Here is a 144,179-nt window from a genome sequence, read left to right as displayed (position 1 = left end):
GGACTGCACATAAGAGTGTAGTTCCTATAAAACTATATCGGATCTGCGCGTTTAGACAACCTAGACTGTGGGATTGGTGTCCAGACACCCCCACTGGGTATGTTTGCCTTTATACCAGCTAGCTCACAGTGCCACTGTTAACTCCTCTTACCAAGGAGAGAATAGTTCTTGGCAACTATCGAACATGACAACTCTGTCCCATCAGGGATCATGGAAACAGTACAGTATCTTTCGCCCAGTCACTAGTGCTCACTGTGTCTCAGAGAGGTACGCAGAATAAACGATGGGGATTTTTTTCGATAAACATTTATTGAACCAGCGTCTATCTAGTGTAAAATAGGTGTGCTGAGATAACCATAAGACAGAAACAGATATAAATGATTACAAGCACCAACAGAGTAAGAGGATTGTAGATTCCTACCACACTGCTAAAACAATGCGTACAGGTTGGTATATACATACATGACAGTTATAATGCATGCTCCTACAATGCAACTCTAACTAGATGTACCCAAGTGTACCTAGCATGTATGTAGGTGTAGAGCCAAGAATCTCCCTAGGCAGATTCCAACCCCATTACCTGAAGTGAGTGACTTGGGGACCCCGTCTTGGTCTCGAGATGGACAGCCCACAAGGGATGTTAGACCACTGCGAGCTGGAGTGCCTGCATGCAGGAACCTCTGCGTCATTGTGTCAACATGGAAGTCCTTTTTCTCCTCTCCCCGCCTCAGCAAAGATATGGTGTTTATATACCCAAAGTGGTACCCTCCGGGGATCTACCTTGCTGTGTCATGTCGGACTAGGATGATGGAAGGAATGACCCATATACATAGTTATTATGCAAGAGGTTGTAGTCCTGCTGAGATTCCAAGAATCCTCATGCATAATGAATGAGGCTAGTTTTCGGAGAAAACCCCACGTCAGTACTGTAACTAGGTAAAAGGTCAGTACCAAGAACCGTTGTGTTGTGTAGTGTAATGGCAGGGGAAATATAGGTGAAAGGTCTGGTTACTACCTGAGCCGATAATGGGGTACCTGTATGAAACATAACACCCATTCCTCACCTGACTGGACAACATACTAAAAGACTAAATGAACTTAGAAAAATATGCAAAAGAATCCATAAGACAAATATCGCGTAAACAATTCTAGCATAAGCGTCAAAAGTCTATAAAAATATGTTCGTACATATGGTCCGAACTACGAGTGCCTGAAAGCCATGCTGTTCAGCAACAGAAGCAAAAAGTGTTTTTTGTTTTAAAATTCAATTTTTGGTTGTTTTGAAAGGCCACAGTTTTCCCAGCACACAAAGAGCCAAATGTTTGTGTCCTGGCTGGGAGTCTCAACATCACTGTTGCTTGCAATCGCAGATGATGGTCCCTGCAACACCTCACAGATCAGGTCAATCGGGCACAGATGATCTTCTGTATTGCCCACAGCCGATGTTGGGGAAGCCTGTATGACATCTAAGGCCTGAGTGCTTGTAGAGGAGTAGGTCTCCATTCCAACAGGAGCTGAAGCATCCTGTGGTGGCTCTAAGAACATCAACATGGAAATACGCTGAGGACTCTGAAGTACATGGGCCTTTATCGGGTCCAGTAAAGAATCAACCCGTCCAGTGGCGCAACCGATGGAAGTGTTGGACCGAGATCCAACACACATTATTGTCTGAACAGGCATCGGAGGACAGGCAAAACACAGTCAATCCAGACTGGTCGAAACAATAGGAAGCAAGAATCTCTTAGTTCTCAAAGGCGAGGTGTGCCCAGATGGAGTACCATGTGATCACGGTATCGGCGCTCCTAGAGTGTTTTTTCCATCTCCTTGGTGACTGGGATGTCCATTGCATAGTTGAACAAGCCTTGGCATAGCCAATAGGTCTCGCCTTTGGGAGGACAATCAGGATTACTGCTATTAGTAACAGGATCAGCGGCAGTCCTCCAAAAATGCTTTTGAATATGGAGTGTATGAAGGCTGGAATCACTCCGAAGACTGTCTGAAAGATGCTTAACAGTCCAGAACCTATGGTCTTAAATAGGTGTGCTACACCATTCGTATAAGACATGTTAAAGATACGTTGTACCATTTCTGTGAAATGGAAAGGGCAGTTCATTCATACCAGTACCTGTATCTCAGCTGAGGACCTTGCGACCTGAAGATCAAAAGTCTCTCGGGCTGAGGTTAAGAGCACGGTTTTCTGTAAAAGCATGGCTTTCATCCGGCTCAGAATAGCAAACCGTATAAAGGAAATATTCAACAAAGGCCATAACGGCGCCTCCCTGACTGTGTGGGTCGGTTTAAACAATACTTGCCTACAGCAGGTAACCCTGGAGCCTACAGTGACAAGATATGCAATGCCCTGAAGCATCCCACAACAACCCTGATCATTCAGCTTCAAGTAACTCCCATTTAAGAGCAACTTGAACACCGGATTAATCACGGCAGCTGAGGACCCTTTCAAATGACAGGATAAGTTTGCAACTGAACCATTACAGGCACTGAAGCATGATATCCTGGCAGATGAGCGATCCACTTCTAGAGTTCTTGCAGTCTGTACCGCTTAGAAACACTTCCATGTCCCCACTCCTGCATTGAAATCTATACAGCAATTCCCAATATTTCTTGTTGAATTCCTCACCCATTGCTTCATATCTCCTTGCCTGTTGTTGTTCTAGGCAGTATTGAAACTGGAAAGTTGTGTCTGGTAACGTTATATGGCCATGAATTAATCATTCTGTGGATGGTGATTGTCACAGTGAAATATAATTGGGCCAGTTTTTCAATATGTTGCATTGTATATTTTGCCCCTCTTTGTGCCATTGTTCTCTGTATCTTAGTTAGATTGTATGCAGAGAACAGGGATATACTGTTGAGAAAACGCCAAGGCACATAACCTCGTGATTCCTTGACCTCTGGTCCAAGGTAGCCCTCTCCCCAGCAGCTCTGCACATCAGCCAGATCGCAGAGTTTTGAGCCTCTTTCCCCAGGGTTCGAGGCTGCTGCGTTACCTCTCGGTATTGCTGTTTTCCCCCTGCTCATCCTTATTGTGCCTGACTGTTGCCTGCTTATTGTATTTTACTTTTGTTTTACTTTTGTTACTAATGTTACTGTCTCTCTGTATTCTGTGTATCTCCGGCGTCCGTTCTGCCTACTTTCCCGCCGCTGCTGCCCCTGCGGCCCTGACCCGCATTCAGCCCCGCTCCCGCCTCCCACTCCTCTGCTCCCGCCCCCCCTTCCCTACTGAATGGCGACCGCTGCGGGGGAGCGCGCGTGATTCCTTGACTTCTGGTCCAAGGTAGCATTCTCCCCAGCAGCGCCGCACTTCAGCTGGATCACTGAGTTTTGAGCCTCTCGCCCCAGGGTTCGAGGCTGCTGCATTACCTCTCGGTATTGCTTTTTTCCCCCCTGCCCATCCTTATTGTGCCTGACTGTTGCCTGCTTATTGTATTGTATTTTACTTTTGTTACTAGTGTTACTGTCTCTGTATTTTGCGGCTCTCCCGCGTCCGTTCTGCCTACTTTCCCGCCACTGCTGCCCCTGCGGCCCCGCCCCGTCAGCCCTGCTCCCGCCTCCCACTCCTCTGCTCCCGCCCCCTCACCTACTAAATGGCGACCACTGCGCGCCGCAAGAGGCAAGCCTGTCTGCGCGCGTCCCCGACCAGCGCCAGGAACCCTGGTTCTCCTGGTCCCCACTGCTACGACTCAGCCACGCTCTCAACCCTGAAGGCCACGCCGACTGCGTAAGATCCTCGCCCAACACGACCCATGGGCAGTTGTTGTTTGTTCACTGCCGAAGATCCTTCACCATCGACAAGACGCCCGCAGCTGCCAAAGGTCCGCCTACGGAACGACCCACTGAAACCTTTACCTGCATCCTTAACGTGCGCTCCCTACACCGACACGCTGAGAGATCTGGGACCTGATCGACACCCTCTCGCCCGACGTTACATTCTTCACGGAAACCTGGACCAACGCCACCTACGGCCCGACATCGCCACAGCAATCCCTGACTTCTACAAGATCCAGAGAAAGGACTGCCCACACCGCCCTGGAGGAGGACTCGCCATCGCACACAAGACCCACTCCGACTCTCCACATCCAGCATCAGCGACCCCCACTCCAACACGGAACACCTCCATTTCCAAATCCAGACCAGTCCCAGGACCACGCTATGCGGCACCCTCATCTACAGACCGCCCGGACCCTGCGCCCAGCCCGCAACCACCATCGCCGAGCTCGCCGCACCCCACACCATCACCTCCACGGACTACATCCTGCTCTGGGACCTGAACTTCCATCTCGAGAACAGCCAGGACTCTGACTCCACCACACTCCTCGCCAACCTAGGACTGAAACAGCTCATCAGCACTCCCACCCACAGAGCGGGCCACACCCTCGACCCCATCTTCGCAGGAGGATCAAACATCCGCTTCAGCCACACCACCCAGCCCCTCTGGACGGACCACCACTGCGTCCCTTTCACGTTCAACACCACCCCAAGCCTGCCCCGCACCCGCCGCGAAGGAACTGGAGTAAGATCACCGAGGAACACCTGAATTCCGCCCTCCTCCAAGACCCTCCCAAGGACACAAGCGACACCAACTCCGCAGCCAGGGAATTTCACCGCTGGGTCTCCTGCTGCGCCGACAAGCTGGCACCTCTCCGACACACCGCCAAACAACGCCTGCTGAAGGCCGCCTGGTTCATCACCGAACTCACATAAAGCCAGACACGCCTGCAGACATTTGGAGAAAAGCTGGTGGAACCAGAAGACCATGGAAGCACAGAACAACCACAAGAGCGCCTTGAAGGACTACCACCAGCGTATAAGGGACACCAAAAGAACCTTCATCAGAGACAAAGTCAAGACCAACGCATCCAACGTCAAGGAACTGTTCAACGTCATTCAGCAGTTCGCAAAACCCTCCTGCAAAACCACTGACATCACACCCTCCCAGGAACTCTGCGACAAACTCGGCTCCTACTTCCACCTGAAGATCAAGGCCCTCTACGACAACTTCAACGAGCCTCCAGAAGACAGCACCACACCACCCAGCACCGCTGAGAAGCCAACCATCACCTCCTGGGCCCCCGTGTCCGTCGAGCTCATCTCAACCATGAAGAAGACACACTCAGGAGCCCTAATGGACCCCTACCCCCCTCACATCTTCCACAGGGCTGCCACTGTCATCGCACCCGAACTAGGACGGACTATCAACTCCTCACTCGTATCCGGTATCTGCCCAGACGACTGGAAGTGTGCGAAGGTGAAACCGCTCCTCAAGAAACCTGCGGCTGACCCAACTGACCTGAGGAACTACCGGCCCATCTCTCTCCTCCCCTTCGCAGCCAAAGTCACTGAAAGACTCGTGAACGCCCAACTGACCGCCTTCATCGAGAAAAATTCCATCCTAGACGCACCCAGTCTGGCTTCCACAGCACCGAGACCTCCCTCCTTGCCGCCACCGACGACATCCGCATGCTGCTAGACCAGGGACACACCGCAGCCCTCATCCTCCTAGACCTCTCTGCAGCCTTTGACACCGTCTCACATCACACGCTACCTGCCAGACTCCACAACTCAGGAATACAGGGATCCGCCCTCGACTGGATCCAATCCTTCCTCTCTGGCAGAACCCAGAGGATCAGATTTCCCCCCCCCCCCCTCCCTTCCTCTCCGATCCCACTGACATCATCTGTGGAGTACCTCAAGGATCTTCACTAAGCCCAACGCTCTTAAACATCTACATGGCCCCTATCGCCGCCATCGTCGGACAGCACGGGCTTAGCATCGTATCCTACGCCGACGATACCCAGCTCATCCTCTCTCTCACCAACAATCCAGAAGGCACCAGACTCTGCTTCTAGGAAGGAATGAGAAACATAGCAGCCTGGGTGAAGGACAGCTGCCTAAAACTCAACTCTGAGAAGACCGAGTTCCTCATCCTCGGACCCTGCACCTCTGCCTGGGACAGCACCTGGTGGCCCTCTGGAGCCCACCGACCCCGACGGACCACGCTCGGAACCTCGGCATAATCCTCGACTCCTCCCTCTCCATGAACCGCCAGATCAATAACGTCGCGTCCACCTGTTTCAACTGCCTCCGCATCCTCTGTAAGACCAAATGGATCCCCCCCCCCCCCCCGACTGCAGAAAGACCGTCACCCACACACTCATAACCAGCAGACTAGACTACGGCAACGCCCTCTACGCCGGAATCAAAATAACTCTTCTACACAAACTCCAACCCATGCAGAACGCCGCAGCCAGCCTCGTCCTAGGGACGCCGCGAACGTATGACCCAACACCTACGAAGCCTCCACTGGCTCCCTGTCGGGAAGAGGGTCACATTGAAACTCCTCACCCACACCTACAAATCCCTCAACAACATCGGACCCAAATACCTTAACGACAGAGTATGTTTCCATGTACCCAAGAGGAACCTCCGCTCCGCCGACCTCGCCCTGGCAGAGGTCCCCCGCATCCGCAGAAACCGAACCGGCATGAGAGATTTCTCCTACATCGCAGGCAAAACCTGGAACGAGCTCCCGGTCAACATCAGACGCTCCCCAACCCTCCACAAGTTCAGGAGGGACCTCAAGACCTGGCTCTTCGACTGACCTGGATCTGCGCCCCCTCCCCTCCCCCCCCCCCCCCAACGCCTTGAGACCCTCACGGGTGAGTAGCGCGCTATATAAACCACTGATTGATTAATAACCGGAACACAGTGATTGTAGCGTCCAGCTTAACAACATAATAGAACGTATTTCTAATAGCGACCTGAGGTTTGGGGCAATAGCAGTCCGCCCCTGTCAATACAATGTATGGGAAGTAAATAATGGTGCAGGAAACCAAGGAGTACACCCCTCTCTACTCCTAAAATTAGAAAAACTTCCAAACAAGCATAAAATACAAAAAGGTTCCGCACTCAACAATATAGTAAATGGAAATCAAAGCAAAGGACAGTCTTTGTGTGCGCATCGAAGAACTTCTAATTCACTGTTGTTTCTTTTTTCAAAACGTTTTTTTTTTTAAATTGTTTTTATTGGCACTAAGTCTTATTTACAGCACACAGTGTTGTACCACAAATCAATTTACAACATTCTTCTTAGGTTTCAATTACAGTTCAGTCAAATTCAGCTGTATATAGCCATGTGAAGGTACTTCCGCACATTACACAAACATGGGGATATTAAATCGAAACATTGTAATGTGTTCCAACTTCACTGCCAATAATTTGTAGAACTTCAATAAACATGAACAACCCCCTCCCCCCCCCCTTTAGTCCCGTCCCTTGGAGCACCATGGTTCATAACTTTATGATCACCCTCAATGTGGTCTGCGACCTTTGCTAGCACCTTGACACCTCCTGACCCGGGCTAGTAGTACTCCCATCGATCTGGGCAGTGTTTCCCTGCTCCACTTGTTGTGAGGCCTGATCTTGGTCCCCCTGGAGGTCTATTATTATAGAATTCCATGCCATCTGATCATCTTCTGCTTTGTCATCTTTTCTCACAAATTTCATCCTAATTAACTACGCCATTCCCCACTCCTTCATGTCTCCCAGCCAATCTGTGTGTGTCGGTGGTTGGTGTTGCATCCAAGGTATAACTACTCGTCGTTTAGCTAATACAAATCCCAGATTCACAAATTTCCTTCTCAGGGCCTTATTTTTGGGTTTAGGTAGTAGGTCTAATAGCACCTGTCTGATCTCCAGTGGTATGGTCCACCCTGCTGCCTCCCCCAGACGTGTCAAAACACTGTCCCAGTAGGGCTGAATTCTGGGGCACTGCCAAATCATGTGTAAAAAGTCTGCTCCCCCAGCAGCGCACCTGGGGCAGGTGTCCGTGCGTTGTGGCTGTATCGCGTGAAGAGTGTGCGGGGTTAAATACACCTGATGAATGACATTGCAGTGAAGTAGTTTAAATCTTGCGTTAGAATTAACATTATAGACCTCTCCATGTACCTTCCTCCATTCTGCCTCTGTCAGAGGCATGTGCAGTATCGAGTCCCATTTGTGTTGCAATCCTAACGGCTCCTGTGAAATGTCGTCTCGTAACGTTCGGTAGAGGTTAGAGACGAGGCGCCTCCCCTGTGCCATATATAACATTGTCGCTAGTATATTAGTGTGAGGGGGCTCGGAAGGAAAGGTCGGCCACAACTCCCGAGCTAGTTGAGATTTTTGCATATTGAAGGAACTGTCCTGTCCCCGGTTTGTGCGTCTTCTTGCTTTATGAATTGTCCTTCCCTATAAAGGTCTCCCATAAGTAGACAACCCCCCCTCCTTCCAACGTCAGATCGACATGGAATCGGCAATCGCAGCGAAGGGTCGGACCTCCCACAGAGGCATGTCTGGCTCATATGGAGCATGCCGGACTACCCGTTGAACCGCACTTGCCCACATTTTAGCTACATGACGTATTGTATACGGGTAACCTTTGGGGACTGCTCCTCCCATCATCAATAGCCCAGCAAGTGTATTCCGTCGGTATGTCCCAGCCAGAAGGGATTTTCCCCAAATATCGTCGTCAGCCAGTGAACCGCAAACTTGAGCTGGGAGGCCATATAATAAAGTTCTAGCCTTGGAACCTCAAGTCCCCCCATCTCCCAAGTTCTCTGCAATGTCTGTAAACTCACGCGCCTACGTTTCCTGCCCCATAATAGGTCTCCAAGCAAAACTTCTAAGGTATGAAAGTAGGATCGCGGAATCATGAAAAAGGAGTGCTGCCATATATAGAGGCAGCGCGGTAGTATAATCATTTTAATGATCGCTATTCGCCCCATTAGCGAAAGCGGCAAATCCACCCAAAAGCGAATGGAGCCCCTCAGACCCTCCACCACCCGGTTGATATTAAGTCTATGAAAGGTGTCGGCGGAGCACACTAGATAGATCCCCAGGTATTTCATCCCCTCTTCCGTCCACGATATAGGCAGGGGTGGCCTCGATTCCGGGGTTTCCGCAGCCATCCTGCTCATAGGTATCAATTTAGATTGAGCGGGGTTGACACGCAATCCTGAGATATTGCCAAACTTACTCATTTCAGCTACAAGTAGTGGGGCCGAGTGCTCCGGTCGTCTCAAATAAACCAACGTGTCATCAGCATACTACATGGTTAGTAGTCTCCAACCGTATACCCCAGGGATCCATAACTGTTCTCAGCTGTATAGCCATGGGTTCCATAGAAATGGCAAATAGTAACGGTGATGGTGGGCACTCCTGCCGGGTGCCTTGCCTTAATGCTATAAATCTCGACACTGTTTTACCCACCCGGACTCTGGCCGTGGGGGGCCGCGTAAAGTAAATGACTCTACCGTCAGACTCCAGGAGAGCTGGGGCATGCCTCATGTGCGCAAGCCATCTTAAATTATAGGTCGTGTTCCGTCCAGGTATAAGCCCTGACTCATTGGGGTGAACCAAGCGTTTCATTAATGTGAGCAGGTGCTCAGCCAGGATACCACTCAATATTTTAACATTGATGTTCAGCAGCGATATTGGCCTATAGGAGCCTGGTAAATCAGGGTCTTTATCCTTTCTAAGGATCATGATGACAAGTGCCTCACTCATGGTAGGTGGGAGCCTATCCCTGTCCAATGCCTCGTTGTACACCTCCAGTAGTCTATACACCAAGAGTGGTCCGAAGCACCTATAGAACTCTGCAGGCAGGCCATCTGAGCCCGGACTTTTGGCTGCCTTGAGGCAGCCTATAGCGCCTTGAACTTCTTCTTTAGTAATCGGGGCCTCAAGAGCTTCCTGCTCTTCCCTTGTAAGCTGGGGAAGCCCCAGCGCGTCCAAGTAACTTCCCATTATCCCCAAATCTGGGTCAGAGGGGTTAGTGTATACGCCTTCCCAGTGAGTCGCTAGCACCTCTGTGATAGCATGTTGTGTGTATAGTAGGGCCCCGGTCTCATCCCTCATCTGTATTACTTGAGTAGCAGAGGTTTCTTGTTTAACTAACCGTGCCAGGAGCGTCCCAGTCCTATCACCCTCCCTAAAATATCGTTGCAGATACGTTATGTAAGTATATTTTTCTAACCTACGGAGCATAAGTGCTTTCTTGGCCTCGGTCCACTCTTTCAATTTTTGTGGGCCTGTACTAATCTCAGCCTCTAGTTTCCCCAATTTAGACTCGTGTTGAGCTACATCCCTTTCCAACTGCGTTCGAACTCCGAACGTGATCTTTATACATATGCCGCGGATCACCAATTCATGGCTTCCCACTCTATGGCGCGGCTCGAGGCCGAGCCCCAATTGTCCTGAAAGTAGTTGCCTAGTTGCGTGGAAATTGTGGCCTTAAAGGGCGGGTCCGTGAGTGCCTCCGGGTATGTCGGGTCTCACTCTTCTGGTCCCCAATTCCAATAGGACCGGGGCATGGTCCGAGAAGTATCTTGGCTGGTATGTGATCCCTCCCATACTCCAACCCAAATCTGAGGACAGGAACCAGTGATCCAGCCTACTGGAAGTCTGTGTGGCCGGTGTATAGCACGAAAAGTGTCTCCCTGTGGGGTGGCGCTCCCGCCATATATCTCGCAATCTTAGCCCTTGTACCATCTCCCGGAGTGCTGTGGTCATTTTTGGCTTGGTTTGTAACTTTGGAGGGTCCCTATCTAGGGTGCCGTTTAGTACACAGTTCATGTCCCCGACCAATAGTATTGGAGCTCCCAGATAGGGGGAGGCAATCGCAAGGAGATTCCCAAAAAAGGAGGCATTGTCATCGTTTGGAGCATACACATAAATTATACAGATTTCTGACCTGTCTAGTCTCCAATGTAAAATAACATATCTCCCATCGGGATCCGCAACATGGTGTAAGTGCTGAAATGGAACCCCCGGTGCTATCCATATAAGGGCCCCTCGTGCAAAGCCAGAGTAGGAGGTGGCGTAGATTTGTCCCCTCCATCATTTCTTCAAACATTTTATAGAATCTCCCCAAACGTGTCTCCTGGAGACATGCCACCGCCACCTTATATCCTTTCAAATAAACAAATATTCGCCTACGTTTTTCTAGAGTGGCGATGCCTCGCATGTTCCATGTAATTGGTTTACTCATGGTGGCTGCCCCAGTACATTTCGCTTGTCGCTCCATCTCACATGATTTAAGTGGGCACATAGAAAGGTGATCATTACCCACAAAGGATACAGTACAGTATTTCCTCTTAACTGAGCTCTACAAAGGACGGTCTGGTGATGTTCAAACAAAAATACCCCAACTTCCCCCTCCCCACCCCCTGGGCAATATCACATTCCCCACCCTTGCCATGTGTAGCCGGGTGTAGGTATGTAGGTGTCGCCCCATTCCCGACTGTAACACTCAAACGTATAACCTTAAAAAGGTAGAAAACAAAGAGATGCTGTTATCTTACCCTTCCCCATCGAAGTAAGTGGATGATTGGCTGTCGAGGTGTGAGGACACGCCACCGACTCCAGCGACAGGCACCAGCCTCTAGGGGGGGGGGGGGAGCACGAGCCCCCGCCATCAGTTGCAGAACAGTGATAAACTCTATAATATGCTGATATCTCCTCCCCTGTCCCCAATAGTTCAGTCTTACCAAGTATGCAGTATACATTTGCCGTGGGATTTCGAGCAGTTCAAATACTCTGACACAGTCCTCTTTCTAACATCTGTATTGTTGCTCACATTATTGCTTGACGGATGCCCCTGTGACGATGGTCGGGAGTCCAGCACAATGTCTGATGCCTGCAAAGTGCCATCTGAGCAGACCCGGATTCTGGTAGGGCTATGTCTCTTAGCGGCGTCCAGCGACTGCCCTCGACGCCGGCGACCTCTAGGCTGACTGCGAGTTCCAGGCTTCTTTGGCATCATCGTGGAGGGAACCAGACAGGCCCCCGGTGAACTTCTTGCGTCCAGCCAGTCTATCGCTTCTCTCACAGAGAAAAAGAATAACGTTTTGCCGCCATACTCCACCCGTAGCTTGGTTGTAAAAAATAGACTGTATCGAAGGTTCAGGCCTCTCATGCGGCGCTTCACGGCTAAAAAGGATAGTCTTTGCTCCTGCACCCTCTGCGTATAATCCGGGTAGATTGAGATTTGGTGCCCCTCAAAATGCAGCTGGCCTTTTTTGCGAGACAACTGCAGCAGTAAATCCTGATCCCAAAAATTAAGAAAGCTGGGAGGCGCCCGCGGCTTTGGAGGGGGGGATCAGCGCCCAGTGCACTCTTTCCGCTGTAAAGAAGTGTGAGAGTTTTGTTGGAGCTAAAATGCTGATTAGCCATTCCTCCAGGAACAGCTCTGTCAATGGGCCTTCCGCTTTCTCAGGTAAAGAAGAGATTTCACCGCGACCGCCCTTCAGCGTCATCGGCTGTGCATCCAGTCGTACCAGTTTCTGCTGCAAACTGATCACTGTGTCCTTGAACGCGTGCACCTCTGTTTGGAGTGTACCCACATTCTGCTCGGTGGTGGTCACTCGTGCTGTGACCTTCCGCAGGTCGCAATGAAGCAGATTTAAGTCAATAGCTACGGAGTCAATCTTGGTACTCAATTCATCCCGCGTGGCGTGGATAGCCGTTAGTATCTCCGCTATGTATGGAGGCCGATCAGCATTCTGCGCCATTGGCTCCGGGTCCGTGGGTAGCATTGACATTGGACTCCAGTGGTAATGGCTGGGTGTAATTGGAAATCTTGTTGGTCTGGGCTGTTTTGTTCCCTTTATCCCTGACCATGGTTGATGTGCGGCCGAACGACAGCAGGAAGGAAGGCCCCAAGCATCATATAGCTTATGGCGGCAACAGTCGACTATGACGAATCTATTACTCTTGGTGAGCAAGCCAGTTATAATACCACTAATGCGAAGTGCAAGATTTTATCTATGGCATGAGTAGTGGTTTCCGTCGGTAATTACTGCTGATGGGGTATCTCAAACATATGTCCCAAACACCTTTAGGGGCTTAGGGTGTTTATGGCCAGCCACAGTTCTCCCCCCTTCTGTAGCGAGGCTGTCAGCAGATCTAGGAGGTTCAGGTGCCCAGAGCAGTATTAATGTTCAGTAGCAGGCGGCCCAACACTCCCAACAGGGCAGCTGCAGTGAAGTGGTCAGCAGGGTATGCTTCTCTGGTTGGGAAGCCGCCGTAGAGCTATTCCGCCCACCGGCTCACCTGGTATTACGCCTGTGGTCCCGGGCCGTAGGATGTGTTTTTAGGCCTCCGATGCCACAGCCCAGCGTGGACCGCCTAGTGGCTCCCCACACAGGCGGGCAGGGGGAGGGACGCCCCCCGGTTCTTTCAGTGACTGCAGCAGGCCAGGACCGTGCAGTTCACTTCTGGCACCGCCCATTACCGGCGTCCATCAGCAGGAATCAACCAGCTGCAGCCGTTAGTCTGCCTCCAGGCGATCGAGGGCGGGTCAGGCCTATGGCGCAGTCACGTCAGACCCCATGCCGGGTCCCAGGCCGCAGGATGTGTTTTTAGGCCTCCGATGCCGCAGCCCAGCGTGGACCGCCTAGATGCTCCCCCCACAGGCGGGCTGGGTCTCGGGAGCCCAGTCCTCCTCCAACAGGGTCCAGAGCCTCTGGAAAGCGTCACACAGCAGTCAGGACGCCAAATGTGAGTGGTTCGCGCCTCCCAGGCACCCCGGCACAGCGCTCCTCAGCTCGCAGCACAGTGGCCAGGGGGAGGGACGTCCCCCGGTTCTTTCAGTGACTGCAGCAGGCCGGGACCGTGCAGTTCCCCTCTGGCGCCGCCCACCACCGGCGTCCATTAGCAGGAATCAACCAGCTGCAGCCGTTAGTCTGCCTCCAGGCGTTCAAGGGCGGGTCAGGCCTATGGCGCAGTCACGTCAGACCCCATGCCGGGTCCACAAGATGTTCGCCCGGCTCCAGCCACCGCAGTCAGAGACCCTCCACAACTCCCGGCACCACAGGTCAGTTCTCCAGCGACGCGCTCCCGGACAGATAAAGGGGAGACTCGTAATATGCGGACAGTAGTGGGTCGTTGACCACCGTCAGGATGCTTACAGGATACGAATTTAGCGGGAGCTCTCAGAAAGTGCGACTACTCTGCCATCTTGATTAGTCACGCCCCCCTTTCAAAACGTTCGTTATTTGACTTTCTTTCTTATCAAGATAAGTCGATCAAATAAAATCCAGTAGCCGATGCGTTTCATCCCAAAGGGACTTCTTCAGGGCTACATAAAAACATATATAAATACATTTAAAATATATTCACACATATAAAAAGATGCACCAATACACTTTCCCTCTTGTAATATTACAATTTGAACAATTTTGCAGTCAGCTATTTCTATTTAACAATTCATTATTCTCCGTTAATATAGTTTGAACATATTAGTCCTTTTCTTAAAACAATAGGGAACATATACTAGCATCCTCTAATGATGATTTGGAGTATACTTTTATGACAACATACTTCCACAGTGTGAAAATGTATATCCAATCACAGGCTTTCTTTGGTATAACTGAAGTCCTGAGGTCACACATTTTGTATAGTGTATATCTCCTACAACAACAGAATGTAAATCTTTTACTCATATGTCATATGGCATCTAATTACAATTTTAAGACTATGACAAATATACTTTAAGTGTGTGTGTCCTAAAATACAAAAGAAAGAAGACCTCAAAATCGTTACTACATACATTAATTATAGTTTAATATGAAAAGAACACATTATATCTAAAAAACAATCTTCTTCCGTCCAGAGGTTTCAGACAGCAGAGGTTACATGTATTATCAAATATCTTATGATTCCCAGTTACTGTTTTAAAGTCCTAACGCATGTAATTTCAGGTGTACATAACTTAATACACAGAAAGAAGGGGACCTAACCATCATTAATGCATTTATTTATTGAGCTAAATTGATGTGCAAAGAACCAGTTATATCTAATCTCCAACCATATTATGTCAAAAAGTTTATATGGCAAATAATGTCTTTGTGAGGGTACCATATTTGAAACGTCATTGCATCGACTAAAAGCATCTTGTTGCGGCACCAAATGATCAAATTTGATTTAATAAATTACATTCACACCTATCGCTAATGGAGCCTATCTCACTGAGAAGGATTTGTTTAAGTGCAGGTGCATATTCATTATTGTTACCAGAAATAAGAGACAACACTATTCTCGTGGTAGAAGGTCTAAGCGGCCTCCCTGTTCCCACCTGTGCTCTCTGTAGCAAGCAATGCAGTTCAAAAGGCACCTTGTTAAGAGAAACATTCTGTTAGTTACCTGTGCCGTGTTGCAACATTAAGGGATTTGAATACTCAAAATCCTTTATTCGATCTTACTCATAAGATCATAAAAGTGTTTACAGTCACAGTTTATAAAATACATAGTAAAAATTATCATAAACCCAGGTATAACAATAATGCAAACATTCATTATATCATAAAATCGAATTCATCAATACGAATACAATAAAAACATGATAAGCCATCCTGCTATATCATAAGGGTCCAACTGCTTTCTCTTTTTCCGACATGCCCAGAGAAATGAGGCTAGAGAAAAACAAACATAAGAGTTCTGCAAGGATTTGAGGAAAAACAGAGCTACACGGCAAGATTTAAAATTGTGACTCTTACAAATTGGCACGATAAATTTGTGTCGTTCTTGACAATAAAAACACAACAAAAAAAAACGTGGAGATCATTTTGTGGGGACTTGTTGTCACAAGGCCATACTGAGAGATCGGAATGTTTGTATTGCTTCCCTGGAAATCCTATCATCAACGGGATCATATTTAAGCGGAATCTCAGTAAAATGTATTTGTGGTGTGAGAGTGTGACATCCGCCAGATACAGAAAACATCCCTCCGGCAACACTGGTGTTAGTTCATACAGATGAACCGTCTGGGTGTGGGAGTTTTTTTTTCCTTTCTCAGATATTGAGCCCTCAAGATGAATATCTCAACCAGTTTTTGCTTAGACATGGACTTACAAGTACAGGGGTCTTTTAAAAGGCAACTTAAACCAATGGCAGATAATTCCGACTCCACATACTGTAGCCACTTAACCCTACTGTAATTATCTGACTTGAGAATGAGAGTTATCAAGTTTTCCGTGAGCGGGACTGTCACCCTGTGCCAGATAGAGTGCCACAGTAGGAGTGGTGCCATTTTAATTGTGTCAATGATGTATGGTAAAGCCAATTCCAAATGTAAAACATAGTTTGAGTATGACTGCGGAACGGACATAAAAGAATTAAAAAAATTGTTTTCTATGGACTGCAGAGTATCACAGGGAGCCATTCCCCATATCGCTGCACCATATACTGCTGTCGCCTTAGTATTGGCATGGTTTTTTTTTTTTAAACCGTTTATTACAAAGTTCAGAGAATATACAAAGATGGGCCTACAACCTTCAGGCCGGCCGCTAGCAAACAAGAGGAGCATAAGATACACACAGTAGACCGCAGGCTGCGGCAAAGGGAAACGTACAGGAGTTAGCCGCGTTGATGGCCACACCATCCGGACCCCACATGACGGTTTCTTTTTAACATAAATAACAACAAACAAAAGCAAACCACAAGGCAACCCACGATCGAAAACAGCAGCATGTGCTCCCCTAGAAGGGGGACCCTACCAATCCATAGGAGTATCAAGGGGGGGGAGAAGGTCAGAACAGGGACTGGGTGGACTCAGTGCCCGGTACCGGAGAGCTAAACCGGCTAAGGGGACGGGGCAGGCGATGGATCGGGCAATAACGGCGGGGCACAGAGTCCCCCGCGGTAGGCGTTCCAGGGGCCCCATACTTTCACCCATGTCCCAGGCTTACCTCTCGCTGCATACACCACCTTTTCCCGAAACATGCACCAGTCCATATTTTCCTTCCAGGCCGAAACAGTCGGGGACCTCTGGGAGCCCCACAGTTGAGCAATATCACGCTTAGCCACCATATATCCCAGAGTCACCCACCACGTCTGTGGCGCCGAATAGTCAGTTGGTTCCCACACGTTCAACAGGCATCTCCTCGCTTCGGGCAGCAGCGGCACACGCGTAACCACCCGCAGGACCTCATGCACACCACGCCAGAATCGCTCCACCTCTGGGCATTCCCACAAAATATGAAGAAAGGTCCCCAAAGAACCACACCCACGCTTACACAACCCGTCCACAGCATAGCCCATACGCAATAGCCTTGGCCCCGTTATATAGACCCTATGGAGTATCTTGAGCTGGACGAAGCGAAGGCGGGCCGGTATGGCCACCTCTTTCGGGGAGGCCACCGCAGAGACCCAGTCCTCGTCGTCCAGTTCCAAGCCATCGGCAACCCAAGCCTCGCGAAGATCAAGCAGCAATCCCGCGCGGTCATTGATCAGTTTTTTATAGATTAACGAGATCGTGCTTTCCGGTACATGTCCATCCAGCACTCTATCCTCCAGAGGGGAGTACTCCGGGATGGAGGCGACGTCCAGGAAGGCGGAGCATAGTGCATGACGGATCTGCATATACCGAAAGTACTCCCTGTCTTGCAACTGGAATTCCGTCTGCAGCATCCCGAACGTTTTGAATCCCCCCCTCGTCCAGAGATCCCCCACCCTGCTGATGCCTATCATGTCCCACTTCTCGAAGCCCTTCGAGGTCCACAGGGAGCCCAACTGCTCGGATGCGTACAGTGGTGACGCCCGGGTCAAACGATCCTTCCACCCCATCGCTACATTAGCCGCGTGCCACACTCGTACCATGACACGCGTGGGGCCCGTCAGACGTGAGTCGAGCGAGCTGGAGTAGAGCGCTCGATTATAGTCACCACCCGGCAGTAACATCTTATCCATTTCAAAGGCCGGGTTTAGGGCGGGCCCGTAGAGGCCGTGATTAATCGCAGCCAGCTGGGAGGCCCAATAATACCGTTTAATATCCGGGAGGGCAATCCCCCCGTCATACCACGGGAGCGTCAGCTTCGCCAGGGCGATACGCGGTCTCCCGTCCCAGAACAGGCGGCGTTGCAAACTCTCCACCTCGCGGAAGTAGCGCGCCGGGACGAGGTCCATTGTATTCTGCAGAGCGTACAGGAAACGCGGCAGCGACATCATCTTAAACAATGCCGCCCGGCCGAGCGGCGAGAGCGGCAAACGCCGCCAACGCGCGACATCCTCCTTCAGGCGCTGGAGGGGGGGGGGAGCAGGTTTCGATCATACCGGGCCTCCGCGTCCAGGGTGATGAAGATACCCAGGTACCTAAATCCCCGCGGAGCGATCTGAATAGGACAGCCCCGCGGAAGAATAGGAGCCTCCCCAGAGAGAACATACACGCACGATTTAGCCCAGTTGATGACAAGGCCGGAGTTACGACCAAATGATTGCAATACATCAACCAGTACTATCAGTGATTTACGTGGGGAAGCCAGGTACAGGAGAATATCGTCAGCATATAGAGACACGCGGTCCTCAAACTCGGGGGTCCAGCGGAGACCATGAATAGAAGGTTCCCACCGCAGCCACTCCGCCAGGGGCTCCAATGCAAGCGCAAAAAGGAGCGGCGATAACGGGCAGCCCTGCCACGTGCCCCTGCCCAACTCAAACGGAGCCGACACTCTACCGTTCACAACCACCTGCGCCAGTGGGCCAGAGTACAACAATTTAACCCAGCTGATAAACCCTGGGCCAAACCCAAATTTCGCGAGCGGCGCCCAAATATATGGCCATTCAAGTGTGTCAAACACCATAGTGGCGTCCAAGGATGCCAAGATGGCCGGCTCCCGTATGAACGGGACACGTGCGAGCACCCCATGCAAACGCCGCAGGTTGAGGGCTGTGTTACGATGGGGAATGAAGCCGGACCGGTCCTGGTGGACCAAGTCACACACCACGCCGACCAGCCGATTGGCCAAAACCTTGGCGAGAATTTTGGGCTCCGCATTCAATAACGAAATGGGTCGATAGGATGTGACCCGGTCCCGTGGCCTCCCCTCCTTGTGGATAACCACGATGGTAGCCAGACGCTGGTCTAGCGGGAGGGAACCCACCGAGTGGGCCGCAAGGAACATAGCACGGAGATGCGGCGCCAGCGTATCCGGTCGCAGCTTATGCAACTCGATGGGAAGACCATTAGGACCCATGGCCTTGCCGGAAGCGACCGAGCGTATGGCGAGGGCAATTTCTTCGGAGGTTGGAGCGGCGTCCAACAACACTCTGTCCTCCTCCGAAAGGGAAGGCAGCGCGATATCTCTGAGCAGGGCATGGGAATCCTCTTCAGAGCGGGAAGACACGGGGGAATACACCCCACGGAAATAGTCCGCGAAGCAGGAGACAATTTCCTCCGGTTCAGTGACACACACACCATTCGTTTTCTCAATCAACGGGACAACTCGACTCGCTCTCTCTTTTTTATCCAGCCACGCAATCAATTTACCAACCTTATCACCCACATCATACAGTCTCCCCTGTTGCTCTCTACTGAGGCCCCTGGCCGCCTCCGTGACGAGGGCCTTATAGGCCGCTTGCTTGAGTTGGAGAACATGTAATTTGTCATCCGTCACCCCACATTCTAGATCACCCTCCAACTCGGTTATCTCAGCTTCAACACGGGTCACCTCCTCCCGCTCGCGCCTCCGGGAGTGGGAAATAAGGGACAGGGCCTCTCCTCGGACTACTGTCTTGAACGCCTCCCACAGTGAGACCGCCGATGACACAGACCCCACATTCTCGTCAAAATAGCGCTTAAGGGATTTAATCAGCTCTGCGTGAATGGTGGGGTCACGCAGGTACCAGGGATTGATCGGGGCCACTCTACCCTCTCCCCTCGGCAAAATATCAAAGTGCAACAAGAGCGGGGAGTGGTCCGAAATACCCCGTGCCAAATGGCGCACCTCTCCCACCCTCCCCACATAAGCCGCTGGGACCAGGACATAATCTAGCCGTGAGAGACTACCATGAGCCCCTGAATGGAAGGTGTACTGTAGCTGCGTGGGATGCTTTAAACGCCAACAATCCACCAGCCCCAGGGTATCCAAGAGGCCAGATAACCACGCTTGGGCCCGGGGGAGATCCCTAGGGGGGTGACGATCCACAGTTCCGGAAACTACAGCATTAAAATCCCCCCCCACCACCAGAATCCCCTCCGGAAGGCCAAGGAGGAGGCGCCCCAGGTCTGCAAAGGTGATCGTCTACAGCCCCGGTGGGACATATACTGACACAAAAACGACCACTCTGCCCTCCATTCTGCCCACCACAACCGTGTAACGTCCCCTATCGTCATGGCGCACCTCATCAATCTCCAACGGGAGCGAGTTTTTAACCATAATGCCCACACCCCTTGAACCAGACGTGAAGCCCGAATGGGCCACAAGGCGGTAGCCCCGTCGATTCATAGCGCAAAAGGAGTTGCCAATGAGGTGCGTCTCCTGCAGAAAAACTATATCGGGCGAAATTCGCTTCAAGAACTGCAGGACCACACCTCGTTTTATCCTGTCCCCCAGTCCATTAACATTCCAGGACAACAAACTCAGTCCCCTACCCCCCATCATAAACAGAAGTCATCACTCGTCCCCCAGGGAGCACTGTAGAGGTAACACAATGATACGTTTGCCTTGTGGTGTAAACGAACAACACCCCACCCCAACCCACCCACTCCAACAAAACTCCCCCCTCCCTGCACCCCTGCATGAGCCCGGACAGCCCCCCCAACTTGCAGTGTGCCTGTCGCCCCTATAGAATGAAACTAGCTAGACCCCCTAGAGGAGGAAAGAGTACCCCTTCTAGACCCCACACAACCTCCATGGGAGGGGAATGCACAAAGACAGACGCTCGATCGAAAGTAGCATCGTATTCGTCCAGAGTGAGACCCAATATTGACCCCTCAGCCCCGATCCAGTGGGCCGTCTCCTCCCACCGCCCCCCCCCGCCATCTCGATCACGATCCCCAGACAGAGTGTACAGCCAGTCCCTGGCCGCTTCGGGACGATCAAAAAAGTGCGTGCGACCATCCACCTCCACTCGCAGCTTGGCCGGGAAGAGCATGGCGTACTTTAAGTTCAGGTCCCGGAGTCGGCGTTTGACGCCCAGGAAGCTCAGTCTTTGCTTCTGGACCGCTTGGGTGAAATCAGGGTAGAAGTTCACCTCCATATTTTCCAGCTTAACCAGCCCATGTAATCTGGAAGCTTGCAGGATAGCGTCTCTGTCCCGAAAGTTAAAAATCCGGGCAATGAGAGGTCGCGGAGGGGCTCCGACCTTCGGCCTTCCCCCGGGAACCCTGAGGGCCCTCTCCACAGCAAAAAATTTACTCAGTCCCCGAGGCTGGAGATGGGTAGCGATCAGGTCCTCCACAAATAGATCCGCCGCCGCTTCCTCCCGTCCCTCGGGTACTCCGATGAGTCGGATGTTACTCCGCCGGGCCCGACTCTCGGAATCCTCGAGGCGCCGATCCATAAGTGCGCTCGCCTGACTTAGCCGGCGTACCTCCAGTTGTAGTGCCGCCACCTCAGTCGTAAGGCCCGATGCGGTTTGGGCCAAAGAATCAACTCGATCGTTGGTCTTGGAAAGATCGGCCCTCACCAGGCCAACATCCACAAGGACCGCGTCGATCTTCTGTGCCAGGGTGTCGAACCGCTGGCCCACCGAGGCCTTCATCTCGGAAATGGCGCCCATGATGTCGTGGAGAGTCAGATCCGTGGGCAAGTCCGGGGCATCAGAAGGGCCCTCAGGGGACTTGTGCGGTCCGCCGGGAGATCCCTCTGGAGGGTGTAGCGGTCCATGCTGTTGGCCTGATGGACGGTGCCACGCCGGGTCGACTTAATCTTTGACCGATCCCCATCTTGTTTCGTGGCCATCGCCGCTGATCCCACAATCGCACCAGCAACGCCGTAAAGGGCAGGCAATCAGGGCCACGAGCTCCGGGGGGGGCCACCCCAGATCGGCGGTGTGGGCCACAGCAGGCAGGCAGGGTCCCCCAGCGAGGCCACACCAACACAAAAGGCTCCGCGATCCCACTTGCAGAGACGGTGAGAAAGCGAAAGCGAAAGTGCGGGGTACGCGAATCGCCAGGCCCGGCCCGCCGTTGTTGTTCACTTTGCCACTGGGTCACCCCCCAACGCAAATCCGGGGTTCGGCGAGAAGAAGGCCGCAAACTTCAATCGGTGCTCGCTCCGGCACCCGAGGTCCGATTCGAGAACGGAAAACGGGTACCACCTCAGCTCAGGCTCACCAACACAGTCCCCTCAATCGAGGCAGGATGAATTCAGGATAAATGTAGGAGGTTGCGGAGGTCCTCGGGAGCCTCGCACCTACGAGGCCATCTTGGTTGCGCGCTAGGCTCCTCCCCCATGGTATTTTTTTTTTAATTGGGATCAGAGGTTTGACTCCCAGCCTTTTGGAGAATGTTTTCAGTGCCTTAAGGTTTCTCTGCATGCCCAATGCTCTTCCCTCTAATAGTTTAGACCATGATTGATTTCTTTCAAAAAGGACTCCTAAATAGGGGAACAAGTCCACCACCTCAATCTTACCGGAGTCCATAAAAAAAAAAGAAGGAGGTCTGTCATGTTTCCGCCCACCCCCCCTCGCAATGATAATAAAAGATTTGCTCTGGTTGACCTTTAAATCTAATGATTCCATGAAAGTTGCATAGGCTGATATAAGATACTGGAGCCCCCTCCCAGTTCTTGCCATCAATACGACGTCGTCCGCATATGCTAGCATTGGTAACCGCTGATGGTTAGCAAGCACGGGACGTCCAAGGCTGCACCCTCAAGATGTTTTTCCACACCATTAGTATAGATGGAAAATAAAAATGGCGGCAGGACGCAGCCTTGTCTTACCCCTCTCAAGATCTTAAATGAGCGGGTACACTCCCTGTTACTCCCATAGCGGACTGAGGAGGAGGCGTCGGAATACAACTGCCTTATGAAGTCCACCAATGCCTGATCTATTCCCATCTCCTCTATTATCTAAGAGAGTCTAGGGTGGGACCCACAGTCGAATGCTGCAGGTAAGTCCATAAAGGCAAGATTGATCTTCCCACCCTTAGCCCTGACATATCTATCCATGATCAATGACCGATTCAGGCATTGGTCTATTGTTCCTTTTCCCTCTTGGAATCCATATTGGGACTCCATTAAGATATTTTTACTCCTCGCCCATGCTTCTAGTCTCGTTAAAAGTAGGCTGCCCATAAGTTTGGCCCTCGTATCGATCAGTGAGATCGGTCGATAATTTTTGGGATTATTTTTGTCTCCCTTTTTATGAATGGGGACAATAATACTTGTTTCCAGGACTTAGGGGTGCCCACTATGGTGATTTTGTTAAAAACATTAGTTAAAAAGGGAACCTATATATATCCATGTTCTCAAAGAAGAAATCCATTGGGATACCATCGGGCCCCGGGGCTTTCCCACTGCTGCATGCCTTAATCCCATTCCTGACTTCATTATAATTGAATGAAAGATAAATCTCAGGGGTAAAGGTAACTGATGGTGATATGTAATCAGGTGGGGAAAAAATGCCTTTGAAATGAGCGACCCAATCCTCCTCCCCCACATTAACATCAAGGACTGGGTCATTTGGAGTTTTAAAATGAGGGCCATTTATTATTCCCCAGAACTCCTTTGAGTTGCCTGTGGCCGAGGCCTGCTCTAAATTTGTCCTGATTTCTATTTTAAGTTCCTTTTCCCTATTTTTCCTCACCGCTTTATATTCCCTTCTAAGTATAGAAATTTCTGACATATTTTTTGGCTTGACCCCTAAAGCTTTAATAAGCGCTTTCTTTTTCTGGGAACAAGTAGTCAAACCAGCCCTTCTCCCTTTTCAGATTGTTAGTTCTGTTCGTGGCAAGTGATGTCCTTATACATTCTAAAAAGTCCACAAAGGAAGATACCACAGACTGGGGGTCGTTGTTCTTGGCAAGTGATGTCCTGATGCATTATAAAAAGTCTACAAAGGAAGATACCACGGACTGGGGGTCGTTGTCAGGATCTAAACAAATACTAATGGTGGGAAGGGCACTCCTGATAATTTTTGGGATGACCACCTTCTTATCAATTTTTGGGCACTTCAGTTGGTATTCATTTCGCCTCGCTAATATTGGTTGACCAGTTAACTGAGGGTTTGTCGCCGACTTCTGGATAAATTTAATTTCACACATTAAAATCGCATGATCACTAAAAATATTGAATTCAGTAGTTACTTTACTACATCTAATGTTTAACGGATTTGAAACCAGTATAAAGTCAATTGTCGATTCCTGGTGAGCCCTATGAAACGTTAGCAATAGGGTATCATTTCTAAGTTATTGACAATAACCATATTTCTTATTGACATTAAGGTATTGAGAGAGTTTCCATAAGTATTATGCGAAAAGTGATGGACAGGATTGCCCCTCATATCCTCCACACCACAAACCCTCTCTAAATTGTGTTTGCACGGATGTAGATTAAAGTCTCCCAACCATAGAATATTAAGGGCCGCCTTTTTTTTTTTATATAAATAGTTGCCTTGTCAATGGCACAGTTCACTTCATCCAAGATTTTAAAGCTATTTATGCCAAAATTATTATTATAAAAATGTATTAAAAATCATTGATCTCGGTTCATAAACTCTAAGATCATGAGATGAAAATTTGGGGAAGTTCCTTCCATCAGCTTTACTTTTACTGATAGTGTACATGGAATTAAGGTGATTACTCCCCCCTTTGCTCTTCCTGATGGGGACGGAGTGGCTCTTGTTTGGAAAGAGTGATAACCATTTACAAAGATATCTTCTGTGGCCCAGGTCTCCTGAATGCAGGTGATGTCATTGTCTTGCCACAGACTGAGCCATTGGCTGTCCCCAAGTTTGTTTGCAAGACCTGCGACATTCCAGGATGCTGTTCTTATTACCTCTGACAGCCTACTTATAGTGTTACTAGGGGTTATAGTCACTTCTCCATTAATTTCATTTATGAGACTTGTTATGGGAGGTACCGCCTGCCCCATCTCTCTGCTCTCTGGAAGTCAATCGCCTGAAAGGGGGGTAAATCTATTCTCGAGCGGGATTCCCTGGTTGTTCGTCTCATTCAGATTTCCTAGGTTTTTCCTAATGTGAAGTGATGGTCCCAACACAGGAAGTGAAAGTGGCCTATAAAAATAACCTAGCGAAACTGCGATAATCTGAGTCCCAACTGAAGGAAATCTGGACAAATGATCCATAAGAAGTTTTACGACATAAGAATTATTAAAATTAATCACAATACAATCGCCAAAGGAAGTTTTATGGGATGCGCCCACCCACCCTGCCCTTCTGGCCACTACAAGGGCCCTCTACATAACAATTCAGCCAATGAAGGGACTTGTCTTATCAGCTGCAGAGTAGTTTCCACTTGACCCTCCCTCAAAGGTGGGACATTTCGCAGTACTATTACTAATGGCATTGCTGCCGGGGGGAGATGGATAGGGTGGTTCTCATTGTTCATATACTGTCTTTGATTAACTTCTTTATCGCCACCCCCTCTTTGATCCAGTTGGGGATTAGTAAAAGGTCCAGTGGAAGCTACAGCCAAGGGTAAATTCTTCTTCTGGTTCCTAGAGATTCACCTTGTGTGTTATTAATATTATTAGTAGTCAATGCAACTCCCTTCTCTGTATGGTGAGCTGACCCCACTGTGGACGCGGTGGGCCCAGAAGACTGGTGAGAGACATGGCTATCTGCCTCCAGGCTAGGGAATGTAACTATGGCCGGAGTAGCCTGTATTTGTGCCAACACCCCCTCTGTTGCATTGGCCTGGGATCTAGAATCATGAGTGCTTTGCAATCTGGAACCAACCTCCAGTGGTGACAGCCTTTCTTCTATTCTAGTTAATTTATGCAAGACAGGGTTCAATAAAGCGGAAACCATGGTCTCTATCCGCTTAAAAAAGTCCTCCTCATGTGAATTTATAGGTATAGGTATAGCGAGAGGATCTGGGTCCCTTAAATTGGCAGGCTCTAATTGGCCCGCATCCAGATCGTCTGTCCTAGGTCGTTTCCCAGGACAGGGTCCTTTTGCAAGTTTTTGCTTAGTGGGGCCACCCCCCCTTCTTCTCTTGACTGGGGGTACACTTTGACCTGGGTCCGGCTGAGAAGGTACTGACTTGGCCCGGGTCACTATAGTACCAGGTGGTGTCGCTCCGGGAGAGGCAGAAGGGACAGAAGAAATGTCAACGGCCGAGTTGGAGACAAGCTGCTTTGTGGAACTCACTAGTGGAAGCACCGTACTGACAGTATTAGAAGTGCTAGAGATACCAAGGGAGGAGCGCTTTTGTTGCATGAGAGAGTCCAAGGAAAGCCGTAGCTCCATCAATTCTATTTTGTGCGATAAGACAGACTCAGCTCTCGTGAGAAAGGCGTCCAACGTACCTGCTACACCACCCCCTGGCTTCTCTTTTGTTCCCTTTTGTTTGCTCATTTTGAAAAATGAAGTCTAAAAGTCAAAAGTATGGACAATGAACAAGTACCTTCAAGGTTTGTCGCGGGCCCAGCACAGCCTCCTTCTGGCTCGAATGGGCATGGACTGACCTTGGCTGCTGGAGCCCTGGCCTTGTTTAGTGTGCCTCCTGGTGTAACTGGTGACAGGTAACGGCGTGCACACCGCTAGGCCTGGTGGGTGTTGTAGTCCTCACCCCTCATGGCACCGGTAGAGAAGGCGTGGGCGGTAACGGAGACCGACTCCGAGTGCTGGCGGGCGTTCTGGCCGGGGAACTCAGACGGCTCCCACGGCTCTTCAGTCCCGGCTCAGCCCCGTGCGCGGCTCACACCATCTGATCTCCGGCGTCTCCCGGCTCAGCCCCGTGCGCTGCTCGCACGTCTTCCGCTCTTGGGGTGAGGAACAAATGGATAACGGCCCACTCAAGTAAGTAAGAAGAATTCTATCTCCCCACACATCCGAATTGGAAGTACATCTCCGGCGGCTCCCGGCTGCAGTCCCGGCTCAGTCCTGTGTGCTGCTCGCACTGTCTGATCTCTGGCGGCTCCCGGCTCAGCCCCTTGCACTGCTCGCACCCGATCTCCGGCGGCTCCCGGCTCCAAAATGTTAGGCTGGTGTCCAGGAGGTATGTAAGGAGGTTGTTGTGTAGAACAGAGTATGGAAAATACATTTAATAAGTTAACTTTACAGATATTTTTTTGCGATGCCTTACTCACTAACAGATCTTTTAGGATCAAAGTGCATATTCATATTCATTTGCAGGGACCAGTGAATTGAATTACAATGGTCAATTAAATATAGTCAGACTTCATCGTAAGACGAGCAACACCCTTGATACAAGTTACGGGCGGAGGGACATGTTCAATTTAGACCCAGAAAGAACAGGTTGACTATTTTGGGAATGACACGTTGACTCGATTTGTGCATATATATATATATAAATGCAATAGGTTCAAAAAGAACATATAATGCATTGGGCACATGGCTGTATACTTCTATCATGTTATGTAGCTCAGTTACTATTAACGCCGCTTGGTAACGTATGGTCCATTCGTGCCTCTGCTTCAAAGTATTGAGACAGAACGCCATGTGACGGGCACTTTTATACAGTAGTTTGAAATGTCAAACACCTGATGGTGTAAAGATAAACAACGTTCTCACAAGGCACGACTAGGTTTAATAAATCATCCGCCATGTTTGAGTGGATGTTAGCGATATTGATTTAAAAAAACAACTTGTTAACATTTCACAGAAGCAATTTAGTTCAATGTAAACCGGTGACAATTTAAATCGTTCTCATGGCTATATCCAGAACGACATTTGCGGTGTACCAGTTCAACTTAAATATACCCGATGAAGGTTCTTAGAGGGAATCACTGTTATTCTTCTAGTATACGGTGTGGAGCGCTTGAACGAAAAAAATCAGAAAACGCTCTCAAATTGTGCAACCGATTCTGACATATCGCGCTCCATCTTTGAATGAACAAAATGCAACCTAGCCCTCTGTTTCTGTTCCATTTTACATCACACAACTCCACATGACAGAACGTGGCAACAGTCCAAAACATTTGTCATAAACCAAATGATTTATATACCTGGAGTGGATGGAATTATTTATATATGAAACATGATGGAAAGTACACTACAATGTAACCAAGCCAGGTGATTATTTCTTGATCTCCTGACAGACAAAATTCTTCGTCTGTTTAGTTAGCCCTGGCCACCATTAGCGTTGTTTCAGTAAAGAAACCGTTGCGGTAATCCCAGTTTGTGCAGAACCTAGACCCTCGTGTGCAGTTAGTATTAAGCCTAATCTGCAATCCATGTTTCGTATTACTCTATCCCCCACTCCTGGAATTTGAGCATACGGAATGTTATTTGCATCTAACTTGTAGGAGCACTTGAGTGGAAAACCTTTCGGCAAGGCTGTGCTGTTTTAGCGTGAAGCAATTACCGCTATCATTGTGCTTCTGTCTATTCTCGTTCTAGAATGAGTGATTGCAGCTACGGCAGCAGTTCGTACTGACCCTTTTGCGGCTTCATCAGGCAATGAATTCCATTTAACATGAACGCCATCACTTTAATGACTCAGGGTGTGTATCACGTGAGCTCTTAGTTGTTCGTTTTTCAACTCCGCTACCTGTTCCCATAGCAATTTATGCTTAATTGTGCAACCTTTTGAGTCTTTAAACCCGTTATGACCCAAGTAGTGAAGATATTCATTGCATGAATGGACACAGTAAAATGAATTGCACACAATCAGTGTGGGGAATTCACGATCCGTATTTATTAGTGCCAGTAACAGGACTTTTAATTCTGCCAGCTGTGCTGTGCAGTCTCCTAGAGACTGTGTCTTCGTACTGCTACGATGGAACTTGCCTTCCTGCATACGACCCTTCACGATCGCACTTGTGGCGCTGTATTGTTGTTTACTTCCTATGGCCGGCTGAGCAGATCCATCAGTGTAAATAATATATTCATACTGATCTAGAGGCATTATTTCATTCGGGAGAGGATATTCTTATTCGTATTGCAGGAATACTTGCGTTTTAAGTGTGGAGTCAAATTTGTAATCTAAATCTGTTGCAGTAAAAGAATTGGCCCATTGTATCCATCTTTGATGTAAAGCTTTAGCATTTGGAACACTTGCTTTTGGGACAGCCTCCAAGGCCGGTACCGGAGTTACGATTATTTGTTTCCCCTGAGCCTGTGCTCTTTCTCTCACTACAGCAGTCTGCACTGCTGTCAGAATTTTTTCTGTGAAAGCAAAACGCATTTCCGTGTTTGTGTACAAGTGTGATTTATATGCTATAGGTACTGTCTCACCTTCATTGAAGCTTAGGTAAGTATACCCGGATTGACCCGCTATAACACGGATCACCAAATTTGTGGTGTTTACACGTGTGTGTAGGTGTTTTGAAGCTATCATTAAGCGTGGGCAGAGAACTCTGCTCCACCCGCGGACTATGCGGAGATTTGCCTACGCCGCGTTCCACAAAGAATGCGGAGTAGGCAAATCTCTGCACACTCCACAGCAGAACAGAGTTGACCAGCCCCCGCCTCCAATCCCCCAAGTTAGAATTAAACAAATATACAATAGAAGTAAAATAATAATCACTTACCTTGCCTGCGGCATCCCCGGGCTGCCGTCCTCCTCTTTCTTGGCGCATGCGCAGATCACCGTGAAACGATGAGGAAGAGGAGGACGGCAGCCCGGGGACGCCGCAGACAAGGTAAGTGTTTATTATTTTACTTATAATGTATATTCCTTTAATTCTTACTAGGGTGGTGGAGGGCGGGGAGCAGAGCTGGTCCCCAACGTAGAGCCGCTCCGCTCAGGGTTAGCTATCATGTCAGCTTATAAGGAACGAAGGATATCTGTGTGTTCCTGTGTCCAATGCCTAACTGAGAATCAAATCGGGTCTTATTAGGACGTAGAAAGGTTTCACTTTTTCTGCGTAATCTAAAATGTAAGTTCAGCCAAAATGTAAGAATTCCGATATGAATTGTTCATTCAACTTCGCTGTCACTAGAAATTCCATCAGGTTCTGGCGGGCTATTGTTACTTCTGCTGTGCTGTCTAGCATCGTCTGAACCCATTCCCCATTCAGAAGTTGAGTCCTCAGAATTCTGGGCATGTTTAACTTTAAGACCTGCTACCTTCTTCTTTTTAAATTGAGGTTTTGGTTTTGGTTTCTCTTCTTTTTTTAGAAGTATAGTCTGAAGCACTTTGCGTGTCTCTGGACTTTGTATGATCTTCTTGTCTGTGTTCTGACCGTCCTTTCCTCTCGAAGTTTTTTGGTGAACCCGAAAGGAACAAGAGGAACGTGTATCAGTATCCTGATACCTGTCGAGGTTTTTAATGATATCCTTATTCCTAAGGTTGTATCTCCTTTCGGAGGGCTCCTGTCTAGGAGACCCACCCCTGGATTGTGACCTATTTTCTCTAGTCTTTTGTGTTTTTATTATTAGCCCATTTCTTCTTGGAAGAATCAGGTGCTTGCTTGTTGTTCTCTTTTTCAGGATCACTGATGAGTTAGGTTTTGTTGCTCTAGCTCCCAAAGTATCTTTACCTAATTCAGCATAGGTATCTTCGATAAATGTTGGTAATTCACACTCCTGTTGTAAAGGAGTGAAATCCCTCAGGCCTTGATGTATTGCCACTGCTGCTGCCTTCCCTTTTATCTTTGCTAGTATAATAGTTGATACCTGTTTGCTAGTATAATAGTTGATACCTGGGCAAAATTTCCTAACAATTCCATCCCTAAGTTCAGAGCAGGTTCTGCTCCATACTAGTGTTCTGTATTTGTCTTAATACATCTGGTATTACTGCTATTGAAGAAATACCATGGTTCTGGTATATATGGCAGCGAATACTGTACCCCCAGAGGTACAATCCTCTATCTGGGGAGCTATTCCCATTGGCAAGCAGATTGTTAGCATCCTGTGTTTTTTCTTGAGGTCTTGTGTGTGGAAACACTGCCTCTAACTGTGTTATTTTTTTAGCTATCCAGATTGGCATTTGCTCACCTCTAGTGGGCATTTTACCCATAACTGCGTGTAGCGTTTGTGGTGTTATTTTAGTTGTAGATCCCTGAATTTATCCTGTAGGTGTAGCCCTTGTTGGCTGAAGTGTCAGTGTTTTTATCATAAACTCTATCAGGTTTCTGTAAAGTTTTATTATTTCTTTATGAAGTGAACGTAAGACTGCTACTGGCATTGTGTCAAAAGTCTGGATGTGGCATGTAAGCCGCTAGGACTGGCCAAGTTGTTCCGTCTCTTCCAAGCGGACCGAGTATCACTTTTTCTTTTGTATGTGGGAGGGCGCCTTTAAACCAGTTTATGTGCTCCTGGTAGGTGAATGTAATTTCAATGTCCTCATATGGACAGTATTCATCTGGTGTTTCATCTTCAGTGTAAGAGTGAAATGTATTTGTGCGTGCATCTGCTTGTGGGAATTTAACCGATGAATAGAATACCTCTGTTCTATATGACTTGTGTGCCTCAATCACGAATGTTACTGTCTCACCCCTAGCTCTGACTCCATAGTCTTCTAATTTTAAAGTAAGGGCAGTTCTGACATTTTTTGAAATGTTAATTTCACCTTCCTGCTCTTTCCTCTACTGCGTTTGCACCAGCCATTATTTGAAGAAGTAAAAGGCTTCAAGGAAACTTAGAAGGTTTTATGCACAATAGGGAACTGTTTGTCCTTCAAGCTTGATAAACCTACAGCCAATACATAGGAAATGTCTACTCAGCTGTGGCTGATTGTTACCTTTCCCACTCCAGACATCTCTGGGAAAATGTGAGTAGGGGTCTCTGAGAATAGCACAACTGAACTACTCAGATTTGACCGTTAAATAAGTACCAAACCAACATTGGCGTTACCATGTCGTGTAGCTCCTAGAAAACTATATAGGATCTGTGTGTTTAGATAACATAGACTGTGGGATTGGGTCCAGACTGATTCCAGACACCCCCACCTGGTATGTTTGCCTGTATGGCAGCTAGCTCACAGTGCCACTGTAAACTCTTCTTATCAAGGAGAGAATACTTCTTGGCAACTATTGAACATGGCAACTCTGTCCCATCAGGGATCATGGAAACAGTACAGTACCTTTCGCCTAGTCACTCGTGTTCACTTTGTCTCAGAGATGTACACAGAATAAATGGTGGGGACGTTTTTCAATAAGCATTTATTGAACCAGCGTCATTCTAGTGTAAAATAGGTGTGCTGAGACATCCATAGGACAGAAACAGATATAAATGGTTACAAGCACCAACAGAGTAAAAGGATGGTAGATTCCTACCATAGTTTTAAAACAATGAATACAGGCAGGTTAATAAATACAGGACACTAATAATGCCTACTCCTACAATGCTACTCTAACTAGATGTACCTAAGTGTACCTAGCATGTATGTAGGTGTAGAGCCAAGAATCCCCATAGGCTGAAGCCAACCCCATTACCTGAAGTGAGAGACTGTGGGACTCCGTCTTGGTCTCGAGATGGACAGCCCGCAAGGGATGCCAGACCACTACGAGCTGGAGTGTCTGCATGCAGGAACCTCAGCGTCTTGCGTCAGTGTGTCAGCATGGAAGTCCTTTTTCTCCTCTCCCTGCCTCAGCAAAGATATGGTGTTTATATACCCAAAGTGGTACCCTCCGGGGATCTATCTTGCTGTGTCATGTCGGACTAGGATAACGGAATGAATGACCCATATACATAGTTATTATGCAGGAGATTGTAGTCCTGCTGAGATTCCAAGAATCCTCATGCATATTGAATGAGGCTAGTTTTCGAAGAAAACCCCAGGTCATTTAAGCAGTACTGTAACTAGGTAAAAGATCAGTACCAAGAACCGTTGTGTAGTGTAATGGCAGTGGAAATATAAGTGAAAGGTCTGGTCACTACCTGAGCCTATATCGGGGTACCTGTATGAAACATAACAGGTGGACAACCAACTCTTCATGGTGTATGTCGGAACGATAAAGGGAAAGGTCATGCAAAAATTGACCATTCTCCTGATGTATCATGCTCTCCATTAAAATCTGTTATGCATTGGCCAAGAAGCGACCCACTGAGGGTTTGCGTGCTGATTCCACCAGAGCCAAGACTGTGACCACTGCTTTAACATGCACAGGTCTAGTCTTGGACATCTGCCAGGCAGCAATGTGGGCTTCTCTGCATACGTTCACCAAGCACTACTGCCTTTACAGTCAGGTGCATCGGAACGGGCACTTTGCTTGTTCGTTCCTGCAGGACTTTTTAGTGTGAAACTGTTTTCCAGACCCACCTCTGGGCAGATATTGTTTGCGTTTCTATTCTAAGGTAAGGAATCTTTGTCTAGAAGTCTCTGTCAGATGAACAAGTTACTTACCTTCTGTAATGTCTTATCTGGTAGAGAGACTATCTAGCTGCAGATTCCTTACCTACCCACCCATCCTCCCCACTCTGTGACTGATTTCTAGGGACAGGGTTTTTCCACTTTCATGGTCCTATTTTTCCACACAAGTGGTCAATGTTTTCCTTGGCTCTGGGCTACTGATGTGGAAAGTCTCAAAGAAATGGATGTCAGTGCTAAGGTGGCGCCTATATAGGCACCGTGCACGTCACTTCCGGCGTGGACGATGCCACATATGGCGTGCAGGGGTACTGCTCATGAAAAATTTCTAGATCCATACTGAGACCGGGGTATAATTCTACAGTAAGGAATCTGCGGCTAGATAGAGTCGCTGCCAGATAAGGCGTTACCGAAGGTAAGTAACTCGTTAATGCTTGCTCCACACACATGAGTACCTCTGCTTCACCAACTATGGTTTCACCATCATTGTCAAGAATTCCCATATGTAGATGCAAAGTTATTGGGTGCAATGCTAAATAGGTGGATCAATCTTTCCTCCTAGGGACGAGTACAGACATATCAAAGACGGATTCCAGTCTCCAAAACATTGATCTGACAGTGAGAATGGTGATGAAGCCGTTAGTCATGATGGTGCCCTAAATAGAGTTAGTTTCCAGTGCATGTCTGCAGATGCGTCCATTGTCAGTTTGTGGTGGGCACAAGGGGCAGCTGAATCCCAAGATATCAACTCCTGCTTTTAAAACTCGGTGACATCAGACATAGATTTGTTCACTACAGCACAAAACAGTAAACACCCACTCTTAGCTGCCAGATTCCCACTTCCCCAATCCCAGGAGAATGCTGCGCGATTAAACTGTTCAGGGATATTCACGTAGGTTTTTTCACCTCTCCCACTGATTACTGCAGTGGTTTACAAAATGCAGCGCACTCGCTCCTTCATGAGCCAGACAAGTTTGTTACTGCCAGATGCTTGAAATGTCCATTCATCCGCATAGTAATCTCTTGAGTTCACACTAATTTATTAACCATGGATTGAAGTCAAATTTATTATATTAACGCGCAGTCACTAGTTTTTCAGCTCCTGAAGCTTTAAAATTTGGTACCTAGACTTACCATACAAGTGCATTGCTATTCTTAAGGAAGCACACACCCCACTGCTTGGACTTGCTATGCAGCTTTAGTGAAAAGGTTTTGCTCAATACTTAAATGAACCTCTGCACCAACTCCCTGCAACTCCATGATACAAAGCACAATGCATTTACTCCTTAAGAAAGCAGGTGTAGCGTACACTTTTGTAATGGTCCATTTGTCCACAGTGGTTGCCTATTTACAAAGTAGATAATCTTTGTATTCATTACTTTCATAGTAGGGTTGAGTACCACCATGGGCTACTTCTGTAGAGCGACTCAGTCATATTCCCTTCAAGTGTTAACTCTGAAAGTCACTTTTCTTGTAGAAATCACTTCCTTCCTTAGTATTCTTGAACTCCAAGGGCTTTCAGTGGAGGAACCATTTGTACAGGTATACAAAGACAAAATGTTCTTGTGTTCACAGCCACGATTTCTCACTAAGGTGGTATCACATTTTCACATTCATTAAACCATTGAACTTGCAACATTGTTTTAATACACTTCAAGCAGAACAAAAAGATTCCGAAGAAAAGTGACGCTTAGTGGAGTAAGCTATTAATCAACAGTCTACAGGGGAGAGTGCAAGGTATTATGTTACCAAATAAGGGAGGGTGGACAAGTGAGAGTAAAAAGTAATATTTAGAATTGGAGGATAACAGTGGGAGCGGGCAAACAGAAGGTAGGGTAAAAAGACTGGACAGCGGATATAAGGAGCAGAGCAATAGAGATAAGCGGGTTTAGGAGAAGGAAAAAGGAGGAAGGGAACATAACCACGAGTTACTTGTCCAAATGTCACATTTGTTGAGGTATTTTTAATTTTTTTTTGGTTACTGGAGTAAGACCTCAGTACATCACTGTGCTTCTGGCCATGCGTTCCACAGGGAAATGGGCAATTGGGGAAAAGACGAAAGTTGCTGCCTCCTAGTGGCTTTGGTCCTTTGCCCCAGCTGAGCTATTCATGGAGGAATTAAGGTATTCCAGTTATATGGGTGAATGGCTTTAAAGCTGATACATACCATCTAGAATTCTATTCCTGCCTCCAAGGCGAGACGACAAAGGTCGCTCAGGACGTTAGTAATGTGGTCACATTTGTTTGTGCCTGGTAAAAGAGTGGGCATCAGTGTTGGTTTTTGTTTCTCCAATTAGCATGATAATACTTTAGTCATTGCTTGAGAAGATGAGTGGTTGGACAAGTTGAAAGTCAGTTGGTTGTAGTAAGCGTTTTAATATTCTTGTAATGAGTGAAGTGCTATTATAAATGCTGTTTCCGTTTGTAGATTGTTAGATGGCCTGGAAAATTGAGGGTTGAACCAGTAACCAAGGAATGTTTCTTAGAAGTCTAGAGATGCTGTGTATCAGACTGTTTGTAGATCAGATTATAATTATTCAATGATAATAGAGTAATTTTGCAAGTGAAGGATAAATTCACTTTTTTCAGAGCTTCGTGTCAAAATGTTTGATGACATAGTCACGTAGTCTCTTTAGTTAAACAGTTTTTCAAAGTGACCGTCTGATGAAATTATAAGATTTTTAGATGTCTCTTCCCTATATTGGGGCATTGTAATACTTTCCTTCTCCTTCAGAATCCTTAATGAAAACATACTTAAAATCTGTTTGTATTATGTTCGTATAGTCCTATGAAGTAGATGAACAGCGTATGTAATCCTGACTGTATCAACTGTTACTCAAATATGGATATCGTCTTCTATTAGCTTGAAGTTTCCGATGACATTCACATTTGTGTAAAACTTTCATGGCCCTAGTTGGCCTGTAAGCCACAGCACTCGTTGTTGTACTTTGCACATTTTCCAATAGCGTTGCTTCTTATTCAAACCTGGCAAGGGGAACAGGAGTTTGTGAGAATGATAGGGCCAGTATTGTTACATGATTAATATCTTCTCCTCAAGGCCATTTTTCCCTTCCTTGATGGGGAAGAGCCTGGCTCCTGCGCATGGCCTTATATTTAGATTACATGGATTTTAGCTCTTACCTCCAGCTGACTGTTTTCTAGTGAGTGCCCTGTCAATTGTCTCTGATCCTTTGCTGTTCTTGTTGCTGTTTTGCATTAAACGCTACTTGTACTTTATGCTTCCCAGCATGTTGTGTTCTATTCTGAACCACAGATTGAACAGAGTTTGTGCTAACAGGGATCTTTCGACACAGCGCGTGAGATTGGGGAGCAGTTGGTTGTCAAGTCTTTGATCAATAGTACCTAAAGCTGCTGACCAGTCAAAGAGGGAGGAATCCCCTTTGTCAAACGTGGAGTGGATTTAGTTGGGTATTTTTATTGTTGCTGTTTCGGTGCTAAAATTTTAACTAGTAGAAAAAAGATTGTTCTTCTTCATCTCTCAAATCTGTTGGCCAGCAGCACAGTACCCATTTAATTTACCCAGCCATAGTAGCCAGGCTTAAATTGGTAAGTTTATTAGGATTCACGATTGGTTTCTTTAGGAGGAGAGTGGGATTTCACCAATTTTTAGGAGATGCTGTTAGGAGGCAAAGAGTTGGTGAGTAAATACCAGAGTTGTCTTAAGTGGCAAAATAATGTATAATTGTTGCTGGAATTATGTCATCAAAGTAGTAGGTAGGCTTTATAAGGGGCTTTTGAGATTAGGTGATTGTTGCCGCAGTATTTTCTGCATCATTATGGATTTACCATATAATTCTCCATTTGCTGCATAATCTGCTGATTTAGGAAAAAAATAGATTCTAGCTGAAAAGCATCAAACCGTATTAAAAAGGCGACACTATATGTTGTTGTGCGTTTGAAAGCTCTTCACAAAGGTTGACTGGTCACCTTTAAGTTGCTTATTACTGTGTTTGGGTGTTAATCTGCACTCGAGAAGGTGAAACCTTTGCCCTAACAGTTTTCTTACTACATAATTTAATCAACCCTGCTGCATAATTTGGTTCTTTCCTGCTGCATACTTCCAGTTGCCCTGGCATATGCTCTTAAGTAAATATGCTTTGGCTTGTGGCTCAGTCTCTGTTCAGGTGTTAGTACAGTTCAGTGGCATACCATTTCAAGTTTGTGGTCTGAAAGAAGTAGTGATTGGTTCCTAAGACTTCCATTTGGACTTTTATTGGGATGGTAAGTCATTTGGTGTTTTAATATTCATTTTAACATCTTGACACAATTCTTTTTTTTTCTTTTTCTTTGAAGACCGTTTTTCAGATGTGTTTGTGAGAATGTTTTTTTTTCCCCCCCTGGTGGTTTTTGAGGTGAAGAATCATTGAGATTTTGTTTGTTTCGAATTTTCCTCTGGTTTCTGTAACTCCTACTTTTAAGACACCTTCACAAAACTCACATCCGCAGAGAGCAAGAGTTACCCCAGTTATCCCTGTTGTTGCAGACATTGATAGCCACCCTAACCAATGTGAGGAGGAACCATTGCCACACTTTGGATAGGTGAGGCATTCGTCTTCTAGAAAGATTTCCTCCTTCCTAAATCCAGTGGGATAGAACCGATAGGTGTAGTTCCTAACACTACTCCATACTCAAGTACTTGTTGGTGTAAAAAGCCACAAATTCTATAACCACAATCTTTCATAGCAGGGAATCTGAAACTCCATACCTTCTTTAAGAAATGTATCTCCTCCCACTCCACTTATGAGATGTTATGCTATCCAGTGGAATGCAATTTGTAATTAACTTCACATCTAACAAGCATTTCCAATGTAATAGGTCTCGCATTTTGCAAAATTTAGAGTTATTGGCATTGTAATTTTTACACATATATATCTATATATAAATATATATATATATATTTATGTATGTATATATATGTGTATTCACTGAAAAAACCATAGGTTTCACACATGTTATAGTTAGCTGGACATTTTACTGATAAAAAACCAATGAAATTCCCCCGTTATAGTTACTGTAGGCAACTATAACTCACGCGACCATAATCCTCTGCTGATGCTAATACTGTATTTAGACACTTATTTGCCCATGTCTTCTTCCATTAAATTTTAGCTATACATATATTACAAATATTTTTTTTTCATAAAGACACATATGTCATCAGCAAAGGATTACGGTCGCGTGAGTTATAGTTGCCTACAGTAACTATAACGGGGAAATTTCATTGGTTTTTTATCAGTAAAATGTCCAGCTAACTATAACATGTGTGAAACCTATGGTTTTTTCAGTGAATTTGCAAGGTTTTTTAAATGCTAATTCCTAACTATAACGTGTGTGAAACCTATGGTTTTTTCAGTGAATTTGTACGGTTTTTTAAATGCTAAGTTACTTTACGCCATTTGTGGCGTGCGCGCCCACTTAACGCAGTTCGTTTTGTGCGCGCACGGTGCGCTTCGCGCACCGCGTGCCCACGTTACGCTAGATGGGCCATGAACGCACGATGCGCTTCGCACACCGTGCGCACATGGAGGACATATGATGAGCATCGTTGTGACAGGTAAAATATATGTTTTGTTTAGCTCTATTAGGCCATGCACAAACGGTGCCCTTCGGGCACCTTTTGCACACGGGGTGGGGAGAATGTGGATATTTTTTTTTATTTTTTATTATTTCTTACCGTACGCGTAAGGTAAGCGTAATCGGCGAAATTTTCGAAAAAATTAAAATTGCCTTTTTTCACTTGGGGGATCGTTGGGGACTCCCTCGACATGGCTAGGTGCTTGGGAGCTGTGACAAGAGCCCCTTTACATGTTTTTGCACTTGGTTTTTCAACCCCCTGTCAGAGTGCGAGAGAGAAAATGGCGTCCGCAGCTTCCTGGTTTCGAACGATTCGAATGTTTACTAAGATCTAAGGGCCAATCAGAATCGCGCTCGCGCACGCCACCGTACGCGTACGGTAAGCGCACCGTAAGCGCACCGTAAGCTGGCTCAGATATATATATTGATTTAAAGGCTATTTTCTCAGAATCTACTGAACAGATTTACACCAAACCTACAAAAGGCACTTCCTTGACCTGAGGACTACCTCTCTGTCAAATTTCAAGTAATTCTGTTCAGCCGTTCGGGCTGTAGCTGTGTCTAAAGGTCCTATGGAAAAATGCATGGGAAAAACGCGTTTTGGGACCCCCCTTTTATCTCAGCCCCCGCTTGACGAATCCCCCCGAGACTTTCAGGGTAGGAGCGGAGTGTAGCGCCCCACCTATTTTGAAAAATTCGCGAGGATTCGTCAACCGGCGCCAAAGTTATTCAAAATAGAATGTTGCGGATTTCCTATGGAAACGTGGTCCTAACTATAACTACCTACTGGCGACCGCCAGTAGGTAATATATATATATGTGTTTATATATAAAAATGTATTTATATATAAAAATGTATTTATACATATATATATATAATTATATATTACTTTAATATATAAACTGTAAACTTATAAACATAATAATATTCAACTTTTTTATGTTTATTTAGAAAACATAGTAATATATATATATTTATTGTATATTAAAAATACATGTATATATATATTTTTTAAATATTATATATATGTGTGTATATATATATATATATATGTGTTCGCCAAACTTTCTCAGCAAAAGCAATCGACGCCGTGTCTGTGCGCAAAAATTGTTTAATGCCAGCTGAAAGTGCTAGACGCGTTTCGCCTGTCCTGCAGGCTTGTTCACTAGTGAACAAGTCTGCAGGACAGGCGAAACGCGTCTAGCACTTTCAGCTGGCATTAAATAATTTTTGCGCACAGACACGGCGTCGATTGCTTTTGTTGAGAAAGTTTGGCGAATTACTTATGACCGTGATTGGGAGGTCTTTACTTCGACGCGCCCTTTGGTTTGGAGGCAGCGGGTGTTCTTATTCATCTGTGGAGTGTGTATATATATATATATGTATCCACATATAAATATATATGTCTATAAACGTATAAAAAACAATTTTTTTATGGCATTTATTTAGCGTTCACCTTAAATTTTAACACTATTATATAATATATGCATATATTTATATATACATTATATTGCAGTGTTAATATTAAAGGTGAATACTATATTAATATTATATGTTTTAGCTTTTAAAGCACTACTCCTACACATTCATACAGTTTCTGAGCTACATATTAAACAAGCTACCCCTAAATAAAGGATGTTTTTTAATCCCGGCAAATTAATAAGCGACCTAGCATTAAATGTGTCACAAATTAAGCCCTAGGAAAGGATCTGATAATGAGACGTTTCAGGGAGTGCAGCAATTTAGCTCATCTGTATCCGTTGTACAGGTGCTTAAAATGCATATGACCACCGTTTGTACGGCCCCTCTGTCTTGTGTGTTTTGGTGTCACTGCACCTGCTACACCAATAATGCATACACATAAATCTGAACACTGAAGCATGCCCATGTATTTAATATGATATCTGCTAACATTCTAGTGCACATTTCAAAGCCTTCTAACCATTTATAAGATATAGAAAAAAAGCACTGTGCTAAAACAAAGCATTAAAGAAAAAATCGTGGCTATAAATGTATGCATTGTTTCTGTTCACTGCGTGTTATAAATTAAGCCCTAGGAAAGGATCTGTTAATGAGATGTTTCAGGGAGTGCAGCAATTAAGCTCATCTGTATACGTTGTGCTGGTGCTTAAAATGCATACGACCACTGTTTGTACGGCCCCTCTGTCTTATTGCCTTGGTGTCACTGCACCTACTGCACCAATAATGCATACGCATAAATCTGAACACTGAAGCATGCCCATGTTCCTAATAGGATCTCTGCTAATATTCCGGTGCACATTTAAATAGGAGTCTCGGCAACTTTGAAGCATTAATTATTGTTTTTAAAAAAAAAAAGGAAAAACAGTGCACAGTTGCGGACACTGAGGGTGTGTAACTAGGCATGATAATGGTGATAACAGTCGGGCCACAACAAACGTGCATAAAATACTGCTATGCAAAAAAACGGGTAGCAACCAGTATCCATTTAATTATTCTTTATCTGTAGTTCAGAATCTTAAAATGCAGATAACCAGTGATTAAGGATCCCACTGTCCTGTGTGTCTTGGTGTCACTGCACCTGCTGCACCACTGATGCATACGCCTAAATCTGAAGTGTGAACCATGCCCATGCTGTTAATAGGATCTCTGCTAACATTACAAAGAACAATTTAATAAAAGCCCCGGCAACACTAAAAATATAATTTCAGTCCAGTAAACGCAGCTGTAAGAGAGATGGTAATAAATTGTACATCATTCAATAAATAGCTCTGTTATAGCCTTTAAAGCATGGCTTTTGCCCATTCCTACAGTTTCTGCGCTAAATGTTAAGCAAGCTACCCCTAAATAAAGTATGCTATTTAAACCGGAAAATTAATAAGTGCACTAGCATTAGATGTGTCACAAATTAAGCCCTATGAAAGGATCTGTTAATAAGACGTTTCAAGGAGTGCAGTAATTTAATTCGTCTCTAGCTGTTGTGCTGGTGCTTAAAATGCATATAACCACAGTTTGGCAGGCCCCTCCGTCGTTTGTGTCTTGGTGTCACTACACCTGCTGCACCACTAATCCATACGCATAAATGTGAACTCTAAACCATGCCCATGCTCTTAATAAGATATTTGCTAACATTCTAGTACACATTTTAAAGCCTTTCACCACGTCATAAGAAATAGACACAAACAAGCACTGTACTAAAACCAGCGTTACAGAAACACTCATGGGTATAGATGGAAGCAAGGTTTAGGTTGACTGCTTTTAAAATGTGCACCGGTGTACCCTTCCCTAATCCATACAGGGTGCGCGCAGCCAATTACACTGTTTCCGTGAACTTTAAAGAGTTTATAAATTGAGCAAAGAGTCCAGATCCGGGAAACTTTGTAACATGCCGGAAAATAAAACAAAGCAATCACAATACAAAAGGCGCTGGCCCATGGGCACTGCAACATAAGCATTGGTAGTTTGAGCTCCAAAACAACTTTACCAACACATGTGCACAGTTTGTATGCGCACTGTTCAATAAATTAACCACTCAAAATACACTGTAAAAACTAACTTTTTATAATAGCCCCTGCACCACTATAGCTACAAATTAAGCACTATAAAAGCACATGTAACAAAGCCATTATTTAGCTGTAGTTTCAGGCAATATTGTAACAATATTTTAATTTTAATTAAAGCCACATTATGTATACTTTATGTGCTCTCTGTAACATAAACGTACAAAACGAATATAATCCAGGAAGCTGAAAACATTGCGTTAAACTGCCAAATAATGTGAAGCCAGGCACTTTATTTTTCTTGACGAAATAACTACAAAAACAAAAGAATTTGCAGCTACGCTTTTAAACGTGTAGAAAAATATAAGCAGTTTCGTGTTTACAAAAAAGTATATGTTTTAGGCAATACGCTTTAAACAATTTAAACAAAACAATTTGCGTACGTTTATTTTGTAACTGGACAAAGCTATTGTAATGCATTCCCATTTAGTTCAAACGAAAAACACAGACTGAAAGTCTGCTATAGTGTGACATGTTTTCACCTGTTGGAAACAAAACCAGACCAGGCTAATTAAGTGCTTTAAGCCGTGTAGTAAAGATTGTAATCTGGTGCCTGGCAGCATCTGGGAGATGCAAAACAACTAACAGCAGGATGCTAAACTCTGAAAATAAATGGAAGTCACTGCTGAAGTAAGGGCTAAAAACACAACTCCCCCCCCCCCCCTTCGCAATCGTATACAGTTAAATGCACACAAAATGCTATTACTTTGTTGTCAACAAGAAATAAAAATAGTTAATGTTTGCCTATATTTTACAAAGAGTTCGGACCCAAGAAACTCCGTCAAAAGCGAAGAATAAATAACAAGAAAGCACTAAAAACAAAGCGCTGCGCCCAGGTACATTAAAGAATTAGCTTTACTTAAAATATTTAGTCTTTGTTCTTGTGCATATTGGCGTCCAATAAAAAATAAATAGTTAATAGCCTATGGTTTGTTGTCACTCTACCTGCTGCACCAGTTATGTATAAGCATAAATCTGAAGTGTGAACCATGCCAAACCTGTTAATAGGATCTCTGCTAACATTACAAGGAACAATTTAATAAGACTCCCGGCAACACTAAAGATACAAATTAATCACAGTAAACGCAGCAGTAAGATAATGAGTATTCAATCGTCATTAATGCAATAAATAGCTATGTTTAAGATTTTAAAGCACAAATCCTTCCCATTCCTACAGTTTCAGGGCTAAATATTAAGCAAGCTACTCGTAAATAAAGTATAGTAATTAAATCTGCTCATTAATAGGCGCACTAGCATTAGATGTGTTACAAATTAAGCCCTAGGAAAGGATTTCTTAATGAGAAGTTTTAAGCTTAAAATTTGTGCAGGAATGGAAATATTAGCAAATGTGTGTGTAAACATAGAAATTGTAAAAAGTTAGCTACAGGAGCTCTTTTACAATCCTTCCAACACATCTTAAATGCACAGTTTTAATGCGTGCAGCCTGGGAAAGCCCCCCAAAAATTCGCAATGAAATACTAACAATTTTGCAGCGTGTACTGCAACAAGACCAATTTAGAATCGGTAACATACGGAAATGCTAGAAAATAAGCGTGTAAATCTCAAAATTGTAATAAGTTATTTAAAGACGCTTTTAAACAATCCTTTATAAGCACCGTTTCCATACGTGCAACTCGGGAACGGGAAATGTGAGCTGCCACAAGAACAATTCAGCATGCGCAGGCAGGTATATGTTCAACTAGGAACATTGAGAGATCGGTACGTGCCTTTTGATGACGTGTTTGACTGTCTTTACTTTTGGCGCCATCTAACCTGTACATAGGCAAGGTGCAGAGGCGCAACTAGAGTGAAATTTCGAAGGGAGGGCTACGCACGCTACATCCTGTGCCTCACGCCCTCTTGTTGGAATCGGCATGGAGGGGGGTTGTGAAGCAGCATCGAATGACCGGATAGATCGGAATCCTAGTGTGCTTTGCAACGTAGACATCAAACACTGCAAATACAGAGCAAAGAAACTCCTTAAATACCGATAAAGAAAAATAATAAAACGAACGCAAATATATCCCCCCAAAAAAACACTACATAGCAGAAAGCAATAGCCACGAAAGAAACAAAAGAGTTCCAACAGAAACGCTTCAGGCCACTTACTTTAGTTCTATTTCACAGTTGTCATATAGCCCCCAACATGTTTAATTGCATTCATGTCTTTCCTGTCATATCATCGTATAACTATTAAGTGGAGCGCACAGCCTATTGTAGGATGATATGCATCTCATCTTATCACTTCCAGGATTACCCAAGTGTTTTTCTGTGATACCTGCAATTTCTAAGCAGCATGTTCTTGTTGTTTTGTGTTTAAGTATTGCCTCATGGGCTCCAATCTCTAGGCCTAGATTGGTGTATTAGTAATGAATAATTGTCTGTTACTTCATTACAAAATATGAAATCTCCTGCCCAGGGCTCAGTTGTTGGTCAGTGACCTTTACCTCAGAACATTGCCAGTCTTGGTTTAGATTATGGTCGTTCTAGTGCTTTAAAACGGCTACTTGTTGATGGGTTCTTCTTGATATATCCTAACAATGCTATTAAGGAGGAGGAAATAGGTTAACATGAAATAAGTTCAGCGTCTATCATACTTTGAATTGTAATGAAGATTTTGTCCATCAATGTTTCTTTTACTGGGTGTTCCCAGGCCAAGAGTATGAAATCTACATTGGGGTGGGAGGATCTATTGCACACTTGGCATCGGAGTGTAGTCCCAGTTTGTGTTGCCTAATTGGTGCAAAATAAAAATGTTGTTTAATTTTAAAATGCATCAGTCTACTATTAAGGGATATATCATGTATCTGTTGCAACAATAGACCCACTGTATTTCTGTAATCTCTAGTCCCAGGTTATTTTCCAATGCCCTTTTGCCTCAGCAGTCATCACCTGTTCTCTGTCTCATTGACTCATTAGATTTCTGTTTTCAGATGGTGTTGATCATCTTTTTCTAAGGTTTAACTCAGGGCAGGAAGCACCGTGGATTCTAATGGAAAGTCCTTTAATTGATGAATTCTAAAGTATAAGAATAAATCTAACAGACTGAAGTCTGAGATTTCTTCATGAAAGAGGTCACCTATCTCGGCCCCATCTTAATTAGACGTTGATTTGCTATGTGCTCTAGGTTGGGGATATGTGGGGGTGTAAGAATCCAGGGATTGATAAGTAGATTTAATTGTAGGGAGTTGGGCATCATTAGGCCCTGCTTAAATGCCATTTGCTTCCATGCAAAGCTTGTACATTTCATTGTGTTCACTTTACCAGGCATTCTACCTAGGGGTGTCATTATTACTGTACTCAGGCAAAGTGGTGCCACTTTGTCACTCCCAATGAGTAGATGAGAATCTCATTGTGTATCAGGATACCAAAAACATTTAAATCTAGCTGAGAAGGAAAACTAGATCTCCAAATCTAGGGATGCCAGCTTATATTTGCCATCATGCCATCAAAAAAGATAAACCTTTCCTCCAGCCAATATTTCCATCTTGGTATGGTTGGTTTTTCCCAAAATTGAGTATGGTTACTCTGTATTGACAGGTGCTGACCTCTCCTGAAACAATCGAAGCCGTAATACACTGTGCTACCAGATTGATCTCCCACAAAAAAAGTTTGATTATCTCTCCCCTATCTTCAAAGACCTTCATTGATTCTCCTTGGAGGCCAGAATAAAATACAAGTTGGCTTGCATTACATGCAAGGTCATATAACTCAACAAACCAGTGCATCTATTGTACAGGGTAAAAAAAAACAAGGCAACAAGAACTTAAGGAGTGTACAAAATATTATTATAGAAACCAAGAGATTCAGCTTGCAGAATCCAGTTTCACAGGCCTTTCCCAAAACATCAAACTATGATATGTTGTTCTTTGCCATTTGAAATCGGACAGTCTGATATCCTTTTTGAGCTTTCCCAAAAACTGAATACCTTTTGACTTTCCATCAGTTTTAATGTCCTACTCAACTTCCTACCATTAGCACATATTCACTTGAAGTTCTGACTCCTCCCCATCTTTCTCTCTCTCCTCTGTTCCCTCTGACTCTTTCCTGAAAAGCTGCTCCTCTCTTTCTCTCCTCAACCCCCTCCAGACATGACTTTAATTAGGTACCCCTGTTTTTAAACACCTTGGCATCTGGTGACGTTTTCTAACAGCACCTTTCTGCTTTTATTTGGCCTCGGATCACCTACTGTACGTAACCACTTTCTCCCATTAGCCCATTTCATTTTCTTCTGCCCTTTGTCCCATAACGTCACCTTTACCCGAAACTGATTTTAATCTTAACCTTCTTCAGTAAACCTTTGCATATTGTTTGAAATGTTCTATGTAATGTATTTCTTCTCTTCTTATAGTCTGTCTGACGTTCTGGAACTTTATCCCTTTGTGTGTGCAATACTCAGAGTTCCTAGCATAGACCGCACTTAGAATTCCTCATTAAATTTAGTCAACTCTTCTAGTTTTTATTTGTGTGGATGTAATAGCAATGATATACTGCATTTGTAATGAATTTGAATTCCCCCCCTTAATTTTATTTATAGCAGCCTTGGAAATGGCCCATGGCTAGGAAACCCAGAGCAAATCATGTCAGTGTAGTACACTTGAACTCTGGTTTTGAGTCTAGATCCTAAATTGTTTTCATCCGAGAAATAATTATTAGTGAATTGTTTTGTTTTGTGAACAATCAATAAAACAAGAATAATATCATTACGTATATGAATACCTCATCAGTCAGTTTATAGTGCTGTAAGCGTTTCTTTTCTACAGTTTCCATTATCGCTAGGTAAGAAGGTCACTCACAGTAATGGACACATGGTTCTATGTGTATGCATTGAAAAACTCAGCTAAAGAAACTGGGTCTGATTAATTATTTTCGTTAAACCATTTAGAATGAATTTTTCTCCAAGAACGGCTTTCGTCATGTTTAAAAAAAAATAAAAAAAACCTGAAGACACATTTTCAGGATTTTCTTTCAAGAACATGGCTGGAAATAGGTTTTTTAATCACCCAGGCACCAAAAATAACGGATGAAATGTGTCATGATGTAACTAGATACCATGTTAAGAAATGATCAGGTGATTTAATTTGATTTGTTATGTATTTATACCTTTTATACATATTGTTTCATACTTATTTTTTTGTATTTATAACGGCCATGAAGAAGCACCCATTATGCGAAAAACATGTCGGCTGTTGGAAGCTTTGTATAAGAATAAAATGCAGTTGTGATAAGATTCAACTTTGTGACAACATTCTTTCTCAGATAAAGAATTTCTATACATTATACTTGCCAACACTGGTTGGGTACCAGTGTTCTGAGAAAACAACGCCAGGCACTATTCCTGATACCTGTATTTGTGTGTGTGTGTGTGTGTGTGTGTGTGTATATATATATATATATATATATATATATAGAGAGAGAGAGAGAGAGAGAGAGAGAGAGAGAGAGAGAGAGAGAGAGAGAGAGAGAGAGAGAGAGAGAGAGATATGAAAGAAACTAGACTATGCTATTCTATCTTATTTTCTACACTATTGGGGTTATGTACAAAATAATAAGCAATTGAAAAAATCTGACAATTTGTCCCACTCAAATTCACTCCATTTTGAAAAATATGATGAGTTCCATGTTATGAAAACAAGAGACCAAGCATTTTCAAATTTCAGTGCAATTCCTTAATTGTGTCTGGGTTGTTGAGGATAGTGAGGTTGCCATAAGTCTCTCCAAAGATGTTGAAATCATAGATGAAAAAGGTGTCACTGATGATGCAGATGGTCAAGCAGAAATAATTTTGTGAAGAGGCTCCAAATAAATCCGGCAGCATAGACTCTGTTGACTTTGAGTAGGAAGCTTGTGCATTTTGCATAAAAACACTGATGAAATCCAAAAAGGCAGACAACATTGGCGGTTTGAGTCGTACTAGAGTTGACATTGATGGATCATCATATATTGCTTCTCTAACTATTGGTAACAGAAGTGCAGTACAGTATGTTCTATGGATTCCCATTGGTCTCATTATTTCTCCAATGTCAAGGGCCAGCAGAATGTCCAGAAAAACTGTTTCAAAGCTGATCATATAGCAGAAAGCAAGTCTCACTTGGGGAGCTTGAGACAAGAAATGGCAGTCAATTTCTCACTTATTCTGTTCAGTAAATTCCATCCAAAGTAAAATGTCATTGCTTTACAACATTGTTGTCAGCTGGGTAGACGTCACCTTCATTTGCGTCTGCTATAATGATGGCTTTATTTCATTGCTCGTAAAAAAATAATAATAATTGCACAACCAACTATTAGAAGTGTTGTTAAAGTTCGGCCAAACAGATTTGAAAATAATGAATTGAATATAGGAGTTTTAAAGCCAGTCAATAAGCCAGATCCAATGGTTTTGAAAACAATGACTATGCTTTGCTCGTTGTATTTGATGCATGTAAGATGGTGTGCAATAACTCCGCAAAATGTGTCCGGAATTGAGTCTGGAAAAGTTGAATTTCGAATACACAATGTGCTGTTTGTAGAGCAAATGTTTTTGCCGCAGAACTTAAAGGGTGTTAGGATCGCAACAAGCTTGTTTAATTTATCAAAGCGCATACTTATCCTATCTACTGTTGGCCAGATATACTTTCAAACAACTTCTTTCGAGGAGGATAAAATGTAATACCACATAATTTTACAGTTAACACACAAAATAAACCAGGGGTTTACTGTAATGTCCTAGTGGTTTGGTACATGTAGAAGTGCTAATGAATAGGGGACGGTGTATTCCAACAATTAAACTCAAAAAGGAATTTCCAAACATGCTGAAGAAAAGCTTTCAAATTTTGTCACCACAGCCTAAGGATGTATGTTCTTCTGCAATTCCTAGAAATAAAAGACATTGTTTGTCAGGGAAATTACAAAATGAAGGACTCACATGAAGATGTGTGTCTTCTGCTACAGAGAACAGGGCTCTCTATCTGCTCAATGCTTCATTTTTTTGCAACTGTTATCTATATATAGAGGTCAAATTATAGAGGCTAAACACTACAAACTAATTTATGAGCTCCCACGGCACTTTATTCATTTTCTAAATTTGTAATGGTCAACGTAATTGTGGTATTGCTATATACTGAGCATGCCCTTTTTGCAAATTATTTAAATCATTTTTAAAAAAAAATTGATAGCAGAAGAAAAAATGGTTGAAGATTAAATTAGATTTAATTAGAAGTTTATAAAGCACCTGGTTAATCCAGACGAAGTGTCCCCGGGCTAGGAATTATTCCTCATCATCACTGGACAAAACAAACCGTCAGCACCAACAACACGATTAAGTGGTAAAGGATTGCTGGGCCGTGGTATTCTGTACCCTTTACAACATTCTCATTCTGCCTTTGGTAGCTCCAAGATACAGAACATTGCAGTAATCCAAGCGGGAAACACTCACCGCCTGGATGATGGTTATTTTTAGCTGCCTGTGGTAACAGATCTTGGAATTTACGCAGCATCTTCAAAATGTCGAAACAATTGCCAGCCAGGGAGGAAATTTGTTAATCAAAAGACAGTGTAGTATCAAACTACACCCCTAGGTTTTTTATCTTGGGTTTAGGGAGCGGGATCAGCCCTAATTCAGGAGGCCACCAAGCATGGGACCAGATAGAAGGTTGCTTGCCTAACACCAAGATGTCGGTCTTTCCTGCATTTAGTTTGCAAACAGCTACATTTCATCCAATTAGCCAGATCTACCAAACATGCTCTGAGCTTAGGAGCCTCTTCAGCTTTATTCTGTTCCAGAGTGATAATCAGCTGAGTATCCTCCGCATATGATACTAACTTCACCCCATGGCTTGCTACCATGTCCACTAGCGAGCGCATATAAACATTAAACAAGGTCAGGCATAATGTCAAACCCTGTGGAACCCCTTGCAACAGGGATCTGATCTTTGATTTGAAAGGCTGTTTCAAATACTTGAAAGGACCGGTCTTAGGGAAAATCTCTAATCCAGTCCAAAGTGCTACCCATCACTCCTATGTCCCACAGGCGTTCCAGGAGGAGGCCGTTGGAGACTGTATCGAAGGCGGCACTAAGATCCAACAGGATCAAGGCTGCTGTCTTACCCTCATCTGCCACAATTTTTAGAGTCAGAAGCTAAGAGCAAAGCAGATTAAGTGCTATACAAGGGTCTGAAACAAATTGAGTCTCATGTAGGGCATTTATTTCTTCAATAAATTTAGTTAATTTGAAATTAAGAAATTTTTCAGCTATGTTTGCAAGGAAAGGCAGCAGGGAGGCAGGTCTCAAATTTTCTGGAAGCGTAGGATCCAGTGAGGGTTTCTTCACAAGAGGAACCACCATAGCATGTTTCAAGTCTGGTGGGACTAGCCCAGAAATAATAGAAAGATACATAAGTTTAGAGAGCAGAGGAGCAATGGCTTCCTTCCCTCGTAACAGCATGTTCCTGGGAATACTATCTGTAGGTGAGCCAGATTTTACCACTGAGCGAAGCTGAAGCGTGTCCACCAGAGTAGGCACTTGGAAATTAAACCGCTCTTCATGTGGTGGTTTATTCTTTCAGGAAATAAACTTGAAATTGAGTATATGTGTATTGAGGGTGCCTGAGAGCCATTATCAATAACTTTGAATGTCCTTTGCCATACTTCTTAGTCTCACTAATTCTTTCTGCAACTTCCCTTTTAGAATATGTCTGTTCCTCTTTTATCACGGCATAAATTATGTTATCTGCAGATCGTTTATTCTTCCCAGGATGTGGCCCCAGAAAAAAATGACTTAAATCCAAGTGTTCACTAAGCATTGACAGGTTGTCCCATCACAGCTTTTACACGGTAATGAGACAACCTTCTGCGGCGTAACCTGCAACACTACACATAATTGCAGTTATGGGGGAATATATATTTTTGAGAGGGTCTGGTCTGTTTGCCAGAGGGCCAGCAGCTTTAGAAAATAATCTGTTCATGCATACATCAGTATCTATTGGCAATAGGTCTAGTTGGTATGAGTAGAATACAATTAAACAATATGTTCCAATCTACACAATTTCAGTTAATTGAATATCAGTGATGTTTTTCTTCCATTTCTAGTTTGATAAGTGTTAAATTAATCTTTACAATTGATGTTGCCTTTAAATTGATAAAAGACACAATGCTAATGCCTGCAGTACTGTCATGTTCAGAAATATACTGAGCTTCCATCATTTCACGATTTTGCAATTCGATAATCAGCTAAAGAGCATGATGAACTTGATATTTATGAGGCTGCATAAAAGGGGGGAAAAGTATCCTGTCAGACAGCATATAGGCTCACAAGCCCTCAAAGATATATTTACAGAATTTCCTTCCTTGGTGGAAAAAAAATGGTGACTTCTTATTGTCACTACGCACACACGTCACCATGTGCCACCATACAGCTGTGGTAGCTACTTCCTACTGCTGCGTTACAGTTAGCCCAAGTCAGAAGCCGATCAGAAAAGCCCAGGGATCCATTTTCAAAGGCTCAAAAATGAAAGTTTTGAATATGAGTGTTAGAAAAGTGGTGAGGAGGTACCTCCATGGAGGTAGAGTCTGCTGAGGGAGTAGTGTGGTGGTGAAGGCAAGCAGTATTGGATATACTATTTCAGTGGATCCATCACATTTTAATATGTTTTTATTGCAATTCGTTTCATTTCTTTTTTTTCATGATTTGTCATTGCCATCTAGTATTTCAGAGGAGGAATGCAATAGTCACAGCATAAAAGTAAAATAGGGATCAGTATGGTGAAGTGCTAATTGATCTTGTTCTCACCTTCCCGAAATCTTATTAAAATTCTTGCCTTATTTATTTATGCCCCTCACAAGCAAGCTTTGTTTCGAAACAGTGTGTAACCATGGTCTTCTGTATCAGCAGCATCACTTGCTTCCTACTTTATGTTGAACCAGTCCGTAGATGGATCCTCTGAATCGTGTGCCTTTATATACCGCTTGGTGTTGCAGACTTGCCATTCAAAATGTTGTAAAAGGCAGTTGGTGATATTGGCTAACTTGGTTTTGTTAGTTTATTGACTTTGAGAAGATGTTAAGCCAAGTCCCCCAGAAGGCTCGACCTATTTCTTTTGCAGACCCATTAACCTCTGGAGCTAACCTACTGGTTCCCTGAATTTTTATTTCAGACTTCTCGCTGCAGGGTGGATGATGTTAGCTTGCATTTTTGTGCAGTTGTTACCGTATGATTGTTTGGCTTTGCATTTTGTCGCTCAAACAATTCTTTCCAATTCTCTTTAAATTCAATCCAATGTACTGTACCAAGAAAGAGAAAGCTGCTCAATAAGACCAAGTACGTTACTATCACCTTTTAGTCTTTAGTGCATTTTACACTTTACTCTTTCCAGCTATAGACTAGACAAGAGCTGAGCCCTAAAATAGTTGCCAACCTACCTGTAGGCGTGAAAACACCTTCATGTGCATATGTTTGGTCTTCTTCTGACAGCCAAATTTTGATAGCGGTGCCTGGTGACATGCTTCCAAATTGAAACTACCAACTTCACTTCGCAATGCCATTGTAATAATGATTGTGCACATACAGTATGCACCTTTATCTGAATTGGTCCCATACATAATACTTGCTGTTATTTCTCATGCCAACCCCGACCGTCCCCTCTCTTCATCAAACACTAAGTCCTGTTGCTTTAATTTTCTGTCATGACAGGCCTATGTTTGAAAGAGTAAATAAATACATATTATTTCCTTTTGTAACTCTACTGTAGGTGAAGCTGAAGTTTGGTCAAAGTGCTTTAAAAGCAAAGCTGAGGGGGGCGTGGCCAAGATTGCGTCAGTGTAGCAGCTCTTTCTTGGAGCTCTGCTGTGTGAGGCCCGGAACGCACTGCATGAGCCGACACCAGGGCTGTAACCTGGCCGATAAGCGAAGTTATATGTGCCCATGCCTGGATCGCTCTACTTGCAGGTTTGGTATTCGCGGCGGGTGGCAGTGAATCCAGCAAAAGTGGGACCAGCTCCGGCAAACAGGATTCTCAAGATGATGGCTGCCCCCTAGTGCGACCTGAACGTAGCTTTTGAGATCAGAGGCTGGGACATCAGAGGTGGAGAAGCAGCGAGCGGCCCGGGACTTTGTCCGAATCAGCCCTGTGGAGGTCCGGTGGGAGCCCCTGAGTGGGATTGGTGATACCAACAGAAACATGGATGTTAGCATGAAAGGAAGAGTCAGCGGTCCAGCGCCGTCGTACCCGGGTGAGTCCTGGTGCTGCAACCCGTCCAGCCGCCATGGAGGGTGGCGCTTCTGCACGCACGCTCCAACCTGGCTCATTAATTGGTTGGACGGGGACATTTTAAGCTGTTCTCCCCCCGTGTATGGCACTGTCTCTCCGGTGTACCCTCTGGATATAGTCGCCCCGGCCATGCTACATGTGGTGGGGTGCATGGTGAATGTGAGGCCCTTGAGTTAGCAGTATTGGACCATTGGCTGCTCTGTAAACTGCAGCACTCAACCAATATAAAGTCGTGCTCACCGGAAGTGCCGCTTTTGGATAGCAGTATCTTTGTGGGGTCACTGTGGCCCAAGACTACGTTTTGTTAGCAGTGCCTGGTGTAGAAGCCGTGGCCCAAACTGCTGCCTGTTTCTGTTTTAGTGCACCTCTGTGTCTGTTTTTGCCTGGCTGGGGCTGTGTGTCTGTGGGGGAACTGTGTCACAATCCAACTGCCAGAGTGCTTGAGCGTGCAACCTAGTGTGCTCGCAATTGCTCAGGAATGCGTCCAACCGCTCCAAAAAGGACACCTCCATCAAAGACTTATTATATAAAACTACTTTAAAAAAAGTGTATGCTCACCCCTACATACCGCCAATGATTCCCACCTGGGATGTGGGTCCTGAGGCGGACCCAACAAGTCAGAGGAACCAATGACCCGCACATTTTTGGAGCAACTGGTTGGCTTGCTACGCGAAGATATAGCGGCTCTCAGGCACGATGTTGCAGCAGACATTAAAAGTGTTAAGGCGGATCTGGGCGAGGTGGGGGACCGTGTGGATTCCCTGGAACGATCTGGTGACCGGTGAGAAGAGTAATTCCATGATCATGCCCATGAAGTTTTGGAAACGCAAGATAAAATGAAGAGCTGTATTACCGCCTGGAAGATGTTTAAAGCAGGTTTCGGCGATTCAACATATGTATCAGGGTTGTGCCCATCCAGGCAGACTCAGGGAAACTGGAGGACTATGTGCTGAGGCTCTTCAGGCATATAGCCCCGGAATTGGGTGATAAGGCTATACCGCTTGATCGCACCCACACAGGGCAAGTCGCCCAGTGAGGACACCGGGGCCACTACTAGACATTCTTACTTGCCTCTACTCCTTTAAACAGAAGGACTTGATCATGTCAGTGGTCAGAGATTTGCCAGTTATAACCTTTGAGCGTGTAAAAGTTAGCATTTTCCAAGATCTCTCGCCCCTCACCCTCCAGCGATGCAAATCTTTGAAACCTGCTATGCCCTTTTTACGTGAGAAGGGACTTCGTTACAGGTGGGGACATCCCTTCCATCTGATGTTTCTCTGGAACCAAGAAACACACGCAGTTCGCACTCTGGAGGAAGCAGATTCTGTGCTGGGCTTTGAACATCCTTCAGAGGAGGAATTCCGTCAGTCTCAACTTTGGTCCCCGCCACGCTTCAGTACCAAATCGAGGCACTGACCTCATACTTGGGAAAGATTCACTAGTGAAGTCACAAAGAACGGGAGGCACTCTTGCGAGAACAATGCAGCAGGAGGAGGCATTGGACAATAAAGGAGTGTGAGGCCTTGGTCGATGGTTGCCTGGGCCTGGCAATGGTTCGGCTCCCATGGGCGCTGGGTTCCCGGTGCTTGGCCGGGTTTCGATGCTGTGGTGTCCAGGCGGCGATGGCCTTTGCACGGTGGGGCTCCAGGTCCCTTCCACGTCATGATGCTGAGATGACCGACTGCCTGGTAGACAGACCCTTACTAACTGGTGGTATTGTTTCCCAAGAGTGGGAATGTTATTGCATTGTTGTTTTTTCTTTTGTTCTTGGTTTTTTCTTATCTGCATCTTTACACCCATCAAGGAAGTTGATGTTAGCTTTTCTCGACTCTCCCAGGGCTCTGTTCATCACTTATACCCTGTCATGCTCAATGGATCTGCTATTGGGGGTTTGCCGCTGCACGAAGTTTCATGACTGGTATTGGTAGCTTTCTAGTTAATGTCGTTCGTGTCAGGAATGTGTTTTTAAAGTGCACTCATATATTTGTAGGGGGGAACGTCACAACGATTTAAGGTCTCAACACTTACTTGATTTGGTTTTAGATGGCGTTCAGAATTCTCTGTTATTGATTTGTGCTACTCCCAGGTGGGACTATGTTCGAGTTCCAATCTTGAGGGGTCCCTTTTCTTTCTACTCAATAGTCTTTTCATTTTGGCTACAACACAATACCAGTCTCCCTATGTCCACCAAGGTTGGGATTAGTATGCTATTTCCCCATCTATTTGCTGTGATTCATCATTTACACATCTTCATGTTTAAGATATTGAGTTTAAATGTACGGGGCCTTAATGCTCCTGCAAAATGACTGGCACTTCTCTCCTTTCTTAGGGAGGCTAAATTTGACATCTGCTTGCTACAAGAGACACACTTACTTTGCCAGTTTTTCTCTTCGGGGCCTGGGAAAAAAGCGGGGTGGCCATATTGATTGCCTCACACTTTCTGGGGAAGGTACTCATGCGGAGCTACCTGGTAGTTTACTCTCACTTCAATTGGAGTTGGAGGGCTACACCTTCACAATAGCTTCAGTGTATGCTCCGACTGATCTTCAGAAAATCTTTCTCAAAAACGTTTTGTGAACGGTAGTGTCCTCTCCAGATGAAAACAGATTGATAGGGACTGATTTTAATGTAGTGGAGGACTCACAACTAGATAGCTCTAGACAGAGAGTGGGGCAATCGGTAGCTCTCTCAGAGGCAATGCAGAGGTGGTTGGTGGACATGGGGTTGGTGGATGTGTGGCGACAACGCAACCCAGCCACAAGAGCTTACACGTTCTTTTCCGCGGCACACCAGACATATGCTCGAATAGACCTTTTTGTGACCACCCCTCGTTTTTCCTCGGCCACTATTTCGGGGTGGCGGCTCTGTCGGACCACTAACCTATTACCCTCACAATGCGATGCCTATAGGGTTGCCCCGACGGCATGTATGGCGTCCTAATCATAAGTTATGAGGATAAAATGTCCGAAACCACAAAGTAATCCAAGTCTTTTTTTTAGAAACCAACTGCACGAATGATACGCCCATTGCGCTGTTGTGGGATGCTTTAAATGCCAGTTTTTTTCGGTACCACAGCATCTAGGCTTAATAGAGATAGGCGAGCCAAGCATGAGCTTGAAGGGGGAAATTAAGGAATTGGAAGGAGTACACTCTCCTGAGGCGTGAGCCGGGAGATAGCTTAATGTGATTTGCCATCTTTGTTTAAATTTGAAGTCCTCGTTATATGCATTGTTCTATTTGCCTAATTTTGCACAAGCTCCGTTTTTAAAACTGGTATTTAATTCGATGTGACCTGTTTTAGATTACTTTTTTAAAATTGCACCTTACTTGGAGGGCTTGATATCGGTTCCTGGAAGCTGCCTCACGCTTCGTGCTGCCGATCTGCCATCTTGGGTTGAGTCAGGGTGAGCAGACTAGGCTTTCCCAGCTCCATCACCTGATTCCCTGTTTAGTGTGGTCATAGTATAAAAGAGGGGGCTGGCGCAAGTGCACAGTGGACGCGCACAGCCGGTGCGCCAAAGGCAAGCCCGTCCGTGCCCCGGGAGAATTAGTGCCAGCCACGATGTTCGCTATACGTCTAAGGAGCAGGGTGGCCGGAGGTCCTTTAGTCGTAAGGAACTATTGGCGCTTGATATTGCTAGGTGCAATGGGGGGGGATCAGTGGGCAGTCCTTCATAGTCCTTTTAGGACATGTCCCACTTGCCAATTCTGCTTCCAAACAAAGCAGACAGCCCTTGCTCCTCGAATTGAGTGGGATAACAGGATTCGGGCTGCGCTTATTAACTCCTGTTCTATGGTCAAACATGCTCTTGATATTCATGAACTTCTCTTTGATGAACACTTAGATGTGTTATTTGTAACTAAATCTTGGCTCAATGAATCTTGCGCCCCTGTGGTTGAGTTGGCCATCCCCTCCGGCTACAAAATTGCAAGAGTGGATCTCAAAACTGGCAGAGGGGGCGGGATTGCAGTGGTATTCAGGGACTCCTGGGTCTTCTCTAGTGAGGTATCTGTTGGGTTAGTGGATGGGGAGGCTCTTGACTTTACCATTGTCATGTCGCCCCATTATTACGCTGGGTGTCACTCTGGTGTATCGTCCCCCTGGCCCTTCGGGTGCATTTTTGAAAGCCCTGGATGATGTCATTGTCCCCCGTGCCCTTCGCTTCTCAAATTTCCTCCTCTTGGGTGACTTCAACATCCATGTAGACTGCCCAGAGGCTTCGGATGCCAGGGAATTAATGGATTTGTTTGATCTGGCACAACTGACCCAGTGGGTCAAGTCTCCCTCTCATAAAGGAGGACATACGATCGATTCGGTATGTTCCAACTTTGCCTTGTCCGTTATTGACCCCATTCAGGTCACCTGGTCTGATCATTATTTGGTCCGGTTTTCCTGGACCATAGAGAAGTCCCCTCCTTCTATTGCTTTGTCCCAAAGCAAGCCTTTACGGAAGATTGATATCCCGGTCCTCTCTAAGGCCCTTCTACTTTCACGCCCGTTGGCATCCTATGATCTTGAATGGGCGGTAGATAGCTTTGCCACCTGGATTAGTCAAGGGGTTGGTTCCGCTTCTAAACTCCTTTCTAATAGGCGATCAAGACTTATTCCATTACAACCTTGGCACTCGGGCGCTCTTAGAGAGCTTAAACTGGGATGTAAAAAACTAGAACGACGTTGGCGTCGGAAGTATTGTCCCCTGGCCAAAACTGATCTTCGCAAGGCCCAGAGAGAATACTATGCAGCCATTAGGGAGGCGAAAAGTCGTTTTTATGCGGAACGGATTGCCAAAGCTAATAATAATAGCAAGATCTAATCTATTGTCAGAAGTTTTCTGGCACCCTGCGCTGAACAAGCGGCCCTTCCCGCCTCATCGCAATAGTGTGAGGAGCTGTCTTCTTTTTTTATTGAAAAGATACAGACCATTCAAGATAGTCTGGGGACGGGCTCCCGGGTGACGAGGGATCCCTTTCCTCTGCCCCTTTCAGCCCCTTCCCCAGTGGCCTCTGGATTTACGATGTTTTTGCCCATAGTTGGGTCGGACACATTGGCCATCCTCAAATCACTTAAGTCGGGTTCCCCGACAGACCCATGTCCACCTAGAGTTCTGGCTGGAGTCGCTGAGGTCGTCTACCCAGAAGTAACCACGATTATCAATCTATCTTTACAGACTGCTACTGTACCTTTGAATTGGAAGCAGGCAAAGCTTTTGCCACTTTAAAAAAAACCCTCTTTAGATCCATTGAAACTTGCTAGTTATCGCCCCATCTCTCTCCTTCCAGCACTGACTAATGTTTGTGAAAAGGTGGTTTTGGACAGCTTGAGGCTTATGTTGAAGCATTCGGTGTTCTTCACCCGGCGCAATCCGGTTTTAGGGCGGTAAATAGCCCGAGACCGCACTGGTGAAAATGACTGTGGCGATTAGGGAATGCCTGGACGCGGGCGGCAGGGCGGCCTTGATTTTGCTTGACCTCTCTGCCGCCTTCGATACGGTGCCCCATCAATTACTTCTCACTCGACTCTCAAACATTGGCATCATTGGCCCTGCCTGGGATTGGATGAAATCCTTTCTGGAAGAACGCACTCAGCAGGTCTGGATGCCACCTTTTTCATCGGCTGCCAGCAAAATGTCTACTGGAGTCCCACAGGGTTCTACCTTGAGCCCTTTGCCCTTTAATATCTATTTGACGCCTTTGATTTGTCTGGCTGAGGAGCTGGGAGCAAAAATATTAGCCTATGCCGATGACACCCAGCTCCTATTTACCTGGAAGGACTCCTACTTGTCGACTGAAACTGCCCAGAATTGTCTCTCGTCGGTGTTTCAGTGGCTTGCACATGCCCAACTGAAGTGCAACGAGGACAAGTCGGAAGTCCTTCTGTATGGTCAGTTTCCGCCTTCCTTCAGAGAAACTTTGTGGCCACCAGACTTCCCTCGACCCAACTCAGAAGGCGTTCCAGCAAAGACCTTAGGGGTCTGGTTTGGAGAAGACCTTCGGTTTTCGGTGCAAATTAAGAAACTCACCGGAGGTTGCTTTGGTACTCTTAAATCATTAAAAAGGTTCTTCCCTATGCTTCCAAGGCCAGCTAAAGAAATGGTCGCCCGCGCTCTCATTCTCTCCCGCATTGATTATGCCAATGCTTTGTACATTGGCCTTCCTGGTTATCTGCTAAAAAAAACTGCAGACTATTCAGAATGCCACGGCTAGACTTCTGTTTAACATCTCTGGAAAATCTTGTGTAAGACAGTACATACGAGATCTGCATTGGCTTCCTGTGGCCCAGAGAGTGCAATTTAAGGCTCTCACTTTGGTCCACAGAGCCCTGCATGGTCTTGGGCCAATGTATGTTAGGAAGCGTTTTGCTTTCTATGTCCCCAGTAGATCTTTGCGCTCAGTCACCCAACGACGGATGACGATCCCCCGATTCCGCAGGATGCGGCTGGGGGGGTCAGTCGATCTCTGTTAAAGCAGCCACAGCATGGAACTCCCTTGCTGTGGAACTACGGCACATTCAGGATTTCACACTTTTTAAAAAACAACTTAAAACCTTCCTTTTTAACCAGCTGACTTAAACTCTTCATTCCACTAGGCCTTGGTAACTGTGCGCACCAGGACACTCTTGAGTATTTGAGCGCGGTATAAAATCCATTATAACATAACATAACTTATACACTGGCTCCCTCAAAGCGAAACGTCAACTTATGGCAAACTGGAAACAACTTAGGGCGTTAGATCTAGATACACCAGAATATGCTCTTACATACTAGACAGAGATATTATGCTGGGAGCAATATTGCAGGCCAGCTCCTTGCACAGCGGCTCCAGGCCCAAACCACTCAACAACGGGTTTCTGAGATTGTGGGGTCGCTGGGGACCCGGGTGTATTGCGATGACCAGATAGCAGAAGAATTTGAGTGCTTTTATTCTACCCTATACACTGTAGAGACTCTCAGTGAGGATGCCGCAGCAGCTCATGTAATACTTGCCCCCCTGACTCCACTCCCCAAAAGGGAAGCATCTGAATTAGATGAGGACATACACCCTGAGGAGGTCCTTCTTGCCATTCATAAGATACCCATGGGTAAAGCCCCTGGTGAGGATGACTTTACCTCTGAATTTTATAAGACGTTTGCATCCATACTCACCCCACTTTTGATGCTCCTATATACCTCCTTCAGTGACTCCAGGACTCTCACTGCTTCCATGAGGATGGCCGCAGTTGTGGTGCTCCCCAAACCGGGCAAAGGCCCAGCACATTGCGCTTCCTATTGTCCTATTTCCATGTTGAATGTTGACTTGAAGATCTTCACTAGCATTCTTGCTTCCCACTTGGTGCCATATAAGCAGGGTCTCATTGACCCTTATCAGTCAGGGTTCATTCCTGAGAGGGGCTGCTGTGACCGCACCAAGCATCAATGCCACCTCCTTGGCAAATCACAACGTTCTCAAAGGCCCGCTCTTTTCTTGTCAGTGGATGCAGAAAAGGCTTTTGATCGGGTACACTGGCCCTATCTCCAATTAGTACTCGCTAGATTTGAACTGTGGGGAGAGATTTCGCACTGGATAAGCTGCAATTATGCGGCTCCAGAGGCTAGAGTCAGAGTCAATGGTACCATTTGAGATATTGCCTGCTACCCGAGAGAGCGTCCCCGTTCCCTTTGCTCTTTACATATTGCCCCTGGTGGAAAGGATTTGCCAGCACAGTTCTATAACGGGTATTCCCATGGGCGACAGGGAACATAAAGTATTACTCTATGCTGACGATGTTATGCTTACACTGACACAGCCGTTCACCTCCCCTCCTAGGTTAAATGGAGGAATTTGGGCGGGTATCTGGTTTTAAGATTGACCTTCAGAAAACACACACCCTTAGTTTAACCATCCCCAAGATAGATCAGGCTCACTTGGAGACTTTGTTTCCCTTTGACTTAGATACCAGGAGGTCAACTATCTTGGGCTTCAAATATTCCCCACAAACTAATGCACCTCCCTAGAGAATTACTCCGCCCTCCTCCTTAATGCATAATCGGAACTCTCCTCCTAGAAAAGGCATATGCTATTGTGCCTGGGCAGACTGGCGGCCCTTAAAATTACCTTGCTCCCCAGAATTCTCTATGTCATGCAAACCCTAAAGTTACAGCCCCCAGCACTGGTTTTAAATAAATTGCAACTCCTCATATATGATTTTATTTGGGGGGGAAGAGGGCACGCAGGGCTCATAATCAGATGTACTTGCGCCAAACTGATGGGGGGTTGTGAATTCCACACCTGGAAATGTATTACGAGTGACCGGACTGTGTTATATGGCACAGTGGTGTGGGTCCAGATCCTAAAAGCACTAGTGCTTCTTCAACCAAGCAGTCACAGGGCTTTGTGGAAGAGGTGTGACGCAGTGGCCAGGGTGTCTGACTCCAGACCACGGGGTTCACGGTTTGATCCCCGGTGCTGGTGGCAGGTAAGTCCAGCACTATGTGACTCTGAGCAATAGCTTGCTTAATCTTCCCAACGGCCCCCAGTGCCTTGACACCCTCAGGTAATTGTGCGTTTTACAAATCCTGGATTTCATTTCATATTTGGAAGTTGCCTCGGCTCTCCAAGTGACATTGTTCATTGGGGGTTTATGTTTCACCGCTCACTGGAGAAATGGTGAGAGTGTGTGAAAGGGTAGAAGAGGCAAGACATCTTTCCACATGCATCTCTCCCAACTCCATTCATAGGAAATCCTGACTTTTCTCCAGCAGCGAAGGTGGACACTTACATGAGGTGGCAGGAAGCAAATTGTAAGAGAGTGGAGACCTTATTGATGTGGACGGAATGATGGACTTCCCCCAACTTTGCTCTAATTATGACCTTCCCCTAACACTTATTGGCAATAGCTAGCTCTTTGACATTGGATTTTACAGCCCCATTTTCGCCCCATGCTAGTCGGTCGCTGACGAAATTAGAGAAATGGATAGTTACGCGTCACTCAGATAAACGCATCCTTTCAGATCGTTATGATTTTCTCCGCACACCAAAACACCAGCACTGCGTAGGTGGGAGACTGAATGGGTTTTGTTGTTTCGCTGGGGCACCAATGTTGTGCTGACAAAGTTAGATTGGCTGCATAAATTATGGGAACTGCTGGGTATGGGGAAGTTTACGGCAACTGTCACACATTGCCACGATTCGAAAGACCATGGGGTTATAGTATTTGATTCGTAGCGACTGAATTTGTGGAACTGACCTGTCCTGTCTAATTGCATGTACTTCGCCTCACTCAACCTGCTATCTCAGAGGAGTAGCACACCTCCTTCCTATTCACCACCCAACCTTCACGTGGGACACTTTAACGTAGTCTTCGGTACATGATTATCTTGTCGAGTACATTTACTTCAATTGAGTGTATCTTTTCCTTTTTGATATTCTTTTTCTTCTGTTCCTTCTTGCATATTGATTTATCGACTTCCCCCACTGGCCAGTGGATGTAGGTGGGTAGATGTTGTTATATCCTGTTTCAAACAATAAAAATATTTAAACCATAAAAACAAACAGAGACTTCGCCTCCCTTGTCACTGCGTTCATAAGGACAGATCTCACATCGGAAAAGGAGGAGGAGCTAATGGACCTTTTTCTGACAGCAGCGGTCAAAACAGTTCTAAACAACTGGAAAGACACAAGCAAAGCTACCTTCCATAGCTGGCTAAACTGGATTACGTACCTAAGGGGAGCGGACAGTTTGGCGATGCAGTACTCCCCATGGAAGGCGTCTACCAGGGGGCTGTGGGAGGCCCTAGACAGATCTCTTGCCCCGCAAAAACTCCCATGAGCAGTCGGAACCAAAGTCGCCAAAGATCGCTGGTCCAACGCTTAGATCAATAAAATCTGAAGCAGGGAAATGTCATGGGTTTGTTATGATGCTTAGCCTGTGTACAGTACTCCTCCCCACTGGGCTTTCCTATCCCTCTCTTCTTTTCCCTCTTCTCCCTCTGGCTGCTCTAGCCTTTCCTTCTTTATTACTCTCCTAGAGTTAGCCTCACTGTAACAATAAATGAATATGACTGTTGTACAACTCATAAAATCCTAATAAAAATAATGAATAAATAAATAAATAAATAAAGAGATGCAAGAAAATCTTTTGAAAAAAAAACATAAAAGCAAAGCTGAGATTTTTTAATTCTTGATTTTATCATTTATTTAATGCCCGCAATTGTGTCAACGAGCTGTCCATTTTATTTATGTTGTAAATTTATTTATGTATGTGGTCTGTATTTATTTTCACAGATGACACCCTTTCTGTAGGGTGTTTTAGAAAGTTCCAAGCGTACGGGCTACGTTTTTGTAGCAGGGCAACACAATCTCACGCAGAATCAATACCAGGATCTCTTTATTATTTTTCCATGTAGCCAAAAATGATGTGCATTCTAAACAAACTTGCTTCAAGGATGCTTTGCAGGAAGGCACACACACGCAGTATTATCTGCTTGAGAGTTCAGGGCTCAGTGTAGAAATTAGTAAATGTAATTAGTCAATTAATATCTTATCAAAGTTTGCATGATAAAACAGTATACACTGCAGAACAGGTTTAGGATGGTCTCCCTTTCAAATATCTTTGCCTGGCAGCACTCCAGACAGCCTTTGTGTACTGATGCCCCTCACAGCTAGATAGTCTCCATCTGGGAGCAGCCACTGCAAAGGCACAAAGAGCTGTGATCAGCCCAACTAAAAGTGTGATCAAGAAAAACAGAAGTGTGGGCCTTGCCTAAAGGCCACATATGCTTTTCCTCACCCCTACCCTCTAAAAAAGGGAAGTGCTTCGGGAAGTCTAATCAGCAGGCCCCTTGCATACAAATGCTTTACAAAATTGTTCGGGAGTCCCTCACCTCAGTGTCTGGATCTCCATCCACACGAATACAAGCCATATACTTACATTGTGTAGGGAGGACCCCACTGTGCTTTTAGAATTAATACTGTGAGCCACACATGAGGATGAACATCAGTCATAACTTAAAAACTTTGTTGGTCATCGCTCATTTGTCCTCTCAAATGGCTGTCTCCTTTCTTTCCATCTGGTGCATGCCTCTTCCTTACGTGCACAACCTTCTTTAAGATAAATTCATGTGTGTCCTATCAATGTATTTCTGCCTACACTTCATTTCAAAGATCACAACCTTTTTTGGGGGGGAGGGTGGGAAAGTGATATCCCCGGAATTTAACAATATCTAATCTTTTCCAGCTTATCTATTTACCCCCAACAAAGATATGAATGAACTTTCAAATCCCTCTTCTGCAATAATGATCACACTTAACTCTTTTTATTTTAATCTACCACTAATACTCTGGAGGGAATGCATGAAATAGTTTACTTGAGACACGAGCCTAATCCCAATAACCAAGAATAACGAATAACACTGCACTAACCATTAAACTTGAGTTGCATGCTGCCTGGCATAAAGCGCTTCAACGTCTCATCAGGGGTAGTAGGTTTTACATAAATATAATACAATACAGTAGAAATACAATCTCTTTCTTAAATAGGGTTGTATGACATTACAATGCATGTGTGTACGCCAGTCATTACCATGCAATGTATTGTATTTACCACAAATGTCTTTACCACGTATGCATATGTAAGGTAAGTGAAATCCCCTCCTTTTTTGTATATATATATATATATATATGAAGCTCCAGAAACTTCACTCAGAGAATGAAGGAGGACCGCACACAGCAAGGTTTCTCGATGCGATTCTTTATTGCATTATATCGAGATAGCAGCAGTAACACCAGGACGCGTTTCGACGTTCGCGCCTTTTTCGACTGAGTTACAATGTGCAGGTTACGTGAGCAGTATTATATCCGGTTCACATGATCTAGTTCCGGTTCACTTTAACATAAACATAGTGAAAAGACTAAAAATACAGTTTAGATCGAACTTTTTGCTCACTTGAAGAAATACTATATATTTTACATCACCAGTACATAATTCTTAATTCATTATTACAAGTGAGAGAAACATTTTGGAACCAATAAAATAAATAATTAGACAGGCGGTTTAGTTTAAGGCATATATATATATATATATATATATATTTTATTTAATGGGGAATACCCCTCAAACCTCCCCATTGGTTTTAATTATTATAAAAATTACATTTTTCTTTTTGAGGGGGAGAAAACCTTCCCTCAGAACCCTCTTCTTTTTGTACTCTTACCACCCTAGTCCCTTGCCCACCCCTAAACCCTAAAAGTACGCCTACCACTTAATATCCCTACCACCCAAACACCTTACCCAACACTAACCCTAAAACACCATTACCACTCTATTTCTCTACCCACCCCCTAAACTCTAAAACTCTAAAACTACCCTTGTCACGTAATACCCTTACCGACCTCTGAATCCTAAAAAACCCTTTCCACCATATAGACCCCTACCCACGCCAACCCCTAAAAAACCCTTACCATTCTATACACTTACCCACCCCTTTATATAGATATAGATATTTTACTTACTGGCAGTGCGCAGTAGGTAGTTATAGTTAGGAGCTAGTTTCCGAACTGCTGGACGGAATTACACCAAATTTGGCAGGAAGGTAGATGTTGTTACGCAGATTGTGCTTCTTGTGTAAATCCATTCAGTAGCTTTTCAGATATGTAAGTTGAAAATTATAGTGATACCTCTGGTCGCAAAGCCTTCGCGAAAAAAGACGAGCTTGTGCAGGGAAATGCACAGCTCTAATTGGCTGCCAACACTTCAACCAGGATGTGTTGGCCACCATCTTAGGGGTCTTTTTCACCAAAAAATGGCAAATAAAGAAAAGGGGGCAGGGTAGGACTATACTGATCCCTATGCCATGCTCTTGTGATCCCCCTGGCACCTGTCACGGCATAAAAGGATTTTTTTGCATTGCGATATTTGCGAACTTGTGGCATTTTTTTTTATAAAGCACAGGCTCCCATGCTTGCTTTTAAATATCCCCCAGGTGGACTAGGTACCAGGGGGCATACAGGGCCCCCGTCCTAGGGCTTTTCAAAGCCCCGGGGACCGCCATCTCCCCGGGACACATTTTATTATGTATCCACCCGCAGCCCCGGGGACCCCCACCTCCCCGGGCCTAATTACAATAAAACTGGGGGCCTCATGGACCCCCCCTGCCCTGACTTCTCTGGGGCTTTTTATATTTGTCTTGGGGGGCTCATCTTTCCCCCGGGGACCACCACCTTCCTGGGGCCATACTCCTAAATGGGAGGGGGCTGCGTGGCCCCTCTTTTCGGGCTGTTCTTGGCCCCGGGGACTACCACCTCTCTTGGATAGGCCATAAAAGAAGAAAGGATGGGGTGTGGCCCCTCCTGGAGCAATACATGGGCCTGGGGACTGCCACCCCCCAGGTATGGCTCTTGAAAAGTCCTGGGGTGCCCACCCCTGGAACATTGCAGTTTGCTATGGCTTGGCAGGAACACCGCTGGTGCCAAGCCATAGCAAACTCTGATCTAGTAAGCGTAAGCTGCTGAGAGTCCTTGGGGGTGAACAACCCCACCTGTTACCTCCAGTAAGTCCAACACAGCGGGATTGCTAAGAGGTCTTCAAAGGTCATGCCCCCTTTCTCCACCACTCTGCAAACACGTCTCCTTGTGCACTACTGCTTGGGGAATGAAGTCCTCTTGAATGCTGATGGACCTTGGCGGCCAAGAAGCCCTCCTGGTACTTTCTGTATGTCCTACACAGCAGATTCCTAAGAGCTGGTCAGAGGCCGGGCCCCTTTTCTCCACCACTCTGCAAACGCCATTACTCCTTAAAAAAACATAGAAGAGAGCGCTAGGTGGCGCCGGTCCAACATGGCCGCTCGGCGGTGAGGCTCCGGACGCCTGACCCCGCAAATCCTTCCCTGATCCGTGGCGAGCTGCCCTGGCCGACTCCTTTTGGGCGCATCGGAGCGCGGACCTGTCCCGCAGCCCAGGGTCCGAAGTTGACAGGATTCGGCCCGGACCGAGCAAAGATTGGCGGCCTGGAGACTGGCCGACGGCTGGAGGTGGCGATCCTGGTGCTGGGACCCGGGCGGGCTGCTACTTGGGCCCGCGGCGCCTGCGAGGTGTCTAGGCCCAGCCTCCCAGGGACACCGGCGGCCTCGCAGAGGCGCTTCAACTGCCGCTGCCGGCCCCCCCCGCGAGAAGACAGGTGTTCCCGCCTAAGGACTGCCAGCGGTGAGTGTGGGGGTGCGGAGCGGGCCCCGGGGGGTTGAACTGTGGTGGACGGCGGCCGGTGAGTGCGGCGCTGAGGGAGGCGTGCAATTGGGGCTGCCTTGGCTGTTGAGGTGGCCAGGGAGAGTGGGGGGGCCCCCCCTTCGGGCCAGGTGTTGACGGTCGGGGACCGGCTCCCCCCTCCCCCCTGCTTTCGCTGCTGCATCGGGACCTGGTCCCTCGTGGCCTGCTGGGGGCTGTTGAGTGGCGCGGGGCGGGTGCCAGCCTTTGCTGATCGGGCCGCGGGCCGGCGGTCAGTGTGTGCGGCTTCTTTCCCCCACCCCCCTCCTTGGCTACAGGACTTACGTTGTCGGCTGTGAAGGCATCAAGATCCTGGGGGGGGGGCGAACTGAATTTGGCGCCCGCGGCCATGGGCTGAGTGCTGGCATCAGTGGCTGGGGACCCACCGCGAGGTGCCTGGAACGGGGGCGGTCCTTCCCGCCTGTGCACCGGGGACCACCTTGAAGTGCTTGGACGTCTGTACGGAGTGCTCGGGTCCTGTGACTTCGCTGGTGGCAGCGTGGATTTAGCCTTGGCTGTGTTGTGCGGCAGGAGGCGGCGTGCCGCCCTGGGTACCAGCAGGCCACGGGTCTGCAGTTACAGGTCGGTGGCGGGCCTTGAGGGATATTCGGCTGCCTTATCGGGGGGCACGCAAGGACGTGGTCTGCGGTGCCTGTGGCAATTGGCCTTCCGGACTGGCGGGGTGCCCTGGCCGTGCACCCTCCCCCCTGCTGTCTGCCTCCCCGGTCCTTGTGGGGTCTCCGGAAGGTACCCGCGTTGCTCACTGTCCGGCGTTGACGTCCCCCGCTGACGTGGTGCGGCCATCACGGGTAAGGACAGGGCTTCCAAGCCGACACCCGCAGCCACCCAAACGAGGATGGATCAGTTCACGACCTCCGAGAGGGGGCGGGCTCGACCGAGGAGGCGGCTTCGGCCCCCAACACGGGCCTAGCAGCCATTTTGCAGGCCATCAACGCATCCCGCTCCTCCCTGGAGGGTATGGTTGGGGAGGTCAAGGTCGATGTTGCCCTTCTCCGGCAGGACCTGTGTAACGCCACCGCCCGCATCTCCGAAACCGAATCAAGAATATCGACAGCCGAGGATGACATCCGTCAGTTACAGGACCAAGTGCGAGAACTGACCACCCACTCTAAGGAACTGCACCGCCGGGCTGAAGATGCAGAAAACCGAGCCCGGCGTAGTAACCTCCGCCTGGTGGGATTTCCGGAGGGGGCTGAAACGGGCCGTGCAGATGATTTCCTGGAACGCTGGTTTAAGTCCTGGATGCCGGCAGACAGCCTGTCAACCTGGTTTGTAGTGGAGAGGGCCCACCGCTCGCTGGCTCCCAGGCCTCCCTGAGCGCCCCCCATCCTTTCATCTTAAAGATCCTCAATTTCAGAGACAGGGACGCGATTCTACGTGAGGCCAGGCGCAAAGAGACTCTCACATACCAAAATCACACTATAATGATCTTCCCGGACTACACCCGGGAGGTCCAAGAGCTAAGGCGATCCTACATGGAGGTGAAGCAGAAGATGCGGGCCATGGGCCTCCAGTACCAGCTTCAGTTCCCGGCCCGCCTCCGGGTCATTTTTCAACACAAAGCAATATTTTTTGACACGCCGCGAGCAGCCTGGACCTGGCTGACGGAGGAGCGTCCTTTGCATCGATCTGGACAAGGATCACCGGCGGCTGGGCGTCGGGGACAGGAAGTGCCCTGGCCGTCAAGAACGCGGTGATGCACACTGCCCCGGAGGCGCGCAGAGGGAGAGGCGGTTGTCACGCGCTCCATGGGCCGGCCGCGCCGGGCATCTGGGGCCTCTTCTGCCTCTTCGGCTGTACCTACAAGTCCCGCTGCTACTGGACGACACACTGAGTCCCCCCTGCGTGTGGGCTCTGCAGCCAAGCCAGACGCACAAATGGACCTCACGGATCTTTCCCGCAGTCCAGTCATTTGATTTTCCCTTTACTGTCTGTGGATTTGTGGGGGGGGGAGGGGAGTTGCTTTACCAGGCTGACGATGCGAGGGACTGGGCTTCAGTGTTCCACTACGATCTCAGCTCTCAGCCAGGGCAGGAGATTTTGTCTTGTTCCGATCTACTGAGGGGTCCACTATGTGCTCAAGCCCGAGCGTTTTAGCTTGGTTGTTGTTACATACCGTTAGGGTGACAGATGCTTCTGTTTTCGAAGTATAGGGTGGGGGGTTGAGGTTGGTTTGGGGTTGTTTTTTCCTCCTAGGGGGGATTTTGTTGGTGGGGGGTGAATTCTTCATTGTTGTTGTTCTATGGCATCACGACACTGTTGACCTGGTCTCCTATCCGCTCTCCCGATGTCTCTCCCTCCGGGGAGACCATGCGCCTGCGCCCCCCTCAATTTTGGTGTGGGTGCCATGCCCAACGGGTGGCCCCATTCTGCGGCCTCTCCGGCCCTCCTTGCGATCAACTCCGGGGTCATCCACTCCTCACAAGGGATGTGCTTCTTACAGTGGCGCCCGTTCACACCTCATGCAGGGGTGGCGTCGTATTCTGCTCCCTGCTCCAGGCTCGCTCCCCTTAGTTTAGTTCCCTACGGACTGAGGGATGCGTTCCCTCTACTCCGGAAGACGAGAACTCTTGTTAGGCATGCCCCCGACTATAATTATGGCTGACACACCCATTCCTAGGGCCGTCATGCGCATATTGTCCTGGAATGTAAATGGTCTTTTGGATCGTTTCAAACGCATGGCAGTCCTGAAATATGCACAGCATATGGAGATCGAAGTGCTTCTCCTTCAGGAGACCCACCTTCTCGGCAATACATGTCCCTTTCTCGCCCGCTATGGGTATGATAGGGTTTGGCACTCAGGCTTTGCTAGGGGCTCCCGGGGGGTGGCTATCCTGATCAGACGGTCCTTTCCCTTTGTACTGGCCCAGGTGCATTTAGACCCCCAGGGTATGGCTGTTGCAGTTTGTGGCACTCTCGAGGGGTGACCACTCACCTTGCTGTCCCTGTACTCGGCGCCGTCCCTGTTGCAGGCTGCCCTTTCCTACACCGCAGATTTGCTCCCAGCGCTTCCGGCGGGCTTGCTCATTTTAGGGGGGGACTTCAATGCCGTCTACACGCCCCGTATGGACTCGACGGGCCCGATCTCCCACGCCAGAGCCGCTCGCGCAAAGCAGTTGTCGAGTTGGGCTGAGGCCCAGGGCCTGTGCGATGTCTGGAGGGTTTGGCACCCACATGCTTATCAGCATACTCACACCTCGGCGGCGCACCATTCACACGCCCAGATTGACGTAATTTTTGTCCCGTCTACGGAATGTGCGGGTGTTCAGGACACCCGCATTCTTCCAAGGGGCCTTTCGGACCACTCACCACTGTTTCTCGCTCTCGGCCCGCCTCCCTTTTCCGCCTGCCCGATGTGGCGCCTGAATACCTGGTTCCTTCAGGACAAAGATTTTCGGGAAACAGTGGGAGACGAGATTACCAATTATTATCTTCATAATGTTGGCTCTGTCTCTTCCTCGGCCATCCTTTGGGAGGCCGGCAAGGCGACTATTAGGGGGGCTGCCAGGGGGCACGTGCAACAGCAACGCTGGACACAGCTCCAACGACTCACGGCCTGCGAAGCACAGGCCTTGGAACTTGAATGGGACCAGGAGGCGTTGAGTGACGCCATGCGGGCGCGGCGGCTGGCCTTTCTGCAGGAAGAGATACATATGCACTCTATGAAGGCGGCTAAAACTCTTTGGCGCTCCTCTGTGGCCCAGGTGTACGGATGGGGGGACTAGAACGGTACGCTCCTCCATCCGCTGGCTACTTACCCTCGGGCAAACCGGATTCTTCCTGCCATTGTGGACTCCACTGGCGTGACTCACACAGTCCCGTGGCAGTGGCACAGACCTTTGCAGATTATTACTCCCAACTATACGGGGCTCGGACGCCTGGGATCTCTCTTGCGGAGATGATGGGGATGAGCGGGGTGGATCTTGGGCAGTTGGGATGGGAGACTGGTGAGACTTTAGATCTGCCCATCACGCTGCAGGAAATCGATGAAGCAATCAGTCACTTGGCATCCGGGAAGACCCCGGGACCGGACGGCTTCCCGCAGGAATATTATGCCCACTATCGTGAAACCCTTGCCCCAAGGCTTCTGGATCTCTATGCTGAAGTGGTGGAGAAGGGCTCGTTCCCGCCGGACCTGGACACGGCCACAATAGTAGTCCTTCCCAAAACACAACCCCCATCACAGTCTTGCTCGGATTATCGGCCGATATCTCTCAATAATACAGAATTTAAGATATACGCTACCATCCTGGCGCAACAGCTTCGCCCGCATCTTGTCTCACTGGTCCACCCGGACCAGTGTGGGTTTATGTCGGCTCGAGGGACTAGGCACTGCTTGCGGCATCTACATCTGGCCCTGGCCCACCGGGAGCGCCTATCTCCTTATCTGGCCCTTCTACTGGTCGACTTTGAAAAGGCCTTTGACTCGGTGGGGTGGGTCTACCTCGGAGAGATCTTGGAGCGCATGGGTTTCGGCCCCCGGTTTCGTGCCATGGTCCGGGTCCTGTATGCGGCTCCACGAGCCCGAGTGTTGGTGAACGGAGCTCTCTCCCACATGTTTTCCATAGGGCGGGGATCACGGCAGGGCTGCCCGCTCTCACCCCTCCTCTTCGCCCTGGCGATGGAGCCCCTGGCCGTTCTGGTCCGATCGGACCCTGTTCTCCGTGGGTGGGACTGACCGGGTATGGTCCCTGATAAGATTGCCCTGTACGCGGACGACGTCCTTCTCTATCTCTCAGACCCGGCTGTTTCGGGCCCTCGTGTTCGCCAGATTCTTCGCCGTTTCGGTCAGGCATCGGGTCTCCACCTAAACCCCAAAAAATCTGTCCTGGTCCCGTTGCACCCATCTAGGGAATGTTTGGATTGGCAGTCTGATATTCCCCTCCGGAGACTTTCCTTTAAATATTTGGGGATCTGGATCACCCTTCTTCCGGAGCTCTGCTGGGCCCTCAACGTGGCCCCTGTGGTTAATAAGACCAGATCGGACATGGTGAAGTGGCAGTCGCTCCCACTGAATCCATTGGGGAGGATCGCACTCTATAAGATGATGATCCTCCCTAAGTTCCTATACATGCTACAGAGCTCCTTCTCCCGCTCCTGGTTCCGGGATATGGATAAGATTGCGACTAAGTTTCTCTCGGGTGGCGGTAGGCCCCGTCTGGCCCTGGACCGTTGTCGGATTCCCTCATATGACGGAGGCCTGAGCATGACTAACCTCTATTTGTACTATCTTGCAACTCGGCTTCTGGTGGTTCATGATTGGTTCTCGGGCGGGTGGGACGATCCGGCCTATAGGCTAGAGGTATAGCTCGTGGGGTTCTCCTCCATTCAAAACATGCTCTACGGGGCGGTGATCCCTCTGTCGCTCTCGGACGTTACGCGGGCCCCCTTCTTGGCATGGCGTGCCGCTCTACGGCATACCCGCTGGTCGAGGACACTGACCCTAGTCACACCACTTTGGCATGGTACTTGGCTGCGGGAGGTAGCGGGGTTAGAGGGGTTTCGAGCATGGGACCTTCTGGGGATCTCTCGCTTGGGTGACTTGTGGCGGGGGAGCTGCATGTGTTCCTTTCAGGAGCTTCAGGGACGATTTTCGTTGCACCCTTCGCAATTCTATAAATACCTCCAGCTGCGCCATGCGGTTCAGACTCACGTCCCTCTGGACTCACGGATTCCCGACCACAGCCCACCTGAGGCTCAGGTGATGCTGGGGTGTCTTGGGAAGGGAGGAATTTCCCGTATTTATCGTTCCCTGGTTAATAACACCGCGGTGGACTGGGATGGACTGAGGCAGCGCTGGGAGACCCGGGTGGGTCCATTGGATGAAGCTGATTGGAGGGACGCCCTTATGGCCCCCAGGACGATTACCACATCGGCTAGATTGCGGCTCATCCAGCTTTATTACCTGCATGCCGCCTATCTGACCCCGGAGCGCCTCTATCGCGCAGGCCTTTCCCCGGATGCTTCCTGCGCCCGCTGTGGGGTAGACCCGGCGGACTTCTTCCATATGGTCTGGAATTGCCCGTGCTTGGGGAGCTACTGGGGTGAGATTGAACTTGAATTAACAGAGGTCCTGGGGTGGGAGGTCCCCCATAACCCCAAAATGGCTTTGCTGGGGATAACGGATGGATTGGATGGATCCCGCAATGAAAAATATTTCCTAACTACTGCCCTGGTAGTTGCTAAAAGAGATATCGCAGCCGCCTGGAAGCAGATCGATCCACCCAAATGTGCTAAATGGAGAGGGGGCGTGGACTGGTGTGCCGCACAAGAACAGACGTTGTATGCTGCACGGGGATGCCCCAAAAAGTTTCGCAGAGTATGGGGGAAATGGTTAGGGGGCTTATTCTAGGGGGGGGAGTACGGGTGAGGGGAGCGGGAGGCCAAGGGAGGGGATGGGGGGTTTTGCTATTGATTGTCATTGATTCCATGATATGTCATTTTGATGCCAGTTCAATCGGACTGTTGTATGTGCTATATGAGTTTCTTCTTTCACAAGAAAATAAAAATTTGATTATCAAAAAAAAAACATAGAAATTCACTGCAAAAACCAAATGTTACAGGGATGTTCTAGTTTGGATGAGCATTTAAAAACCCTTAGAAATTCACTGAAAAAAACAAAGGTTACAGGGACTTCATAGTTAGGCTCAGGTTTCCCTTGTACAAAACCAGTGAAAATCAGCAGTTATAGTTAGCTGAGCTACGTATAACTCGCACCCTCAATTCACTGCTTATGACCTCACATATTATATCACTCATGACATGGTCAGTGGCATCACTGATAACATCATCCACAAAATCACTAACATACCCACTCACGCCCCTACAGAACATTTCACCCGCTCCCACTCAATCATTCACAAACCCATTCCCAGTCCCATACCAGTACTTACACACCTACTCACATATCCATAAATTCATACGCACATATCCGTTCACTGACCATACAGCCAGTCATGCAGCCACTCACTCACTAATACAGCCACTGACATATCCACTCAAATCCCCATACAGCCACTCACACACTGAGTCAGTCACCCATAGAGATACTCACACACTTGCTCACTCACCCATACGGTCAATCACAGCCACTTACTCACCATACAGTTAGACACACACCCACTTATACAAATACTACACACATACTTACCTATACAGTCACTGACACAAGCACACACTCACCCATACACCCAATCTCAAATTCACTCACTCACCCAGTCACTCATATACCCCATCACTCACATATACTGCCTTTCACATACTCAGTTACTCACTCATATACCACTGACGCATCCACTCACTCACTCATACAGCCCTTTACACATGCAATCACTAACCCATACAGGCACTGACTCACCCGCTTACTCCTCCATACAGGCAGTGGCAGACCCCTGCATCCACCCACCCACCCACACACACACACTCAGACACCCTTACAGGTACTCAGACAACCAATCAATTACCCATGCAGCCACTCATGTACTCACTCACACACCCATAGAGCCACTTAGACACCAACTATCAGACTGATACAAACATTCACACAACCAGTCACTCACCCATGCTTTCACCTACATACCTAATCACTCACTCATACAGTCAGTCACGCACCCACTGAATCATCCATACAGGCACTCATACACCAATATACCTTGGAATATATATTTAACACTCATAAACTTTTTTAAAACACCCATTCACTGCATGATGTCATGAGTGATGTCACTGACCATGTGATGTAGTATGTGAGGTCATTAGCAGTGCATTGAAGGGGGCGTGAGTTGTAGTTAGCTCATCTGCTGAATTTCACTGGTTTTGTACGATTGAAACCTGAGCCTAGCTATGACGTCCCTGTTACCTTTGTTTCTTTATATGGATCTCACAAGTTTTTTTTAAATTCCGTTTCCTAACTATAGCATCCCTGTAAACTTTATTTTTTTCAGTAAATATAGCTATATTCACTTTAAAAAAAACATAGGTTACAGGGACGTTATAGTTAGGAAATAGAACTAGAAAAAACATTAGAATTTCATAGAAAAACCAAAGGTTACAGAGACGTTATATTTGGACTCAGATTTCACGCATACAAAACCAGTGAAATTCAGCAGTTACAGTTATCTGAGCTAACCATAACGTATGCTCCTGCATTGCATTGCTTATGAACTCACATATTACATCACTCATGATATGGTTAGTGGCATTACTGAAGACATCTCAAATGAAATCACTGATGACATCATCAAGTGAGTGGAAGTGTTTTAAGAGTTTATGGTTGTTTAACATATATACTAACCTACTACAAAAGTTAAATTAGAATATTAGGTGCACTACTCCTGACTGATACTACTTTTAACATTTATTTTGTGAGTGGCTGTGTGGTAAATAATTTAATTACCGGGACTTAATTTGATGCGGAAAATCTATAACAATAGCTCAGTAAAATAAGAGGCAGAATCCGTGGTATTAGAGGTTCGGAACGGGCTTTATTCCATAATCAATTTAAATTGATGAGCTCCAGATTCCATCACCACAAAGGTTCAGGAAGTGAAGACCGTACTTTATTGATAGGTAATCATTTTTATACAATAGGCATTACAGTGAAACAAATGCAGGAGGCGTAACAATTGATAGTAAAGATAAAACATACATGCGTAGCAAAAGTGGGTGTAACTGGGCGTAGCTTAAAGAACGTCATCAGGTATGATGTCATAATAGGGTGGTTCCATGAAAGAATTTCGCAACGTCAGCAGAAATACTTGGCAGAAATGCGCGCGCAGCAGCATGACGTGTGATTGACGTGTAACTAGGGGGTGAAGGGGACTTGACATTTAGCTCTACATGTGGCGACAGAAGTCTGGAGGGTCAAGTCAACCTAATCCCAAATCATATCTAACATCCTATGTTTAAAGAACTATGTTATCCAAAAGAGAGGTCTCTTAGAGTAGAATCTTATTCTATACTGACTATACTGACTGTTAGTGCGTGTACAAGCGTCTAAGTGTCTACACTAGATGCGAGGGCAGGAATCTTCCATAGTAACAGGGCTATGAATTACTTGCATAAAGACAGAGAAGCCGGGCCTTTTGCTCGGTAGATGAAAGAATGTTTACTTTAACTACTAGACAGGAATGCATTGGATAGGGAGCGGAGCAAAGCAGATAATCTTGAAGGTGAAATACAGTTTTTGGCAGGCAACAGGCTGATGTCAGGCACCGTTAGCTGCGCAGAGAATGAGGACAAAGTTCATGGATACAGATGCAGGCTCAGACTGGAGCTCTCAGAGGCAGAAGGCAGAAAAGACTTGATGGCAGAATCAGGGCCTACTCGCCTGGACTGAAAAATAGCATAAGTGAACCATATAAAGCCAGTGGCCTTTCGTACTTAGGAATGGAATATCCGGCCCATTCATGGCGGATCTGAAAGAGGACATGTTGGCGGTGGACGCACATGTATTTGCGTCTTCATAACTGGAACTGGAGGGAACATACATGTACTTGTGATTTATACATGAAACCGTTGGGGTCCAAGATAGGGGACATAACTGACCAGAAAAATCCATATTTCCACATTCCCTCCTTGTCCCCTACTTGCCCGTCAAGAGATATCAATCTTCATTAATCCATCGATCTGTTCATATAGCATCATTTGTTCTTCTTTCTTCTTCCGTGATGAATGAAATCTTGGTGGTGGAATACACGATGTGGCACACAGACCACAGATCGCTGGTCCACATTTGTAGACATAGACAGCAACTGAATAATATGAGGAAGCCAATACCTAGGAAGGATAGGACCTTCCATCCAAAGGTAGATAATACACTCCAAAACCAACCGGACCAAGTCCAGGTGCCTGGATTCTGGTGTATCTGGCTTACAATCTTATGAAGGCGAGTTATGGCTTTATATACAGATGGCGAATTTTCTGGTATGAAAATGCAACAGCTTGATCCGATGACCCTACAAGCTCCGCCCCTATCGGCCAGGATGACGTCAAGGACAAGACGATTTTGAAGCACAACAATCCGCATAGCAGACTGCTCTTCTGTTAAATTGCCTAAGGCGGAGATAGTTTCGTTCACTACTGCTTCAAGGGTTCTGGTTAATCTACGTATCAGCTTACTATTGGTAACTGTACCTATATAGGGAAAAAGACCTTTATTAAAATCTGTGTATTTTTCCCATGCTGTCTCAGTGTAATCGACTATTGGGAGATCTCTCCTTTCTCTATTGTGTACTAAATGAGTATTTCTGTGATAATCAGGAGGAGCTAGGAAAACAGGTGGCAAAAGGAATCCGATGTAGCAGGTACCATCCCAATCTAGTGGCAAACGTATGTATGCCGTCTGACCACATATGAAGTAGGAATGGCGGGAAGCTCTAAATGTAGACTTGCCTTGATCACTGAATTCTATTACAGTGGTGCATTTACTATGGCCCATATGTATGGAACCATTCTTTCTTACACATAATTCACCTTTAACTGAAAATACTGACATAGCGGGCAAAATTGGGGCAGCTTCGGATTCGACATTCAAGATCATGAGATTGAGCGTAAAATTACCTAATCCATATACTTCATTTTCTAGATCAGTTCCTGTTCTTTTGGGAAGTCCCTCCTTGTTGGGGTGGCAGGCTGTGAGTAAAACTAAGTGCAGGTTTCCCCATACCCAGTTGTCTTGATAAACTGCGGAATTCGAATCTAGGGAATTAATCAAACTAAACCATGCTCCACAGGAGCCATTGTGTGTGAACGGATAGAGAAAGAGGGGCAAAACTCCCTTATAGTTCTGATGGGGAGGGAGTCGGCCACATATCCAACAATTTGTAGCATTGCTAACCTGATGGGAATGATGTAACATACTAATAAAAGTGTTATTGCGCAGCGCAAATCTATAAGACAATTCATGCGGAGGTAATTCACTAAAAGAATGTTCAGCAGTAACATTATAAACATGTCTAGAAATAGGATAATATGTGTGCAACAATATACTTGCAGTAATTACTAAAAGACTTAAGGAAAACAGAATTAATAACGTCACTGTGCAATAACTACGCAGTGATTTACAGTACGCATGTCGTTTCAGCTTTATCCTTTTGTTTCTTTCTCTATACAGGTCTAAGGGGTACATGTCAGAGACAAATTCGACCGCTTCACCTTGGAGAGGACTTAAACAATCAAATTGCCTGACTTGTTAGACCTAAGTTTTAGTTTATATAGTTCATGGCTATTCAGTTCAACCAAAGGAAGCTTTGAGTCTGTCTTTGAGGGAATACAGTGTTTAGTCTCTATATCGGATGGTAGTCCATGAAATTTCTTGATATGACTTGAATGTATCCAGCCTTTTCGACCTTCGATCTTTACGGCTGTCCTCGTCGTTAGCAGTACGAGCTGAGGCGACCTCCACCTAGGATCCAGTTGAGATTTCCGATCAAAGTTCCTCACTAAAACCAAATCCCCTGGAATTACGTCATGGGGTTTCAACTCGGTGTTGTCGGGAAAAGCTGCAGCTACCTGTGAACGACAAGATTGTAGTGCAGACATCAAGGAAGCCAAGTAATCTGTCAGCATATTACAGTCAATATCAGTTATTTTGCGTGGTATAGGCGTCCCCCACATATTTGGTGGTCTACCGAAGATCACTTCATAAGGGGATAGCCCTGTTCGAGAGTGTGCTACCATTCTCATGTAAAAGAGTGCAACGGGTAAGGCTACTACCCAGTCGACACCTTTCTCTCTGCATATTTTGGACAATCTAATTTTCAGAGTTTGATTATGTCGTTCCACGAGACCTGCTGCCTCGGGGTGTCGGACACAGTGAAACTTCCACTGATAGCCTAACAAAAGTGAAACGTGTTTCATTAATTCGGATGAGAACGGCTGGCCGTTATCTGAGTAGACAACACGTGGTAAACCGTACCGTGGGAAGAATTCTCGAACTAACTGTTTGGCAGTAGTCGGGGCAGTGTAATCTGAAACCGGGTATGCCTCTGTCCAACGGGAAAGAGCACAGACAACTACGAGAACATATTTGAATCCTCGACATCGTTCCATCTGGATATAATCCATCTGGAGGACTTCAAAAGGGTGATCAGGAGGCTGAAATCCACCCTGCTCTACGGGAATGCTTTTACCTGGGTTAAACTGACAACAGATCATACAGGTACGGACTTTTTGTTTAGCTGCTGCTCGTAAATGTTTGTTGAACCAAATGTGTTGGATGCTATCTAGCATAGCTTTTTCTCCTAGATGTGCTGGACTATGTACAGTGTTAATGATAACTTGGACCATTGAATCAGGAAGGAACCACACAGATTTTTCCTTCGTCATCCATCCTTGATCCGTTTGGATCCCTCCTAATTCAGTCCATTTCTTTATTTCGTCTGGTGTAGCATGTGTCTGTATGTCGATTACGTCAAGAGCGGGATCCTTAACCATCATGCAATATGTTGATGTCGGGACTATTGTCTTTGTCATGTCGGATGTTTGAGTTTGAGCAGTCTGTTTAGCTGTTCTGTCAGCTAGATCATTGCCTTGAGAAATGATATCAGTAACTTTCGTATGAGCTTTACATTTCATAATTGATATTGCAATGGGTAGATGTATTGCATCTAGTAAGGCATGAATAAGGGGTCCGTGCTGAATGTGGGCACCGTGAGAAGTTAAATAACCTCTCTCTCGCCACAGCACGCCGAAGTCATGTACAACTCCGAATGCATAACGTGAATCAGTATATATGTTGACTTTCTTATTCGTAGCTTGAATACAGGCTTGTGTCAGAGCGATGAGCTCTGCTGCTTGAGCTGACAAGGTATTAATACGATTTGTTTCAATGACTTCAGTGTCTGTTGTGACTGCATACGCGGCCACTAACTCTCCTGTACTTGTTCTCATACATGAACCATCTACATACAACGTCAGGTCTGGATCTGACAATGGGACATCTGTCAAGTCTTGTCTAGGTTTCGTCGTGATAGTGATAACTTCAATACAATCATGTGCAAGTGGGTCTGTTCCGTTTACTGGTAACAGTGTGGCAGGATTCAATGTACTACAACGTCTTATTTCTATATGTGGCTGAAACAATGTTAATTCGTAACCAGTGAGCCGTGCTACAGTCAAGTGTTGTGTCTGTGTGCGGTTCAAGAGAACCTCTACTGCATGTGGTACTTGTACTGTCAATGGATGTCCTAATACTATGGCATCGCTTTGTCTGATTGCTAAAGCTGTTGCTGCCACTGATTTCAGGCACGCAGGCAGAGCCTGAGCTACGGGATCTAATGTACTAGAAAAATAAGCACACGGTTTGTGTGATCCTGCTTGTTCCTGTGTGAGTACTGACAGAGCAGTACCTTCGCGTTCTGTAACAAAGAGCGTAAATTGTTTGCTGTAACATGGTGTTGCTAGGACAGGTGCTTGACATAAAGCTTTCTTTAAACTTTCAAAAGCGTGTGTATGTTCCTGAGTCCAAGGGAGAACAGTCGATGTGGCTGCCTCCTGTGTTGTCAATTGAATGAGTAGTTTTGCTAGAAATGCATACTGAGGGATCCACTGCCTACAATATGAAGTGAGGCCTATGAAAGCCCGCACCTCCTTTTGTGTCTTGGGTATCGGCATATTTGCAATTAGCTGGATGCGATCTGGTGTAAGCTGCCTTCCCTCCTTGGACAGCGAGTGACCAAGGTAAACAACTCGCTGGACACAGAATTGCAGCTTAGAAGGGGACACCTTGTGCCCCTTTTCGGCCAAAAATTGTAATACCGTCAGTGAGGCTTTCTCACATTCAGGTTCGCTTCTAGCGGTGATCAGCAGATCATCGACATATTGAAGCAGGGCAGTGTTGACTGGCATGTGTATACTGTCAAGTTCTCGTTTCAGTGCTTGGCTATAGATGCTGGGGCTTTCTGTAAATCCTTGAGGTGCGCGTGTGAATTTAAAGCTTCGTCCATTTAAACTAAATCCGAACAAGTATTGGCTTTCCGGATCTATTGGGACGCTGAAAAAGGCATTCTTGAGATCAATTACAGTAAAGAATGTTGCTTCGGAATCAATAGCTGTCAGTAATGAAGAAATATCTGGGACTACGGGGTATTGTGGTACTATGCATTTATTTAATTCGCGCAGATCAATAACCAATCGATATACTGGTGGAGCTGTTGGATCAGTTCGTTTAAGAATCGGAATTATCGGTGAATTACATACATTGGAGTCTGTTTCCACAACCACTCCTTGGCCAATAAGCTCGTCAATGATTTGTAGTAAAGCCACTACAGCATCTGGGGGTAACTTGTATTGTCGCATTCGTGGTAGTACCACTCCTGCCTTTAGTGTGACTCGATATGGTGTAATGTTCATGCAACCAACATCTGTAGGGCCTTGTGCCCATAAATGTGTGGGTAAAGTCTGCAGTCGGGAATCCATGTCTCGGGACACATAGTGCCCTTTAAAATCTCGTAAAAACAATCTTACTCCTTCCGGAGAACAACATATTATAGCTCCTAGAGCTTTCAAAGTTTTTATACCTAACAAGTTTTCTGGGCATGATTTAGTAAGCAATAAATCTGTAGTTCGTGTCAAAGGACCAATCGTAAGGGGAAGAGGCTGTGTTACTTCGTTAATGATAGGTTTTCCTGAAAAACCAAGGGAAATATTCTGTGTGCCTGAGAGGGGTGCCCCTGGAACTTCACTACGTTTTATTGTTGTTCGGCTTGCCCCTGTATCGAGTAAGAATTTTCTATCTTGACCTAACAGTTCACTGTGTACATAAGGTCCTTCTTGATCCACAGGGACCTCAATAAGGGGTAAGCCAACTTCCCTCTCTAGGCTGTTTCATGAGTATCGTTGGTAATCAGGATAGTCATACTGTGCGGTCTGATACATCTGTCGGGTCGTTGTTTGTGTGGCAGCAATAGGCTGCGATGGTGGAGCTGGCATAGACTGTTGCGGAGCCGGCATAGACTGTGCATGCTGCGGAGCTCCTTGTTCATTCTGATCCTGTCTAAGTGGCCGCGGTCTTTCTTTAGTATTACCTATGGCGATATTATGTTTTAAAACTGGACAATCGTGTACATAATGACCTGGCTGTTTACAATAGTTGCACGTCCCTTTAACAGGACCTGTTGAAACACCGGACTGTGTTATACCCTTCTTATGACCGTCAACTGGCACTGTCTGGGAAACTAGCATTTTCATTTTCGTGTCTTTCATGCGTCTATGTTCATGTTCTTGTTCTTCTCTAATTCTGTTATGATGATACTGTAGCATTTGTAACATTTGTGACGGAGTGTTACCTTGCCAGGTACTCTCGAACTTCAATACTCTATTCTTAACTTGGGGCAAGGCATTTTCAACTAACTTTGTCACAAACAGATGTGGATACGACTCGCTACTTGCTTTTATTCCACTATTTATACCAAAACATTTCTCAAATCTGGAATAAAAATCACTAGTGTCTTCATCTGATTTTTGTTTACAGGCTGAGATTGCACCCCAGTCTTCCTTTTTCGTAGTTAATAAACGTGGCAGTACCTGTACTAGTAGACCTGGTAGTGCTTTGATCTTGTCCCCGAGCCCTGAACCTGGACCTCGAGCTTTTTCTTCGTTTTCTAATGCTGTCCAATCTATCTTCTGGTCTCCCACCTCCCAATCCTTTTCCTTGAGTTTTTCGTAAATGCCCGCAGGCATTAATACCTTCAATATTGTCATAATGTCGGGGTAGGTATATTCTCCCATGAGTAACATATCTTTAATTTCACGGTGGAAACCCGCTGGGTCTTTGTCATGACTGGGTACCACCTTCTTCATTTCCAATAGTTCTATTTTAGATATGGGTGTGTATACAAACACACGTTTAAACTCATTGTCATCACCCTTTATCGGGTGCACTTCGCGTAAGGGATTCTGTCTATCCATGTAATACGTCGTTCTTTCCTTGATGGGTAGTGAGACATGTTCAGGACATACAAAAAGAATGTACTGCCTTCTGGATTCTAGTATTTCTCTAATTAACTTAGTACCCGAACCTCTCCATTTATTCGTGAGTAATTCAGTCAATATATCAGGTAAGGGACCAGGATCGGAGTGTTGGCCTTTGTATAATATAAGGAGTTGTTGAATCATATAGATACCAGCTAAACGCTGTTCATCTGGGGCGAGGTTTAAAAACGTGTGTGCTAGTGTATCATCACCATATTTTCCAGGACTATCAACCCAGTGAACGGCTGACCTGGCTAATTCTTGTTCGTCCATAGAATCGAGTATATGATAACCCCTTCGTTCTCGGAGTAATTTGTCAGCGGCTTGGAATGAATGTTCGGGGGACCTTATATTTATTATAGGAGTTTGGAATTTTCTGTTATTATCTGGACGTATCGGACATATCGGATCAGTAAAACATCTAGTATTATTGCAAGGTCTTCCTCTACCTACATAGGCCATAGTTTCTAACTGTCCTGTGGGCAGTTCTAATTCTTCCTCGATTTGTTCAGGTTCGTCTACTGCTAATCTTTCTTCGTGTATTCGTTCTATTTCTTTGCGGATCTTTCGGCTCATAGCTACTATGCATGATCGTTTATCATGTCTCCCCTCTGATATATTCTGACTCCATGTGGTAAGAATTTGCATTTCTTTCGGATTTACCCCTGGTCGGTCTTGATTTCTGATCACACAATTTATGAGGAAACGTAACAGTTCCCCCTGTATTTCCACTTTTTGGTACTCCATGGCTCTGTCAATACTTTCGGAATCTCGTCCTGACTGGACAAAGTGATATATATTTTCTAAGTGTGTAGTCATTCCTGGTAGCTTCCCTAAATATATTGCAGCTCGTCGGATACGTAATGATGCTAGCACCATTTCGTCCCCTTTTCCGGGCACCGGGTCATATCTACAATCTATTAGAAGTTCCTTGAGCGTGTTGGGAGTTACTAGTTTGGGCGTACGTTGGTGAGCTAATTCTTGAAAGGAAAGTTTATTTGTTCTGGGTGGCGTAGAAAAAATGCTTGATGTACCTCCGGTAGCACCACCTGGGGTGCTGGATGTGAAAGGATTCGTTGAACGGGACATAGCAACCATAGGTGTGGATGCAGATGTAGAAACAGATGTGCTTGCCGGAACTTGTGTCGGGGTTTGCTGTTGCAGAGGAGGAGGGTCTTGGCGTTGAACCCCCTCGGCAGGCGGTCTATGTGGCGCAGCATTAGCATACTCGGGAGCTGCGTCGTCTAAATAAGAGGAAAGAAAAACATCTTCTGCGGTTCTGGGATGCCCTTTGGGATGTGCTTTTATCGGAAACAATGGGGGTGGCAAGTCTCTTGGTATCTCCGGAGTAGCCTTAGGTAGTCCTTCGGCCAAAAGAGGATACATACCATTCACAAGGGCATTTCTTTGTCTGTCTGTTTGTTCTGACTTTACTCGAGTACCTTCTTCAATTAATACACTTTCTCGAACTTTATTTGAATTCTCCTTACTCTTCTCTTCCTGTCTACGTGCTTTTTCCGTACGTCTATACGATTCTTTTCGCCATAATTCAATGGCGTCTTTCTGTGATTGTCTAGCTTTCTTTTTCCATAATTCTTCCTCTACTTTCACAATGCACTCTGCATCCCAGGTCCCAGCTGCGGGCCACCTCTGGCTTTCTGGTAATTCCTTAGTGTAGTCTACCCATAGATCAAGAAATAATATGGCGTCTAGGCCATGTTTATGATACATGAAGTACCCTGGAGTGTCCCTAGGAGGAATGGGAACAGCTTCTTCGAGTACCCCTTTTCTGGTTGTGATCTGTCTTAATTTCGAAAAGAGCGGCATATTGAGAACTGATCTGATACCTAATTTTGAACACGTTTAATACCATAAAACACAATAATAAACAGTCATTCACACCACAATATACAGAACGTAATTAAAACATTTAACATTTAACATTTAATGAACAACAATGATGGCCGTTCACTAAGCATAATACTCGATACTAACTTGATAATTCTGACTTCATATACTAGGCATACTTGATATACTGCTAAACAGTACAGATACACTGCTGAAACAGTGCAGACCGGATTTGTGTACCCAAACCCGTCTTGACCGGCACAACCTATGTGCACGTCAGAACGCCTCCCCGATAATGGTACTCACCGGGTAGCTCGGAACGGAAGGCCTCGGAACTGAACTGAACTTGAACTCGGACCGGACTCGACTCGGAACTTCGGAAACTTCGGAAACTGGTGGGCCTCTGTATACCTCGGATCTTGCTCTCTCAGCTAGGCTCTGGTCGGGATACTTCGCACTTCTCACCGCCTCGTCTGGGTGTTGATCGCAGCCTCAGTTACCCCCGCTCGGCAGGAGGGAGATACAGGAAATCCTGTGGGTACGCGTTGTTGTCCGTCCAGCTGTGACAGGAGATCGGGCCTGCAACGCACCGCCGGCGCGTGAGATGAGAAAGTGTCCCTGTTCGGGCGCCATTCATGTGGTAAATAATTTAATTACCGGGACTTAATTTGATGCGGAAAATCTATAACAATAGCTCAGTAAAATAAGAGGCAGAATCCGTGGTATTAGAGGTTCGGAACGGGCTTTATTCCATAATCAATTTAAATTGATGAGCTCCAGATTCCATCACCACGAAGGTTCAGGAAGTGAAGACCGTACTTTATTGATAGGTAATCATTTTTATACAATAGGCATTACAGTGAAACAAATGCAGGAGGCGTAACAATTGATAGTAAAGATAAAACATACATGCGTAGCAAAAGTGGGTGTAACTGGGCGTAGCTTAAAGAACGTCATCAGGTATGATGTCATAATAGGGTGGTTCCATGAAAGAATTTCGCAACGTCAGCAGAAATACTTGGCAGAAATGCGCGCGCAGCAGCATGACGTGTGATTGACGTGTAACTAGGGGGTGAAGGGGACTTGACATTTAGCTCTACATGTGGCGACAGAAGTCTGGAGGGTCAAGTCAACCTAATCCCAAATCATATCTAACATCCTATGTTTAAAGAACTATGTTATCCAAAAGAGAGGTCTCTTAGAGTAGAATCTTATTCTATACTGACTATACTGACTGTTAGTGCGTGTACAAGCGTCTAAGTGTCTACACTAGATGCGAGGGCAGGAATCTTCCATAGTAACAGGGCTATGAATTACTTGCATAAAGACAGAGAAGCCGGGCCTTTTGCTCGGTAGCTGAAAGAATGTTTACTTTAACTACTAGACAGGAATGCATTGGATAGGGAGCGGAGCAAAGCAGATAATCTTGAAGGTGAAATACAGTTTTTGGCAGGCAACAGGCTGATGTCCGGCACCGTTAGCTGCGCAGAGAATGAGGACAAAGTTCATGGATACAGATGCAGGCTCAGACTGGAGCTCTCAGAGGCAGAAGGCAGAAAAGACTTGATGGCAGAATCAGGGCCTACTCGCCTGGACTGAAAAATAGCATAAGTGAACCATATAAAGCCAGTGGCCTTTCGTACTTAGGAATGGAATATCCGGCCCATTCATGGCGGATCTGAAAGAGGACATGTTGGCGGTGGACGCACATGTATTTGCGTCTTCATAACTGGAACTGGAGGGAACATACATGTACTTGTGATTTATACATGAAACCGTTGGGGTCCAAGATAGGGGACATAACTGACCAGAAAAATCCATATTTCCACAGCTGTGTGACTGTATCCTTGTGTGTATGGGTGTGTGAGTGGCTGTATGGGTGACGAAATGGGTGTGTGAGCAGCTGTGTGGGTGAGTGAGATGCTGTGTGAGTGGCTGCATTGGTGAGGGCGTGGGTGTATAAGTGGCTGTATAGGTAAGTGAGTAGCTGTAAGGGTGAGTGAGTAGCAGTATGAGTGGCTCATTTGGTGGGTAAGTGGGTGTGTATTGACTGTATGGGTTAGTGTCTAAGTGAATGTATGAGTGAGTGACTGGGTGTGTGAGTGGCTGTATGGGCAATGAGTGGCAGTTTTAGTGGGTGTTTGGTTAAGTGAGTTGGTGTGTGAGAGGCGGTATTGGAGAGTAAGGGGCTAATGCACAAAAGTAATCCGAGCCAAAAGTATGGTATTCACAGCAGTTACTTACGACTTTTGGTATTCACAGAACTCACTTGGGACTCTTATCTTTACATCCGGGCTCGGGCCGGAATTTCTGCACCCAGGCTGAAATCTCTGCACCTGGGCCGGAATTTCCGCACTCAGGCCGGAATTTCCGCTCCCGGGCCGGAAATCCCGCACATGGGCTGGGATTTCCTCACTCGGAGCAGAATCTCCGTATTTGGTCCGGAAGTTCCGAAAACGGACCAGAACCCATTCTTTCATATAGGAAATGACATACAGGAAGTGGTAGACAGGAGATACATCCCAGGAAGTTGTTGACAGCCATTTTGTGTTCATTCTGAGTCATCCTCCATCACAGATCAGATCCTCTGCCATCCTGTTGTTCTGCAGCGGAACAACCTGAAATGACAGTTTAAGAGAAAATTATAAACAAGAAAGAAATGCTAGAACAGACCATTAAATGAGATTTGGGTTAGGACAAGGGGGTGGGGGGCTGGCACATCATCACATCACAACCCAGGAGAGTTTGCTCCTCCTTTGCATTATGGTACATGTGGTACTGTAAATCTGGGGGAAGCAGTGCTGTGTATCCCAGACACATAGTGCCAGATTCACCCAGAACATCATCACTCACATTGGAGGCCCATCAGTTGTGGGGGAGTCAAATCGGCTGGGGGCAAAAACTCAACAATGCAAAAGTTAGGCCCTTTGGTGATTCAGACACCCTTTCTCAAAAGGCCTCTTCTTCCTCTTCCTCTTCCCGCATGGCAAGGGGCAGTGCAACAAACACATTCAGCGACATGTTGGAAGATTTGTGTGTGTCAGCTCTGATTTCATATGTGCTGCAGGGCTGGGATTGGCTGTTGGGCTGCAGCGTTTCAGCTGGAGCATGGTGGGGGATGGAGGGTACTTGCGCAGGTGTTTAGCATTTAAGAAAATGATCATCCAGCCTGAATACGGACATTCTGGCCCGTAAACGGAGATTTCACCCCAAGTGAGGACATTCCAGCCCGGGTGCTGGATTTCCAGCTGGGGTGCAGAAATTCCACCCCAAGTGCGGAAATTTCGGCCCAAGTGCTGACGTAAAATTACAAGTCGTAAGTGACTTTTGTGAATAGCCAAAGTGGTACAATTAGACTTTTGGCTCAGATTACTTATGTGAATTGGCCCCTAAGGGTCTGAGTGGCTGTATAGGTGAGTGAACAGATGTGTGAGTGCTTGTATGGATGTGTGAATGGCTATGTAAGTGGTTGTGTGGGTGTGTGAGTGCTTGTATGGGTGAGTGAGTGGCTATGGGAGAGTGTGTGGGTCTGTGAATGAAATGGTAAATAAGTGGGTGTTTGAATAGCTGTATGGGTGTGTGTGGCTCTGTGACTGACTGTACGGGTGAGTGACTGGTTGTATGAGTGAGTGACTGTGGGTGTACAAGTGAGTGGGTGTGTGAGTGGCTCTATGGAGGAGTGAGTGAGTATGTGTGTGTGAGAACTGGTATGGGCCCGAATGGGTATGTGAGTGGTCGTACAAGAGTCTGTATGGGGGTGTGAGTAGGTATATGAGTGGTTCTGTGGATGATGTCTTCAGTGATGTCACAGTGATGTCATTTGAGGTGTCATGCGTGATGTAATATGTGAGGTCATAAGCAGTGCATTGCAAGTTATTCAGCTAAGGTAACTATAGCTGCTGAATTTCACTGGTTTTGTACAAGTAAAATCTTTGCCACAATGTCCCTGTAACCTTTGTTTTGTAAGTGAATTTCTGTGGTTTTTGAACTAGTAGGTGGGTTTGCAGAGTGGTGGAGAAAGGGGGCGGGGCCTCCGACCAGCTCTCAGGAATCCTGCTGTGTCTGACTTATTGGAGGTAACAGGAGGGGTTCTTGGCCCCAAAGACCCTCAGCATCCAAGGTGACTTAATCTCCCAACCAGTAGTGCGCTAGGAGTCACATTTGCATATTGGTGGAGAAAGGGGGTGAAGCCTCCGGCTACCTCTCAGCAATCCCAATGTGTGGTACTTACTGGAGGTAACAGGAGGGGTACTTTGCCCCAAAAACCCTCAGCAGCCAAGGGGACTTCACCCCCAATCAGTAGTGTGGCAGGAGGCACGTTTGCAGAGTGGTGGTGAAAGGTGGCGGGCCTCCAACAACCTCTTAGCAATCCCAATGTGTGGGACTTACTGGAGGTAATAGGAGGGGTATAGGCCCCAGGGGACCGTGAGTAGCCAAGGGGACTTCAGAAGTCCCTTTGCAGAGTGGCAGTGAAAGGGGCGGGTGCTTTGGTGACTTCTCCCAGAAACATTTTATTATTTTTTTATTTAGGGAAGAGGGGCCTCATGGCCATCCTTCCCTGGGCATATCTTGGCCTTGGAGATCCCATCTCTCATGGCCAGGCCTTTTTGAATGGTGGAGGAAGCCAGTGCAGCCCTCCCTCCCCGGCTAATTTCGGGCCAGGGACCCCATCCCCTGGGGGCTGGCTTTTTCTTTAATTTGTTTTTTTAAATCTGGGGGGGGGCTTGTGGCCACCTCCCCAGGCCTATTTCAGGCCCGGGGACCCCATCCTCTGGGGCCAGGACTCTATTCTGGGTGTCCTGGTCCCACCCAGGGCACCCAGTCACTTTCATTGGGGAGCACAGGGGGAAGCTGAAGGCCCCTGTGGTTCCTGTCGGCTCCCCGCCTCCTGTGGGAGCGGGTATTGCTTTTAGATATAGGGAGCTGCTAAACATGCAGCTCCCTCTGTCTAAAAGTAATTTTGCTCTGCCAAGCCACAGAAAACTGCTATGTCTGGGGTGGGTACCCCGGGACGTAGCAGATGGCCCTGGGGTTGACAGTCCTCATGGCCATCTATGGCTCCATGAGGGGGGCTGTGTGTCCCCCTTCCAACATATATTGTAGCCCCGGGGAGATGGTGGTCCCCGGGACCTGGGGTGCGCGACGGAACCCCTACATTAATGTATTTCAGCCCCGGGGAGGTGGCAGTCCCTGGGGTTGCAGCGGGGGAATGTAGCCCCCCACTTATCTTTGATAAATTGCCCCCCCTTCATTTTATAATTAGCCCTGGGGAGGTAGCGGTCCCCAGGGCTGCGGGTTAGGCCCTACAGCCCCTGCATTAATTTTAAATTTAGCCCCGGGGAGGTGGGGGTCTCTGGGGTTGCGGGGAGGGGTGAGTGGCCCCCGCACTTCTAAACTAAACATTTTCCACGCGGAGGTGGCAGTCCAGGGGGCGGCAGGGGGGCCTCATGGGCCTCCCTGCATTAGTTATAAATATTAGCCCCAGAAAATGGCAGTCCCCGGGGCGTGGGGGTGCTGTGTGGGCAACCCCTGCATACATAATAACTAATGCCCCGGGGAGGTGGCAGTCCGCGGGGAGGTGTATGTCCCCGAGGCTTTGATAAGCCCTAGGAAGGGGGGCCTGTGAGCCCCCACCAATTTTTAAGGTATTTCTCCAGGACCTGGCCTACCTGGGGGTTAATTAAAAACAGGTGTGGGAGCCCGAGCTTGTTTTTTTTGCAGTGAATTTTTTAATGCTTGTTTGGCCTGTTGGGGTCCCTCAGGGACTACAGAGCCAACTTTATGGGGTCAGGGTATTCCTACTCTGCCCATTTTCTTTTTGTTTTTAGGGACTCGGCTGAAGTGTTGGCAGCCAATAAGAACTCTGCATTTCCATGCACAAAATTGTTCTGTTTCACGAAGGCGTCATGCCCACAGATATTACTAACTGTATGTTCGTACATTTCTCAGCTACTGAGCAAATGTACACCAAATAACAAATAAGCACAGTCTGAGTAACCAAATCTAACTTTCTGCCAAATTTGGTGTAATTCCGTCCAGCAGTTCGGGCTTTAGACGTGTTCAAAGATCCTATGGGAATTAACATGGGAAAACCCACTTTTTTTTACACCTCTTGTTCTCGGCCCCCGCTTGATTGATAAACCCTGAAACTTTCCATGCACAATAAGACACACTATGACACTGTTTTGGGACTTTTGTGAAGATTCGGCAAATGGCCAAAATGTTAGCATTGGTGGTTAAGGAGCCCCCCAACAGCTCTTGGTCCAGCCCAGTGGTGTTGGTCCCCAATATGGCCCCTCCACTTGTCACACCTGAGCTTCAGTTCTTTGTGAACTACCGTGGGCTCAACGCAGTCATGAAGACTGACGCACACCTCAACCCCAGAGCTGATTAACGCATTGATCGGCTTGGAGCTGCCAAGTTCATCCACACGTTTGACCTAACGTCTAGGTACTGGCAGATTGCCTTGATAAAGGGGGAAAAAGAGAGGTCCGCATTCTCCTCACCAGAAGGGCACTTCCAGTTCCAGGTCATGCCCTTCGGGTTTAAGGATGCCCCTGTGTCAGGGACTGTCCGGGACTATGTCGGGAACACAGTCAGGGACTTGGGCAAGGACAGGGAACTGGGTAGAAAAGTTACACAGAAAGAGGAGTACAGGGCTGCCCAGGATCACAAAGGAAGTCGGAAGGGAAAACGGGATCCAAAGGTGAAGCTTGTACAAGTGAACAAGATGGCTAAGACTGAAAGGCTGTACACTCAGGCAATTTAGCATTCAGAATAAATACACCCAAGATGGATGTGCAGACATATACATACACACACCACAACATTAACAATAAAGGGAATGTGGGGGTAAAGCACTCAGGAGCTCCACGCGGTAAGACTGAATCTCAATAAGATCCTCACCCACAATTGCTGTTACAGATACTGACTGCAAATACACACATATAGGATATGCATGCAATGGCAGGGTCTGTGGAGCTGATACCTATGTAACTCTAAGAATATACTCACAGTGAACAAGAAACACCACCTAGGTTGTGAGCTGTGCCCACGGATTCTGGCGATCAACAAGAACACGCAAGGCAGTAACAGCAAGGGGTAGAACTAAATACAAGCACAATAGACAAGGAGCTAGCAAGGAGGAATGTTTAACATGAAAGGAAGGAAACCACAGGGCACACTTGACAGAAAGCAGATAACAAACACACAAGGTAATAGAAGCAAGACAGCAGGCACAGAAAGACATTAAACTAGGAACTGGAATGAAGGGAATGGGAAGAAAAGCAGGGACTGGAAAAGGATATACAGAAGAGGAGGCTACAAGGGTAAACAAAAATAGTGCTGGTTCAGGCATCAAGAAAACAAAGGAGCACTGTAGGCAGTGCTGGAGCTGGAACTAGAATTGAGCAAAAGCTCAAAAGTCAAGGTAGCACTGCAGGCAGTGCTAGTTCAGAAACAAGGGAAACTGCTGCAGCTCAGGAACAAGGACTGCCAAGGCTCACAAGTCAAGGTAGCACTGCAGGCAGTGCTAGTTCAGGAACAAGGGAAACAGCAGCAGCTGAGGAACAGTGGAAACAAGGCTGTCAAAAGCTCAGGAAACACTATAAACAAGGGTCAGTCTCCCAGGTACACAGCTACAATGACCAACCTTAGCCTGAAGAGAGGTGGGGCTTACAAGAGCTCACAGCATCAGGTGTGAGCAGGCTTGCCTTAAGTATGAGCAGGTTGGCTTTCACAAAACCCGGCATGGATTGGGAATGGATGTCAATTCCCAAATAGTGACCAAATGGATGGAAGTCAGGATATGCATGCAGAGGAGTATCTGGAAGTTTATTAGAACACAGGAAAGTCACACTATGCACCCCTCTGGTGGTGGGCATGAGAGTGAAGGGAGCGAATCGGGACACCCTGCCACCCTTCCAGAGGTTGGTCAGTCGGGTCCTTGCTGGGTTGGAGAACTTCCGTGCCACCTACTTAGACGACATTGCGGTCCTCAACTTCAGCTAGGAGGACCACCTGTGTCACCTCAAGGAAGTGCTTCAGGCTATTCAGGGGCAGGCCTGACTATCAAGCTCAGTAAGTGCCAGATAGGGCAGGAATATGTTTCTACTTGGGTCAACAAGTGGGAGGTGGCAAGGTGCAGCCCTTCCCGGCCAAGATTGAGACAAGTCTGGCTTGGGAACCATCCAAGACCCTCCAAGACACAGGCAGAGGTGAGAGCCTTTTTAGGCCTCCCTGGTTACTACAGTAGATTCATCAAGGGGTATGGCTCCATTGTTGCCCCCTTGACAGAGCTGACTTCAGGGAAGTAGCCACGTCAGGTTAACTGGACGGAGGAGTGTCCAAAAGCATTTGACACCCTGAAGGAGGCCATGTGCTCAAAGCCTCAGACTTCTCCCAGGAATTTATTGCCCAGACAGATGCTTCAGAGCATGGTGTAGGGACCATACCCTCACAACTAAATGAAAGGGAAGCCTTTGCTTTAGTCTGGGCACTAAAGACGCTAAGGCCATACCTGTTTGGCACTCACCTCCAGGTTCAGACAGACCACAGGGCCCTCAGATGGTTAATGCAGATGAGGGGTGAGAATCCCAAACTGTTGAGGTGGTTCATCTCCCTACAGGGAAGGGACATTACTGTGGAACACCGTCCTGTAATATGACCCCGCCAATGCCAATGGTCTCTCCAGGTTTTTCCGCCTTCGTGAAGAGAACTCCCATGAGGTTGGGTAGCTCTTCTCACTTTCAGCTGGGGGTGGGGCATGTGTTAGACCTTGATCCTTGGTGTGGTTTACCCTGAATTTTGTCCTCTGGCCTCCTGTTTTGCCGACTTTGTTTTTGCTGGCTTTAAGATTCTGGGCACTTTAGCACTGTTGACCAGTGCTAAAGTGCAGGAGCTTTTTTTCCCCTAAAACAAGGTAACATTGGCTTACCCACAGTTGGCATAATTATTGTATAAGTCCCTAGTAAAGTGCACTACATGTGCCTAGGGCCTATAGATTAAATGCTACTAGTGGACCTGCAGCACTGGCTGTGCCACCCGCTTCAGTGGCCCTTTAAACATGCCTCAGGCCTGCCATTGCAGAGCCTGTATGTGTAAACTGCCATGTCGACCTGGCAAGTTAATCCTCTTGCCAGGCCTAACCCTTCTTGTTTAATGCATAATCGGCACCCTTTAGGTAGTCCCTAGACAGCCCCAAGGGCAGGGTACAGTGTTTTAAAAAAGTAGGACATTACTTTTAAGTTTTACATGTCCTGATAGTGATGGACTAGAAAATTTGTTTTTCATTACTGCAAGGCCTATCTGCCCCATAGGTTAACTTCGGGATTACCTTATTACATCGTACAAGTGTAATTTTCAATTGGGACAAGATGAATATTTTGAGTTTGGTGTCTCTTGACTCACAATTTAAAATCACAACTTATGGTAAAGTCGGATTTTAAATTGCAAGTCTGAAAATGGCAGTTCTAGAAAGTTGCCATTTTCTTACTGAAACCATTCTGTTCCTCTGCCTTTTCTCAGAATACAAGTCTGAGTGGGCCTGGTGGCTGATGACCAGGCTGATAGGCCTTCCTGAGTTAGATGGGACGGAGGAGCTGACACTTGCTCTTGAATAGGGCTGTGCCTGTCCCCACACAAAAAACTGCATTCCCCCTATAGTGAGTCTGGAGCCAGGGCTGAAGGGGAGGAACCTTGTGCACTTCAAAGGCCTCTCTTTGAAGTCTCCCCCACTTCAAAAGTTCAACTAGATTATAAGTACTGGACCCCTGACACCAACTCAGTACACTCTGGACATGAGGACACTCTGCCAGGAAGAATGACTGCTGAGCGGCCAAAAATACTGATTCTCTGCTGGATTTGCTGGACTCCTTCTCTGCGGTGCCTGCCTGCTGTCTCATTGTCTGATGGTAAGAAGGATTGGACCTGAATCTCTATATCCCCAGCACCAAGTGACTCAAGTGGCTTGCCTCCTGTCCTCCAGTCTCAGGTTCATAAAAGACTGCCTACAACTTTCCAACCAGCACCTGAACTCTGCCATCTGTGGGTCCTACCCTGCTAAGTGGTGCTGCCAATCCAGTCCTGAGCCCTTGGAAGTGAGTTTTCCTGTGCTGTTCTTCAAGAATCGACGCATCACCTGCTTTGCACCGGTAGAAACCAACGCATTTGCCTTCGATGCTGGCGCATCACTGTTTCGAGGACTCCCCATCTCCTACAGCATGGCTCAATGATGATGCAGTACCTTCATCCCCAGGGGTTAGACACTGATGCATTCCTGAATTGCGTGACTCTGAACCGATGCATTTTGAAGGTACTGTTCCAGCGGGTCCTGTGTGGCTTTTGTATCTGATGCGTGCTCCAACGCAGTCGGCTTGACTTTTCAGATTTGACCCGGTCCAGTGCGACCAGTTAGTCCCAGTAGGCGCATCATTACTCTAAGCGCTATAGTTCAAGGCATTCTTTAAAAATTCATAACTACTTATTGGATTTTTGTTGTTTTGGTCTTATTTTGTTCATTAAGTTAAGCTCTATTTTTCTAACCAGCTGTGGATTATTTTTGTGTGCTGTTTTCACATTTTACTTTATTAAGTGCTGCAAAAATACTTAACATATTACATCTTAAGGTATGCCTGATTGCTCAGTGCTAAGCTACCAGGGCGTAAGCACCGATTAATTTATGGTGTGTATATGAAGTACCCTGACTGGAGTGGTGGTCCCTACTTGTCCAGGGTGCGTACCTCTGCTAACTAGGGACCCTATTTCTACTATATTCAGTGAAAAAACAAGGGTAAAGGAACGTTATAGTTAGGTGAAATGTTGAATAACAACTTAACATTTTAAAATGTAAAAACCACAGAAATTCACCAGTTTTAGTTCTAGCTATCACAAGTAACTGACTTGTACCCTAAGGCAACTATAAATGTGCCCCCACCAATCACAGTTTTCTCATCAATAATTTCATTGCAAATGTAATGTGTGATGTAATATGTGGGGTTATAAGCAGTGCGTGGTGAGGGCGTGAGTTATAGTTATCTTAAATATACTCCCGGCCCCTGGGGATGGGGTACCTGGGGCCCCCTCCCCATAAAAATAGCTGCAGGCCCTGGGGAATGTGGTCCCAAGAACTGTGCACCCTCTCATAAATATAACTGTGGGCCCAAGGGGATAGGGTCCCCTGGGCTAAAAACTGCCTGCCTCTTATAAAATACTTTGGGCCCTGGGGGATGGGGTCCACAGGCCAAAGGTAGCCTGAGAATGGGGTACACCCCCTCCCCATTAAAAATAATAATTCTGTCTTACCTCGGGGCCTGGACCCCTCCATATAAAAAATAAGTGCTTCTTCTCTCAGGCCCTGGTCCACTCTGGAAGCCTGCACTTCTTCTTTTTTTTCCAAAAAGAAAAATGTTGCCATAGAGTTGCGGATCCTCCGTGAATTTGCATTGAAATAGAAAAAAAATGTTTGGACCTACACCAGGCCTAGAGTGTCAGGGTATCCCAACCCTGCCCCCTTATGTCTTTTTTATCGGGTGATTTTTAGGACTGGGGACAGAGTCCTGAGTTCTAAGGTGGCTGCCACCACTCCTTGTTGATGTGGTGGCAACCAATCAGATCTCAGCAGGACAGCTGCCAGATCGGCTGAGGCTCTGCATCCCCTAGATATATAAAGTTTTTGATCATTAATTCCTCAAAACTTACTGAATGGGTTTACACCAGATTACAAAAAGCACTCTTTCCTGACCAGGATCTAGCCTTCTGCCAAATTTGGTGTAAATCAGTTCAGTGTTTTGGGCTGTAGTGGTGTCTAAAGTTCCTATGGAAAAAATTTAATGTGATAAGCTCATTTTGGTACTCCCCCTTTTTCTTGGCCCTTGCTTGACGGATCACACCAAAACGTTCCATGCTAAAACTAGTCAAAAAGTAGCACTTTTTGGAAAATGTCTTGGAGATTCATCAAACGGGGTCAAAGTTATTAGCAACACAGAAAATGTATTTGATTTGGAAACACGATCCTAACTATAACTACCTAATGGCGACCCCCACTGGGTAAAATCTATCTATCTATCTATCTATCTATCTATCTATCTATCTATCTATCTATCTATCTATCTATCTATCTATCTATCTATCTATCTATCTATCTATCTATCTATCTATCTATCTATCTATCTATCTATCTATCTATCTATCTATCTATCTATCTATCTGCCACATTCAGTGAATGTCATTAGCAGTAAGTTGTGACACACACACATACACACACACACACATACACACATACACACACATATATATATATACATACATGCACACATACATATACACACACACCCCCCCCACACACACACACATACACCACCCCTGCCTCCTCCCAACCCACACACTTTAAATATTTTTACCTTTCGTTGTAAGGGCATAATCATGATGAAGGCATCACGTGGTAAAGACAGCATTGTAAAGGCTGTCTCCCCTTAAATAATATTGTGCTTTTAGTTTCTGCAATGCTAGCCTAATGCTCACAGGCCATGTTTAGAAGATAAGGGCAGAGTTATAATCAAGTGCTTTACTGCCAAATGACACAAGGAGTTAAGCCCTCACTGCTTACATTTTAGTATGACCAGCCAGAATCAATTCAGGCTTTCAGGCTTCCGAAGTTGATAAACTAATGAGCAATACACTTGTTAATTTGAGTACCTATTATTTACAGTGTATTGAAATATCAAATACCTAAGCATTTAGCACTTTTAAATAAACTAATTATTATTCATGAATGTTGTCAGATGAAAACTGTTTTACCGCAATACGACCAATAAAACAAACATACCATCCTCATGGTGTGTGTGTGTGTCTGTTGCAGGCCATCTAAATTTTAATGCCATGCTACTTCCTGTCTTCTAGCCTCAGAGTGTACTTAATTCCTATTTTGAAACCTGTGGTATCTGCTTATATGTATAGCATGGAATGTGATGAGTGGATGGCATGTGTGGATGGAATGGGTTAAGGGACAGTTGCCTATGAAGGGCTGAGCAGTGGACGGGACTATTGATGGCTGAGGAGATGTACTATCCTTTCTTCAATAAAGACCTCTATGCTTCAAGAGATGGTTCAATCATGAATTATTACAAATCCTTTCACCTCAAATCATAAAATCTCTCATTGTTAATGTTTCTTTTCACTGGAAAACATATGTTTCACTTTTATAGAGAAAATATACTTGAGGTTTGTGAATTCTTCTACCACTTGCTACTGTTAAAAGTTAACTTATATAAGACACAATCTATAATGATTAACATAAATCCAAAATGCTGCCAGCTACATAACCAATTGATTAAAAAAGTTTATTGGGGCAAGATTATCACACAGACGTTGAACTTGTGACCCTCCAGGCACAACATGCACAAGATCATCATCAGGACTTTAGAGCATTTCTTTAGCTTTGTGCAGGACAGCTGTGCTGCATCAGCTGCACCCTCCAGCCATCCTGTAAACAAACCGTGGCCTCCAAAAAAGCTCCTCTTCACAGCTCACATAGTGTTTTACAGCAGATGGATCTTTGGCATAGGACAGATCGCCCCAGGTAGGCACAATCCCACAGAAAACAGGACGACTGGCCAGCCTGTTCTATTTGTCTTAGCTTGAACTCCACATGATATCACAAAGTAATATGATGCACCACCAATCATGTAAAAAATGTGTATTTTCCAAATACACAACTTTATCTCACTAGGTCCATCTTATTATTGAACTCTCTATCACTCGATAGTCCAATAGTTCTCTCAATTTTACCAAACCATGGTCCTCTGATGGATCTTTTTGTTGAGCTGACAGGGACTGGAATACTAAAGAAGTGAACAATTCTTCTATGAGGACCTGGAATAAAATAATTGTTACCTCAAACCAACTATAAACATCTCAGCCACAGATACAAATGCCTTGAGACCTGAAATATGACCAAAAGAAGGACTCATAGAAAACATGTATCGTAAGCCTCGTTTTGCATGGACAATCATGAAAATACATTTCAATTCAAATTTAATAACAAGATTGTTATTACAAGTAGCTATACAGTACTAAACAGAACATCAATAGACAGCTGAAAAATCCTCTGTGGGGAGAAACAGAATACATTTTGAGATTAAGCTATTAATCATACACACCAAAGCAGAGCAGTTCAGATTCTTCCTCAGTTAGATCTGGTCATGTCTGATCTGCAGCACCATATGCCACAGTCTGAGTCAGTTAACCTCTCAGCCGAAAGGTTATTTCCCTGCACACTTTACCAGCCGGCAAAGTACAGGGTTCGAGGTCGCAGATGGATATAGTTCAGTTCATGAAAGTCTATTCCACCCAATGTGGATGGAAAGAGGCAAAAGGAAAGATAGTAGGGATCAAAAGTCTGTCCAACAGCATGCCAGGCAGGAAAGGAAAATGATAGCCAGCCCCCACTCCTCTTCCGATAAGGAAATTGTACCTCAAATGTTCTAGGTTTACACCCCTTAACGTATCCATTTTATCAGTCCATGGGGTTCCTATTTGTCACTCACAGTGGGCTGTTGTGGTTGATCAGTAAAACACACTAATCCGAGACAATTAGGTAATCCTTTTTGCAAATTTCATTAAGTTAATTTGTGTTCCCATTTCATCATTTCCAGCGAAGTAGGTTGAGCTTTACTTTGCTTACAGTCCGTCCGTTCTCAGGCACCTTTCCCTGGGTTTGCAACAATACTTATACATTTCTATTGAATATGCTTCTTAGTGAGTAGAGAGTCCTTTGTTAGCAAATATAGAAATTAAACTCCACAGAAAGTTCTCATAGAGCTTAGGTGACTGCCTCACATGATTTTATATTAACGCAGGGTAAAAGAAGCATTTGAGGCCTACATGAACATTTAGCTGAATCACTGCCAGTTTATTATAAGTCACACATTTTCATATATACATTTTGATTCTCTCCATCATAGCGGTATTAATTTCTTTCAGGTACTACATCTCAATATTAGGTACTACTAAAAAAAAATTCTAAAGCATTAATTGTACATTGTCTTTTATCAACTCATATTATTTATGTGTCACTCTCAATACATGTGTTATTGGTAGACGTTACAAAAGCTCAAACTTGCACTACGTAAAATCTCTTTAGTTTCAACGATTTTTCAGTTCAAGAACTTTATTATGCATACATGTCATTTCAGGTTCAATGCACATTTGAATATTATCACACAACTCTCCATATTAACGATGTTTTGTTTTCTCATAACTCGTAAATACGTTCATGTGTAGCTTCTCGTTATTTCTTTTATTTGGTTCACATTTTCGTATCATCATTTAGAACACTTTGCATGTTTTTAGGATGCAGTGTGCATTCTCACATTTTTCGTCTTAGCCAGGTTAACATTTCTTTATCAGGAAGTATTCATCAAAATGATCTTTTACAGGTAAGAATTGATAAAGGTAGACATCAGATAATATCTACGCTCCATCAAATATATAGCAAACAAACACTCTCAGATACTTTAAACATGACTATTTGAGAGCGGAATACTCTGATGAAACTGTTTCCATTGATTTAAGGTTGAAAAGGCAAGATTGTGAGTAAAAATAAAGAATTGCCATTATGCGCAAAAGTTTAATTTTTGTGCTGCAAAATGTCCTAATCTATGCCACAATATCCTAATAGTCTGAATATGATTTCTTTGGGAGTCATGCAAGCCCTAAACACCACTGCCCTTAACCTGTCAAAATTTGGCTGCCCATACACTTTTTCCATGTATATTTTCTTTCCAATATGCATAACCTTGTTCTGCAAATGAATCAATAAATTGTGTGTAATAAATAAATATGTGATTAGTATTGTTTTTAATTTCAATTTATCTGGCTCTGGACAGTGCTTCCACTTTGTGCAATTCTATATTGTTCTGGGCAGTTTGATCAATGTTTATAATGATGTCCATAATGAATCCTTATACCTCGTTGCCGGGGACTATACTGGTTGTGAAAGGCCCTAAACCCAAGTTATAGGCCCGAGCCGCAGGCGTGGGCCTACAACAATAGAGAGGGCCTTTAGCACACAGGTATAGCCTGAGGCAGAAGGGCTATAAGGCTACTAGAACATTCCACCCACTGAGGGTAGAATGCTCTAAATTAAAAAGTGAGAGACATGAAGACAAACATTGAAATGTTGGAGCTCCGGGCCTATACCAGCCATTTTAAGCCTGGGGCCACCTCATATCTTCAGTGGAACTCCCAACATTCCAATGTTCTAATGATGAAAACATAACAGCATCTGATAATTTTCTACATTTAAATAGGATCTCTACTGCCTATGGATGCATAGGAACTTAGATGAATCCATAACTTTTTAGAAGCATTAAAGACCCTGGAATGTATGAAAGGGACAGAAATTATATTGTCATCTAAGAAGATTTTTTAGAACATTAGAATGTAAAAAAGTTATTTTGTACCTATAATCTGTTAAGGAACCCTTTCTCAAACAGCACCGTCCAGCACAAGATACGTAATGATGTTCACAGCATGTTAATCCCATTGTGTACTGTGAGCAGAAGAATGCAACTACAATTTCTGAATCACAGGAAACAACACAGCTCTATCAAGAATGTAGTTCCTGTGTACTAAAAGCAAAATTATGTTCAACTTTATAATCTACAAATCACAGTTGCTGAGGTTGCAATTGCTAATATTGTAGCATCAGTTTCTCTCGTTAAAACTGGCACTTGGTGTAATGCTGGAGACTCCGCATTCTCTAGACTCTTCTTGGGGTAGTTCCTCAAGAGTAGGGAGAGGATGTTTTGACCTCCTCTGGAGGCACCTTGGTGCCTATAGCGGGGCTGCTGAACAGAATCGCGTTCCAAAGGTTTGCTTGTCTGAGATCTTTTCAAACTAGCTCTACCACGTTGCGGAGCTACCCATCAGCAGCTTTAGAAACGTTATCTTCATAGACAGTAGAGTCTGAATTCTTCACGTTGGATATCCTAGTTCTAGTTTCTTGAACATTCTGTAATAAATTTAAGCCATAGACAGAAACAGGTGCTTTTCAACTCTGCCACCATTCTGTGGTGCTAAAGATCAGTCTGCCTGAAGTGCACCAGTGCTATGAGAGACCAGAAGTGTGCCAGCGCTTAGTAGATATTGCACATTTCTGCTCTCTCTCCCTTCACGCAACACAACGCATCAAGGTGCCTTGCTACATTGAGTTGCATGAAAGGTTACTAAATTGACCCCAAGCTCTGAATGTAGCCACTGGCGTTAATTAATTGGAGGATCCTGGTTATATTTTTGTTAACTCTGCTCAGGACCAAAACCTTTAAGCAAAATATCAAGTTGGACAGCCTAGTACAGAAACCAGCCAGCTAAATATACTATGATCATAGGGAATAGTTAAAGGGACATGCAGAGCTACTCAAAGTTGCCAGCCTACTGAAAACTATAAACTGCATCTCCCTCCTACACCGTTTCACTCCCCACACTGTAAAGTACTGCGCCTCATACCAAGGTGACCTCGCCTCAATGGTCATCACCCATGACATGGTAACACTTCCCACGTAGGACCCAAAACAAAGACAACCCTGTCCAACCATACACCCTACACAGCGTAGACTGCTGCCCGTGTAGGCAGGCGCTTCAGTGCTCCTAGTAGGGGTAGTAAGCGCTATATAAATGCTTCAGTACCATACAAGTGGATTCTCCTTTAGGCTCCTGTGTTGTTAGGGTAAGTTATAGAGGCGGGATAGTCCAGTGCCTCTCTGCCATTGGCTTGCTAGTCACTGGTATTGCTGATAACACAGTACATCCCTCCTGTCAATCACAGGAGGAGGTAATGCACAAACGGTGGTACCTTCCTCATCACTTCTCCCTGCATGCACCGTTCTTCTCGGGAAAGTAAAAGCTTCTCTAGTTTTATCCAATGGCATCTGTGTAAATGTCAACACCAACTTTACATCGGAATTTCTGGACGTACACAGCCAAATGCATGGCTAATGCATTTGTAAAGGCTGACAAATGGGTGTTTAATGCTTAACTGTGATTAAGGCTGTGGCCCACAATTCCTTTCGCACTGATCACACTGCCGTCATTTGGTCATCACGCCGCTCGTTTGTTACCGGAAATGATTCTGGACTGGCGCTCTAGTGCTGAAACCGTGCATTGCAATATACAAACCTTGCCTTCAGGCAAAATGGAGTCACGGCTGCACAACCCGGCTTTCATTGATTTGAACATTATAAGGCACAAACTAAAACGTTTTACAATGTAAATCAGACGTCACTGGGTACGAGCCTGTTTTTTTTAATTGTTTGTTGCCTATGAAGTAGATTGCAGGAACAATCAAGCCCTCGTAACTGATAGCAAGTGCAACCATGTTTTGATTTACTATAATGTATATTTTAGCTATACCTATGGAATGTCGTAGGTAAAGTCAAATAGAAACATTCCTACCCATTTGCCTGTAAAAGACCAGAGGCACTGATTAATAAGGGACTGCTTTAAGCTATCATCCAATGCTACATTTTCTGCAGTGCGCACCTCGAGGGAAAAGGGCGTTCGGCTGTGGCAGTCAGAAGCAATTACACTCTGCAAATATTCTCTGCGGCCTTCGGAAGAGTCATGTCGTTTCAGGCACAGCTCAGAAAATGTGCCAGGCCTCTCGGCCTCGGTGCCCCGGGGCTCTGCATGTACCACTGTCTCTTGAGAGAAATAATCTCCTTGTGAAAAAAGGAAGACAAGCACACACCTGTCAAAGTGTATTTTTTGTACAGGCCTTAAATTGGTTTGTGATGTTAGGATGCAGAAGGCGTAGTACACATACAGGCATCTATATGCACATAGACAAGACCCCGATGCATGCACGCACACGCAGGCAGGTGCAGACACACATAGATGTTGGCTGGGGCATGGATGTTTTCATCGACGTGAGGTTGTTCCCAAAGACGGCTTGGGTGGCAGATGATGGATGCAGTTCAGATGGATGGGTGTGGACTTCTAGCTGGATCGATGTGAGTGTGGGTGGGATGATGGGGGTGAATGTTTGGTTGTAGATTGTTGAATGAATGCTTGGGTGTGAACGGATGCATATGTGCTTGGGATGAAGGGGAGGTGGATGATGGGCATTTTGGTGGATGGAAGGGTGAATAGAAGAGTGCTTCGGTGGGGAAGTGAGAGTAGAAGGGTTGGCGGACAGATTGAGGCTTAGGTGTGAGTTTAAGTATGCATGCATGTGGCTAAATGGAATGTGTAAGTGGTATTCACTTATTCTGATCTGCTTCTAAACATTAAGGGCCCGATTACGATGTCGGGCGGACCATCACCGACAAGCTTTCCGTGGTGGTCCACCCGACATCAAGGGTAGCGGTCCGACTGCCTGATTATGATGCCGGTAGTCGAAGCCCATCAGGCAGTGAAAGAAACTGCCACCTCTGACAGATTGAAGGAGCTCGTCGGGCGGCAATCAGAGCCTAATCCCTACAATAGAGGTGGTACCCACAGAGGCACCGACATAGGGACGAGGATATCCGTTTCCCACAGCCTTTTCATGGCAGTCCCAATGCCATGAAAAGGCTGTCTGAAAGTGACTTTGAGGGCCCTTAGGAGGGCCCCCGTCACCAGTGGGCCTCCGCTATTTACCCAGGGGGGTGAATGTGGCACCCCCCCAAACATCCATGCACGGTGTGCCAGGCACCACATGGTGCCTGGCACACGGTGCATGGATGTTTAAAAACATCCCTTTTTCTATTGCGGCTTGTGCTGCGGCCCTTTTCCCGGCTGCACCTCAAGCCTCAATAGAAAAAGGGATGTTTCCGACTGCCTTCACAGCGGTCACATCCTAATCTGGCAGGTGGGACCTCCGACTATTTGTCGGGTGGTCCCACTCCAACTGCAATGCAATCATAATGAGGCCCTACGTATTAGAAGAGCAATAATTCCACATTTTATCTGACACAGTAACTGACAAATACAGGCTTACCACGAACTATGTAGGTGACACATAGTTAATTCTAAAGCTGAATTTCATTTCTTATTCCACTATGACTGCATCTCCAGTGGCACAGCGCTAACTCTTACATTTAATGGGGAGAAAAACTCCCCATTAAATGTAAGAGAACTGCTTCTCTGACTCTCTTTTGCGTCCTTTGGTAGGGGAATTTCAGCCATTTGAGCACAACTCAACTCCGATTATAGCGACGACTGTCCGACATTTGGGAGTCTATATGGATAACGATTTATCTCTTTCCAGTCATGTTAATACACTTTCCTCTTTTGCTTTGGTATAATGAGGACACTTAGCTAAATGTCACCTTTTTTTAGCTACTCGCGTGCACCTTCTTGTGGTGCAAATCTTTAATCTGACGGGTACTCATAGTACGGTCCGCGGGCCGCCAGCGGCCCGGCAAGCCTTTCTTGGCGGCCCGCGGACCTTGCAGGCAACATACCTCTGTGTTTTTTTATATCGGAGGTTGAAGCGCGGAGCTATGGGGGCCGGGCGATTCTTTTAAAAACCATTCACTTGTTAATGAGGCTTTGTTCTATTTCACCTCTTCTTAGCGCCCCTGCATCTCCACTCTGATTGAGTGGAGATGCAGGGGCGCTAAGAAGAGGTGAAATACAACAAAGCCTCATTAACAAGTGAATGGTCTTTAAAAGACCTGTGAAGTACTTGGGTGCGGCGGCTGTGTGTGATCCAGGGAAGCAAGGACCAACACTTCCATGGTTAAAGTGCTGTTTTCTCAATTAAACTGGAACTGTGGTGCTACAGTACACTCGAGAACAAGAGCTAAAAAAGTTAAGAGAATTGAAATAAGCTCAGTCTAGTCTCCCATGAAAGCGCACCTTTGAGTTCAGGGGGACCCTCAATTTGTTGCTCACGTTGGTCTCCTCCCCTCTCAGAATAGGAAGTGTGCCTTCAGACGCCCATGTTGATATTCCACACAGTCTCCGGACATCAAACAAAAAGGTAGAAAATGAATGGAGGATATGTTGGATGAAACGAGGACGGGGAGGGGCAATGAGGGGGGAAATCAGGAAGGGTGGGGTGAGGAAGAACTATGAGGGTTGGTGTAGGCCCGGACCGGATGCTTTTTGCTGCTGATGGGGTAGGCTCATTGAGGGGGAGGATTCAAGAAGAATGGGAATTAAGTGGTGAGAAAGTGAATAGCAGAGAAAAGAGGGCAACGATGGGGAAAAGAGCGTTAGGGAGGATGTGGGTACATGTGGCCAAAAGAGGAGTAGGGGTCGCCAAGAAAGGAGGAAGAAGACTGTGTAAAAAAGAGATGGGGCTACAAGTCAGCCCACATAGAGCAGGCCTGGCTCTTTCTGTCATGACTATCTCAATTTATATTGGTGTCTTGAGTTAATTATACTTGCTGTGACCCTATTCCCCCTTTCTTCTATGAGCGCATCTCCAGACATACTGTAAAACAGTGCAAACCTACATGTATCCAAGGCGCCACCTTGACAAGGGAGAGAGAGAGAGAGAGGGAGGGAGGGAGACAGAGAGAGGGAGGAAGGGAGACAGAGGGAGGGAGACAGAGAGGGAGGGAGACAAACACAGTGAGTGAGACAGAGGGAGAGAGAGAGAGATAGAGGGAGGGAGAGAGAGGGAGAGAGACAGGGAGAGGGAAGGAGAGAGAGGGAGAGGGAGGGAGACAGAGAGAGGGTGACAAACAGAGTGAGTTAGAGGGAGGGAGGGAGACAAGAGGGAGGGAGACGGAGGGAGGGAGACGGAGGGAGAAGGAGACAAACAGAGTGTGTGAGACAGAGGGAGGGAGACAGAGGTAGGCAGACCGAGGTAGGGAGACAGAGGGAGCGGGAGGGAGGGAGATAGAGAGGGAGGGAGGGAGGGAGACGGAGAGAGATGGAGAGGGAGAGAGACGGAGAGAGGGAGGGAGACGGAGGAGGGAGGGAGATGGAGGAGGGAGGGAGATGGAGGAGGGAGGGAGACGGAGGAGGGTGGGAGACGGAGGGAGAGGGAGGGAGGGAGACGGAGGGAGAGGGAGGGAGACGGAGAGGGAAGGAGAGGGAGAGAGGGAGGGAGAGGGAGAGAGGGGGAGGGAGACAGAGGGAGGGAGACAGAGAGAGAGGGAGACAGAGAGTGGGAGACGGAGAGGGAGAGACGGATAGAAGGAGAGAGGGAGGGAGACGGAGGACGGAGGGAGATGGAGGAGGGAGGGAGATGGAGGAGGGAGGGAGACTGAGGGAGAGGGAGGGAGACGGAGGGAGAGGGAGGGAGACGGAGAGGGAAGGAGAGGGAGGAGGGAGGGAGGAGGGAGGGAGGGAGATAGAGAGAGGGAGAGAGACAGATATGTGTATGCCGGGTCCGGTGGCTCAGTGGACGAAGGCTTCCGCTGCTGGGACCTGTGTTCCACCTCATGGTCACAGTTTTTTTTTGTTGCTCTAGCCCCGCCCCCTCCCCCAATGACCCCGCCCCCAAGGTGCGGCCGTCGGCCACAAACCACACTGTAAATTTGGCCCCCAAGAGAAAGTTTGTGAGTACCCATTCTGAGCAGATCGGATTACAGTAATGACTTATTTTTAGGTGCTCTAGGTTATCTTGTTCAGCGCCTGCATCGTATACAGGCGGCAGCTGCAAAACCCGCTCTTTCTCTGCCCCGTCACTCTTCTACCACAGCAGCTCTGAATTCCCTACATTAGCTCCCTGTAGCCAAGCAAATTCAGTTTAAATCACAGTGCATAGTGCACAAAGCCTTTCATCATACTGGACCTTTTGGACTTTGACAAAAATTACAATGTTACATTCTGCCTAGATCGCTACGTTCAGCTAATGCCAACTTTCTTAAGATTCCCAAATTTAAGAAAGCGTGGATCGGTGGCAGAGCGTTCTCTGTACTAGCAGTCAGTCGTTGGAACAGCATGCTGAGCTCGCTCCCCTCTCCTCCATCAGCAACCTGTATGCTTTCAGGAAAGCCTTGAAAACTTTTAGGCATTTGCACATGTCTGGACTGGTTCTGGTAGCTAAGCACCAGGATACCTTCTTAGGTAACAGTTTGCTTTGTATAAAATTGAATAAACCAAACAAACACCCAAGGATCTGCTGGACAGCATTTCAAGCTTTCTTGCTTTTGAACTGACTGCTCGAATTGTCAGGTGTGCCCAGCGCACCTTTGTTTTTCCCACTATCCACAGACCATATAAAAAGCCGCTAGATATTAAACAGTCCGCTAATGAAGCTCAGTCTGGTATGTTTACATTTGATGATCGTTATAAACTGATTTTCTTAGAATATTTAGTGATCCTTTATCAAATATAACACATCTGCTCAGGGCCCTCAGGGGCAAATGGGCCCAAACACCTAAGAAGGTGGTGCTTACCTTGCCCCGGTGAGGACCTTTTGACCTAGCAAACCTGCCACATCCCTCAACTGAAAGAGTGACAGACAAAACAGGTTGAAGTGGAATGTGGAACAACAAGATAGAACAAGAACTCGGAATCAAAACAAACAACCATAGATTCAAGATACAACCCACCACCTTTATAGTCATTAATTACCAAACAAACTCAGTAACCATAAGTGACAAACAGTACAAAATGTGGAAGAAGTAGGAGGAGCATAGTAGGAAGTGCTACATAAACAAAACACATTATTATCATTAGAGTTTGTGGTCCTGTGCTCACAATGGTCGACCACCATGGTTTAGCCCTTTGACTGATCAGTGCTGGATCAAGTGAAAGGTGGATGATGGGCACAGAAGGTTCATTACGCCTTGTGCACAAAACATTGTATTTTGATCATGATCTCTAACTCCACTGGTACCCAATGGAGGGCATTCAGGTCTGGGTGTACATGATGTATCATTTGCTGATCCAGATGTCCTGGCATGTAGATTGTAGAGTCTATGCACATAAATATATAAACTAGTAAATTATGAGTATAACATTTTTCCAAAATATTTCTGGGGAATTGTCTTCCCACTTAGAGGTGGCTGACTTAGTTTTGTGTTAAGATGTTGCTTTATTGCAATCAAAGTACGAAAAAGTACCCTGTCTAGAGTTGTTACGTTTACTGTGTGCTGTTTCTTTTTGTACCATAATCTACGTTGACTATCATGCCCTTCAGTTTAGTTTTCCAGTAAACACTGCTTTGGCTTGTCATTGCAAATTGATTCCAAACTCAAGCAAATTACTCTGTATGCTACAATGGTGGTAAATTATTTTGTGAATGTATTGTGCGTGTATGGAGAGGTGAAGACAGAAAGTTGCAGGGGCGGCCAATCTGTTCATGTGCGGCAGAGGGATTAATCTACCAAGCACTTTATCTCTCACTTTCGCACGTGCAGAATGTCTCACTCTTGAGTGTGACGTGTCAGCCTGAGAAGGATCTGTTACCTGAAAGGGTAAACCCAATAAAGTCACTGGGACCTGGGTATTAGACAGTACACAGAGAAAATGGTCCCGGTGAATAGTTGCAAATGTGAAAAGGGAAACAATAAATCTATTAAGAATTTGGAAGCAAGAGATGAAAGAAACGTGTTACGTTCAATGTACAGTGTTATTTAATCACACTGGACACACAATGATTTATAGCATTAGTTAACACAGTTTAAAGAAAATACAGTGCCCCAGGGAGGGGAGGGGGATGGTGAGGGTGATGTGATTATAGGTAAGGATGTGGGAGTGAATGTGAATAATGTGTAAATCACAAAATATATTATTTACAAAGCAAAAGAGCTAATATTTAGAGCCACGTTATTCACATAATATCAAAACGTTAGATAGCCATGTTGTATAGCAAAAGAGCACCGTGATGAATCGCTGTTGTTCAAACTGGCTAGTGTCTCGCTGCATGAAAGTCGTCTCGCTCCGTGAAGCAGACAGTCTACTTCACGGAGCGAGACGACTTTCATGCAGCGAGACGCTATACAACGGAGTTTCATTTACCCGATTCCTTACATACATGAGAATTGAACATTTTCCGAGGCCCAGCTGATTTTTCATGAATGGCCCTTTTTCACCACTACAGGGATTAATACTCATTTAAGTTGATGCTTTCGCTCGCCACTTTGGAGCCCACGCGCCCTTATTCTCCCCTCCTGGCCACAATAACGGGCCTCTATATGGTAACCACCCCCTCCTTGCCCCCACTACCACACTCCTGTCCTGAGGAAGACCCCGCAGTAAGGGACACAACAACCTACCATTCTCTTGGGGTTGAAACGTCGACATCTGACACACTAGCCAGTTTGAACAACAGCGATTCATCACGGTGCTCTTTTGCTATACAAAATGGCTATCTAACGTTTTTGATATTATGTGAATAAAGTGGCTCTAAATATGAGCCCTTTTGCTTTGTAAATAATATATTTTGTGATTTACACTTTATTCATATTTACTCTCACATCCTCACCTCTAATCACATCACCCTCACCATCCCCCCTCCCCTCCCTGGGGCACTGTATTTTTTTTAAACTGTGTTAACTAATGTTATAAATCATTGTGTGTCCAGTGTGATTAAATAACACTGTACATTGAACGTAACATGTTTCTTTCATCTCGGGCTTCCAAATTCTTCATAGATTTATTGTTTCCCTTTTCACATATGCAACTATTCACTGGGACCATTTTCTCTGTGTACTGAGAAGGATCTGAGCCATGGCCCAACGAGCACTTGCCTGACTAATGCTCATCCGCATTTGGGGGCATTATGAAGCATGAGAGAGGTTTGGGGCATGAACCCTGCTCACAATATTGACCTCCTTTAGCCTAGCAGGAAGTGAAATGTGAAGCTTTATAGATTGTGCAGTTTCTGTTCAGGTTGCCCACTCCTTTCCTTGCTCATGAGGTGTATTTGAACAGAAGAAGGTAGAATTCCTTACTTAAGAAATGTGTATGGCTCCTGCTAACTCCCATTGTTGACCATTTGGCACCATTTTACTTATTTGACAGCATTTTTGCCTTGCACATATTTCCATAGGGATCATTGAGCCATCTTTAATTATCTATTTTGTTTTTTTGTCTACACGCATACAGAGCCCCGCTGCTTCTCTGACGAGGTTGGTGCTGTGTAGCTGCCTAAATATTTAGTGGCCTATTCACAAAGGTAAACTTACGTTAGTATATTTTTCTCATGCACTTCGTAATAACTTTACTAATTTTGCCTATTCACCATTTACAAATGTAAATTTACTACAAATTGTAAACTTAAATGTCTCCACTCCCTGAATTGAGGGGGTGGGATGAATTAATTTTATATTAATTATTTAATTCATTTAACTACATTCGATTCAATTAAAATTATTTTTTAAAAGATTTAAAAAAAGTAAATTAAAATGTTCATATTTAAGTGTTATGTAGTAAATATGACTATCAGTTATGTGCAGAATTAATGTAAATTAATTTAATTCTTTAAAAAAAGTAGTCGCAATTCTTTTTAAATTAAAATGGTTATTACATTCTTTTATAATTAAATTATTCATATACACTGTGTGTGTGTGTGTGTATATATATGTTTTAACATTTGATTACATTTTCATGTATTTTTGAGAAGCTGAAATTAATTTATTTTAACATGATTTCATATTCAGTGTTAGTCTAAGTCACTGCCTCAATACGTTTCTATGGGACAGTGTTGCAGTACCTGTGGTTGGCAATGTTTGGTGCTGGACTTACTTCAGGTCTGAGCTGGAGTACATTTACTAATGTTTGCGCCTATTTTGGCTTTAGTAACTTTAGAGGTGCAGTTTGTGAATATAAATCTGCTTACCCTAAACCCCTCCCTAATCCTACGGTAACCTCTCCTTACTCCTCCCTAAAGACCCTCTGATCTAGAAGTAAGTATTCCCCATTCTCAAGCCACTCCACTGTCCCCTTCACATTTACTACTTAAACATAGGTGTATGTTTGTGGAGATCGCCACACATGAAAGATAGGAGAGGCAAAGGCTGAGACCTCCACCTGTAGGTTTGTGCTACATGGGTACTGCTATTGTATTACTACTAAACATGTAGCTTGTGAATAGGCCCCTTAGTCTTTCTGCTCCCCTTTACTGGACTATCTATAACACAGGCAATCCAGGTAGATTCATGTCTGTCTCCCCAGCCTCTAGCATAAAAAAAAACCCCTGAAACCTAACACGGGATCATCAGAGTGATAGCTAGCCACTATCTAAGTCCATTTACATTTTTCCACGACTATCTTTCATTTATCCTCCACTACACACACAGGTACTGTACCCCAAGACAATCTAAGAGCACCTCACTGGTTACTCATGTATGACAACAAAAAGCTTCCCACATAAAAAATACCATCAGCCACGCATTCCCTGACAGTGTAGTATGCTGCCAATCCGAAAGTGAGCTTTGGTGCCACACAATGGGGCATGACGCGCTATATAAATGCCACAATAATATACATTATAATGACTACAATGGGGTTTGATTGAATACTGCATGGAATAACAGTGTTCATGCAACCCTCTATATCCCTTTTCCCTGATGTTTCTAATGCTTCATGTCTGGTGATTATTTTAATCTTTCCACTTGCATAATTTAAGGTTTCCTCTGCGTATTTTCTGTGTCTAAATTGGTGCAGTATTTCTTCTTCTCTGTTTGCGTACATTTTTAGGTCTGAAACTATTATTTTCTCTCTCAATAATTGGCTTAATGTTAAGCCTGTTGTAGTTGCCTCAGGATAAAAACTCATGGCTAATGAGCAATTGTTCCTATCAGTTTTTTTAACATATAAACGCAAATCAAAACCTTAATTCCTAGTAACTACATTGATGTCAAGAAAGTGCATTTCCCTTTTGCAATATTAGTTGAATTATGTGAGGTCATTTTAATAAACCTTTTAAAAGTGCTTTTAGTTCAAGTTCTGAATCAATCCCAGCTTAAACAACAGTTTCAATAAAAAGCAACAAAATCAAAATAAGACCTTTTCATCAGAATTCCACAGAATCGGCTTCAATTATATTATATGCAAGTAAATATTAGCATATGATAGAGATAGATTACTACCCACTACACAGCCAAGTGTTTGCACATAGATTTGGTCTTTAACACTAAAATAGTTGTGGTACAAACTCAAGAGGACCATTTAAACTCTGGCAGACAGACTGCCGAGGGAGCAGAGGACTTTCTGCCGTAAATGGATATCCCCATATGCCTGACTAGGATTTCTGTACTATGAGAAAAGCCGTAAGTGAGGCGACTACATTCAAAGCACTGCAGAATTGTCAAGCAACCTCCATGTTTAATGCGCTCGCTGAGGAAATGTTTTCTGTTTACAGAAATGAACCCTAAAAAGCAAATGGCCAACATGGAGTTGTGTTTACCAGTGTGAAGGGGGTTTTCTCCCTGCGTGTCAGGGCCATTTCACATTTTCCTTCTATTGCGTGCTTGTGTCCACCATGCTGTGCATGGCAGACTCTCGCAGGTATAATTTGTGACAGTTCCACTCCCCTTATATGGTGGGGCGACCATTACATAATCCTGTTGATCCTGTGGCGAACAAACCATGGAGTCATAACTTACCATTGGGTAGAGCTAGCAGAGGTTCCACTGATGGCAACCCAGTGATATTTTCACTTTTTAATATGATTGGTGGATAGCAATCTTAATGGAGTATTAGGACCACCCCTTTACAGCCCTCCGACTAAACAAGTCCCCAAATATAATATTTCAAGAAATAAATATATTCCTTTCTTCAATAAATACACTTCTAGATAATAGAAGGCTCTCAACCGCTGCCAATCCATCCTTGTAGGAAATATTGATATTCACATTTTTAACGTCACATGTAAATAGAAAATGATCTTGCTTTATCTTGGTTGCTTTCAATCTGTTCGAAATAGATTTGGTGCAAATGCGTAGGAAGCACAAAAAGTGTACGTGCCACGGCATTCTGGGCTTGATGGAGCCTTTTCATCACCGATTTGTTTGAACTGAGGAGCAGCGTATTGCAGTAGTCCAACCTAGCCAGAACGGTAGATTGGGCTTTAATCTGAAGAGTGTGGGAGTCAAAGAGTCCTAGGATGGGCTTTAGGACCCGTAGAAGTCCAAAACAGGTGCCTGCTACTGAAGTAGCTTAGGCATCAAAGAAAAGGGTGCAGTTCACCCAGACACCCAGGTTCTTAACAGCTGGTTTTGGCAGCGGGGTGAGCCAAGCATGGGGGCCACCATTGGTTGCCCCATAGATGGGTATTCCTTCCTATAAGAAGGATTTCTGATTTAGTAGAGTTCAATTGAAAACAGTTGGCCACCATACATTCGGGGATGGCAATCAGGTCCTCCTGAAAGTTCACAGAGTCGTGGCTAGGATCATTAGAAAAGGAGAACACCAACTGAGTGTCATCGGCATATGTCACCAGGGAGTTGTTGCAAGCTTTTGCTGCCAACGGCCGGATGTCAATTTTTAACAGAGTAAGGCTCAGTGCAGTGCAACATAATGGTTGGGTGTGGGATTGGAAGGGCGGAGAAATGACTTGAAAAGTCCTATCAGCCAAGAAAGATGTAAACCAGGAGAGGGCTTAGCCACTGAAGCCGAACTCCCGTAGCAGTTGCAGAAAGATCTTATGGGAGCGCGTGTCAAATGCTGCACACAGGTCGAGCAGAATCCGCGATGTTGTTAACCCCCCCTGCGTCTCCCAGGAGGCTTTTTAAAATGTTCACATTCTGTACTCATGGGGCGTAATATATTAGCCTTATAGCTGACTGTAGCAGGCTATACCGGCCAGCAAAGTCCCGCTCCTTATTTCTAGGCCCAAACCAACACTGGAGTGGCCCTTTAATGGCCACTAGAGCTCGCTATGGTGTTGCTGGAGCAGAGTTTTCTGTTAGAAAATTCTGGGGTTTTTGAAGCTCTGGCATGTCTATGCGTTTTATTAATTATTAATAATTAACAACTAATTATTAGTTTTGTGCAAGTGTGTTTCACTAATCAACCTGTTTGTCCTAACACAAGAGAAGGTTACACGAGGGTCAGCATGTGTGTGCTGTTTATGTATTCACAATAACGTGCAAGTTTTCATGTTTAAATGTTGCTGTGTGCTATTTATTTTAAGCACAAAATGCTGTCTGAATTAATGCTTTTTTATGTCGCAAAGCTAGATAAATGCATACACATAAGGGTGTTAGTGGGGTTAACACTGTTTAATCATTATGATGTAGTAATCTTTATTTTGTCTCTTTAATTAAAGATGGTCTATTGTGGCCTATGGAGGCCTTCATGAAAATAACTGAGAATAATTTGAAGCCTGGCTGAGCTCTGGTACAGGCGAAATCTGTGATGTGACAAGGGAGACCCCTGCTGGAATTCGGTTACAGACAACTGACCGTAGTCCTTATATGGAAATTTCCGGGAGGACATCAGCAAGTTTGGAGGATCTCCAAAAGAAATGAGTTGTCCTTGGTGAACAAAGGGCTTCTGAAAGAACATTGTGCTAAAGCCGGTTTGCCGAGGGAAGTGAACAAGATGGATACTTTAATAGTTTCAAATTCTTGGTTCCTGTTCCGTGGTTTATGTATTATGACTTTTCCTGAGCGGAGATTTCAAGATGTTGCAAAGTTACATCCCTTCCTTCTCATTCTGCTCAGTGATACAGTTTTACTTGTCGAATTCATGTGTGTTTTCATTGTATTTTGCATTATAAAATTGCTAGCTTAGGGAGGGCTCTCCCCACTCTTTTCCGTCGCCTTTGCCGCGTGAACTTGCGTTGCTGAGGACTGATGCTGAGGACCTTATCCTGAAAAGACTTTTGAGAGACTGGTCCTGACCCGTTCTGACACTAGTTAGAATAGGTAACTATGAGAAATGATTTATTCTGATTTACTCTGACTAGTTTTAGATAAAGCAATATAACTTTTAAATATGGTGTTGGTTGTTTCTTTACTTGTCATTTATTCAATTATGTTTGATTATTGTTTATAGATTGTTTATATTATGTCAGGCAACCACTAAACTGGTCCTATCGCCTAGATATAGATGCAGGGTGTTTTAGGAGTTTTCTTCCCACAGGTTTGCTGCTGGTAGAGTATTTGAGTGTATGTTAGTGAAATGGGCCCTAGCGTATGATGAATATATGTGCGTGTAACTGTGTAATTACTCTATCCGTGGTAGTGGGCATATTTTAGGTACCCTGATCTGTATCAGTGTCTATAAGGCTATGTTTGAACACTGGAATTTTGAGAGATCCATTGAAGACAATGGAGCAGCACTGGCATATAAAAGCTGGCGTAGGTCAGCTGCTCTCAACATTACAATGTTCTAATACATAGCCTTTAACTCTCTCTTTCCCCTCCATCTCCAGAATTTGTGGATTAGGAAGGGGAAGTGAGAGGCAGAGCCTGTGCAGAAGAGCACAGAGCAAACCTTTCCCCTTTCCTCCTCCCTTTGCTGATAGTGTCACTGAAGCCTCAGGTGCAGAGATTGGGGAATTCAGCTCAGCTCCCTCAACTCTGTCAAATGAGGACATTTTTCCACAGCCCAAGGAGAAAAAGGATGATTGTTGCCCACTTTCACAGCTCACGCTGTATGTGCGCACACAAGTAACAGCCAGGTGTACACAGCAAAAGCTGTGAAAGACACTGAAGTTTCAGAAGCGCAAGGTGTGGTAAGTCCCTGAATCTCCCACAAGGCTTGTTTTCTATTAGAACATTCTGCACTCATGGGGCAGAACGTTCTAATAACCTTATAGCCTGCCAAAGCGGGCTACACTGGCCATAAAAGCCCTGCTTCCATGTTATAGGCCCTCACCTTTGGCATGGCCTATAACATTGGAGCAGGCCATTCATGGCCAGTATAGCCTGCTGCCTGCTATGGTGGGCTATAAAGCTATATTAGAACATTAGAATGTTTAGAGTTCAATTTAAGACAGTGGCACAGCAGCGGACTCTAAACACTGGTATAAGCCCGCTGCTATCAACATTTCAGTGTTTTAACTACACCCTCTGACCTTCCCTCTGCCCTGGCTGTGCAGGATATGTGGATTGCAAAGGGGAGTGGGAGAGGCAGGGGCTGGGGAACAGAGGAAACAGCAAGCCTTCCCCCTCCCACCTCCCATAGCTCACAGTGTCACTGGAGTATTGAAAGAAGGGAGGGGGGAATTCTCATCAGCTGCTCCTCTTTCTCCCTAGTTTAAACATTCACAGTGGTGAGGTGAAACAATGCATGAGACGCTTGTGTTTTTTTTTAAACACCTTGTACCTCCGGGGAGGCTTTTGTTTTTAATTAGAACACTCAGCTGTCACACGGCATAATGTTCTAATAGCCTTTAAGCCCACTGTAAAGAGCTAGTCCGGACATTATTGTCCTGGTTCTTTGTTATAGGCCCGAGCCAAGTTGGAGTGGGTATGTAATGGCCAGTATATCCTGTTACTGTGGGTTATAAGGGTCTATTAAAAACTTGTTTACCTGCTCATTAACTCTTTGCATATTACTTTATCACTGTATCAGGCCTAAATTATAATATATTTCCTTTTCCAAAAATACGGGCAAATGTTGTATGCATGCCAAGGTGAAGCTTAATGCCCTATATACAAAATCAGCATAAGCAAACAGGAAAGATTCATCTATAACACTGCCCAGAGCATCATAATCTGGTTCTGATTTGCCCATGTCTACTACTGTGGCCATCCAACTCTATTTACAAAGGACTTTCTTTTCAGGGTACCCTTATGATCTGAGGATATTCATGCTGATAGATGCTGCTTTGGAATTTTAGCTCAAATAATATGTGCCAGCTCAAATAATCACAGGTTGAGTTCCTTTTTTCAAATCTGTCATTTCTATCCCCTGTAGTATTGCATTTCATCTTATGAATGCTCATTGGTGATACTATCTAGTGGGCCATCATCAAGTAAGTCAGAAAGTAATAGTTTATTTCGAGACAATGCCCATAAACATAGAGGAGTAAGTAAAAGCCACTAAACATTATTTTGAATACTATCACACATTATACATGGACAAGTTAAATCCAAGCTAAAAGAAGAGATGTTTAAGATTTGTAAAAGTTTTAAAATTTCCTAATTTTCCAGGCATTGAGTTAAAAGCAAGACATGACAAACAGCACAGTCCTTAAAGTTTCTGATGTAATTAAATGTACAGCAAAGCCCATGTTACAGATACCTATATTCATGAAGTGCTTAAGCCATTTTACTTTAAGGTTGCTGTACACTGGACCAAAGAAAAATACATTAATTTAATCTTCATTGCATTCCTGGCACTTATAACAATGATTCGTTTTGCCATGATCTTTCCCCATTTACAGGGTAAATTGTTAAGGGGCAACGTGCAAAGTCTTAGCATCATATTCAAATGGGAAACATCCTTTACCCCGCATCTTGTACTCCGCACTAACTTTTACAACGCAGGGCTTTACACCGCAAAACTGTTACAAAGCATTCCCCAAAGTAATGCCTCTTGGAGTTAGAATAGTAATTGTGTTGGAATGGGGAATGCGTTTTAACGGATTGCATTGTAAATCCCTGCGTTGTAAAAGTTAATGCGGAGTAAAAAATGTGGGGTAATGGCATGCGGAGTAAAAAATGCGGGGTAAAGTGTCCTATTCTATTCAAATTTGGGCCCAATGATGGATCTACCTCATCCAGATAAGTCTCAAAAACAGAATAGCACCACCTGTCAAGAGAGGCCATGTTTAACACATCCTTGGTCAGGTCAGAATATAGCATTTCCATTTAACACTTTTGTATGTAACTTTGATCTTCCTCGTGGTTCACTGGGTTATAGATTCAGGGTTAGTTGATGAATCAGACCTGTAATAAAAGGGTTAGCACATATTTCAACCAATCTAATGAGTCACTTCCAGTAAGGTACAATACTTCCTGCAGTGCCTTCTTATATTGCTCCAGTACAAGTGTGCCCCATACCCGGACCCAGTATAAGACGGGTTGCAGCTTGGCTATCCTAGCGATATCTAGCATCCCAAGGCAGAGAATCAATGGCACTATTAGAGTGCTCGAAGGCAACTTTAATAGATTTTTAATGAATGCTCTTTTATGGCAAGGTAGCTCTCGATGATCAGAATAGCCACAGATCTCTGCTCCATACAGAGCATCATTCTGGTTTCATGGCCTATACACCTCAATAGTGGCGGAAACTAAGTTCCTGCTCTTCCCACTTGCAAAGGTTAAGATTTCTCTCACATGCTGTGCTAGGAGAGTGCTACACCTTTGTTCATGCTTCTTCCATTTTGCACTGTTTGTTGGGTCAGTTCCTAGGTATGGACATTTTCTTGCTTGCACTATGTCGGAGGCGTCCAGGGTAAAGTTGTTTGTGAACCCGCCCATTGTGAGGACAAAACATCACTAGCTTTGTGTGTGATGTATTGATTGCTAGCCAATTTTTGTGCAAAACTCACCAAACGTATCCAGTAGGTTCTGAAGGCCCCTGGTGTCTAGGAGACCAGTAAAGCGCACAGCTTCCACTACCCAGTTAATATATAGGGGAAACAGTAGAGGACCTAGTGAACAGCCCTGACGGGCACCCATTTTGATCGGCAAAGGCACTGCAGTTTCACATGTTGCACCTCAGCATACTTTCGCTGTATTTCTGCTATTTAATCAATTCAACAAATTAACCAACCCCAGTACAATGCCATTGGCAAGCAGCGATGTCCATAACAGATTTCTTGGGACACTGTCAAAGGCAGGCGGCAGGTTTACGAATATATATAGAGTTGCTTTCCGAACAAATAGATAAAATCGGAATTCCTGGTTATGCGTTCGGGTCGTCGTCCGAAATCCGGCTTGGGAGAGAGACAGAATCCTATTATTCTCAGCTCTGTTTTCTAGTCTTCCATGTAAGACACATCAACATATTTTTTTAATGTTATCTAAGAGGCTTTTTGGGCAATAATTGGCTGGATTATTTCCATCACCTTTTGTTTAATATAACTGCGCGATTTCTGCGTTTATCTAAGTTGGGTGACTAAGTGCGCCTCTTAAAAATGCATTGCTCACATATACGATGTAGTTCTTCCATAACACTGGGTTGGATTTGAATACATTCACCAGTGTTTTGTTCAGGCCGGGTGGTTTGCCCCTTATTTGCTTTTTAAATGCCTGCATAACTTCATTTAATAAAAATAGTTCTATATCCTTACTGACACTGCAGCTAAGGATGTGTATCCCTTCAATTTCTATACATTTTACTAAATAAAGTAGTGAGTAGTGAGTATTCCAACAGTCGTTTGTGATATGAACATTTGGCCTAAGGATAACTTGAGAATTGCCATGAGATATTATTATACACCAGAAACATGTTGGTATTTTTAGTTCTTACTGCTCCCAGCTGGTCTTTCCATCTATTATATTCCCACATCGGCTTTTTCTCTTTCAATATGGCTTACTACTGGTATCTTTTGCTTTTGATTCTCTACCTATCATTGTTTTAATAGCTAGTAGAGGTACTATATTTGCTAGGTTACAATTCGTATCGAACCATTGGAAGGAGACACTGTTGTGTATCTTCTTAGCCGCTGCTTCATTAGAAACACTGCCAAATGTCCTGCCTCACAATTGTGTAGGAAAACGAGTTGGTGTGGCTTTACCTTTTTATTATTTTCTAATTCTAGGATGAAGTTTACAAAATTATACATCCAGGACATAAATGTGCTTGGTTCCCCACCATCCAATTTTATTCACCTCTGATTTGTGGAGACAGTAATATTTTTATTACTTTTAATTTACAAAGGTGCAGATAGCTAGACATGTTTCATCAATAGAAGAATTAGGCAATAATGGTCACTCTCTACATGTTGCTCGATTTTCATGTCAATCATGATCATTCAGCTGGATTGATCGAACATGATGTTATGATTTTTTTACTGAGCTTTTGCATGAGTGAACACAACTGAACGCATAGTATAATCCAATACAAACAAATAAGGAAGCAAATGCCAGGAATGTCTGAAGTACAATGCTCAACACTATCAACATGGTCACCATACAGGTATGGATGATGCGATAACAGCCATTTCCAAAATGTTATTATTTTACTAAAGCCATTATTGTATGTAAAATGTCTGTGAGAATCACACAAACACGCTGTCCATAGCAGGCTCATAAGCCAATGGGTAAATATAAGCGAGGCTAGTTGGCCACACACATAGAATACATTTTTAGTCTTATTACCTATCAAGATAATGATCCCCCAGACTTTTTCCTCTTCTGCACAGATTGCTGTACAGTCATCACTGGATTCATAGATGCTATTAAAATCCCCAGTGACAAGTGTAGTGGAAGTGTTCCCTTTTTGTGGCTCCTAGCCATGTGCAGCCTATTGTTAAGATAAGCTAGAGTTGTTGGGAGCGCGCACACGGCGCCTAAGATGGCTGCCTGATAACGGAGCTCCGTGCCGCATCGGGAGTGTCGTAATTAATATGCGGTTCCCGCGATCCTGAAACAATAGGAATTGGACAAAGAACGGCATCAGAACATATCCTGCACTGAAGGAAGGTCTTTTTATCCTATTTTTTGGCTTTTCTCATACTTATTTTGGGCTCCTAAACTCTTCCTCAGTATTGTGGCAGCCATTTTGTTTTTTGGACGCTTTAATTCTCCTCAACACTGGACTGATTGTGACTGCTTTTGGTGCTTTGTTCCCTCATCATATCTAATATCATATTGGTCTTATATTGGGTTTATCTTGCTTTAACCTGCCCTGAGCCTTTTAGTCTGTAGAGATTTGCGCAACTGGCAGACTGACTGTCTTTCTGGCTCTGAGAGATTATTGGAGGAAAACATTTGTTTATTGCTGTCTGCGCTCATTTCTTGACTGCGTATTTCAAGACTACTTATGGGCAGAAGCAAAAACTTATTATATTCAAATAAGAGTGGCACTTCTAAGGCATCTAAAGCTGATTCTTTGTGTATTGAGCCCTCCATGAACTGTTCGTTCTCTACAGCAGATATGGCTCAGTCGCTCAGTACCGCCGCCATTACCGAATTCTAAAATGCAAGCTGTACCTACGGCTAACAAGCACCTCAAGCAAGATCCGCCTTCCCCTCCTAAACTTCCTGTCTCTTTAGACACTATTCTGGAGGAGATATGCGCTTTGCGCCCATTTATTGAGGAGACTAACAGTCGCCTACAAGTGATGGATATTAAGTGGCCCTCTATGGATTCCCGACTCTCTTTGGTGGAACAACGTGTCAGTGATGTCCAGGATGCTGCTGTAAAAATAGCAACGTTGGAGAAAGATATTTCACTCCTTAAAAATTCAGCTGAAGATCTCAAAAACAGGAACAGACGTAATAATCTACGTTCATATGGTCTTCCAGGGGGCCTTGAAGGGAATGATCCAGTTACTTTTTTCACATGCTTCTTTCCAAAACTTTTGGATCTTCCTCCTTCGACTAACTTGAACATCCAGCGTGCCCACAGGCTAGGTCCGCGTCTGTCATCTACGTCTGCCCCATCAAGACCTCGGGGAGTGATTCTTCTCTTCTTGCAAATCACAGACCTTCTTCAAGTGTTAAACGCAGCCAAGTCTAAGAAATGTCTTGTTTGGTGCTAACTTGTTTATCTCCCAAGATGTTTCTACAGCAACAGCTAAACGGCGAAAGGACTTCCTTGATCTAAGACCTGTTCTACGCACCCTTGGTGCCCGATATGGTCTTTTTCATCCATGCCTCTTCAAAGTGACATTTCAGAATAATACGTCCACATTTGAGGATCCTGCAGACATAAGGAAATTCATTCACATTTTACAACATCGATGGAAATTCCTGGTCCTTCTTTCACTTGACTTTTATAATTTTATATAACTATTGTTCTCAGTTATACTAATGACTGCTTCCTTTACAGGTTGCTTCTTGATGTATGTTTTCCCATTTGTAGTATGTTGACTTTCTTCTTCGACTTCCTAGCAGGTAATTTGGAATTCGGTTTGTCCGTTCCGTAACTGCTATGTTGGCTTCCTGGTGTGGTACATTCTCCTTTGTCAGCTGTGCAATCTTTATTTGTTGTCGCCACTCCTTGTTGTCTTCTTCTTCTCTGTAAACGGTATGTATTACATTCGTCAGTTTGACATGTACTGTCCCTTCTGGTTGTATCTTTTGTTCCTCCTCTTCTATCCGTCCTCTTTCCTTTCCTCTAGCATGTGTTATATTGTATTCTTCTTGGTAAATCTGTTTTTTCTTTCTTTTCCTTTCCCTCATTTTCATTCCTGAGGATTGTATGGTTGTTTAATGTAATATTTTTGTCTCTATATTCAGAGTCATATTATGGAAGGTGAAAGGTTTTGTTATTCTTATTAGGAGCCAGAGAATCTTCTCTCATTTGGTTTCCTTTAACCTTGAATCCATTCTTTTCCTTATGAAAGAGAAAACCTCTGATTTTAATTGTATTTGGGTTGTCTTAGTCCCTATTAATGTTTATACGATGTTCTATGTATGTTCAATGTTTTCACATTCAGAGTCATATCGTGGAATGTAAAAGGCTTTGTTAATCCCATTAGGAGACAGAAATGTGTGTCTCACTTGGCTTCCTATAACCCGGCCCTGGTCCTTTTGGAAAAAACTCACCTTACAGAAGCGGAAGCCATCAAACTTAAACATAATTGGGTTGGCTTAGTTTTAGTCTCTCCTACATCGGCTAAAAAGAATGGAGTTATTATTCTTTGTCATAAAAAGTTAAACTGCTCAGTTGTATCTAAAGATACTGAGTCTGAGGCAAGGTGGTTGTTGGTTAAATTACTCATTAATGGTATTTCTCTAACTGTTTTTAATGTTATGTTCCCACTCAACTTGACTATTCATTCTGGCCCAACATTACAAAAAAAATGTATTCAACATAAGGATGAATTTCTTATTTTAGGTGGAGACTGTAACCAAATTATTGATCCTTTCCTAGACCGGAAATCTAAAGTCAGTTTTGCTTCTCATAGATTACACAAACAATTTCTCACTACAATTTCACAAACACATTTGGTAGATTCCTGGCGTTTATGTAACCTGGAGGCATTGGGATTTTCTTTTTTTCTCACCCCCCATGGGTCATTTACCCGTTTGTATTATATTTTTATTTCTACTTCCTTATCTCAAAATCTTATCTCTTCATCTCTTGAACCTATTCTTATCTCTGATCATGCTCCGGTTGTCACCGATTTCGATCTGGTCCCTCCGCATCCCAAGTCCAGTAGGTGGAGATTTCATAACTCTTTATTGAAGGATCCCACTTTTTCTTCTACATTTACTTCCTTTGCTAATGAATTCTTTTTATTAAATGCGTCGTCTGATACCTCTCCCCAATTATTGTGGGATACTTTTAAAGCAGCTGCTTGTGGCTTTATTATTGACTATGTTTCCAAAAAAAAGAAACAATTTATTTCAAAACATATCATTCTTTTAGCAAACATCAAGCGTTTAGAACATCAATTTCACACTACTTCCTCTGATACCGCCTCACAAGATCTTATCCGGGCTAAATTGGAATTTAATAAGTCGTCTACGGAGAAGGCTTCCTCTATAATATTATGTAGTAGTGCTCGATACTTTGGAGGCCGTAATAAAGCAGGGTTCCTTTTAGCTAGCTATCTTAAATCACAAAAAGAATGTTCGCTCATTAAATCCATTCACTCATCAGACGGAGTCATCCTATTCAAAGATCAAGATATTTTGCATGAATTTACAAATCTTTTTCAACACCTGTATACACCGGAGTCACCTGCTACCTCCTCTCTTATTGATGCATATCTCGCTAGTGTTTCCTCTTCCTCTCATGAGGCCCTGAACTTCTCATCGCTTGACGCAGATTTATCATTAGAAGTAATTTCCAAGGCTTTACATTTTCTTAAAACAGGTAAAACTCCAGGGCCAAATGGTTTTACAGTGGAGTTTTATTTACATTTCTCTAATTTACTCCTACCTAAACTTTTACAACTCTTACTTTATTTTCAGGAGATGGGTGGAGCGAGTGGTACCTTTCAGGAAGCCACCATTTGTTTATTTCCCAAAGAGGGCAAGGATCCCTCGTTTTGTAAGAATTATCGACCTATTTCATTGATAAATGTAGATTATAAAATCTTTGCTACAACAATTGCCTCAAGACTTGACCCTCTTCTTCCCCATCTCATTGGTAAGGAACAGTGTGGATTTGTTAAAGGTAGATTGACTTCAGACAATTCTAGGCTCTTCTTCAATGTCCTAAATAAAGCCCATCATCTCTCATACTCTTTAGTAGCAGTTTCCATTGATGCAGAAAAGCCTTTGATAGAGTCGACTGGTCCTTTGTACTTAAAGCCCTTGCTTGGCATGGATTTGGACGTACTTTTATTTCTCCAATTTCTCTGCTCTATACTGCTTCCCGAGCTTCAGGATTAATTAATGGACAGACCTCTCAATTTTTTCCGCTACAACGGGGTGTCTGTCAGTGTTGTCCCTTGTCACCTCTTCTGTTTATATAAGCCCTCAAACCTTTCTTATCTCATATTTGTAATAACAATTCTCTATGTTTGAAAATGCTTTATTTGAGAGAATTAGGAGAGAACAACGAGAAACTGATCATACAAATAACATTATCCATTTCGAAGTAGAGAACAGTAGATCAATGCTCGCTAACAAAAGAAGCATAAAAAAGCATTTTATAAACATTTTACATGGACAGAGAAGGGAAAAACAGAGAGAAAGAAAAGGAGAGAGAAAGGGAGGGAAAGGAAAAAGGATAGGTAGAAGGCATTATAAAGAGAATAGGAAGAAAACCCGGCAAAAGAATAGGTAAAGTATAAAGAGCAAAAGGCCTGGAATAGGGAATATTTAAATACAAGAGAAAATAGATGTAAATAGAAAAATTTAAGAAGAAAAATATAAGAAGAAGGACAGAGAAAGAGTCGCTCATGGAGGTTTAAAGTTCTCAGAGGATAAATGAGAGGTTCGTTTCAGAGCCATGCGGTCGAGATATGTTGTGAGGGGCAACCAAAATAAGTCTCTGTTGAGTGTGGGGGTGGAAGCAGCAGCAAAGCGTACATCAAGCCTATGATAATGACAAAGAGAATTCCACCAGCATTGTATAGAGAGTTTGTTAAGGTCTTTCCAGTTAAAAGTTATGTGTTGGAAAGCCAGAGCAAGCATAAGATCTAATAGGTCAGAGGAGTGTTGAGGAATATCTAAGGTATCAGAAAGACTACCTAAAAAGAGAAGAGAGATAGAGTAGGGGGTAGATATCGAAAATAGGCGAGAGACATAGGACCACACCTGACCCCAGAGAGTAACAACAGAGGGACAAAGAAAGAGAAGATGAAGAAGATCAGCATTAGGAGAGCCACAGGTCCAACAAGTAGAGTCTTTATCAGGAGAGAAGCGAGAGATAGAAACTGGAGAAAAATACAGTCTGTGATATAGAAAAAACATAGACTGGGTCAGGGAGGCAGAGCGAGAAATTTTTAAAGACCTGGACCAAACTTTATCCCAAAGAGCTATAGACCAGTCACAACCTAGATCAGATTCCCAAGTACACTCCAATTTAGATTTCGGACGGTACGGATTAGGGGAGGAGAAAAACTTATAAATAAGTGAAGCTTTGGGAAGAGTAGACAAAATCTGAAGTAGAGGGGAGTGAGAAATGGGAGCTGACGACGAAGGAAGGGAATAATAAGCATCAAGGATAAGGGCCATGAGAACAGTGAATTTGTACAAGAAGGATTGAGGGCAGTGAAACAAAAGTCGGAATCGAGGAAATGAGCATGGTAGAAGGCCATCAAAGAGTTGATTAACCCACATCAGACCTTTCGATCTCCAAGCAGTCCAGCAAATAGGGCGATTGTTTAGGAGAATGAGCGAGTTATACCAAATAGGGGAGGTTAAAAAGGATTCACGAGTCATTGGATCAGGACGATCCAAAGCATGTAGAAGAGAGGAAGTGTGTCTGAATACGGGGTGAGGAGTGGATAAGTTCTTAGCCGAGAAATGTATGATCTCAGGAAAAGAAAACGGAGAAAGCAATGAACGTTCAATAGAAAGCCAAAGAGGGGAAGGTTCCAAGGTGAGCCAGTTAGAGGCCTGACGGAGAGAGAAAGCCTTATGATAGAGACGAAAGTCCGGAAATTTGACTCCGCCATTAGACTTTGGTTTGCGAAGAGCAACTAGAGCAACCCTTGATTTTTTATGATTCCATAGAAACTTAGAGAGACAGGAGTCAATGCGCTTAAAATAAATATCAGGAATATTTATGGGGAGCATGGAGAAAATGTATATAAGAATGGGGGATATCATCATTTTAATAGAATCAAGCCGACCCCACCACGAAAGAAAAAGAGGATTCCAAGAAGATAACAATTTGTCAATGCGGGATAAGACAATAGACATGTTCAACTGAATGGATGAAGAAATGGAGTTAGAGAACCATATACCGAGATATTTGATTTTGGAGGAGTTCCACGCGAAACCAGTAGAAGAGAACTGGTGAGGGAGACAAAATTTGGTAAGAGGAAGAATCTCCGTTTTATCAGAATTGCTCTTGTAACCAGAGACTTGCGAAAAGGAATTAAATTCAAGTAATAGGGCGGGAATGGATTTTTCAGGATCAGAAATAAATAAGAGAATATCATCTGCATATGCAGAAAGTTTCAAATGGGACTTGCCATAAGGAAAACCAGATATAGATATATTATTCCTAATAGAAGTGAGAAAAGGCTCAAGGGCGAGAACAAAAAGGAATGGAGACAAAGGACAACCTTGGCGAACTCCCCGTTGGAGGGGAAAGTAAGGGGACAGGTGACCATTGACTAAAACAGACGCTTTAGGGGCGGAATAAAGTAAAGAAATGAGAGAAATGAAATTAGGGCCAAAGCCGTGCCACCTCAAGGCGGCGAACAGAAAGGACCAGTCCACTCTATCAAACGCCTTCTCCGCATCGACCGAGATAGCAGCTAAAGGGATGGTGAGAGATGGTACTTTATTTAGGACATTGAGGAAAAGGCGAGAGATATCCGAAGTGAGTCTGCCCTTAACAAAACCACACTGTTCCTTGCCAATGAGATGGGGGAGAAGGGGATCTAAGCGTAAAGCGAGAAGTTTAGCAAATAATTTATAGTCCACATTAACTAGAGATATTGGACGTTAATTCTTACAGAATTGAGAGTCACGACCATCCTTGGGAATAAGGCAAATCGTGGCCTCGTGGAAGGTACCGGCTGCAGTGCCGGAGATAAAGAAGGATTGGAAGAGTGTGAGAAGTTTGGGAAGCAGAAGGTCAGAAAAATGCAAATAGAATTCCACAGAGAAGCCATCAGGACCCGGGGATTTACCTTTAGTAAGAGTCTTTAAAGCACTGTCAAGTTCGGTAATGGAGAGATCATGTTCAAGATCAAGAAAGTTGAGATGAGATGAAGAGGGGGTAGGAAGTCTGTCGAAATAGGACTGAATAAGTGAGACAGAGGGAGGTGATTCAGGAGTATAAAGAGATTGGTAGAAAAGTTGGAACTGGGTAAGTATATCCTGATCCTTGTGTAATAGAAGATTATCGGTAGAGTAGATAGAGTCAATAGAGTTACGTTCCTTACGAGATTTGAGGTAGTTAGCTAAAAGTTTACCCGATTTATTGCGACCACCATAATAACGAGCACTGCTCCGCAGTAAGACTGAGGAGGCATTATCGGTATTAGTTTTGTTGAAATCAAATTTGGCACGAATGAGGTCTGGCAAAACAGATTTGTTGGAGGAAGTATAGAATTTGTGTTCTAGGGATTTAATGTGAGCCAACAAATCTTTCTGTTTATTAAGGAAGTGCTTCTTTTTTTTGGAAACAAAGTCTATTACAAAACCACGAGCTGTTGCCTTGAAAGAATCCCAGATAATATTAGGGGCTAAAGAGGGGTCAGAGTTAAGCAAAAAGAACTCTGTAGCAAAGGAGAGAAAGGAAGAGGAAAAAAGAGGATCTATAAGAAGAGAGTTGTTAAAACGCCAACGAGAAGATTTGGGATGTGGAGGAAGAAGATCAAGGACTGTGACAATAGGAGCATGGTCTGAGATAACTATTGGTTCAATAGAAGAAGATAGGGGATTTTGAGAAAGAGATTGAGAGAGGAAGATGTAGTCAATCCGAGAAAAAGAGGCATGGGGAGGTGAAAAGAAGGAGTAATCTAGAGTGTCAGGATGGGAAAGTCTCCATGAGTCGATGAGGTGTGATTTAGAAATAGTATCTAGAAATTGTGTATGTGATTTGTGAGGTGTAAAGCGGGCAGAAGATTTGCGGTCAAGAAAAGGATCAACAATTTGATTACAATCCCCTCCCAAGATAAACATGGTATCACTGTATTGAAAACATTTCGAAGTGATTAAAGGCCAAAAATTGCAATCAGGGTGTGTAGGACCATAGACATTGAATACAGTTAAAGACACAGAGTTGATTAATAACTTAACTAGAACCCATCGGCCTTCAGTATCAGAATCTTGGGAAAGAACTTTGCATTTTAGTTTCTTGTGACATAAAATAGCAACACCATTCCTTTTATTAGATGTGGGAGAGAATACGACCGTTCCCACCCAACCTCTCTTCAGCTTAAGAGATTCAGCCTCAGAAAGATGGGTTTCTTGTAAAAGGACTAAATCAGGATTATAAGAAGCCAGGTGGGAAAGGCTTCTCTGTCGCTTAATAGGGTTAACAAAACCTTTCACATTCCATGAAATAACTTTGAAAGTAAAGACAATAAAATTGTAAGCAACAAAGGAGAGCTATAAAAACAAGAGATAAGAAAAGAATGCCAATTACTATATAAGAAAAAAGAACAGGAAAAAAGAGAGTCAAGAGATAAGTTAGAAGAAAGAGAGAGGAAAGAGGGGAAAGGGATGAGAAAAGGAGTACAAGAAGAGACAATACATATCCAAAAAGGATGACTGAAGATAACATACCTGAGGGGGACATAAAAAGGATGGCGGGGTTGTGAAGGATTCGACAAGAATGACCACCCAAAACCAGGAGAACAAACTGAGTCAGGACGAAAGACGAGTAGGACAAACCATATGGAATGAAGAGGAATACATCAGTCGGCCTAGATAAAGAAAAAGAGAATATGAACAATTACAATGATGGAACTAACAATAAAACAACAGAATGCATGAAATAGAAACATACATCAAAAAAACGCAAACGGGAAGAAAATGAGAGCAAATTCGAAACAAGCAGAAATAGCAAGAATCGATGAAAAATAGCACCAAAGACACATGCAAAAAGTGATCAAACCAACAGGACACAGAGGCAAAGCAGAAACACTTTCCAAGAAGACCCTTAACAAAAACGGAGAGTCAAACAGTCAACCAGGAGCAGTAGAAGTATCCATGCCAGCGTTGGAGTGAATGTGAATAAAGTTTTTAAGTTCCGCAGGATCCTGAAAAGACCACGTCTGGTTCTGATGAGTAACTTTGAAGATGCAGGGATGGAATAAGCCGTATCTGGCTCCAAGAGAGCGTAGAGGAGCACGAAGATTCAAAAACTCCTTCCTTCTTGCTGCAGTTGCATTTGAAACATCCTGAGAAAGAAAAACCCTCTGACCCAACCAGGAAACTTGACGCTTGGCTCTAGCCGCAGAAAGGACCAGAAGTAGGTCTGTGAATTTCAGAAAAAGAATGATGACTCCTCAAGGTTTGGATGAGGCGGAGGAGCGAGGGCCAAGTCTATGCGCTCTTTGGATACTGAGGGAGGTAGTTGCAGGCATATCTAAGAGCTTCAGGAGGAAGGAGGAGAAGAACGAAACGGGGTCATCACCTTCCAAAGACTCAGGAAGGCCATAAATGCGCAGGTTATTCCTCCTATTCCTGTTTTCTAACTCCTCAGTATGTTGCTGGAGAGCAAGGACGGACTTCTCTAGTGAAGAGATACGTTGAGAATGACCTTGGATATCTGAAACCTGCTGCTCCACTGAAGAGACTCTGTTTTCCAGGGTTGACCATTTCAGTTCAAACTGCAGCATTTTACTATTGGTCTCCTCGACAAACGGACGTAAAGCCCGGATCTCCTCCAGGAGTAGTTCCATAGAGATAGGAGAGGGCGGCTTATCCGGAGGTGGGGAATCCTGCTTCAAACGTTTAGATGATGTAGAGGGAGGAGAAACTTTATTTGGAGAGGGCTGAGAGGTGGAAGCCCGATTGTGAGCTGCAGCAGCCATTTGGTCTAGAGCAGACGAAGAGTCAGTAGCTGAGGAGGAGGGAGAATTTTTTGCGGGAACAAAAACAACTTCGGGTTGCGCAGTTTGCCCATAGGTACTGAGAAGACGTGACAGGCGTGCACCGAACTCCAATCAAGAAGAACAGAGGTGAGGCGAGCGACTGCAACAGCACCCAAGACTTGAAATCAGCACGGTGACCCAAAGACAATCATAACCCTTGGAGGCAACCAGAAAATAAGAAAAAGGAAAAGGTATGGCGCTTGAATAAAAAATACGAGGCAATAATGGCCATTAGGGAAGAAGAGTGAGAGCACAGGGACATGGTGTACCTGTGACCACCTCAGATGTGACAAAACCTCTCAGCACTTGAAATTCCAAACAGGTCTCCGTGGGAAATCCTCCAAAGGCAGTATAGTAAAACAGCATCAATTCCCATAAGAAGTTGGTGTCATACAATAGTTGTTCACAGATATGGTGTGACAGCTCAGGGGAAAACCGCAGATGGTAAATGTAGGAGAAGCGGAGGTAAAAATAAATTCAAGCCTTTGTAAGCTTCTCAAAACAAAAACTCCTCCTGGAGCACAAATAATGCCAAAAATAAATGAGGAAAGGGTATGGGAGCAAAAATGGGAAGCATATTCAGACAGACTGTATGAACGCGCTGGAGTTCATGCGAGCGCTCCGATACAAACAAAATGGCGGATTCCGTGAGGGGGACTGAAAACACGGCATAACTGGTGCATTATGGAGAAAAAACAGTTCATGCAGACCTCAAAGCGTGGAGGCGGTATTCCGATTGCAGAATATTATAATGAAGCTCATATTGAGGGTCCGGTAGCGCAGCATTCCGGAGAGATTCATCCCGTCACAGCGGAGCTCCTGCGCTAGGCGGCCATCTTCGTCGGCGTCCTAGCCACGCCCCCCTGTAATAACAATTCTATTCCTGGCTTTCAGTATGGTGAGCGACACCTAAAATTATCTGCCTACGCTGATGATATTTTGCTTTTTTTTCCAATCCAAACACATCTATCCCCCCTTTATTACAAGAAATATCTGATTTTTCTTTAGTTTCAGGTTACACAATTGATTCAGATAAAACAGAGATTCTTTCTATTACCAAATTTTGTGTTAAATAATCTACTGATCCTACTGGTTTCTTTGCAACAGTTCTAAGATCAAATATCTAGGTATTTGGTTTACTGGTTCTGTTGCTGATACTGTTACCATTAATATGAAAGAGGGTCTCAACAGAGTTGAGAAGCTTCTCTCTTCTTGGAACCTGTTATTTCTCTCATGATGGGGACGTTTAGACTCTAGTAAAATGATGATTCTTCCTATATTCATATATATCTTGTCCATGATCCCCCTTCCTGTCTCATCCTCTTATTTTAAAAAGTTGAACTCAATATTATCTAAATTTCTCTGGAATATTAAGAAACATAGAATCTCCCTACAACGTCTCAGCCAGGCTAAGTCTAATGGATGGGTTCGCTTTCCCAATTTTCACCTTTATCACAAAGACTATTGTCTTCGGCAAGCTTCTAGATGGTTCCTTTCTGATGCTTCTCCTTTTTTACCTTCATGGGGTATTATTGAACTTTCTCCATTAGCACCTTTCTCTGTGAAAGAAGTTCTCGCTTTTTCCTCAAAGATGTCTGTTACCTCTTCCCCATTATTTAAGCATACTTGCTCTTTGCTAAGTCCTCATCATCAACCCAAGATCCTTTCTAGACAGGACTTTCTTCAGTCACCTATATGGTATAATCGTCTTATCACTCTAAAAAATAGACTCATCCACTGGAAGACTTGGAGACTTAAGGGTATAATTTAGGTTCAAGACTTATTCAATGGCACGTCTCCTTGTTCATTTCCTCAATTTCAGGTTAATTTCAGTTGTCCTCGTTCCTTTTGGTATAAATATTCAATTCTTATGTAGGTAATTCTTGATGGTTTCTATTCGCCTCCGGCATCTGATGACACTCTTCCGGATGATAGTCTTCTTAAGATCCTCTCTCTTTTCCCGAATGCTGCTCTGATTTACAATTATCTAACAGCACTGAACCCTGAACGAACTAAAACAAAGCTGGAACTTACTTGGGAGACTGACTTTTGATGTGTTTGGAGCATTGATCTCTGGGACAAAATTTGGGCTAGATCATTGAAAATGTCTAGATCTGCGTCCACTACCCAAACTATGTTCTTTGTCTATCATAGATGATATCACACTCCAGTTTCTATTGCTTCTTTTTCTTCTTCATATAATTCCTTGTGTTGGTCTTGTGGCCAACCTTTAGCAGACTTTCTGCATCTCTTATTCACTTGCCCTCACACTGCCACGCTTTGGAAGTATGTTTGGTCTCGTATGTCACTTATTTTTAATTTACATTCCCCCTTGTCCATCGTATTATTTTTTCTCGGTAGTCTTTCTCACACCTTGAGCTTACCCTTTTGCCAACAAGGTTTTTTTGACCTCATGTTGGCTTTGGCCTTTCAACAAATTACATTAAACTGGAAATCATCCTCGAAACTTTCAATCACAGCATGGTGGAATAATGTTTGTCACTACCATAGGTTAGATATTAAATGTGCCTCTTCTTACACACCACACATGAACAGAGACTTATTTTGGTTACCACTAACTTCTTATTTGAATAAAGTTGCAAAACACCAATTAACTCGCAATTGTTCTGAAAATTTTAAGCCCCCATGAATGCTTTCTCTATTCCTTTTTTCATTACCCTTAATCACTATTGTATTTATTTACTTCCTTAATTGTTTAAGTTGCTATATATCACTGTATTATATTAACCGATCCTCAGTTGCAAGATGTATTTTTACTCTACTCCTTCCTTCCTTTTCCCCCATAGTTTCTTGTTTTAAAAATTGTAAACAGCTTTCTCTTCTGTTGTAAGTTATCAGTCTCATCAATTGTCATTTTATATGGTAATGTTGTATTTATTCTTTGCAATTTTGTTGCTAATAAAGCTTATCAAACCTTAAAAAAAAGATAAGCCAGAGTTGTGAAGACAATCCCACCATCTTTGCCTTTGGTATAAACATTTAATATCAATAATTCCTTTCCTGACTTGAAGGCCAATAACACTTGTTGTAAATTCTGGTGGTTACAATTTAGTTTTCTGGCCTTGCAATTAAGGGAAATATGTGCCCCTATTTTTAGCCTCCCTGATGGCTTTCCTCTCCATGGCCTAATCCCTGGTACATTATAAGATGTATATACAGCTTTGTATATAGGCTCTAATGCCCATCTTTCCTGGAAAATGCAGATTTCACATTTTTCTAAAAATAATTGTGCCAATCATTATCATTAATCTTTTATGTCAGTCCAGCGATGTTCAAGCTTAATATATTAAGAGATGCCAAATCGCTTTCTGTTGGTTGTCAGGTCTGATAATTTACCCAAGGAGAAAACTCTGGACTACCCTTGTATATATAATTACAATCATATGAAGGAACAAACTCAGTCACTGCTGCTAAATTCTTAAACAAATACGGCATTGATGTGTTCCTTATTCTAGGAGTAATGTAGTTGTTTACTTAAAAAGGACTTTAACAGCCAGTCGTCCTCAGGCCAATGTTAATGGATGTAGTTACAACCCTGTTCTCATTGCACTAGGTGTGAATGATCTTAATGAATGTGCCATCATCAAGAATATCGAAATCTAAGCCCTTTATACTAATCAGTCTTCTTCTTCACAAATCCACCTAATTGTGATTGTTGCTACATGGATTCTTAGCCTGAGGTGACCTTAGTAAAAAGGGATACTCTGCTTCAGCAATAAAAGTATTCCCATATTAGGTTTTACCTTTCGGCTCATAGTGCTTTACAGTGGTCTATGCCCTCCCAACGTATCCTGGTAAACTCCTTCCCATCCATTTCTGAATCAAAAATGCTATGTTGGTTGAGACAATAGCTTTAAGACATGCAAGATGACGTAGTAGGTGTAGTAGGCGTAGAATATTCCCTCTGTTTAGGATGTGATATTCACTCTCAGATGGATAGCTAGGAGCAACGTCCAGCTTGAGTTTGTCGAACTGGCCCCAAGTGTTCCTTGGCCAAGTTTTGTATGTTTTTTAATCATCTTCTGGCTTGGCTGAGTAAAAGATGTTAGCATTCTCTTTTAGAATTGAGACCAGACCATTGGGACATATATTGTTTGAATTTTGATGATTTCAAATTGGATGTCCTATAGGGACATGTCGATATTAGTCCCCTGGCTTAGTCTATTCACCCAGTCTGGTTTCAGACTATATTTATGAGTGAGCTTCGGACATGAAGGGGCCTTATGATATATGAGCTTTGGTTTTGGATTTTGATTGTATTAGATTGTAAAATGCAGCTCCTCCACCTTCATGCAGTTGGTTACTGTTGATCCTGTCTTTTTGGTTGCCCCCTTCTCGAAGATTGAATAGATTGGTTTCTCATTGAAATTTTCCTGAATGATTAAGCTACAGGAACCACATGTTTTCTGCCGCAACTCAAGAGGTAGAAGGCGCTGGCTGCAATTGTTGTTTCTGCCCATGATAAATAAGACACAAAAATGATTATGGGAAGAAGGCTTGCAATTTGACCAACTACTGTCAATTGCACGGAGTAGCATTCCAACCCATCGTTTTCTACCTATGGTACCCTGCGAGTGGCTACAGTTTTTAGCATTGATGTTATCAGATATGATGGTCTCTGGGTGCCCAACAGCTGTAGCTATGATTTTACATATCATATTGTTTTGGAGTAATTCCTTCTCTTTCCCCTTATCCTGATGTGGTAAAGAAATCTTTGTGTCTGCTATGGGATAGGATGCTGGCTCACCATGATGAGTGCCACTGCCCCCATACATGGTCGTACATCCATTTCAGTCTTATTGGCTGCCTTGAGGGTTTTTATGAATTTTCCTGGAGGAAATCTGATTTTTTCAATAATGCAGTTGACCGTATAATGTGCAAAATAGGTTTTTAGCATTTCATGGAAGATTGCTGCTGGTTTTGCCCCAGCTCTGTTAGAATATTGCACTTTTCCAGAAGGCTGCTGTATTGCTTAAAATGCTTAGCAGTGTGTCAGTCTTTTCCACTTGGGCAACAAGGGACATAGATGGCCCATGAGTCCCCATGTTTCTTCTATCAGATGTGGTTTCTTTGCCCATGATGGTCTTTGCGACTGCCGTCTGTGTCGGTGTTGACATATCCATTATCTTACATCCCACCAGTTCCTCATCATGGGCCTCCATATCTCCTACTCCTTCAAATCTGCTGAGTTCCTCACTGCCAAATACAGAGTCCAAGCTGATCTCCACCTCAGAGAATGATAGATTTTTTTAAAGATACTGTGACTGCTCTGGCAGGAAATAGATAACTGGGTGTCCCATTTTTGGGGGAACAAAATGAAGTGGATACTATGATGACTGCAAATATGCTTACCTATTTTCAGCTTCCATTTGTTGTGCATGCTAGTGTGTTTTTTTCCAGTGTTTACAGATGCTTTGAAAATTTGGAAAAACCAATGGTTATCAGGCTTAATTATTGTTTTACTCTGTACATAATCATGAGGATGGTGTTATTCTAGTGCGTATGGAGAAATTTGCTTTCATTACCTTTCTTCCCTTATTCATTCCTACACTCAATATTCCTACAATATTTCATGCTTTTGAACTCCCTTCTTTGTACCCATTCATTGAATTTACAGTTTCAAATAACTTTTTAATATTTCTGTCAACTCCCAGTCTAATTTGCTAGTGCTCTAACTCTCTTTCCAAAGCTTCTGTACAACCTCATGCCAAGGAGATGCGTGAGTGAAGATGTGTTTGTACCCCATTAAGATTTAGCAGACAAAAAAGTTAATAGTGTGGATTTAACACACCTTCCTTCTGCTCTGTTCTTCAGGCTAATGGCAAAGATTTGATGAATGAAGATTTTCTTCTTAGAAAATATCTATCTATCTATCTATCTATCTATCTATCTATCTATCTATCTATCTATCTATCTATCTATCTATCTATCTATCTATCTATCTATCTATCTATCTGCTATATTTGTGATTTTGTTAAATTTGTTAGTCTGAGAAATGCATTTACTGTTGGGTGCCACATGGGTGTATTTGCAGTGCCGTAATAGCACCATGATTGGGGTTTGAAAGTCCTTTTTGTTCCCAATGGGTCCTTTACACCACTGTGCCACTAACAGTATTTGTAAATGCTCCTATTTTAAGAACTATGTGTCAGGGAACAATTGAAATGTGTATATTTACAGCGTACAAAAACACTATTGTGGACATGTTAATGATACTAATGTTTATCCTATATGGTTTTTTGAACATCCCATCATGGCGGTGCTCTTTGGCAGGTGGTTTGATATTTTATGTCCCCATCACGTCTGATACACCACTGTGTCGATGAGGACTTGTGTTGTGTTAATTTAGTAGCCAATGTACCTGAGTAGCAACACTAATATGGACATGTGATTGACATCACTGTTTATTTTATATGACTTTTGCATATCTCATCATGGCGGAGTGAGAAGCGGGGTTTCTGTTGCAGTAAATTCCCCCACACTTTTTGCCAGACGACTGATGCACTTTTGACTTGATGTGCCTTGTGTTCCTGCCAATCAGGTTCCCAGGGCCTGTGTTCTTTCCCCAAAACAAAACAAACACAATTGGCATCTCTGGCCACAGGTCAGCCCCTGGTAAATGGTACCACAGGTACCCAGGACACTGTGACCAGGGAAGACCTCTAAGGGCTGCAGCACTTATTGTGCCACCCTTAGAGGCCCTGCACCATTACACTCACACACTGCCTTTGCAGGCTGAGTGTTTTGGTGCAGAACAAAGTGAAGAGTCGACATGGCACACATCTCTGTGTGCAATGCCTACAACCCACTGCCCTGGCATACATCAGTCACCCCTCTAGCTGGGTGGTACTATACCAGTGGTAAGGGTACAGGTGCATGAGCCCTATACCCCTACAGTGTCTACGTCCATTCTTAGACAGTGTAAGTGCAGTGCTGCCATTAAGAGTATATTTTGCTGGGAGTTTGTCATTACAAACTCCACAGCACCATAATGGCTACACTGAAAACTGAGAAGTTTGGTAGTTTGGTATTTGGAAGTCTGGCACACAGAGGGCATCTTAGAGATGCCCCCTGAAAAACGACCTACCGCTAGTGTCCAGGCTGAGTGGCTGTTTCCAGCACCAGACATGTTTCTGGACCCCTGGATCAAGAGCCTGCTGCTCTCGGGGGCCTGAAACAAGGCACATCCTGGGACGAGGGGCCAAGCCTCCTCCCCCAGGATGGGCAGGGTCCACGGAGGGGAAGCTTCAAAGACTTGCCGCCTTTGTGAGCTTCCCCAGGCCACTTGCTGCTTTCAGCAACTGATCCACTCTGGTTGTGACCCTCACTTTGGGCGGGAGAACCGGAGGGAAAAACAAGTGTGCCCACCTCTGCCAACTCCACCCCTCAGGTGGGGGAGGCGAGGTGAAGCACAACTCTCAGTCCCCGTCATCTTGCAGATGGGTGGACCCAGCCAACCAGGGAAAGGCTTATGCCCCCCTCCCACTGGAGGGTAGAATAATAGGAGGTGTACCCACCCCAGGGAAGGGACCCATTGGTCCCAACCTTTTACCTACCTGTAACACCCCTAAATCTAGTATTTAGGGGCACCCCTAAACCTTGCTTTCTCAGACCAGAAGAAACTACAAGAAAAGAAGAAGAAGGACCGAACAGCCGTGCCAAAGCTAACAAGAGGAAGACACCCACTGACTTGGCCCCAGCCCTACCGGCCTGTCTCCACCTCGAACCTGCTCCTGCGAAATCCCAGTGTGTCCTACAGCCAGCAACCTCGAAATGCCCGGAGGACCTGCCTGCCTTCAACCACAAAGACTATGTCTGTGGAAATATGGATTTTTATGATCAGTTATGTCCCCTATCTTGGACCCCAACGGTTTCATGTATAAATCACAAGTACATGTATGTTCCCTCCAGTTCCAGTTATGAAGACGCAAACACATGTGCGTCCACCGTCAACATGTCCTCTTTCAGATCCGCCATGAATGGGCCGGATATTCTATTCCTAAGTATGAAAGGCCACCGGCTTTATATGGTTCATTTATCCCATTTTACAGTCCAGGCGAGTAGGCCCTGATTCTGCCATTAAGCCTTTTCCTGCCTTCTGCCTCTGAAAGCTCCAGTCTGAGCTCGCATCTGTATCCATGAACTTTGTCCTACTCCCTGCGCGGCTAACGGTGCCTGACTCGGCCTGTCGGCCTATCTGCCTGCCAAAAACTGTATTTCACCTTCAAGATTATCTGCTCTGCTCCGCTCCTCATCCGATGCATTCCTGTCTAGCAGTTTAGGTAAACATTCCTCCAGCTTCCGTGCAAAGGGCCAGGCCTCGCAGCCCTCATGCAAGTAATTCATAGCCTGTTACCATGGAATATTCCTACCCCCTCGCATCTAGTGTAGACACTTAGACGCTTGTACACGCACTAGCAGTCAGTATAGTCAGTATAGAATAAGATTCTATCCTAAGAGACCTCTCTTTTTGGATAACACAGTTCTTTAAACATAGGATATTAGATATGATTTGGGATTAGGTTGACATAACCCCAGACTTCTGTCTCCACATGTAGAGCTAAATGTCAAGTCTCTCTCTCCCCCTAGTTGCACGTCAAATCACACGTCATGCTGCTGCGCGCGCATCTCTGCCAAGTATTTTTGCTGACATTGCGAAATTCTTTCATGGAACCACCCATTTATGACATCACACCTAATGACGTTCTTTAGTTACGCCTAGTTACACCCATTTTAGTTACGCATGTATGTTTTATCACTGTTATCAACTGTTACGCCTCCTGCATCTGTTTTCACTATAATGCCTCTGTATAAAAATGATTACTTGTCAATAAAGTTGGTCCTTCACTTCCTGAACCTTCGTGGTGATGGAATATGGAGTCCATCAATTCGAATTGATTTTGGAATAAAGCCCGTTCCGAACCTCTAATACCACGGATTCTGCCTCTTATTTTACTGAGCTATTATTATAGATTTTCCGCATCAAATTAAGTACCGGTAATTAAATTATTTACCACATATATGGCGCCCGAACAGGGACACTTTCTCATCTCACGCGCCGGAGGTGCGTTGCAGGCCCGGTCTCCTGCCACAGCTGGACGGACAACAACGCGTACCCACAGGATTTCCTGTATCTCCCTCCTGCCGAGCGGGGGTAACTGAGGCTGCGATCAACACCCAGACGAGGCGGTGAGAAGTGCGAAGTATCCCGACCAGAGCCTAGCTGAGAGAGCAAGATCCGAGGTATACAGAGGCCCACCAGGTTCCGAAGTTCCGAAGTTTCGAGTCGAGTCCAGTCCGGTCCGAGTCCAGTTCAGTTCAGTTCCGAGGCCTTCCGTTCCGAGCTACCCGGTGAGTACCATTGTCGGGGAGGCGTTCTGACGTGCACATAGGTTGTGCCGGTCAAGACGGGTTTGGGTACACAAATCCGGTCTGCACTGTTTCAGCAGTGTATCTGTACTGTTCAGCAGTATATCAAGTATGTCTAGTATATAATCCAGAATTACCTAGTTAGTGCCGAGTATTATGCTTAGTGACTAGTTCCCTAAATGGCCATCATTGTTGTTCATTAAATGTTAAATGTTAAAATGTTTTAAATACGTTCTGCATATTGTGGTGTGAATGACTGTTCATTATTGTGTTTTGTTGTATTAAACGTGTTCAGAATTAGGTATCAGATCAGTTCTCAATATGCCGCTCTTTTCGAAATTAAGACAGATCAAAACTAGAAAAGGGGTACTCGAAGAAGCTGTTCCCATTCCTCCTAGGGACACTCCAGGGTACTTCATGTATCATAAACATGGCCTAGACGCCATATTATTTCTTGATTTATGGGCAGACTACACCAAGGAATTACCAGAAAGTCAGAGGTGGCCCGCAGCTGGGACCTGGGATGCAGATTGCATCATGAAAGTAGAGGAAGAATTATGGAAAAAGAAAGCTAGACAATCACAGAAAGATGCCATTGAATTATGGCGTAAAGAATCATATAGACGTACAGAAAAAGCACTCAGACAGGAAGAGAAAAGTAAGGAGAATTCAAATAAAATCCGAGAAAATCTATTAATTGAAGAAGGTACTCGAGTAAAATCAGAACAAGTAGACAGACAAAGAAATGCCCTTATGAATGGTATGTATCCTCTTCTGGCCGAAGGGTTACCTAAGGCTACTCCGGAGATAACAAAAGACTTGCCACCCCCATTGTTTCCGATAAAAGCACATCCCAAAGGGCATCCCAGAACCGCAGAAGATGTTTTCCTTTCTTCTTATTTAGACGACGCAGCTCCCGAGTATGCTAATACCGCGCCACATAGACCGCCTGCCGAGGGGGTTCAACGCCAAGACCCTCCTCCGTCTGTACCTCCGCAACAACAAACTCCGATACAAGTTCCGGCAAGCACATCTGTTTCTACAGCTGTACCCACACCTATGGTTGCTATATCACGTTCAACGAATCCTTTCACATCCAGCACCCCAGGCGGTGCTACAGGAGGTACAACAAACATTTTTTCCACGCCACCCAGAGTAAATAAACTTTCCTTTCAAGAATTAGCCCACCAACGTACGCCCAAACTAGTAACTCCCGTCCCGACACGCTTAAGGAACTTCTAATAGATTGTAGATATGATCCTGTGCCCGGCAAAGAGGACGAAATGCTGCTGGCATCATTACGTATCCGACGAGCTGCAATATATTTAGGGAGGCTACCAGGAATGACTACACATTTAGAAAATATATATCATTTTGTCCAGTCAGGGCGAGATTCTGAGAGTATTAATAGAGCCATGGAGTACCAGAAAGTGGAAATACAGGGGGAACTGTTACGTTTCCTCATAAATTGTGTGGTCAGAAATCAAGACCGACCAGGAGTAAATCCGGAAGAAATGCACATTCTTACCACATGGAGTCGGAATATATCAGAAGGGAGACATGATAAACGATTAAGTATAATAGCTATGTGCCGAAAAATCCGCAAAGAAATAGAACGAATACACGAAGAAAGATTAGCAGTAGACCAGCCTGAACAAACCGAAGAGGAGGAAGAATTAGAACTGCCCACAGGACAGTTAGAAACCATGGCCTATGTAGGTAGAGGGAGATCTTGTACTAATACTAGATGCTTTACTGATCCGATACGTCCGATACGTCCAGATAATAACAGAAATTTCCAAACACCTATAATAAATATAAGGTCCCCCGAACATGCGTTCCAAGCCGCTGACAAATTACTCCGAGAACGAAGGGGTTATCATATACTCGATTCTATGGACGAACAAGAATTAGCCAGGTCAGCCGTTCACTGGGTTGACAGTCCCGGAAAATATAGTGATGATACATTAGCGCACACGTTTTTGAACCTCACCCCAGATGAACAGCGTTTAGCTGGTATCTATATGATTCAACAACTCCTTATATTATATAAAAGCCAACACTCCGATCCTGGTCCCTTACCTGATATGTTAACTGAATTACTCACGAATAAATGGAGAGGTTCAGGTACTGAGTTAATTAGAGAAATACTAGAATCCAGAAAGCAGTACATTCTTTTTGTATGCCCCGAACATGTCTCACTGCCCATCAAGGAAAGAACGACGTATTATATGGATAGACAGAATCCCTTACGTGAAGTCCACCCGATAAAAGGTGATGACAATCAGTTTAAACGTGTGTTTGTATACACACCCATATCTAAAATGGAACTATTAGAAATGAAGAAAGTGGTACCCAGTCATGACAAAGATCCAGCGGGTTTCCACCGTGAAATTAAAGACATGTTGCTCATGGGAGAGTATACCTATCCCGACATTATGAAAATATTAAAGGTATTAATGCCTGCGGGTATTTACGAAAAACTCAAGGAAAAGGATTGGGAGGTGGGAGACCAAAAGATAGATTGGACAGCATTAGAAAACGAAGAAACAGCTCGAGGTCCAGGTTTAGGGCTTGGGGAAAAGACCAAAATACTACCAGGTTTACTAGTACAGGTACTGCCACGTTTATTAACTACGAAAAAGGAAGACTGGGGTGCAATCTCAGCCTGTAAACAAAAGCAAGATGAAGACACTAGTGACTTTTATGCCCGATTCGAAAAATGTTTGGTATAAATAGTGGAATAAAAGCAAGTAGCGAATCGTATCCACATCTGTTTGTGACAAAATTAGTTGAAAATTCCTTGCCCCAAGTTAAGAATAGAGTATTGAAATTCGAGAGTACCTGGCAAGGTAACACTCCGTCACAAATGTTACAAATGTTACAGTACCATCACAATAGAATTAGAGAGGAACAAGAACATGAACAAAGACGCATGAAAGACACGAAAATGAAAATGCTAGTTTCCCAGACAGTTCCAGCTGACGGTCATAAAAAGGGTATGACACAGTCCAGTGTTT

General features: G+C 44.9%; 1 long non-coding RNA gene across 1 annotated transcript; it reads left to right on the top strand.

Annotated features, from left to right (window-relative positions):
- The first annotated feature begins 26,627 nt into the window (after nt 1-26,627).
- LOC146789587 (uncharacterized) lies at nt 26,628-116,458 on the top strand. The gene is made up of 3 exons (XR_014970127.1): nt 26,628-26,763; nt 111,624-111,693; nt 115,789-116,458. It is a non-coding gene; the product is annotated as an uncharacterized LOC146789587 (long non-coding RNA).
- Nucleotides 116,459-144,179: the final 27,721 nt, after the last annotated feature.

Source organism: Triturus cristatus, chromosome 10, assembly GCF_964204655.1.
Source record: "Triturus cristatus chromosome 10, aTriCri1.1, whole genome shotgun sequence".
NCBI classification, from domain to species: domain Eukaryota; kingdom Metazoa; phylum Chordata; class Amphibia; order Caudata; family Salamandridae; genus Triturus; species Triturus cristatus.
The sequence above is the reverse complement of the archived record's forward strand: the minus strand, read 5'-3'. Positions and strand labels throughout refer to the sequence as shown.